Below are 136,712 nucleotides of genomic sequence, written 5' to 3'. Positions count from 1 at the left end.
TAATGATGTCTTAAAAATTGACCTATGGAGAGGTGAACACATAACTAAAAATAACTTTCGAGGTCCTATTAATACTTTCATTCATGACATGTGCTTAACTAATTTCACTTAATCAATCTGTCAGTAACTTTATCTGATACATTATTCATACCATTAAATCAAGTATTCTTATTCCTTTAATATCAACATTATTCATTAAGTCACATAAATCACTGTAAAAGTTAATCGGGTCGGAGTGCGGCGCCCCTTTTCACTTATGGGTTATCCTCTGTCAATCCTGTGAGCCTGATCATGGCCCCCTCCTTCTTACACCCTTGATTTGAGGGGCCCGATCCCTTAACCATCGGCATCTGACAGGCGGTTGTCATTCCCGGAGCCCCTGAGTCCATGAAGCCCATGGTTGTAGTCATGCACATAAGGATGTTGTGTAAGCTGTAGCAGTGAGCGGTGCGGCAGATAAGAAACAAGGGAAGAGATATTTAATTAGGGCAACAAAGAGATGATTAGAAAGGGCCACAGAATCATACATCCATAACAATCCCCCTGTTGAGGTGGGAAAAAACCCACCTCACATCAATCAATGTGTCTAGTGCATATAGACCTAAGCTAGAATATGGCAGGCAGGCAGGTCCTTCTGGCCGTCGCGTAACTCCGGCCCCCCAAACGGAGTGTCATCTCTCTGGTAACTGCCTGCAGCCCTCAGTGTGTGCACCCCCTCTGTTTCCCATAGAACAGACCTATGCTGATGTGTGTCTGAAATTTAAATGATTAAAACATCGCAAATAGATAATAATGGCCTGTTGAAAAATTTAAAACAACAAAATTAATAAAAAGCTAGAAGCACAGCGGAAATGAGCAGCACAATGTGTATCAGTATATTGTAGACCCTGAATCATAAACCCTGTTCAATTATCTATTGCAGTTGTCTGGTCCTCCTCCTCCTAGCACAGTATCATAATTTCTCCAGCACTTTGGTTTGGTTCCATGGGATCCACATCATTACTTGTACTTAAATATTCAGTGGACAACATCAGTGTGCTCTGGCACCAGATCCATTTGAAATTCTGGTAATCTCAAACCTCTGGTATCACTGGAACCAATCGCACGATCAATACACCTAAGGATGAGAGCTCGAATACACGTTGCACAACAGCATACACAACCTGCGATCACCACAACAACAGTCAATGAAGTGAATATACTCACCAGTAGGCTTCCCCATTGTCCAGACGATGAATTGTTCATCGACTCCTGATTTTAATTCAGTGGACAGTGATTGCAATCCTTTTAGGGCCTTTGTTAGAGATCCATCAGGTGCTGTAATTTTTGGGAATAACAGAACAACAAACCTCTCCACAAACATCAATCAACCATTTTTCTTTCTTTTTTTTTTTTTTTTTGTAAGGATCATATCCAAAGCTATTCTAATTTGACAAGAAATGATTTCAACATCCTGTTTAAACAGCCTTCAGCTGTCTCTCCTGTTTTGCCGTGGTGTTCTAACAGGAAGCAGTTTGTATTCTAGCAGCCATATCAAATTCAAAAACACATTTTCTGAAAGGTTCCCCCTGACAAAGTTGGCCAATCGGTGTCAGGGCATCCTGGATGGAGAGGGTAACCAGGGCACATCTTTCCTGTCCAGTCAATAGGTAGTCACCCCCAAAGCAATTATTACCCATAAATCAGTTCTGTTCAGCAGCAAGTAAAGGTTCAAGGCCTTGTATCAAGTTAATTTACAATCTAAGTTGCAAACAACATCATCTATAAATAAATAACTCAGAAGCACATTGGAAGTTATAATTTCTATTCATGAAGTTATTTGAATTGATTAAATAATTGAACACTCCTTTAACTCTTCATGCAATTTATTCCACAATTTCCCACACTCACAAAAGTAAACATTTGTTTGTTGATTATTCACACAATTTTACTTTAGAAATCCTTCTCCCCTCTGTGATTTTTGATTTTGTGACCTCCTTTCAAATTTACCAGGACACAGTCCATCAAGCTTTAACCCAACAAATATAATTTTTATTGTTTACTTCTTTATCACGTTCCCTCTGTTGAAGTAACCCAGCCCACTGAAAAATGTATAGAAAAGGTTCCACATAATTGCATTTTGTTAGTTGAAAGCAAAAAGATGAGTTGATCTTACCTTATGACCTCATGGTTACTGGAATAAATGAATTTAATTTCACAAGCACATTTTTGATGTGTTAGCTGGAAATGAAATGTTAAGTCAAAAGATATCCAATTGAACGTATTCATATGTTCTTCTACGGGTGTTTTCTGATTTGGCTGAGGTTTCCTTCAGAGGATGGCTCTCCCTTCCTGCAATATGATCTGCTTACCTTAGTTTTGCCCTCATCCAGAGTTTCATTTGTTTCTCCTGTTGGTTCTTTGGTTTGAGCCTCCTGTGTGTTATGAGACAAAAACTTCACAGCAGATTAAAATCTATGAACATGTCAGTTGCTCTCTCTGTGAATCCAGACTGGGTTCACACCCTGACTGAAGAGAGGTGAAAGGTCAGGCCATGGTTCTTCCTGTCAGCAGCTCATGGGGAGATAAACCCATGAGCTCAGTGGGTGATGATCTGATGTAAAACATCACCAAGGGCAGCACATCCAGCCACTTCATTTTTGTATCAGCACAAACTTTAGCCAATCGATTTTTGATTGTGTGATTAGCTCTCTCAGCCGACCTGGTGAAAGTGTCAAGGACATCTCTGCATCCTTTCACTCTGTTGTCAGAACCCATAAAATTAATAACAGTTTCCTTTAGGGCTTGTTGGGAACAGGAAATGCTCCAATACCTGTTTTCATGAAAATCTTATATGTAGATAATGTAATAGAGTCATCTTCTCACCTTTAACCCAAAAATCATATTTATATTGTATCCCAGTTAGTTGCTACTTTATTGTCCGTTAACTAGTAGCCAAAGTTAGATATGTTCAAACCGTTATTTTCCATAATAATTTTTTGAAATAATCCCCAGCATAAAGTATTTACATAATTTACCATGAAGGTGTCCAGTGTTTTGGACAACCTACTTTTCAAGCACATTGATGATTTGATTATATCTACCTAAATTAGACTTTTAGGGTCCTTCCCTGTAACCTCTACCCCCAATACTAGATAAAGGTAATTTGCATATTCTGTACACCCTTAATCATACCATTATTTAGTTATTCATTCCTGTTAAATATGTGATCACTATAACCTGTCTTTTTTCCCCCCAATATATCCATTTCCATTTTTCAATCCTATTACTATTATTATTTCTTTTTGTTTTCTCTGAAGTCTAAAGGTTAGTCAGACACACAACACATGTCGGCTTCAGCCTCACCTCTTAAAGAAGATTGGGCAACCAAATTTTTTACCATCAAATTATTCAACCAGAACCCTATGGCAGAATGACAGGTTCTATTTGGTTCTGTTCCCATCCCAAAGAGATTTTAGATCCAAATTCACCTCAAGAAAATTCATAAGAAATTGAAGTTTTCACCCTCTGAAACTAAAACCCAGAAAATTGTTCCAACTTGCGAGCATCTGAACACATATAGGGAACACCGACATTAGAGAAAAAGTAATGAAAAACAAAACCTGGTGCGCTCTAAACCGTTCATTAGTTGTCTGAACACAACTATGAATCAAACCCCAAAACAAATAATGAGCTCACAGAAACTAAAACATACCATTCGATCCATGAACATTTCACTCATGTGGCCCACATCATTCATCATTCATACCTTGGGCCTTCATTCATTCCTGTCACACTCTTCTCAACAACACCTTTTCAATCCTCAAACCCAATCTTTGGATTCCTATTGTTCCTGAACCCCAGAGATCTCATGTTCTAAGTAATAATGTGTCAATGGATACATTTGTCAGGCTGGTCCCAGCCACCTTTTCAGGCCTTCTTCACCTGGGAGAAAAATAAATGTTTAGGGTTATCGCTCACATCATCAGGCAATATAGTGGGACGACTCTTCATCAACCTTTCCAGAGAAATCATGAGTATTGTGACCGGCAATGCCTGAAAATAATTTGATCATACAGCCATCCCAGTACAAAAAATTAACAGTAACAAGAAATCACAAACTTGGGTAGTGAAATCAGCATTTTTCTTTCTTTCACCATCTTCATTTCACAACACATAATCATATTTGTACATTGTTATTTCTATTATTATTATTATATACAAAGAAGACACAAATAAACGACATTGCAGTCTTTCTGTGTACCAGCTTATGAAGGAATACAAGAATATGAAAAGCAAATAGATTAGTTATAAACAGAATCGTTTTGTCCAGAAAAAGGAAAGGATAGCCTACCTTTGTAGCACCTGGTGGTCTGACACAAAAACTATGGATACTTGGCCTCTTGTCACCCTTTTGCAGCATCAAGTAGTGAAAGTTGAAAAATTAATTTGTACTTCTGCCTACCACAATAAACCTATTCATGCATAAATAATGACTGTGCTATCTAAACATTATCAGTTAAGTTTTCAGTCCAACTTTCCTTTCATTTTCTTATCCATCATTCTATTCTTACCTCTGTTGTTTGATTATGCATCACTGCAATGCCTCTCCTTATGCACAACGTTCTGAGTGCCTTGTTGCTGAAAGCGCTATATAAATAAATTTGACTTGACATAAATCGGTATGTATAATCCACCGGGGATGTTATTGTTTGTAATTAACACAACTGTATCATTTAATGCTATCACTTATCAACTATCACTTTTGGTGAAAACCAAGTTTTAAATATATGACAATAATTTTAATCTTGTCAGAAGGCAATGGTAGATTTATTCATTTCAAATTATATAAAGTTAACAGCATTTTTCCCCCTCCTGTAAGTCTTAAATGAATGAAAGTTTTTTCCAAGTTTAATCACTGCAATTATTTCTTGTGAAGTTTTCGACAAATCATCTTTTGGAGTCAGATCAAATCTGAGTCTAACTGGTCGAGCTAAAACCCTAAATTTAATATTGTTTGAAAGCCTGTTGCCATAAAATTGTCACATTGAGACATCAGCACAACAGTAGGACTTTTTTCCATTTAACCCAAATTACACATTTTGTCCATAAAACTACTGGTTTGATCTTCATAGACACTAAATGCGCATATATGTTTTTCTTTTATTATTATTGTTAGGTAGTCATTGTTATTCCCTTTGTGTAAAATAGTGCTTGTTAGTTAGGTGATGGTTTTGGACCAGAATAATGGTATATCAGGATTATTCAGCTTCAATAAATATTCATATATATAATTAAGAGAAGCGTTTGTGTTTATTTCGTGCAAGAGTGATGTATCTGTCAAAACAAGGTCGAAGATCCCCCACCTTCAGTGAAGCAGTTGAATAAACAGTGACAGTTTGTGGTTTGGTTAATAATTTGTAATTATTAAAGAGCTTTTGAGCCCATAATCACGACACCAGAAGACATCTCTGATTTCTGTTCGTAAGTAATGATTTTTGGTTAAGAAATACATTTTTTTTTTCAAATTATGATTTTAAATTATAATGCTTGATGAATATTAATTAATTAATAATCATAATCCTTACATAATTGGCGTCCCTGTGTGGGCCTTAAAATGACAGATACCACTGTTGCACGAAGTAACACATTTGTGATATCCTGGAAACTCTGTAGTGAGATTTGGTCAAATTTTGCAGTTGTAAGCTGGAGGATGTATCTTGACTAATATTGGCTCAACTCTACTGCAGAGAAGTAATAAAGTACTCCTAATAGTAATAATAGTTTTTCTAAGGTGCTTTTGTGGACGTAGTTTATGGTGAAATTCAACGTAAATTGCCAGCTTGTCAAAGCAACCCCTGCTGGCTTAGAGCTGTAGCGCAGTCAGCTTGTTGTCATAGCAACCAAAATTTTCTGGCACAGTAGGAGGCATCCTCTCCCAGTCAGGGAGAAAGCAACACTACGGTCTGATGGCTACTGAGTGAATTGCAGTTGCAACAGGATTTTCTCCACTGCAGACAGGCATTTAGTGCCACCTTGTGGTCAGTAGTGAGAATTACAGTTGCTGCCACAGAATTTAACTAATTTGATTAGTTTTATTAACACAGGCAAATGGTCCAATCACCAATGATCAAAGGACATAGCTTGAGCTAAAATCAAGTTATTGATCATTCATTGCCAAATTTATGCATTTTTGCTTGGTTTTCTTGTGTGTGTGAAGCATGTTTTAACCAGATTCGCATAACTAACTTTAGTTGTCTGACTTGGTAGGTCCTGCAAGAAAGTAAATAACCCAGAGTATGCATCACTAATATTCATTTGAAGCTAAGAATAGTGTTGAATGTTTTAGTTTTATTTATCCCACTTTTAAAATTTCATTTTAAAATTTGGGTTTTGTTTCAAAAAAGTTTTTTGTGTGTGTTTTGCTTGATCAATTAAAGCATAGACTTGGGTAAGCCACAGTTTGAACGGTCAAACCTGTGTGCCCATTTTAAGCAAACCTATACACCTGTAATATATATATATATATATATATATATATATATGAATAACACAGCTAGCTGAGTGCTTAGTCTGTTTGTGTTGCTGCTAATTGATTTTAGCGATCATTCAAAACTAAACAGCTTAGTCTGTTTGTGTTACTGCTAATTGTCACTACTGGTAATTTTAGTGGTCATTCATATCTGAACAGCTTTGATTGTTGTTGTGCATTTTGGCCAAAGATGGAGAAAACATCCCATACTGCAGCTGGAGATGTGAGTTAGGCACAGGAAGCAATTGGAGCTTTGATTTTATTGTCATCAGAGGAGCGTAAAGCTCTCAATGATTATAGCATTGAGGATTGTGAAGCAAGGATACAGGAATTGCTCCAGGTCATTAAGAACCTACCAAAAGACACACAGGTGGCCTGTGTGTTAGGACAGCTCACTCTTTTATATCAGCGAAGGGTCAGGTTGGAAGTTGACCGGCGTTTTAAACTGCAGTCTATGCTGAATAATACTTTGCAGACAGCAGAGGCAACTAGGTGTGAACTGTTAGAAGTGGAAGAGAAGTTGGAAGCAGCCAGAAGGTTGGAAGTACCTGATCATAGCCAGGACACACCCCATCCCCAGAGGACTGGGAGTGGAGATAAATCCTGTCTCACAGGTTGAAGCCTCTGAAGCTGAGCCACACGTGCAACACCCTGAGAGAACCTTCCACTCAGAACTGGAAAACGTAGAAGTTGCTCACCAGACACAACCTTCCCAAGCTTGTGGTTTTGCCCACACATCCACAGAGTCCAGAACAGGTATGAGTAGGCAGATTAGATTCAGTGGTGCGGTGTCCCACCCCACTGTAGTAGACAGCCATGAACAATACCTGGCGGTGGACTCACTAGAAGTAAATTGTTCAAGTTTTCGGGGCGAGTAGCCTTCACACTTGACTTGCAGGACCCTGCTCTACAATCCCTCATCTCCGCCAAGGTGACAGGAGAGCCGTCTCAAGGACTCAGGTGGTTCATACCACACTCAACCGCTGCCCAGGACCAGATTCCATGGAGCACAGGGCCCACCATTGTACCATGAACAGCCTCCAGTGCCTCCCCCAAGGGTGAAGCGTGATGCCTTGACACACAAGGGATGCAGCAGGAGTGAACCTTCAGATGATGACTCAGATGGGCCAGAACCAATCCCTGAGAGTGGATTGTGCACACGCCAACTTGAGTCTCTTGCCCAAGGCATAGAGCGTTTTGACCCTAATAATGAGGAATCAAACATTGATGATTATCTTAGGGAAGTCGAACGCTGCCTTTTAGACCTGTATTGCCCATCAGCACAAGAAAAGCTGAAGCTCATCTGGAAGACAACATCCAGGAGCGTCCATATTTTCATGGAGAGCCTGCCATCACGTGAGGCCCAAAGGTAAGCCTGATGGTAAAGGTCGGAGTCAACATGCAGGATGGAACCTGAGGAGAGAGATGGAGGTTGCCATCCGCAAGATTCTGACAGAAGCAGCTCGCAAGGCATGTGCCCAACCTCCACCATCATTAGAGGCAGCTGACCATCCGGTGAAACCGCATGACTAGGCGTGGACCCAGTCTCCACAGCCATCAGAGTCTACCTGCACGGATGGGATGACAGTCCTGGGAAACTCCAAGAACCCCTGGGGACCTCTCCAGGAGAAACGAAACAAACCACTTTTCCACGGTTCTTAAGTAAACTGAACCAAAATGAACATACAGTTTACCTATACTATCTCACCAGTATAGGAGGACATGTCAAACTGAGTTTCCATTTTAAAACAGGATCAGATATCAACCTGATGGGCTCAGTCTTGTTCGAAGAGGTGAGTAGAGCCATGCTCTCCCTCATTAAACTATTTCAGGCTGAAGCTTGTGATGTAAGCATCACCAGCTGGGTGGAGATGGACATCACACTCAAAGACATGACTCTGGTGCACCCCATCTATATGTGCACATTGAACACAGAGCTATTCCTTGGTGGCCAGGACCTGCTGGACAGGCTGGCCCCACTCATTGACTGCCACCAGGACCAACTCTGGGTCCAGGCGTAGGTGCAAAAACCACTGGGTGCAAGCAGCAAACCATCCTTGGTGACAAACCAGGTTGCCAGCTTAGAGGAGCCCAAAGAACCTCTCAGGTCCTCGTCGGTGCCAGACATGGGCACCTCTGGGACACAGCTGCACCCAGCCACCCAGAAAACTCCTCCCAGATGCAGTCATGCATCATTTCTTCACTCTTTAAAGAACCCAGGTGTGAAACATCACAACCCCAAAGTGGTGGAAGATGTACACCTGGAAACCATGTTCATACCAGAAGTGCTTCTAGCTTTCTGGCTAGAGAAATTATCAACTGGTAGAGAGCTGTATGACCGCGTGTGCCAAGAAGATCCCCTTTTAACTGAGGCACAACACAGCCACACACTCCTCTTAGCAGACAGGCGCCGCCCTCTCCTTAAGACTGCCAGAGTGTGCACCTCCAGTGTGCAGATTGGCATAAAACAGCTCTCCCAAGCTTTCAGCATTGTTCCAAGAGACCAAAGGGGGGTCACATTAGCCTACACCCATTACCCTCCTGTAGGGGGCCATAGGAGCTGCAAAGCCACACTCCACACCCTCCAACAGATGGCGTACTGGCCTCCAACGTCTCACAACACTCAGGTCTACATCCAAGGATGCTTAACCTGCTGCCAGTTTCAGCCATTACAGCCAATCTGTCAACCTCTGCTTCAGCAAAGGGGGTTTACATTACTTTGGTTCCACCGTCAGACCAACTGGGCCGAACCAGCTCCAAAATTAGCAGGAGGTAACAAATTCCTCCTAACTGTGACATGCAGCTTCATTAAGTCAGCACCAAATGACACCATCATCCCAGCTGCTGCTCTTTTGCTGAACCAGATAAAGTTCTACATCGAACTCTCCTCCCCTAGAACAGAGCTTGTCTCCATGTCTGGGAAAGTAGAGACCAGTGCGTAGGACCATTTTAAATAGGTGCATGTTTCATACACTCACACTAACATGCACTAACCACTAACAACTTTCTTCAACAGGAACTGTTAAAAATATAACTACCTGTCAGGTATACACAGTGTTAAACTGCAAGTTGCACTCTATTTTTCCATTAACCCTCTGCATGCACTGCAGACCCTCAAGCGATTAAGAATGATTTAATGGACACACATGCTGCCAGAGATTTCATGCGAAGTCTTATTAAGAGAGGTTGGTTCATCTGTAGGCGGTTTCACCGAGGCATGGATACCTACTTGCCGAGTTCTGCTGGATTTAGAAGAGAAAATCCTAAAGTCCACCACAGCAGACACCTTGCAACCTTCACAAACACACCTAAGTAGTGCAGTTCCATTATTATCACTTTTCTTTCCTCTCCTTTTTCCGATCTAAAATGTCTCAGAAATAGGAGTTATGTTAAATCCCATCATCATTTGAAAGAGCTAATTTGTTTAAACCTAAACCCATGTTAAACATTGGATTCTGTTAAGATAACACTGCACAGTTGGTTACAAACCAGGATTGACTCCCTCACATTTATTTTCCCTGGGTTCATAGCGCTACCTTTGCCAATGCCACATGCTGATGTTGTAAATATGAATCTGAGAATATTATTTAATATTTAATATTAATATTTTAATATTTTATCAAATAATATTTCGGTCTGTTAAGGATTGTCCTGTGAATACCAGCCCAATAAGGCGATGGTATTAGGACAGAATAGAAAGGTGTGAGACGAGCTCTGGCATTATTGAACAGCATAAACTCTGCACATATATGGAATGAATTCACACAATTTCTTAAAATACAAGAATTTATTAACAAAAATAAGTCAACTCAAAGTCAAACATATTTCAATCAACAAACTCTTTACTATGCTAAAACAATTCAACTAAACTACCAAGCAGAATGAAAGAATAATGAAGACTAATGGGCTATGTACAATATAAACAAGTTGATTAAAGATGATTGGAAATCATGACCAAAAGAGTGATGCAACATTACCATGCAATGTTTATGTTTGAGAACCAAGGATTATCTTGAAGAATCTGGAAGTGAAGTTAAGTTAGTCTTGGAACTAACTTAGGCAATAATCAGCAACATTTAGACAACCCTTCACAATGCAAGATCAGATAAAATATTATCTTAATAAAATAATATTTTAAATAAAGATCTGCTGAATAAAACCACCCTTCTGGATGACCAACTCTCAACAGTGTCTAACTAGCTGCCTTTATTTATTAAAATAATATTTGAAGAAATATTATTAAGAGAGTATTTTGGAAAAGAGCCAAATCTTTCTGCAGAAATGGGCTTAATGGTGTCTACCCTGTTATCAAATCTAGTAAATGATGTTCAGGGACTATTATTCACTAGCTTGAAAACCAACAACCTTTCTGTTGAATAGTCGCTATCTGTAGCATGCCATCTGTAGCACCCACATGTTCTCTACCGGTTAGCCGTTAAGCTAACCAAGAAGCGGATAGCTTAGCACCAGAATCAGCACCAGAATCAGCACACACCTTTAAAAATACCAGGGTTAACAAAAGGGTTAAAAATGCATAAGGGCGGACGGCGCGTTATGAGCAATGTTCTGTTTAAAACCACCCTCTAAATAAAGTTTATCTTAACTTTAAAACATACAAAGAACACCAACCAGCACGCACTGTAGCTAGCCTACTAGCACTAAGATAGCCGGATTTCACAAAAACAAAACTTCATAGAATGAAAACGTTCAGATTATTTCATCCTAAATCTGTCTCTATATTATTCTGCCCAAACACTTAACCTCATGAATTGTGGTGAGGAATGTTGTCCAAGCGACGAAGGTTGAAGAGATATCCACCGTGAACGAAGGGGTTAGCTTCCCGCTAACTTCCTCAGTTTCTCCCGATCAGAAGGTGCATTCGTTCTGTGAACAAAGGGTTAGCTTCCCGCTAACCTCCAGCTGTGGATGAAGAACGGACGTTGTCCGCTGTGGTTTCTGCCGTCTTCCTTCAGGCTGTGTCCTTGCCGGGGCCTCTCTCGAACACCGTTTGAGTCTGCGGGGCCTCGGAGAGACAGTCAGCAATGCTTGTACCTTAATTGAAATGAAATGAATGAAAATACCGGATACACAGACAGTATTTCATTCTACTTAACTTTGCATATGATCGATGATCGTATGGCTTTGGATCCAGTTTAATTGATGTCTTTTTGCCAGCAAAAGACATCAGCGCGCCTTGTTCCCTCCTATCCCGATGGTCATCGGTGTGGAAGAGAAAGACTTGCGGAAAGGTGGGGGCTTATATGCGGGCAGTGTCATCGTGGGAAGTCCTCTGCTACCCCCCTCCCCCCTTCCGACTTGTGCTGGAAGTCAGTTAAATGCCATTTATTTTGAAAGTTCCAGAAATGTTTGTACCGGAGTTTTGATGTTGAAATCCATGGCTGTAGGTCCCAACACTGATTCCGGTGCCTGACTGGAATTGGACGACTAAGCTATGACCCCATTATTTGGTTATCTTGTTTTTCCTTCTTTCTTTTTATGGTTGTTTCACTTTGTCTCAGGGTTACCAGAGCTGATGAGCAAAAGAATGTGATGATGATGTGATTGATGTGAATGTATTGTTTTTGTATTTTCCTCATTGAATGACATAGACAGGTATGAGTTAGTCAGAGTTTAGTCCTGCCCAGGCTAATCTTATCCTGCCCAGTCATAGGCCTTTGAGAAACAAACTGAACTGTGAACTCCCGTTCCTGCCAAGAGGCACACAGGGACAGTATTTTTGTTTTTTCTTTATTTCTTTTGCTTCTTCATGGATCATGGATCATTGAGTCTCAGCTCCTATGGTGGATGGACCCGGTAGCTTCAAAGACTGCGATTAATCACACCCTTCGAACCTAGAGGGGATGTTGGGGTCATCCATTTTGGTTGCTCATTTTGACATGCGCAGCTCAAGAGACATCGCAGCTCTGACGTCACTGGGACCATAAACCCACTGAGATGCAGAGTTTCGTTGCCTTTTTCCCGCCTGTCTCACAGGACAGTGCAACGGAGGCGCATATCTGGAGAGACAAAAGCTCGCGGGCGAACGTTTGCTCCACAAGGCCATTCCCGGAAGAGCTTGAAAGCTGGAAATCTGTCTGATACGAGAAGATCAGGAGATTTATTTACCGATCGAAGACCACGACGACACCCGGAGCAGGTGGAAACCCACAGAGGTTCTATGTCCAAGGAGATGAGTTTTCCTCCTTGTGTAATGCAGTCAACTAACGGTTCATCTTTTCCCCTCCTGGACGGATGAGAAATTACCATTTTATTTCTTTAATTTGATCATGGACGCGTGATCCATGATTTGTAATTATTAAAGAGCTTTGAGCCAATAATCACAACACCAGAGGACATCTCTGATTTCTATTCGTGAGTAATGATTTTTAGTTAAGAAATACAATTTTTTTCAAATTATGATTTTAAATTATAGTTTTTGATGAATATTAATTAATCAATAATCATAATCCTTACAAGAGTTTTCCACAACTGGTGCTGCTACATAATATGTGCCATCCAAGATGTTAATAAGACCTGTCACTACTGGTATGGTTTCATGATATTTAGGCTTAAATAAAGTCAAAATCAGGTCGAAGGACATTGGGTCTTCCCTACAAATGTTTCTGTTTGGCCCTGATAAAGCTGCTCTCTTGTAATCATCTGGTTCCATAACAATGTTTGTAGTATTCATCAGCAAGATTATAACAGTTCTGAATGTTCTATTCTAATCTAGCTTTATTTAGATCCATCTATATTTTCTAATGCAGTAAGTCCTTATTATATTTAAGAGTGGGGTCACTAGTTTTTATTAGTTGCTATTATTCTAATAATGTGAAGTGCTAATTTCATTGGTTCTAGTGCTTATATTAATCTCTTTCCATACCTCGACTGGTCTGTTCTTATGTGTAGTGTAGGCATCAAAAAGGGTCAGAGTATTGTGTTCATTTAATTATGAATGTAAGTATTAAATCTGAACCATATATACAATTTTTTTAAAATATGGTTCAATTATATTTAACTGTAACTGTAACCTGTGGAAAAACTCACTCCTCATCCGTTTAGAAGGCTTAATGAAATTGATGAACACAGAAATGAAGGGCATGTAATGTCTTATAATCTTAGTTTGTCTTACCCAGTTTTATAAACACACTGTACAGTTTCAGTCAGCTACAAATTACACTTTGTATTGATTTCAAGTAACTAAAGTTTGTTTCAGTTAACTCAAGTTTTCTCCATTTCAGTCCAGTCCAGTAATTCTGTTAAGGTGCACTTCATCTTGTGTTAAATTTGAGTTTAATTTGATCATTCTGAACCTGACTGGAAAAAGTCAAGCCATCTGTTAAAATGCTGTTTTGAGGGGAGAGATTGTCCCTTTCTGGCACTTCCTTTCGTGTTATCATAAAGAACTGACCTAATATTATTATGTTACTGCTGAGGATCAGAGCGTCAGATTGTTTAAAATGTTTTTACCTTTCAAGCAGGCGGTCCATGGCCAGGACTGCTTCTCCAGACCTAAAAACTCAAAATTCCAATTTGTTTCATATCAGAAAATAATTTCAATTGAATGTACCCTTCCACATATACCCTACCTTTTACATAATATGAAACAGACACTCATTTCACAAAAACAGACAGACAAAATGGACAGACATTGGCCACGTGAAGGTTTGATTACCCTGTAAATACAGAATTTTAGAGTGGAACCACTTTGTGTCACTTAATGGTTAAAAATTATTTCTTACCGTTTTCTGGTGACTCGACAATTATTTCGGGACCCAAACAAGCTCCATCAAACTGTTGTTTAAACTTGTTAAAGCATCTTTGTGGTTGAAACTTGATAATATATTTCTCCTCCCTGTCTCCAAGCATTGCTCCTACGGAACAAGCAGGGAGCTCATTTTCTAGTGATTCTCTCAGTTTTTCTCTATATTCACACACACGTTAAAACACTCTGGCCAACCAGGCGGTACAGCACTGTTTCCTGGTCCACATGAGAGCTTATTCCGTTATCTCTCAGACACCAAAGCTTATTAACAGTAGAGTTTATTCAGTGAGCTAGGGTGTGTTAGCTTAGCATGTTAGCTTAGCATGTAGCAATAAAAGTCCGTCAGTCTAATGTGTCCCCCGTCACTTCAGTCAGCTCACTTATCGACTCTCGCACATCTACACTGGCCAATTGATGTAACACTTTTATCTTTATACAGCTGTTTACTCAAAAATAATAAAAAAGAGCGGGCGGCTTTTAAACCTTTTTCTTTAACAAGGTTAGAGAGGCCTTTTAAACCCGTATCACTCCCCCCGGCAGTATCTTTTGACCGTTCTTATGGAATGGTCAGGACCCGACAAACCTTACCCGGGTATGCGCATTTATAGCCCTGCATGTTTAATTTCAAAGAAGTGGGCAGCTTTGAGATCTTTTAAGAAGATCAGGGAGGCCGTTTAAACCCATACACTTCCCCTCGGTAGTATCTTTTGACCCTCCTTATGGGATGGTCAGGACCCGACAAACCCCGAACCGAGTATTAGCGTGCCCATTCAGGGAGGGGGCTTTTATGTTGTGTGCGAGGGAAACCGATCTTTCCTTGCACACAATAAAGGAACTCGAAACCTACACCCCTAGATTTTAGCTATCTTTTAGAAGATTGTACCTTTCTTCCCGGGCTGACACCAATAAAATCGCACCGCTTATCTACACGCCTTACGGTTTAACGCGTTCGCAACAATTATTCTGAACCATTGCTCTGCCTCCAAGAATTACAAAAACAGCTCACTCAGAACTAACAACACAGCCGGAGTGTTTTTACAGGAAAAACACTGGAGATTTTTCAATAGGAATCTCCTTACCTTTTAGTTTGCGGCCGCTGCTGTGATGTGTTGTTCTTCCGTGGCAACCCTATCCTATCCAAAAGTGGATTTCGCTTCTGGGGTGCTGGCGGAAACACCAATTTGTCCAAGCTACCGCACCCTGTTGGTGGTTAGATGCCTCGGAGCTTCTCCGGAATTTGGACCCCAGAAGCGATCACACATTCTATCTAAAGACTCTTAAATGAATGATTTTCAACCAGTTTCTAACTTTTAGCTCTTTTAATCTAAATTAAGGCAGAGGAATGATTACAGAGATCAGCAATGAGGCTCCCGTCTCGGACCGTCGCCGTCTGTTAGAGGATGTTGAAGAGCCTCGATAGAAGGTCACATATAGTTTTTATATCTGGCACTCCAATGCAATGGATGTGCCCTCCCTCAGTGATTATCAGTAGACTATGTGTCACCATTGTGGTGTCTATCTGGTACATTGTGTTGTAGCGGGTGTCCATACTTATTCTAAGTGTGCCGTGGCTTTATAATCAAACCAGTTATACCGGCTGCTCCACTATCAACCCCAGTGCCCCATCCTCAGGTCATTCGTGACAAACCTTGGGCCATTTATCCTTGTAATGTATGTCTATGAGCATTCTTATCCTATTCTAACAAAAGAAAAACATTAGAACTTATACTTTATATCACTATGGTATAAATGGGAAAAACAGCTATGAGTCATTTTAATAAGGGTTATTCCTAACAACAAACAAAAAAAACAAATACGAATTTCTATAACCAGGTTAAAGCACATTTTTTTACTGCTCATATTTTCCTCGTAAAATAACTTTTTATTTTTCAGTACAATTTTACAGCATTTATATCACGTTAAAGGAAGAAAACATTTGGAAATAATTTATCAAAGTCTCATTTTTTTCACCCTTAAAAACTTTCACTTTTAGAAATGAACTACTCAAATTAATTTCTAAATGAATTTGAATAATTCATTCGGCTCAGTTATGGTTGAGGTGCAAACACACCCTCCATTTCTGCTACCTGTATGACCCCCTCTCTTTTCCAATGGTTATGGTCAATCTGACAGAGAGAGGTATCCCAATCGTTGTAGTTTTTAGCATAACAATGGCCATCATTGGGCTCTAGATAGACAAACTGTCTACTTTTAAGGCTAGGCTTAAATGTTCCTTTTTGATAAAGCTTATAGTTAGAGTGGCTTAGGTTATCCTGAGCTATCTCTGTAGTTATGCTGCTATAGGCTTAGACTGCTGGAGGACATAATGACCACTTTCACCTTCTTTGCTACATTCTCACACTACTCTCCAATTTTGCATTATGTGCTGTTATTTCAGCTTTTAACTTTGTTCTCTCTCTTTTCTCTTCCTAGAAGCTACACCTGGCCTGACTCTAACCTTGAAAACTGGCTCAGAGTTTATCTGTTCTTTCTTTGTAGGTGAAACGACTAAAGGAGCTACATCCATTAACATTTACTTTTCCTTCCCATAGAAAGTACTCCTGGATCAGTGCTTCTTTGTTCTCTTTGTGTCTCTGCTCTGTTCTCTCATACCCCCTGCCGGTCGTGGCAGATGGCCGCTCACACTTAGCCTGGTTCTGCTGGAGGTTTCTTCCTGTTAAAAGGGAGTTTTTCCTCTCCAGTGTTGCTACATGCATGCTCAGTATGAGGGATTGCTGCAAAGTCAACGCCAGTGACTGTCCACTGTCTCTACATGCTCATCCGGGAGGAGTGAATGCTGCAAGTCACTAACTGCTGGGTTTCCTTAGACAGAAAAACTTTTTATCCAATTTGAATAACTAACTGAATCTGATTGCACTGTTCAATGGTTAGGATTAATTGGAATGTATGTACCTCCCTTTTGTGAAGTGCGTTGAAACGACGTGTGTTGTGAATTGGCGCTAGTTTCTGACTGTCGGCTCACTTGACCGCAGTTGTAACTGCGTAAGTTAACTTACGCAACAAAGTCAAAGCTCATTGTAGACTCATAGTTCCAATCAGTGTGACTGAGTATAAAAAACAGCATTTAACTTATCAAACGGGCAAGATTTGTCTGCTGTGAGCAAGCAAAGCTTCTCTTCCCGTTGTTTCATTCAACCGGCACTGTTACTTCTGTTGCAGGTTGCGTGACTTCCGTTGTGGCTCTTGTATTTGTGTTGCGGCTTTTGTATTTGTGTTGCGGCTCTTGTATGTGTGTTGCGGCTCTTGTATGTGTGTTGTGGCTTTTGTATTTGTGTTGCTGCTTTTGTATTTGTGTTGCGGCTCTGGTATTTGTGTTGCGGCTTTGTATTTGTGTTGCAGCTCTTGTATTTGTGTTGCGGCTCTTGTATTTGTGTTGCGTCTCTTGTGTTTGTTTTGCAGCTCTTGTATTTGTGTTGCGGCTTTTGTATTTGTGTTGTGGCTCTTGTATTGCGGTGTTGCGGCTTTTGTATTTGACCTGACACCTCTGGGCCACCATACCCTCCAGGCAGCAGCTCCAGCATGCTGTCTTCTGGCAGGCAGCAGCATGCTTCTGCCAGCCACTGCCATGAATTGAGCTCGGCCCTGCTGTCCCAGCGTCACCCAGCAGATAAAACTCCACCCCCTCATTTGAATATAAGAACATGAAATAAAAAGAGCTTAAAATGAAATATGAGGTTAAAAAGTAAGTCACTGTAATATGTGAAGTAGCTTTACAAATTAAAATAAAACTGCATTATGAAATAAATAAATAAATCTTTAAGTAAATTAAATAAATATTGAAATGAATTAAATAAAATAAGATGAACATTTCTTTTAACATAACTATTTTGTTTTATTTCATGGGGATATTTATTTATTTCATGGAATGTTTATTAATAATTTATCAATAGCAATATTTATTTATTTATTTAAATTTGAATGAATCGGCTCTCCATAGAAATCAGCAGCATTGTGCTGTCCTTTATACTTCAAATCACATGCAGGCCTCAAATAAAAGTATTCTACGCTACCTGCGCAAGCTTGGCCGAAGAGAGTGGGGCAAACAAACGCAAAGAAAAATCCGAGCAAGCCCTGTCTTTTCTTCAAAAGCTGACTTGCATAGAAAATTGTAAACTCAACTCTCCCACGATAAGAGAGCAACAGGACCAGGGCTCATGCACATTGGTATTATTATTGTTATTATCAAAACGTATTCAAGTAGTTATTTTGTGTTGACACTTTTGTTTGCTTTTGTTTACACTGACACTAAATATAGATGGTCAGATATTATGACAGCTGATATCACAACTTGTAACCGTAGCTACTGTAACTTGTAGGAAAACACTAAATAATTGAACCAAACTGTTTCTTGTGACTCTTTACCTCCTAAAATGAATAAAAAGTAACATTTGACCACAAACATCATGATTGTTATTGAAATATACCCAGTCACGGGATATGACAGATGTAACCATATATCGTGACCGTTCTGTAACTTATAATAAAAGACTAAATAATTGAACCAAACTGTTTGTGATGGCTCTTTACCTCCTACAATATATAAAAATCTGACAGGTTATGACAGCTGTTATCATATATTGTGACTGTGTATATTTCAAAAATAATCAGGATGTTTGAGGTCAAATGCTACTTTCTATTTATTGTAGGAGGTAAAGAGTCATCAGAAACAGTATGTCTGAATTTTTTTGTCTTTTAAATAAGTTACAGCAGCTATGGTTACAAGTTGTGATATCAGCTGTCATTATCTGACCGTCTATATTTAATGTTACCTATTACGTCAGTGTAAATAAAAGCAAACAATCATGTCAACACAAAACAACTACTTGAATACGTTTTATAATAATAATAGTAATAATAGTACTAGTGTGCATGAGCACTGGTCCTGTAGCTCTCTTATCGTGTGAGAATTGAGTCTAGAATTTTCTATGCAAGTCACCTTTTCAAGAAACGACGGCTTGCTCGGATATTTTTTTGCGTTTGTTTTCCCCACTCTCTTCGGCCAAGCTTACGGAATTGGGCTAGAATACTCTTGTTTGAGGCCAAGATACGGTGGAAAAATGCAACAGTGCCTCCTATGGTCACAAGATACAGTGGTCACAGAATATGGTGTGACACTGGCTCTCGAGGCCTCGAACGTCACCACATACGTCGTCACAAAATGTCTGCCTTTACTACTCGACACACGCTCCGAAACATCGGCACACTGGACACATCACTACCTCCGTGGCCCTGGTCCCTCCATGTTGACAACAAGCCAAGTTCATTTATGGGAAGAGCCACCATGGTCAAGCCTCCTGCCAGTCAGTAACTACTTTGATGAAGTTACCTCAGCTCAAGAATCGCTTCGAAGACCAATTTGCGCGTTTGCTTCTCACTTCACCTGCCCTGCCTGTCCACCCTCCAATGTCAAACACCACCAGAGGAAGCCCTCTCGCACAGCGCGCTCACCAGCCAGTCTCACTCTCCGTGGCTTGCTCTCCCCTTCCCAGAACCATCATACTCAGCTACAAGTAAGCCCAGTCTTCACACCCTCAAGATTCAATACCACCTTCGTGATAATAACATTCCTCTCTCTCATAGTCAGCCGATCCCGGAAACCAGAGGATTACGGAATCCCGACTGCCAGAAAACATGATTTCAGTAAACCTGTTTAAACCTTTTGTGTTTCCCTGGTGTGCTGCTCTAGAGTCTCTTGGTACAAAACCAAATATGACAGAACAATCTGACCAACCAGACTCTGCAGCAGACTTTCAGAAGGTACTATCTAAACAAGGCATATTATTGGGCTGACATGACTCCTATCTTCAGCCCTTGGAACAGCAGCAAGCCTCCACAAATTTAGCCTTGGTGGAGATTTCCCGTAGCATCCAGGCTATTCAGAACCAGCCCACAGCTCCCCCCTCTGGCCGTCTAGCCATCTACCAGAACATATCGCCCCCTACACCTGAGCCCTTTTCGGGGGACCTGAATAAAAGTAAGGGCTTTATATTACGATGTTCATTGGTGTTCCAGCAAGCACAGGGTTCATTTCCGGACAACGTCAGCCGAATCACATACAGGTCCTTCTCAAAATATTAGCATATTGTGATAAAGTTCATTATTTTCCATAATGTCATGATGAAAATTTAACATTCATATATTTTAGATTCATTGCACAGTAACTGAAATATTTCAGGTCTTTTATTATCTTAATACGGATGATTTTGGCATACAGCTCATGAAAACCCAAAATTCCTATCTCACAAAATTAGCATATCATTAAAAGGGTCTCTAAACGAGCTATGAACCTAATCATCTGAATCAACGAGTTAACTCTAAACACCTGCAAAAGATTCCTGAGGCCTTTAAAACTCCCAGCCTGGTTCATCACTCAAAACTCCAATCATGGGTAAGACTGCCGACCTGACTGCTGTCCAGAAGGCCACTATTGACACCCTCAAGCAAGAGGGTAAGACACAGAAAGAAATTTCTGAACGAATAGGCTGTTCCCAGAGTGCTGTATCAAGGCACCTCAGTGGGAAGTCTGTGGGAAGGAAAAAGTGTGGCAGAAAACGCTGCACAACGAGAAGAGGTGACCGGACCCTGAGGAAGATTGTGGAGAAGGGCCAATTCCAGACCTTGGGGGACCTGCGGAAGCAGTGGACTGAGTCTGGAATAGAAACATCCAGAGCCACCGTGCACAGGCATGTGCAGGAAATGGGCTACAGGTGCCGCATTCCCCAGGTCAAGCCACTTTTGAACCAGAAACAGCGGCAGAAGCGCCTGACCTGGGCTACAGAGAAGCAGCACTGGACTGTTGCTCAGTGGTCCAAAGTACTTTTTTCGGATGAAAGCAAATTCTGCATGTCATTCAGAAATCAAGGTGCCAGAGTCTGGAGGAAGACTGGGGAGAAGGAAATGCCAAAATGCCAGAAGTCCAGTGTCAAGTACCCACAGTCAGTGATGGTCTGGGGTGCTGTGTCAGCTGCTGGTGTTGGTCCACTGTGTTTTATCAAGGGCAGGGTCAGTGCAGCTAGCTATCAGGAGATTTTGGAGCACTTCATGCTTCCATCTGCTGAAAAGCTTTATGGAGATGAAGATTTCATTTTTCAGCACGACCTGGCACCTGCTCACAGTGCCAAACCCACTGGTAAATGGTTTACTGACCATGGTATCACTGTGCTCAATTGGCCTGCCAACTCTCCTGACCTGAACCCCATACAGAATCTGTGGGATATTGTGAAGAGAACGTTGAGAGACTCAAGACCCAACACTCTGGATGAGCTAAAGGCCGCTATCGAAGCATCCTGGGCCTCCATAAGACCTCAGCAGTGCCACAGGTTGATTGCCTCCATGCCACGCCGCATTGAAGCAGTCATTTCTGCCAAAGGATTCCCGACCAAGTATTGAATGCATAACTGTACATGATTATTTGAAGGTTGACGTTTTTTGTATTAAAAACCCTTTTCTTTTATTGGTCGGATGAAATATGCTAATTTTGTGAGATAGGAATTTTGGGTTTTTATGAGCTGTATGCCAAAATCATCCGTATTAAGACAATAAAAGACCTGAAATATTTCAGTTAGTGTGCAATGAATCTAAAATATATGAATGTTAAATTTTCATAATCACATTATGGAAAATAATGAACTTTATCACAATATGCTAATATTTTGAGAAGGACCTGTACATAATCAGCCTTCTGAGGGGACAAGCATTATGTTGAGCAGAAACATTAATAGATGAGACAACCATACAGTACTTCCCCCTAACCAATTTTCTAGCTCTCTTCAGAAAAACCTTCTCCCTTGAACACAGCGATGAAGCCTTGGCTCTGAAGATTTGGCGTCTCCGGAAGCTCCATAATTTGGTTGCGGAGATTACCATTGAGTTTCGAACCCTGGCTGCAGAATCAGTATGTAATGAACCAGCTCTGAAAGGTGCTTTCAGAAACGCACGAGCGAGGCAAGAGGGACCCGAGACTCTGGATGATATGGTGAACCTTTCTATTCATATTGATAATAGATTGAGAGGGAGACAATGGGAGAAGAGAAGTCAAACCAAAATGGAATCATTAAACCAAAACCACCAGTCTGTCATAAAATCTCCAGAAATGAAAATAAAACCTGTTCTCTCCCCCAAAATCGAACCTATGCACCTTGGCCGTACCAGTCTCACTCCAGATGAGAGATCCAGATGCCTCTCATCTGGGAGGTGTCTGTATTGTGGAGAAGTGGGACACTTTCAACAACATTGTCCAGTTCAACCAAAAGACACAGCCCGTCAGTAGGAACGGGGGAACTAACGGGCCCATTTTCTCTTCCTAACCACCCTCGATTCCATCTAAAATCACTCTTCTGTGTTGAACAAGACCAAGTTCCTGTCCTGGCTCCCGTTGATTCAGGCAATGAGCAGAATCTTATCAGTCCTGAATTAGTTAGAGAATTAAACATCCCAACTACTGATCTGACCAACCCATTAATCTGCCTTAGATGGCAACCCTCTAAAAACGGTCCATCTGGAAACTCATCCTCTCCGTTTCATTGCTTCTGGTAATCCATCAAGAACAAATTCTTCATTTTCCCCATAAAAGAGGCTCATGTAGTCTTAGGCCACCCATGGTTAAAACTCCAAAACCCTCATTTAAATTGGATTGACTCACACGTTGAGTCTTGGAGTGAGCAGTGTCACGTCTCCTGCTTTCACTCTGCCATTGCCTCCAGCTCTGCTCAGCCTAATCCCTCCAAGTTCCAGCCCGATCTGTCCCATGTTCCTCCGCTGTGCCATGACCTTAAGATGGTCTTTAGTAAAGACCGTGCTCTGTCCCTGCCCCCACATCGTCCCCACGATTGTGGCATTGATCTTCTCCCTGGCATTCCGTTGCCCATTGGTCGTCTTTATAACATCTCAGGAGCTGAACAAGAGACTATGGAGAGTTACATTAATGACTCTCTTAAAGCAGGCACCATTCGACCATCCTCCTCTCCTGTCGGTCCAGGATTTTTCTTTGTCAAAAAGAAAGATAATTCCCTGCGACCCTGTATTGATTATCGAGGATTAAACCAAATTACTATTAAAAACAAATATTTATTATTACCTCTCTTGGCCTCCGCCCTTGAAACTGTGGGGAGCGCCACTGTATTCACAAAGTTTGACGTCAGAAATGCTTACCACTTGGTCCAAATCAGAGAGGGCAACAAATGGAACACACCATTTAAGCATTTTGAATATTTGGCCAAGCCTTTTGGCCCGACCAATGCACCTCCAGTGTTTTAAGCCCTGATTAATGTCTTGAGAGATTTCATCAATGTTTTTGTGTTTGTGTACCTGAATGACATTCTTATCTTTTCTAAAGATGTGGAGTCCCATACCATCCAGGTCAGAAAGGTTCTGCAGAGGCTGCTGGACAATCGCCTGTTCATCAAGGTCGAAAAATGTGAGCTTCACGTATCCATAATAAGTTCTCTGGGCTTTATTTTTGAGGGTGGACAGGTGAAAGCGGATCCCGGCAAGATTCAGGCAGTAGTGGACTGGCCCAGACCTGATACCTGGAGGGAGCTTCAAAGGTTCCTAGGATTTGCAACTTTCTACAGAAGGTTTATTAGAAATTCCAGTCTTCTAGCCTCTCCACGCATCCACCCAGACTCCTTTTCAGTGGACTCCAGATGCAGAGAAGGCTTTTCAGAACCTCAAAGAGAGGTTTTCCTCAGCCCCCATTTTAGTGCACCCTAACCCAAAACTCAAGTTTGTTCTGGAGGTGGATGCCTCCAGTACTGGAGTTGGTGCTATTTCCTCTCAGAAATCCACTGTTGATGACAAACTTCATCCCTGTGCATTTTTCTCCAGGTGCTTCATCCCACCTGAGAGAAATGGACCGCGAACTGCTGGCCATTAGATTAGCACTAGAAGAATGGCGTCACTGGCTGGAGGGCACATCTCTCCCCATAATCATTTTGACTGACCATAAAAATCCGGCCGACCTCCTGTCAGCCAAACGTCTTAACTGTTTTTCTCCAGATTCAATTTACCATAACTTACAGACCCGGTTCCAAGAACACAAAGCCAGATTCCCTTTCACGATTGTTCTCCCCTGATGACGACGACCCCGAGCCTGAAACAATTGTCCCACAGTCCTGTGTCATCGATTCTCTCACCTGGGGCATCAAAAAACATGTCCGAGGAGCTCAAGCCGACGAACCAGATCCTGAAGGAGGTGTCGATGTCAGGCCATGGAGCAGGATTGTTGTGCAGTGTGACTGTTGTTTCTTTATTCCTTCCCCATGATGTGGGTGCAGGTGCACAGCTCCGCACCAGGAGTAATCACAGAGGAGCTTCTTAAGCAGCTGAGACCTTGGAGGAGGCATCGGATTGTTTACTCTGCCGAGTGGCAATCAGACCAACAAACCCTGTTCTGTGTTTGCCTTTGTGCTTTCCTGCCGTATGTTAACCCCTGGTATGTTAATCTCCTTCTAAAGTTGCTGTTTAACAAACCCTGCTCTGGTAAACCCTCCATGGTCCTGGTCCTCCCGTTTGACAACTGGCTGAGTTCCTTTACTGGAAAACCCAGTGTGGTTAAGCCTCCTGCCTCAGCTCAAGAATCGCTGTGAAGAATGTGGACCAATTTCCAAGTTTGCTCCTCGCTTCACCTGCCCTGCCTGTCCACCCACCAACGTCACTCAACACAGGAGAAAGCCTGTTCGCACAGCACGCTCACCTGCCAACCTCAGTCTCCGTGGCTTGCTCTCCTCCTCCCAGAAACAAAAATACTCAGCTACAAGTAAGCCCAGTTTTACATCCTCAAGATTCAATACCACTGTTAGGAATAACCTTCATTATTATGCTCATAGCTGGTTTTCCCATTTATACCACAGTGATATAAAGTATAAGTTCTATTGTTTCCCTTTTGTTAGAATAGGATAAGAATGCTCATCGACACACAGTACAAGGATAAGTGGCCCAAGGATTGTCATAAATGACCTGAGGATGGGGCACTGGGTTTGATAGTGGAGCAGCCGGTATAACTGGTTTGATTAGAAAGCTACAGCACACTTAGATTAAGGATGGACACCCGCTACTACACAATTGTACCAGATAGACACCACAATGGTGACACATAGTCTACTGATAATCACTGAGGGAGGGCACATCCATTGCATTGGAGTGCCAGATATAAAAACTATATGTGACCTTCTATCAAGGCTCTTTGTCATCCTCTAACAGACGGCGACGGTCCGAGACGGGAGCCTCAGCGCTGATCTCTGTAATCATTCCTCTGCCTTAATTTAGATTAAAAGAGCTAGAAGTTAGAAACTGGTTGAGAGTCGTTCCTTTAAGAGTCTTTAGATAGCGTGTGTGATCGCTTCATGGGGACCAAGTACCGGAGGAGCTCCGAGGCATCTGACCGCCAACAGGGTGCAGTACCTCGGACAAATTGGTGTTCCCGCCCACGCCGGGGAAGCGAAAACCACTTTTGGATAGGGTTGCCACGGAAGGACAACACATCACAGCAGCGGCCGCAAACTAAAAGGTAAGGAGATTTCTATTAAAAATCTCCAGTGTTTTTCCTGTAAAAACACTCCGGCTGTGTTGTTAGTTCTGAGTGAGCTGTTTTTGTAATTCTTGGAGGCAGAGCAATGGTTCAGAATAATTGTTGCGAACGCGTGTATATAAGTGATGCGTTTTTAACGGTGTCAGCACTGGAAGAACGGTACAATCTTCTAAAAGATAGTTAAAATCTAGGGGTGTAGGTTTCGAGTTCCCTTATTGTATGCAAGGAAAGATCGGTTTCCCGCGCACACAATATAAAAGCCCACTCCCTGAATGAAGCACGCAAAAACTTAGGGGTTTGTTGGATCCTGACCATCCCATAAGGATGGTCAAAAGATACTGCCGGGGGGAGTGATACGAGTTTAAAAGGCCTCTCTAACCTTGTTAAAGAAAAAGGTTTAAAAGCCACCCGCTTCTTTTTATTATTTTTGAGTAAACAGGTGTATAAAGATAAAAGTGTAACATCAATTGGCCAGTGTGGATGTGTGAGAGTCGATAAGTGAGCAGACAGAAGTGACAGGGGACACATTATACTGACGGACTGTTGACTGCTACATGCTAAGCTAACAGACCCTAGCTCACTGAATAAACTCTACTGTTAATAAGCTTTGGTGTCTGAGAGATAATGAAATAAGCTCCTATGTGGACCAGGAAACGATGATGTACCGCCTGGTTGGCCAGAGTGTTTTAACGTCTGTGTGAATATAGAGAATGACTGAGACGTCACTAGAAAATGAGCTCCCTGCTTGTTCTGTAGGAGCAGACTTGGAGACAGGAAAGAGAAATATATTAGCAAGTTTCAACCACAAAGACGCTTTAACAAGTTTAAACAACAGTTTGATGGAGCTTGTTTGGTCTCGGAAATAATTGTCGAGTCACCAGAAAAGGGTAAGAAATACTTTTTAACATTAAGTGACACAAAGTGGTTCCACTCTAAAATGCTGTATTTACAGGGTAATCAAACCTTCACGTGGCCAATGTCTGTCCATTTTGTCTGTCTGTTTTTATGAAATGAATGTCTGTTTCATGTTATGTAAAAAGTTGGGTATATGTGGAAGTGTACATTTAATTGAAATTGTTTTCTGATATGAACCGAATTGGAATTTTGAGTTTTTAGGTCTGGAGAAGCAGTCCTGGCCATGGACCGCCTGCTTGAAAGGTAAAAACATTTTAAACTGTCTGACGCTCTGATCCTCAGCAGTAACATAATAATATTAGGTCAGTTCTTTATGATAACACAAAAGGAAGTGCCAGAAAGGGACAATCTCTCCCCTCAAAACAGGATTTTAACAGATGGTTTGACTTTTTCCAGTCAGGTTCAGAATGATCAAATTAGACTCAAATTTAACACAAGATGAAATGAACCTTAATAGAAATACTGGACTAGACTGAAATGGAGAAAACTTGAGTTAACTGAAACAAACTTTAGTTACTTGAAATAAATACAAAGTGTAATTTATAGCTGACTGAAACTTTACGGTGTGTTTATAAAACTGGGTAAGACAAACTAAGATTATAAGACATAACATGCCCTTCATTTCTGTGTTCATCAATTTCATTAAGCCTTCTAAATGGATAAGTTTTTCCACAAGACTCAGTTACAGTTAAATGTAATTGAACCAGATTTTAAAAATGGTATATATGGTTCAGATTTAATACTTACATTCACAATTTAATGAACACAATACTCTGACCCTTTTTGATGCCTACACTACACATAAAAAGAGACCAATCGAGATATGGAAAGAGATTAAAATAAGCACTAGAACTAAAGAATTTAGCACTTCGCATTATTAGAATAATAGCAACTAATAAAAACTAGTGACCCCATTCTTAAATATAATAAGGACTTACTGCATTAAAAAATATAGATAGATCTAAATAAAGCTAGATTAGAACAGAACATTCAGAGCCGTTATAATCTTGCTGACAAATACCACAAATAATTGTTATGGAACCAGATGATTACAAGAGAGCAGCTTTATCAGGGCCAAACAGAAACATTTGCAGGAACGATCCAATGTCCTTCGACCTGGTTTTGACTTTATTTAAGCCTAACTATTATGACACCATACCAGTAGTGACAGGTCTTATTAACACCTTGGGTGACACATATTATGTATGGAAAGAAGTAAAAGGTATAATTGGCAGCACTGATACCTGATTATTTCAAGTGTAACCCCTTGAAATGTACCATCTCATTTTTGTGAGGGTCCTTGCAGAACAGAAGATAAACAACAGTAAAACTAATAAAACAAATATGAAAAAATCACACAGAAATACCCACAACGTTCTCAAGGACACACGCACACAAACACACTCTCACAAACACCAGCATAGCAACTACATGACACATATACTTAACATCAAGATGCAAAATAAGACAACACATACAGATGCAGAGTTCATGTTCATATCTCTGTGAGGATTAAGTCCAGAATAAATGAACCTTTATTCTTACTGAAAGCAAGAGCAAGATGTTTTACAATAAAGTCAGTAAAAGTTTGAGGGGATGAAGATTAGTTTCTGTGGCATGGCCATAAATAACATCAGCGTGTTCTAGGATTGGCAGCACCAGTTGTGGAAAATTCTTTTACGAGCTGGAAGGAAAAAACATTCTCAGAACGACAATTTTAAGGCAACAGGCTTTCAAACAATATTAAATTTAGGATTTTACCTCGACCAGCTAGACTTAGATTTTATCTGACTCCAAAAGATGATTTTTTGAACACTTTACAACAAATAATTGCAGTGATTGAACTTGGAAAAACTATCACTCATTTAAGACTTACAGGTGGAGGAAAAATGCTGTTAACTTTATGTAATTTGAAAAGAATAAACCTACCATTTCATTCTGACAAAATTTAAATTAATGTCCTATACTAAAAGTTTTTGTTTTCACCAAAAGTGGTAGTTGCATTAAATGATAAGAGTTGATCTAATTACAAACAATAAAATCCCTGGCGGATTATACATACCGATTTATGTCAAGTCAAGTTTATTTATATAGCGCTTTTCAGCAACAAGGCACTCGAGGCAATGTACATAAGGATGCTGGCAGGAAGAACCATGCCCTGTCCTTTCACCTCCTCTCTTTAGTCGGGGTGTGCACCCAGTCTGGATTCACAGAGAGAGCAACTGACATGTCCAAAGATTTTAATCTGCTGTGAAGTTTTTGTCTCATAACACACAGGAGGCTCAAACCAAAGAACCAACAGGAAAAACAAATGGAACTCTGGATGAGGACAAAACTAAGCTAACACATCAAAAATGTGCTTGTGGAATTAAATTCATTTATTCCAGTAACCATAAGGTCATAAGGTAAGATCAACTCATCTTTTTGCTTTCAACTAACAAAATGCAATTATGTGGAACCTTTTCTATACATTTTTCAGTGGGCTGGGTTACTTCAACAGAGGGAACGTGATAAAGAAGTAAACAATAAAAATTATATTTGTTGGGTTAAAGCTTGATGGACTGTGTCCTGGTAAATTTGAAAGGAGGTCACAAAATCAAAAATTACAGAGGGGAGAAGGATTTCTAAAGTAAAATTGTGTGAATAATGAACAGAAAATAAATAAAATAAAAAAATGTTTACTTTTGTGAGTGTGGGAAATTGTGGAATAAATTGCATGAAGAGTTAAAGGAGTGTTCAACTATTGAATCAATTCAAATAACTTCATGAATAGAAATTATAACTTCCAATGTGCTTCTGAGTTATTTATTTATAGATGATGTTGTTTGCAACTTAGATTGTAAATTAACTTGATACAAGGCCTTGAACCTTTACTTGCTGCTGAACAGAACTGATTTATGGGTAATAATTGCTTTGGGGGTGACTACCTATTGACTGGACAGGAAAGATGTGCCCTGGTTACCCTCTCCATCCAGGATGCCCTGACACCGATTGGCCAACTTTGTCAGGGGGAACCTTTCAGAAAATGTGTTTTTGAATTTGATATGGCTGCTAGAATACAAACTGCTTCCTGTTAGAACACCACGGCAAAACAGGAGAGACAGCTGAAGGCTGTTTAAACAGGATGTTGAAATCATTTCTTGTCAAATTAGAATAGCTTTGGATATGATCTTTACAAAAAAAAAAAAAAAAAGAAAGAAAAATGGTTGATTGATGTTTGTGGAGAGGTTTGTTGTTCTGTTATTCCCAAAAATTACAGCACCTGATGGATCTCTAACAAAGGCCCTAAAAGGATTGCAATCACTGTCCACTGAATTAAAATCAGGAGTCGATGAACAATTCATCGTCTGGACAATGGGGAAGCCTACTGGTGAGTATATTCACTTCATTGACTGTTGTTGTGGTGATCGCAGGTTGTGTATGCTGTTGTGCAACGTGTATTCGAGCTCTCATCCTTAGGTGTATTGATCGTGCGATTGGTTCTAGTGATACCAGAGGTTTGAGATTACCAGAATTTCAAATGGATCTGGTGCCAGAGCACACTGATGTTGTCCACTGAATATTTAAGTACAAGTAATGATGTGGATCCCATGGAACCAAACCAAAGTGCTGGAGAAATTATGATACTGTGCTAGGAGGAGGAGGACCAGACAACTGCAATAGATAATGGAACAGGGTTTATGATTCAGGGTCTACAATATACTGATACACATTGTGCTGCTCATTTCCGCTGTGCTTCTAGCTTTTTATTAATTTTGTTGTTTTAAATTTTTCAACAGGCCATTATTATCTATTTGCGATGTTTTAATCATTTAAATTTCAGACACACATCAGCATAGGTCTGTTCTATGGGAAACAGAGGGGGTGCACACACTGAGGGCTGCAGGCAGTTACCAGAGAGATGACACTCCGTTTGGGGGGCCGGAGTTACGCGACGGCCAGAAGGACCTGCCTGCCTGCCATATTCTAGCTTAGGTCTATATGCACTAGACACATTGATTGATGTGAGGTGGGTTTTTTCCCACCTCAACAGGGGGATTGTTATGGATGTATGATTCTGTGGCCTTTTCTAATCATCTCTTTGTTGCCCTAATTAAATATCTCTTCCCTTGTTTCTTATCTGCCGCACCGCTCACTGCTACAGCTTACACAACATCCTTATGTGCATGACTACAACCATGGGCTTCATGGACTCAGGGGCTCCGGGAATGACAACCGCCTGTCAGATGGTGTAAGAAGGAGGGGGCCGTGATCAATTTAAACCAATGAAGACTGGTTTAATTGAAAAGGTTTCTAATTGTGATAAACAGGTACATTGTTTCTGATTATGATGAAATATGTTTGACAAGGATTCATTTGATTAAGCCACTATGTGGCCTGCCTTAATGATAATGATAATAGTAGTTGATAATTACCTACAATTGGGCGTAATCTGCCCGGTATGAACATATGATTTTATATTCCATTTTAAGACTAACCTTTTCAGGCAGCTGAACCTGCCAAAAGATGTTTGGGGATGGATTTTGCTCAGGGGGCAGAGAAGATGGACGAAGACAATCAACACTTAGGGTCTACATTAACTGATTCACATGATGTTAGACAGAATTTTCTGCTGTGCTTCAGACTGTTGTCCTTTCTCTCTCTTTTCTCTAAATCATACACATACAGGTTTGATGGGGTTAGTGTTGTCTCCACTAGGTGTATAAACTGTTGCTTAGACACAACCAGGGGTCTACCGGAGAGATTCCTCTTTGGGGGGGTGGGGGGGTGGAACCACGTGACAGCTGGAAGGAGATTCCCTGGTCATATATAGGTTTAACACACACACACAGAGTTGAATGATTGTTTCGGGGGGTGGGTACCCAGTTGCAGGTGGTCCACTACCCAGTGCCTAGGGGGTTAACTGATCTAAATTAGTGAGGTGCCTTTAAATGACACCTCATCAGGGGGGTTGTTAGGAATAACCTTTATTAATATGACTCATAGCTGTTTTTCCCATTTATACTATAGTGAAATAAAGTATAAGTTCTAATGTTTCCCTTTTGTTACAATAGGATAAGAATGCTCATCGACACACATTACAAGGAGAAATGGCCCAAGGGTTGTCATGAATGACCTGAGGCTGGGGCACTGGGGTTGATAGTGGATCAACCGGTATAACTGGGTTGATTAGAAAGCTACAGCACACTTAGATTAAGTATGGACACCCGCTACTACACAATCTAACAGATAGACACCACAATGGTGACACATAGTCTATTGATAATCACTGAGGGAGTGCACATTCATTGCATTGGAGTGCCAGATATAAAACTACATGTGATCTTCTATCGAGGCTCTTCAACTGATCTCTGTAATCATTCCTCTGCCTTAATTTAGATTAAAAGAGCTAAAAGTTAGAAACTGATTGAGAGTAGTTCCTTTAATAGTCTTTAGATAGAGTGTGTGATTGCTTCTGGGGTCCAAGTTCTGGAGGAGCTCCGAGGCGTCTGATCGCCAACTGGGTGCGGTAGCTCGGACATTGTTGAATTATAGAGGGTCTATGCCCCAATAAAAAAAATGGAAATCGTTTATCATGATTTCAATTTTCCTGGAACTTTAACAGAGGTGTATACAATTTTTAGTGTTGCTGTAAGGCCCATGAAAAGGACTTTTCATACAGAAATGTTATGGTATGGCCCTGTTATGGCTTACTCATGGGGAATAATGCCAACTTATCAGCTGTCCAGCAGACAGTCTTGACATCCTCGATAATATCTGAGCATGTAGAGACAGTGGACAGTCGCTTGCATTGACTTTGCAGCAAATCCTCATACTGAGCATGTAGCAACAGTGGATATGAAAACCTTTAGTGGCTTCATCTAGGAGAGAAAGACAGCTAAGCAGATGAACTCTAGCCAGTTATCAAGCCTAGAGTCTGAAAGAAAGCACATAGAGTTAGTCTCAGTAGAAGCTCAGCCAGTAGCTATGTCTAGGTTAACACTGGACAGGTTAAACACTGAAAGACGGAGCCATGTCTATCACCTGTAGAAGGAGAACATGAAGATGTTGGCAGCAGCAGCTTGGCCGATGTCCCCCTCCAGGAAGGTCCCACAGATAAACACAGAACCAGGTCAGATGTAGCTTCCAGGAAGGGAAAAACAGAGAGAACATAAAGTTAAAAGATGAAATAACAGCAAATAACGCAAAATTGGAGAGTAGTATGAGAATGTAGCAGAGAGCATGAAAGTGGACAATAAAAATTTCTCTGACAATATTGTCAGTGAAAAGATGAATTTAAGGTGATAAAAATGTACATCCATATTCTTTTAGAACTTTATTTTATTTTCCTTGTTATTTTATCTTTCTTTTTTCCTGTAAGCCTTTTGTTTATTTTCTTATTTAGATTTCACAGTGATATTTATTTTGACAAAACAGTTCAGATACCCTTAGTGAAATAAGCTGGAAAAAATCTATTGAATTTTTCAACAGGCCATTATTATCTATTTGCGATGTTTTAATCATTTAAATTTCAGACACATCAGCATAGGTCTGTTCTATGGGAAACAGAGGGGGTGCACACACTGAGGGCTGCAGGCAGTTATGTTTATTTTGACAAAACAGTCCAGATACCCTCAGTGAAATAAGCTGGAAAAAATCTATTGAATTTGATTGCATGGAAGCAGCTCAGCTCAGCTTTTTTTGTTGCAGAAAAAAATACATTTCTTCTCTCCCAGGACTCTTATTTGCATATCTCTAACTTTGGAAAAAAAACAAAAAACTGTTAGGAACCAAACTAGGTGACTACTGAGCTGAGACAAAGTGCAACAAAGCCAAATTAATGCAAACAAAAATGCTTATTTTTAAAATAGACATATGGATTCTAATGACACTTTTTTGGATGCAGGCTTCAAGTTAAATGTATTTCAAATGTCTTCCTTCCTTGCATTTGGGGGAAAAAACATTCAGAGCCAAAACCATTTGTTTCTTTGTAGGAATGCTGGTCCCTAGCCACCAACACAATTCACGCATAACATCATGGTGCTGATCATCAATTGATACTAAAGGAGGGATCTGATTGCACATAGTGTCCAGTGCATGTAGATCATTTTCAGTAATCTGCATTAATAATCCTTCTTTATTGGTATGCAAATTTTCCACAAAAAAAATGAATTTTTGTTTTAATAAGCTGTTATAATCATCAAAATTATTAAATACCTTACTGTATTGAGAAGCACGCATATATAAGAAGGAGGAATGTCTTTTATTTTGTCAGAAGAAAAGCGGAAGCAGCTGTGACGTTTCCTGTCGCCTCCCAGATTTTCTCTGCTGCTGCGTCAAGTTGACGCATGTTCCCAGATCCTGGTCCTCACTGACGTTGCTGGTAGTCACGCTAAGGTTCGGACAGAACAACTGGAGTCAAGTTGTTATATCCCTTCAGCCACACGGTAACTACTGCTTAAATATCGAGTGGAAGTAGACCGGAAGTGCGAGGCTGATGTTAACCCATGTTTGTGCAGTTTTCTATAATTATGCGTTAAAGTTGGTGCGTTAGGTGATATCTGCACAGCTAAAGCTCAACTTGATTAGCTGCTTTGGGTTGGGGTATTATGTCTTAAACTTAAGCTGTCTAATCAGCAGGTTTATAGTTTAGACGGGGGGTTAAAGCTTGTTAAGGGATGTTGTCGACTTGTTAGAAGGCATAATCTAACCAAAGCTAAACTTTCAGGCAAACATCACGTATTCGCATGTAACCGTACAGATTTAACTTGTGTTTAAGCGCAGCCATGTCGCTATAACCCTGCTTAATTTAGGAAGGTTTTTTCTTCAATCTGCGTCCGACGTAGTTTTTTCGTCCATAACAGGAAGTGTTTGAAGAGGGGCTGTGGGGCGTGTTCATTCATGCCTAATTGCACTGTGGCTGTGAAGAAGGCAGAGGAAATGCTAGTTGTGACTAACAAGACCAACTGACGGTGCTATAGTTGGACTGATAAGTGCAAGCCGGTTGCCGTTTGGTAGACAGGAAATCCTGTCAAACAAACCAGCACACAGGCCTGATCAGTGTTTGCTTGGGAGTTTTAACTAAGTCATCATTGTAAGATGTAGAGCTGTGCACAAAGCAGACACATCCTGCAGCTATTACTTTTAGTCACACCTTTGATTTCAGATCCTAAGTGAAAAAGCCTCAAATTCGTGTTTTGCTGTTTATTTGTTGTTGACAGAAGATGTTCTTTCTCAAGAAAGTTGTCGGCGGCATCGTTGATGTTGTCAGGTGAGAATCTGAACAATTAATCCACATAATGTAAATCTAAGCTCTTTTGTTGCTCCAACAGTCATGATCATCTCTGATCTTTTTTTTTTTTTTTTTGCAGCAACATTGATCCTAACCAGTTCGTGCCCGCAAATCCTGTAAGTGCATGATGTGACCAGCTATGTCTGCTAGCAATGCAACCTACAGGCTTTTCCAGACCTATTTCCATTAGCTTTTTTTCCCTAAGAACTTTACCACATAAGAGAAAAACGTGTTCTAGGTTCTTTGACAGAGGTAGTTGTAATTTTTAGTGGTTTCAAAACAAGTGCCTCAAAGTGCAGAATTTTAGCTAATGTCTTGCATAGTTAAACATTTTGGGAGTTTTAGTTTTGATCCATTTATTAAAAAGGGGGGGAAAAAATCTGATTTTTCTGTATTTGACCTGCTGATCAAGGGAAAATTGGCTGGTTGATTGGTCAATCTCTACCTTCTGCCAGTCATTATGTCTGCTCATTTCTCTGTCCCACAGCCTCCTCCACGCGGGCCAGTGGCATATGCAGAAAGGCATGAAAGTGATGAGGAGCAACAGTTCCGCAGAGTCTTCCAGCAACTCGCTGGAGATGTGAGTGTCTCATCTACCTGACCACCCCTTTGCTTTTCTGGTGATTCAATGGTTCAAATTGCCATCACCTTTTCACATCTTGACAACTCTTTCTCCTTCTCCTTACTATCATACAGGACATGGAGGTGAGCCCAAATGAGCTAATGAACATCCTGAACAAGATCATCTCAAAGCGTAAGCTCTGGTTCCATTTTTTTTTTTGCATGTGAAATTCACCTCAACCACATATCTATGCATTTTAAGGCCTTTAATTGGGCAGTACTGTTACTCCAGTCTTAACAATACCTTTTATGTCAGTGTATCTATCTCGTTAAGATCTTTCCAACAGTCATTGACATTTATTTTAGACGGAGACCTGAAGACAGATGGTTTCTCCATTGAATCCTGCAGGAGCATGGTGGCTGTCATGGATGTATCCTCTCTGTCATGTGTTCTCGTTACTTGGTAAAAGAAACCAAACAACTTTATGTATGCAGTGTGAATTCTCTAAAAAACACATCTTTGGCAAATGTAATTATGAATGTGAATATATTATTTAATATTTTAATATTTTATCAAATAATATTTCGGTCTGTTAAGGATTGTCCTGTGAATACCAGCCCAGTAAGGCGATGGTATTAGGACAGAATAGAAAGGTGTGAGACGAGCTCTGACATTATTGAACAGCATAAACTCTGCACATATATGGAATGAATTCACACAATTTCTTAAAATACAAGAATTTATTAACAAAAATAAGTCAACTCAAAGTCAAACATATTTCAATCAACAAACTCTTTACTATGCTAAAACAATTCAACTAAACTACCAAGCAGAATGAAAGAATAATGAAGACTAATGGGCTATGTACAATATAAACAAGTTGATTAAAGATGATTGGAAATTATGACCAAAAGAGTGATGCAACATTACCATGCAATGTTTATGTTTGAGAACCAAGGATTATCTTGAAGAATCTGGAAGTGAAGTTAAGTTAGTCTTGGAACCAACTTAGGCAATAATCAGCAACATTTAGACAACCCTTCACAATGCAAGATCAGATAAAATATTATTTTAATAAAATAATGTTTCAAAGAATGATCTGCTGAATAAAACCAACCTTCTGGATGACTAATTCTCAACGGTGTCTAATTAGCTGCCTTTATTTATTGAAATAATATTTAAAGAAATATTATTAAGGGAGTATTTTGGAAAAGAGCCAAATCTTTCAGGAGAAATGGGGCTTAATGGTGTTTACTTAGTTTTCAAGTTTAGTAAAATAATATTTAGGGAACTATTATTTACTGGATTGAAAACTAATGACCTTTTTTGGGTAAATGATCTTTAGTAGGCAAACGTGTTCTTAGCTGTTAAAGCTAACAACAGAAGTTTATAGCTTATCATCAGAATCAAACGCATACCTTTAAAATACCATTAATAAAAGGGTTAAAATGCATAAGCATGGATGGCGCGTTACGGCCGATCGTCTGTGTTTAAAATCACTCTTTAAATAAAGTTTGTTTTTAACTTTAAAAAAAAAACACAAACACAGAACACAAACTGAACACATGTGCTGAGGAGATAATCTGCTAGCAATAAGATGGCTGAGTTTTCAACACAAACAAAACCAAACGTCATAAAACGAAAAATGTTTGGATTATTTCATTCTAAACTACTTCTCTCTGCCCAAAACACAGCCTCTTACGTTAACCGTGCTGAGGAAAAGTGGTCCGAGGCGACGGAGTTAAAGAGATCTTCCACAGTGAACAAAGGGTTAACTGCAGCTAACCTCCGTAGCTGTGGGGTGGGGCGGCTCGTTCTGTCGGCCGGCCAAACTGCACGTTACAGCTGTAACCACGGTGATGCGGTCCCGTTGTCCTTCCTTCCTTCAGACCGGGAAAACTGCTCCACTCGGCATCGTAGAGACAGGGTCTCTGCTGGGAACTCTCTGGAACAGTTTGCTTCTGTTGACCTCAGAGAGAAAAGTCAAGCAACGCTTGTACCTTAATTACCACCGTTCATGAATGAATACCAGATACACAAACAGCAGTTCATTCCTACTTAACTTAGTGCATATGATCGCCAGATTGTGGAAGAGGTCAGCTTGTTGCAAAAGCGGGATTTTTATTCGGACAATGACTTTACGGGAAGTCCGCTGTTACCCCCGTTTCTGCCTGTGCTGGAAGTAGGTTAATGCGATTTATTTTGAAAGTTCCAGAAAAGTTCTTATCTTGTTGTACCCATGGCTGTGGTTCCAACACAAATAAACAGTATAGTGGTAGGTCAGGTTGGAGCCAAATGCTTGGGACCTTCTGCTTCATTTCCTTAATAGTCTTTCAGTCGGACAGCACTGGGAAACTTGGCTTCCATGAATTCAAACACCTCTGGAACAACATAAAGAAATGGCAGGTAGGTAGCGCTGGGCTTTTTGCTTTTGTTCCTCCCACCTAATTATGTGTTGTGGGGCTACATGTGTATGGCCACAGTGTTAATCGTTTACAGCAGCAGTGAACACAGTGGGAAGGAGCAGAAATGGATATGCTATCAACTGATTTGAATGTACACCGTGCCAAACTTCTGGATAATTTACATGTGTCTGTTTTGAATAGACAGAGCTGGGATCAGTGTGCTTTCTTTACATGCTCAGCTGTTGGAACACATGATTGCATTTCCCAAATGTCTGCTCGTGTATTTTGGATTAAAGCAGTTGTCTGTATGACTGCTGCCTGCGTTCCCAGATGGTTTTTGTTTGTTTCTTCTACTCTTTCTAGGTAGTGAGCCGGCCAACCAGGAATCTGATCTAAATATTTGTGCCGTTATTCTTTAGGGTGTGTACAAGCAATATGATGCAGACCGCTCTGGTGTCATCGGTGCAGATGAGCTGCCAGGTGCCTTTAGAGCTGCTGGTGAGGGTTTACTTTCTCTCATTCTATATAGTGATGTGAAAAAAATATATGGCCCCGTACACATTTCCTTTGTTTTTTTTGGGGGTTTTTTTATGCATAAATGGGTCAAATGATCAAAAACGAACGAGTTCGGTATCAAAGCAAACTCCTGTAAAGACGAAATGACTTTAAATGATGAATTCCTTTTTTATTAAGAGAAAAATGCTAACCAACCTCGCTATGTGTGGAAATGTAATTGTTCCATAAATCTTATAACTAGTTATTCCACTCTTGGTGGCAAACAACTGTCTTCAGTTCATTCAGTCTTTTCCATCACTCATTGGAGGGCTTTAGAGTTGTAGTACACCATTTATGCTCTAACCTTATATTTATACTTTGGTTACAACCACAAACTTTAATGTATTTTATTGGGATTATATGCAATAGATCAACACAATCATTCATAATTGTAAAGTTGAAGAACAATGATGCAGCACAGCTTGTTACTCTGAACACACCATCCCCTTCTAAAACATGGTGGTGGCAGCATCAGGCTGTAGTGGGGCTGGGTGACAGGGAAGCTGATCAGTTGATGGGAATACAGAGAATCCTGAAGGCTGTAATAGCCTTGAGACTCTGGGGTGGACCTTCAGCTTCCAGCCTGAAACTGACCCTGATGACTGAACATGAGCCACTTTACTAAGAACTGGGCATGGATTTTAGTCTGTCGATGTTCAAAGCTGTTAGAGACACACCCCCTGGTTCTACAAAGTATCGACTCTGGGGGACTCAATGTACAGAGGCATGTCACGCTTTTTAATTCAGTAAAAAAATATTAATACCATCATTTTCCTTAAAATTCACATCTATGCTGTATTTTGTAGCAGTCTATCACATATAATCAAGAAAATACACTAAAGTTTGTGGTTTCAATGTGGCAAAATGTGGAACTTTACAGGATTGGTTTGGATTTTTTTGTAGTGTAGCTCTATGTAGTTATTAGCTGTAATAAAAAGATGTTGTCACTGAACTTTTTGGAAATGAAATGAGTCCTTGGAGTGGTGGAAGACTAACTGCTAATCAGACATGCTGACTTTAGGAATAATCTGAACTCACTGTTAGAATGCTGTTGGTGGCTATTAAAAGCTTCTTATTTCACAACAAACCACTGCTGGTTTGGTTCTGTTCAGCCTAACGGCGTCCATGTGATGTTACGCTTGTTGAGTCTGCCAGCTGTATCAATCCGACAGGTCTGCTGTGACTCTTTGGCAAGAACAGGGTAAACATCTGGATTTTACGTCAGCTGAGCAGCAGCATCATAGATGTAAATTCCTGTGCTCTCAAAGTTTCTGTTTGAAAATAATCCAACCGACTTGCGATCAGCTGAGGCGGATTGGTACACTGTGGTACATCTTGTTGGTGTCCACCACCCTCGAGGATCTACTTAATTTTCCAACAAGCTCACAGTGATATTACATCTTTCTTCTAGCAGTAAGAGAACTATAGCTGCTAACTTCAGAGTGTCACCTAGAAAAATCTAAACCAACATGTTTAGGGGCATGAATACATCTGCAAGTCTTTTTAAAAGGCTTCAGGTTACCTTGAAGTTGCTTCCACAGTCACAATGCTGCCTATAGTTTCTCCACTAATGCTGATATAATACATATTACGATCTTCTCTCAACTTGTGAACTCTGATTCTAAAGGCGGCGGTTTTATTTTTGATAGTTCTGCATTACTCGCATGTAGGTGCTGCTTTGTGGTAGCAGACACTGATCTGATCTGTCTCTGCTGCAGGCTTCCCTCTCAGTGACGAGCTCTTCAAGATGATCATTCGTAGATATAGTGATGAAAGCGGCAACATGGATTTTGACAACTACATTGGCTGCCTTGTGAGGCTTGATGCCATGTGCCGTAAGTCGATCTGAGTTGGCGGTCTGTTATTTTAGAGGCTTAATCAAGGTAGCGAGTCATTATCTTAAAGGCTTAATATTTCATCTGATGCAGGCGCCTTCCAAACCCTGGACAAGGATAAAAATGGGACTATCAAGGTCAATGTTAAAGAGGTAATGTAATCAAAGAACTTAGTAATCAAAGTATCAGTGGATTTTTTTTTTTTTTAGCTTTGTGGTTCAGTGATTTCATGAAGTAATCTACTGGTTTGTCTTTTCTTGTCATTCCAGTGGCTTCAGTTGACCATGTACTCTTGAGTCCTGGTGATGCCGCCTTCCTCCTCTCCAGCTCGTTTTATAAAATGACTCCACTCTTATCTACACAATACAAAGTATTTTATCTATAAATCCCTCAGCTGCATGCATGTAGTTTTCTTCTGAGTGACACATGCAGGTCTATTCTGAAACCTGAATGCAGAATGATCCCTCTGAGAAGGTATGGGGGTGTGTACCAATGCTGTCAAACAAGTGTCATTAGTTTTGGTATTGCTTGAATCTGCCTCATGCCATGAAATGAAAACAGAACTAGAGGCTGCCTCAATTCAAAAGTAATTTTAACTAGGGCTTAGCAGCACAGCTCTGGTTCTGTGGCTGGTTTCACTGGTGGAGGGTTCCCACTCATTTTATGAAAAATTGAAACTGCAGAATTGTCCAAAGCCTCTGATATAATTTTTTTGTTTCTTTCATTACAATCAAATTTCCACTTGGGATCAATAATATTATTTTGGTATCACTGTAAAAGCTTGTTGCCATGTCACTGGTGCTCTGTCAGTAAAATAGGTGAACAGGGTGAAATGACAGCTCGGTTGGGTGTAACATTGCAGGAATCTCCACCCACAGTTATTTCCAACCGTTTCCCCTATTTAGATTCTTCTCGGAACTCTCTGGGCCTGTATCAGCCTGAGAGACAACCACATGTCTACTGCTGCTGCTTTGTTTCGTTAGACATGCTGGGTGTGGGACGATATTTCTTCAGCAGTTGTATTAACACTGTGACCTTGATCTGGAAAATTCCTACAAAAGCTCCACAAAGCCTTACCCTTGGTACAGCACTAAACTCTCACCTGTAAAGCATGCAGGTCTCTAAAGAGTGTGCTTTTACAGTCTGCCATATAGGTTCCTATGTCTTAGAAAGTGGCATTAAATGCAGTAATCCCAGATTTGGGCTCAGTCAGCAGGGAGATAAAGAAATAATTTGGAAATAAAACCTTTTTAATCTGCACTAGATTTAACTTGAGAAATCTGTAATATATAAAGTTAGTACATTCAGAATGTGGTAGACCATGTTTTAGTTGCCCCTATAGAACAGAATATTAGACCTCCACCTTTCTCTGAAGTGGCCTAAGGTAGTAGTTGAAGCAGTGTTTGTGTGGGCAGCTTCGTGTCCCATTTAAATATCAGTTCTGTTAGAACTGCTCACCTACAGCATGCTTTGTTTTAGCTTACTCTCACTTTATGCATTATTATAAAATGTGGCAAACACTCTGCACCAGGGTTTGTCAGCACAGTCTGTGAATTATGTGCCTCTAATGCATGCCACCAATATGGAAATGCAATCCTAAAATGCTACCACCATGCAGTTAGAACCATGCTCATTTAACTCTTACTGAAAGTGCTTATGTCAAATAAATGCTTGTGCCAGGTTTGGAATAAAATGTGTTTCAGTCTTATTTTTTTATAGACTGGTGTATTCTCAAGCTGAGCAATGAAGTTTCAAAATAAGAGCATTATTTTCTGCAGTGTTTATAATCTCTTGGGCAATTTTGATTTAGCTTTTTATATAAATAAAATGATAACCTACTTAACAGCAGAGTCTTTGTAAACACACATTCTTTCTGTTTTCCCCCTCAGTTAAGTAGATCTAGAAGCCTTAGGAATGATAAGGAGCCACATTTAAATCCTATAGATTTACTAGCAGTTTAAGGCATGACCAGATGTCAATATTCCTCCTAGATCAACAGCTTTCTCAATTAGTATTTTCAGTTTAGCTGGACAAGAAGTATGTATGTAAATAAAGTATTTTTGAATTGAATTGAATGTGAACAGAAATGCCCTAAAATGTAATGTTATTTAAATGTTAGCTGGTCTTGTCATCTGGTTTGTGTGAACACTTTATAGCAAGAGGCCTTATCCTGTGTCCGAGCTACCGCACCTTGTTGGCGGTCAGACGCCTCGGAGCCCCTCAACCAGTTTCTAACTTTTAGCTCTTTTAATCTAAATTAAGGCAGAGGAATGATTACAGAGATCAACGCTGGGGCTCCCGTCTCGGACAGTTGCCGTCTGTTAGAGGATGACGAAGAGCCTCGATAGAAGGTCACATAGCAGTTTTTATATCTGGCACTCCAATGCAATGGATGTGCCCTCCCTCATTGATTATCAGTAGAATATATGTCACCATTGTGGTGTCTATGTTAGGTTGTGTAGTAGCGGGTGTCCATCCTTAATCTAAGTGTGTTGAGGCTTTCTAATCAAACCAGTTATACCGGTTGCTCCACTATCAACCCCAGTGCCACAGCTTCAGGTCATTCATGACAAACCTTGGGCCATTTCTCCTTGTAATGTGTGTCGATGAGCATTCTTATCCTATTGTAACAAAAGGGAAACATTAGAACTTATACTTTATTTCATTATAGTATAAATGAAAACAGCTATAAGCATATTAATAAAGGTTATTCCTAACACCTGACAATCAGTACAGTTCTGATCAGCAGTGAACCAGCTTTCCATCCACAGAATGAGAAACGTCTCCAGGATCTCCATGTGTGTGTTTACTATAGTGGTAATATTAGTCACTACCTTTTTACAGCTGCACTCCTGAAGTCTTGTCACTTCACAGGTTCAATGCAGATTAGAGATTCAACACTGAATACACTTTGATTCATTCTCCATTCAGTACTCCATCACTGCTTCTCTTGAGCCCAGCTCAAGAGAAGCTTTTATGTGGATCTTACAGACCAGTATCTTACAGATATTTGACTTATTTTAACTCCCGTGTTCAAGACTACTGAGTTTGTGAGCTCCGTATTTAGGCCCATTTCCCTCCCCATCTTCAATGAGATCGCATCCCTTTCGTTGGGGCTAAGTTTCTTGCCATTCAGAAGTCACCATTAGCACATCAAGGTGTTTTATTTTCATCTTTTTCCATAATTACTTTTACCTTGTACTTTATTTGCTTTATTATTATTATTATTTTAAACAGTGTCCTGTTCAGCAGAGTAGCGCTCAGAATTATTGTGTAAAACCCAACAGATTTACTTTCATTTACTTACGGCTAACGCATTAATGCTCTGCTTGATATTTATAAAACAAACTTTATTAGAAACTGTTTGGGATTATTTCAATTGTTACGGAGACAGAAACGAAAAGCAAATAATAGGAAGCACGAAAGAGGTGAGGCAAAAAGGAAAAGGGGGGAGAAAAGAATGGAGGTGTTGTGCCGTAATGTAATGATCTTGTGCCGTAAAGTGATGGTCTGCCAAAAACTGATCGGGTAAAATCGGGCGCGTCCCCGCGACGGAGCGAGCAGTGAGAAGGGGAGGAGCTTGCCGCAGGAGTCCACCCAGCCTGTCAGCTGAGTGTCTGGTTTTCAGAGTTCTTTCTCGGTGGTTTAGCTCTTGAAGTCAACAAAAGAAAGACAAATAAAACAGTTATATTTGTATGGTCACTATTACAGCACAGGTGCGTCTCGTTTATCCTTTTCTTCTTATAAAACTTGCGACGTTCTCACTGTGAAAGTGTCGGTTTCACGCCTTCTATGTTTTTCTCTGCTAAAAAATTATTATGGCCAATATGTCTTGACTAATGAAATGTAATTTCTGCCCTAAATAACTCTGTTTTACTGATGAGCTGAATTTCACAGACCTCTCAGAATGCACTCTGTGCAAAATTGCCAAAATTACAGCTTCTTCTATGACCCATGTGTAGGAGCCATAAATGAAATTGGGCTGGTTTGTAAGATGTAAGATGCTGTTTGTTTGTTTGTTAATGCGTGGGTCAACTGGAGATGGGCGGAGTTCAGGTGATTGGGCATATTAACCCACCTGCCTGCCAAACACACACACAAAAAAAGAACCTACAAAACACAACCCAATCAAGCAGCTGTTAAATACCCCAAAAATGGCTGACATAGGACAGTTTCACTCATCAAAAAGTGACAGACACCCACAAAAGATCTATTCTTTATTTTTACATACCTGGTAGTCCTGGTCTCACTTCAGCTATATAACAGAAACCTTTTCCAGAGATCACAACCAAGATATTCCTTACAAATAACTTATTCAATGCTATCACTTCAGAATCTATCAACATCTATGAACACATTTATATGCCCAAATCAAAAATATAAACAACACAGCTTCAAAAAGTGAATTGTTAGACACTTTCACAGTGAGAACGTCGCAAGTTTTATAAGAAGAAAAGGATAAACGAGATGCACCTATGCTGTAATAGTGACCATACAAATATAACTGTTTTATTTGTCTTTCTTTTGTTGACTTCAAGAGCTAAACCACCGAGAAAGAACTCTGAAAACCAGACACTCAGCTGACAAGCTGTCTATTTGCTGGAATTTTTCAAGTGGGTGGGGTGTCAGCTTCACGCAGCTGGCTGGGTGGACTCCTGCGGCAAGCTCCTCCCCCTCTCGCTGCTCGCTCCGTCGCGGGGACGCCCCCGATTTTACCCGATCAGTTTTTGGCAGACCATCACTTTACGGCACAAGATCATCACTTTACGGCACAACACCTCCATTCTTTTCTCCCCCCTTTTCCTTTTTGCCCCACCTCTTTCGTGCTTCCTATTATTTGCTTTTTCAACCGTCTACGCCCGAGCAGATCCAGCCATGGATCACACTCACATCCACCCACTGCAAAGACAAACTACAATAGTCGTCGTACACTCCCCATATATACTCTATACTCCCTGGTCCAGGTGCCGATACCAGCCCCCGGACCCAGTACGTAGTCCCCTTGTCTCCGGGGATTTATTATTATTTTTGACAAGCTTCCTCTCAAACATCAAACTGTTGAATGAAAATCACCAAGAGTATTTATGAGCCGAGTGGAATAAAGAGCCTTGGTTGAATTCGGAGCGTTCCTTCAAAATAAAAGACACTTCAAACCAGTGGGGAAAATCAGATTTTACTGGACATATTTAAGGCAGAAAGGATAAATGTAGAAGGCGGTGTTATTTTTCATCAATTTCCCTGGAAAACAACACTATAAACGAATAGGAGTAGCATCCGATAGATGTTTTAATTTAATTGAGCTTTACTTTGTCAGCCACTGATGTTAACCGGAAATAATTTGCACAATGTTAGCGGCACGCGGGCTAGCTTGACTATTGCTATCCTGTGGATAAGGAAGTGTTTCTCACGTCTCTGATTAAAATTGTGCCTTCTTTGTGTCGAGGGTAAGTCAGTCGCCTTCTAGCCATCCCTGTGATTAGCACAGACAATAAGAAGTGTGGTTGCAGGCGGGAATTGCTGCATTAGCTGTTAGGTAAGGCAGCTAGCCTACAGTGGAGGGAGCTAGCTTGGTGGGCTGCTGTTGTGCAACAGAAAACGAACGCCTGCTTTGTGTTTATTGTTTTTATGAATGAAGCCAAATAAGCCACATTGCTTCTAACCAAGAAGAATAAAAACATGCTCTTAAAACCAGACACATGACTGCATGTATGTGCGCTGTCCCATGTTTAAATCGCCGTCCATTGTTCCGAGCCTCTGACAGAGCTAACGACTCTGTCTTAATACTCCCATGTTTGATCTAAGCTTACAGTTAAACTGTTCATGCACGTTTATTCATTGGGTAAAGCCAAACAATCCTCGGTTGGTTCCCGAGCCTCAACATATGTCCCCACTGTTAAATTCCATCAGCTCTGCACAATCTGAAAACCAGTCAACCGTTTGTGCTCCTGCATCCCTGTTAAAGTCATTTTTGCTTATTAAAAAATTAAGGCCTTTTATACTCATCACATTTAATTTAACATACAACCTGTAAATTTGCAAGAGAAAACCCAAAAGTCTTTCTTGTGGGGAAAAGTACATAAAAAGGTTCAACCTCAACTGCATAAGTGTTTTTGAGTTCCCACCTGCGACCAGTCAAAGTGGATCTCATTTGGATCCTTTAGCCAAAGGCAGAAGTTGCAGAGAGCTTACAAATGAAAAGGTTTTCATTTTAGAAAGTCATCTGTCATCAGAGCGTTTTACATCAGGATAATGGAGATCTCCCAGGAGGTACAATAGCGCTCAAAGAGCTGCAGGACTTTCTCACACGTACTGGTGATGTTCTGCATGTGTCCACAATATTCTGCACGTCTGGATATATGCTTGCAAAGCAACTTTAGCATAAAAAACAACACTGCAGGGAAACATGTTTGTGGGAGCGTTAGGCTCCGGAATTTCTTCTGATGGAACTGAGGGTTTTGTCAGTAGATAGATTATGAACAGTGTGAAGCTGCTGTCAGTTTTGGTCAGAAACTTTCAGTTCTCTCTTAGAAAGCTGGAGATCAGGAGGGTTTAAAATTTTTCATAATCATGATGAGTCCAAGCATATGGATCCAAATCCAGAGACAGATTTGATTGTTTTTTACAATAGATTCTTCATTGTCTCACAGTGGGGACATTGAGGTGTACCAGCAGCCCATTGGAAGCATGCAGATGCACACAAAGGTAAAAAACAAACACAAAAAGAATTACAGACTGTACAGTAAGGGATAAATAACATAAGAAAAAATACCGTACAGTTATTAAAAATAGCATAGTCAGATTGAAAGAAATGTGCAACTGAGTAGGGTGATTCAAGAAGTGTACAAAAATGTATAAATAGCAGACCACAATAAGTGAAAGAAACTACAAAAACAGCAGGGATGTAAACATGGAGTGTGTTGGGAGCAGCGGTGGTTATAACGTCTAACATCTGCTGAATTTCAGTTGAATTGTACGAGATATGTCACATTAAAGGTGGAAGAAGATGTGGCATTATTTGTTGCTGTCTAATTTGATATACATCCCAAAACCCTGTTGTTTTAACTGAGGTGTTACACTCTTTATATCCACTGTCTGAGTGATGAACTTAACCAACATTTCTCTTTCTGTGTTGTCCAGCAGACTGTAGCTCCCTTTGGACACCACTGGGGAAACCTTACAGAGACCACACAGCAGCTGGGTATATATTAAGACTGGGTGGAGAGGATGTCCTCGCCAGTATACTACAACCATGACAGTGCCATCCGCTTTAAGAAGAGAAAAGCTCGATTTTCTTTCAGTGAAGTCCACGTGCTGCTGGATGAAGTGAGGAAGAATCGTTCGGTTGTTGTGGGTACGTGTTTGCTATTCAGCTGCCTCTCACCGTTCTCCTTTTAATGACCAGAGAGTGTAGTTAGGTTTAATCTTCAGTCCTGTGAGCTTTGAAGCTAAAATAAATCTTGCTGTTCTGTCTTTTTAAAGGCAAATTCAACCGAGGAATACCAACCGATGCAAAGAAGCGCATCTGGGCAGAGATAACTGCACGTGTCAACGAGATTGGGGAGTGCCAACGTGAGGTCATAGAGGTCATCAAGAAGTGGTCTGACCTAAAGTGTGACACCAAACGCAAAGTGGCAGCCATGCGCTCAGGGACTGTTCCCAACAGAGGTCTGAACTCACGTCTTTCCCGAGACCTCACTCAAACGGAGAAGATAGTTCTTCAGATTCTTGAGATGGACGAAGACGACCAGAGCACTGGAGAGTGCGGTCCACTGGGAGATGATGATGATGTTCCCGAGGAAGAGGAGGAGATGGAAGAGGAAGATATGATGGGAATGCAGAGTTCTCCTAACGGAGGGGTTGACCTGGCATCCATGCCGCCACCACCTTCATACGGTATGAATGGCCTCATAAATTCCGGTAGAAAAGATATGATTATTACAGAAATCATAAGAAGTAAAGACAGTTTCATGTCACCTTAATAAAAAGGTTTTAAAGTTATGGCTGAAGGCTTTGGCAGAGACACAAATGTTTTGTGGATTTACCAGTTTTAAATATTATAGAAACATCTTTCTTTGATATACTGAAGAACAAAACGCCTTTTATCACCACCTAACTCAAAATTATGAGTCAACATTTGTAATGTTAATGCTTATTTGTTTCTCGTACTCGTCGTCTTCCGCTTATCCGGGACCGGGTCGCGGGGGCAGCAGACTCAGCAGAGACACCCAGACATCCCTCTCCCCAGACACCTCCTCCAGCTCCTCTGGGGGAGCCCAAGGCGTTCCCAGGCCAGGTGAGAGACATAGTCCCTCCAGCGTGTCCTGGGCCGTCCCCTAGGCCTCCTCCCAGTGGGACGTGCCTGGAACAACCCCAAAGGAAGGCGTCCAGGAGGCATGCGATATAGATGTCCGAGCCACCTCAACTGACTCCTCTCGATGTGGAGGAGCAGCAGCTCTACTCCGAGCCCCTCCTGGATGGCCGAGCTCCTCACCCTATCTCTAAGGGAGTGCCCGGCCACCCTACGGAGGAAGCTCATTTCAGCCGCTTGTATCCGGGATCTCGTTCTTTCTGTCATGACCCAAAGTTCATGGCCATAGGTGAGGGTAGGAACGTAGACCGACCGGTAAATTGAGAGCTTTGCTTTTCGGCTCAGCTCTCTTTTCACCACTACGGACCGGCACAGCGCTCCCATTACTGTGGCAGCCGAACCGATCCGTCTGTCGATCTCCCGCTCCATTCTTCCCTCACTCGTGAACAAGACCCCGAGATACTTAAACTCCTCCACTTGAGGCAGGAACTCCCCTCCAACCTGAAGAGGACAAGCCACCCTTTTCCGGTCGAGTACCATGGCCTCGGACTTGGAGGAGGTGATTTTCATCCCAGCCGCTTCACACTCGGCTGCGAACCGCCCCAGGGCATGCTGTAGGTCTTGGCTAGAGGGGGCCAGCAGGACCACGTCATCTGCAAAAAGAAGAGACGAAATCCACTGGTCCCCAAACCAGACCCCCTCCGGCCCTTGGCTGCGTCTAGAAATCCTGTCCATAAAAGTTATGAACAGGACCGGTGACAAAGGGCAGCCCTGCCGGAGTCCAACATGCACCGGGAACAGGTCCGACTTAATGCCGGCAATGCGGACCAAACTCCTGCTCTGCTCGTACAGGGACCGGATGGCCCCTAATAAAGGGCCCCCGATTCCATACTCCTGGAGCACCCCCCACAGGGCATCACGAGGGACACAGTCGAATGCCTTCTCCAGGTCCACAAAACATGAAAGAGTCCAACCCCGAGTCCCCAGCCTCTGTTTCCACCAGGGAATGCGTGATGGCAGGATTGAGGAGATCCTCGAAGTACTCTTTCCACCGCCTGATAATGTCCTCAGTCGAGGTCAGCAGTCTCCCACCCCCACTATAAACAGTGTTGGCGAAGCACTGCTTCCCCCTCCTGAGGTGCCGGACGGTTTGCCAGAATTGCTTCGAGGCCAACCGGTAGTCCTTCTCCATGGTCTCACCGAACTCCTCCCAGGCCCGAGTTTTTGCCTCTGCCACAGCCCGGGCCGCAGCACGCTTGGCCTCACGGTACCCGTCAGCCGCCTCAGGAGTCCCACAAGCCAACCACAGCTGATTGGACTCCTTTTTCAGCTTGACAGCGTCCCTTACTGCCGGTGTCCACCACCGGGTTCTGGGATTGCCGCCGCGACAGGCACCGCAGACCTTACGGCCGCAGCTACGGGCAGCAGCATCGACAATAGATACGGAGAACATGATCCACTCGGACTCTATGTCTCCAACATCCCCCGGGATCTGGTCGAAGCTCTCCCGGTAGTGAGAGTTGAATACATCCCTGGCCGAGGGCTCCGCCAGGCGTTCCCAGCAGACCCTCACTATGCGCTTGGGCCTGCCAAGTCTGTCCGGCTTTCTCCTCCTCCAGCGGATCCAACTCACCACCAGGTGGTGATCAGTGGCAGCTCAGCCCCTCTCTTCACCCGAGTGTCCAAAACATGCGGCCGAAGGTGATGATACGACAACAAAGTTGATCATCGACCTCCTGCCTAGGGTGTCCTGGTGCCAAGTGCACTGATGGACACCCTTATGTTTGAACATGGTGTTCGTTATGGACAATCCGTGACTAGCACAGAAGTCCAATAACAAAACACCACTCGGATTCAGATCGGGGAGGCCATTCCTCCCGATCACGCCTCTCCAGGTGTCACTGTCGTTTCCCACGTTGGCGTTGAAGTCCCCCAGCGGAATAATGGAGTCCCCGGGAGGGGCACTATCCAGCACCCCAATAGGGACGCCAAGAAGGCCGGGTACTCTGCACTACCACTCAGCCCGTAGGCTGAAATGATAGTCAGAGACCTCTCCCCAACCCGAAGGCGCAGGGATACGACCCTCTCATCCACTGGGGTAAACCCCAACACGAGATGGCTGATCTGGGGGGCAACAAGCAAACCCACACCAGCCCGCCGCCTCTCCCCGTGGGCCACTCCAGAGTAGAAGAGAGTCCAACCCCTCTCAAGGAGATGGGTTCCAGAGCCCACGCTGTGCGTGGAGGCGAGCCCGACTATTTCTAGTCGATATCTCTCGACCTCCCGCACAAGCTCAGGCTCCTTCCCCCCCAGCGAGGTGACATTCCACGTCCCTAGAGCCAGCCTAAGCATCCGGGGATCGGGCCGCTGAGGTCTCCACCTTCGTCCGCCACCCAATCCTCTATAATTTTCTCCAACATGCTGGATGTCCTGATTAATAGTGACCCATTCTTTTTGTCTCAGTGCTTGAAGTTGATCACAGTTTGTTGGTTCCTGTTTCTCCATGTTGACAACCACACACTCTCAGTAGGGTTAAGATCTAGGGAGCTCCTGACCACAGGTGCAGAATTTCAATGTTCTGATCTTTGAGACATTCCATCCCTTTGCCTTGTGACATGGAGCTTGAGTATGCTGGAAATACAAAGTTCATCAAGACGTTGTTCTCGGAGGACATTTTTTAAAATAACATTTTTGCCATTGCAGGCTTTTTGAGTAGGTTTGTGAAGAAGCCCATTTGGATGAGAACCAACTCAACACAAGTTCTATCAGGGTGCTTCACTTGTCGTTTCTCAACCAGTACCTTTCCAGGAGTTTCAGACAATCTGCAGGATTCATCAGAGGAAGCCCCTTTCAGATGATAGCTCTACAATAAACACAACCCTGAACCCCTCATTATGGATCGCATTGTCCTTTCACATCACATAATTCAGTTTTCAATTCAGTTCAATTCACAACACATGTCGTCTTAAGGCATTTGTCAATTCAATCAAATCATACAGATTTCAAGTCTGGTACATAAATTCCAATTAATCCTAACCATTGAACAGTGCAGACAGATTCTGTTATTTATTCAAATTGGTTAAAAGTTTTTCTTTCTAAGGAAACCCAGCAGATTGCATCCAATCAGTGACTTGCAGCATTCACTCCTCCTGGATGAGCATGTAGAGACAGTGGAGAGGAAAAACTCCCTTTTAACAGGAAGAAACCTCCAGCAGAACCAGTGTGAGCGGTCGTCTGCCACAACCGACTGGGGGTTTGAGAGAACAGAGCAGAGACACAAAAAGAACACAGAAGCACTGATCCAGGAGTACTTTCTATGGGAAGGAAATGTGAAACATTAATGGTTATAGCTCCTTTAGAGGCTTCATGTAGGAAAGAAAGTCAGCTAAGCAAACGAACTCTGAGCCAGTTTTAAAGTCTAGTATATCAAAGAGAGCACATTCAGTTAGTTACAGTAAAAGCTCAGCCAGTAGCCATGTCTAGGAGAGAGAAAGGGTTAAACACTGAAAGACAGGGCCAAGTGGATCATCTGTATAAGGTGAGCATTAAGCTGTTGGCAGCAGAAGCTCAGTCGATGTCCCCCTCCAGGAAGGTGTCACAATCAAACACAGAGCCAGGTCAGAGGTAGCTTTTAAAAAGAGAAAAAACAGAGAGAGAACATGAAGTTAAAAGCTGAAATACAGGACATAATGCAAAACTGGAGAGTAGGATGAGAATGTAGCGAAGAGAATGAATGTGGTCATAATAACCTCCAGCAGCCTAATCCTATAGCAGCATAACTACAGAGATAGCTCAGGATAACCTAAGCCACTCTAACTATAAGCTTTATTAAAAAGGAAAGTTTTAAGCCTAGCCTTAAAAGTAGACAGGGTGTCTGCCTCACGGACTAAAACTTCTAGAGACTCTAGAAATATATGGAACAATCAGATCTCTGATAAGTAGATTCACTGGGATCACTAGCCTTGTGTGCTTTCAGAACTTGCAGCTGGGATTAGGGAACTAAAGGGGCTTACAGCTGGCAGTATTCACCTGAGCAAAATGTGTAGGTTTTATTTGGGATTTTCAGTAAATACGAGGGGAATCCCCCACAGGGCTTGTGTTGTGGTGACCTCATGCAGGCGGTTAAGATGCTTTCAGTGCTTTAAATTGAAGCAAAGCTGATCAGTTGTTTAGCATCATTCTAAGCATGTTAGCATCTGCATCAGGTTCTTTTGATCAACATATTTCTTGAGGATATTTCAGAAGGTCAATGGTGGATCCTCTGATGGCTCAGCTGTGTACATACCTTACAGAGTGTTGCTGCTCTTGCTATAATACATCATTTTTTGCCAGAGCAAAAATATAGTAAAAAGTGTTTTTTTTTTTTTAGACAAACAATTGACTTTGATTTGCAACTGATCCCTTTGCACGACAGTCTACTATCAAGGTGAGCTGTCAGGACAAAACCTAAAGCTGTGTCACTTTGTGTCACTGCCAGAACCCTTGTCCATGACTGTACATCTTTATTAAGATGACACCTGTAATTGGATTTTCAGCTGCTTGTGTTAAAATGCATGACAGCTACTTTAAACCTTTTAGGGGACTCATCACAGCCAGCTTATGATGTGCAGTATGAGGTACCCCCAAGAGAAGGTGATTGTGATTGTCATTTTTCTTTTTTACATTTAGGTAAGATTTAAATAAGTTTGAATATTCTTCTATTAATAAAATGTCTAACACACATTTTTTCTTTGCATCAAGATACCGAAACCCCATTTGGAGATTCGGATGAAGATCAAAGAGATGACGTGCTTCCCTCCACTCAGCCAGCAAAATCAGGCATAGCACATCAAGTTAACAATGGCATCCATAAACACGCACAACCTCAGATGTCTTCCGGAGCGCCCGCTTCGGCGCCAATGCTTCCTACGATGGGTCAGCTGCCACACAACTCGAGGGACAGCCTGCTGCAAAATGCCTCCCTGAGCCTGCAGGAGCAGCATGCCACCAACATGCTGCTGGAGACCGTGTCACGCTCCCTTGAGCTGCTGGCGGAGTCGGTGCAGCAGCTGGCAGAGACTCAGCAGGAGTTTGTGCGGGAGTCGCTGCAGCTGCAGCGGGAGACGGTGCAGGTTCTCAGAGACTTCACGGGTGGAGCCATCTCCCTCATGCACGATAAACTGAATGGACGGCCAGCTTTATAACACAATTCATAGATGTTGATAAGCTGCATCACTGACTTTGTGCTTGGCCCTCAGGTGCAGGAACATTAAGTTCTGTTGGTTGGAACGTCTGCTTACTGTACTTTATTTTAAAACTTTATTGGTACAAACAAAATAATACCATGGAGAGTTTTTTTATTTGCTACTGAAGGTGGGATTCCTCCCACTTGAATTTTCTAAATTAAACACCACATTTAAAACATTTATTTTAATGTCATCATTGTAAAAATAAACAACTGATTTTTCTTTTAAAAAAAATCTTAAAATGTCATTTTGTGTGTTTTGCTGTAGCTTTCCTTTGCCTCGGTGTCTGGAGATTACCACATGTACTGTCATGGTTGAGTGGACGTCTGCACCTGACCATCATATGGTCCCTAAATCTAGGAGCTAAATAAGCTGTTATTGGATGCATTGAAAAGAACTATATGTAAAGCGTTTGTGATTGTGTGATCTTTGTTTTTTTATATTACACAAACACTTGAAAGGTTCCAATGAGTTCTTTTGAATATGAAATAAACCCCATATGTAGTAAAACCGAACCATAGCTTGTTTTTTCTACATCTGAGTCTGTGGACTGTCAACACTGTTGTGAATTCCGATCAGCTCCTTCTATTCTCTGTTCCCACCAAAAGCCACCTCAGATCGCTTTACAAGACAAATGACTCCATTTCATATTAAATACAATGTAGTCCTGCATAGATTCTAATGATCAGTTCAGGCCCATCAAAGTGTAATAATATGGTAAAGTTTAATAACCAATGCCCATTCCTACATCTGTCCCTCAGTAAGTCAATGTATTTTAATAAAGTGTAGCCTTTAGATTGGACACAGGATCTTTTTAGGTCTTGCCAAAGATTTTCAATTGTATCTAGGATTTGGACTTTAACTAGGCTATTCTATGACATGAATGTGCTTTGATCCAAACCATTCCATTAACGCTCTGGCTGTTTTAGAATCCTGTTGGAAACTGAAGCTTCACCCCAGACTCAACTCCTCTGCAGCCCCTAACAGGTTCTCTCCCAGGATTGTCCTGGATTTAGCTCCATTCATCATTCCATCTACTCTGATCAGCTTCACGGTTCCAGCTGAGGAACAGCATCCCCACAGCATGATGCTGCTGACACTGTGTTTTGTGGTGCTCATGGTGTGTTCAGGGTGTAAATTGTGGCTGTTATGTGACAAAATGTGAAAAAGTCCAGGTGGTATGAATACTTTTGGAATGCAAGTTTAATTGAAAGATCTTTATATTTTTATAGTCCAGGAGCCACAAGTAAAACTGCTCCGTAAGAGTGATGTGTACTGTGAGGAACATGTGGAACAATGAGTTCTTTAAGATCAGATGGTGTGGTCAAAAGGTGTGTGGGTTTTGGTTTTTAGTTGTGTTTCCTCCTTCCTCATTTATGTCTTCCCATATTCAGTTCATTTCCCCATGTTCGTTATTGTTAGTAAGGTGTTTCCGTATTAGTTCTTTCCTTTGTGTTTCTTTGTTTTTTCTCGTGTTCTGTTGTATGTGCATTTGAATTTATTTTTCTCAGTTTAGTGTTAGTCTTTTCCCCTCCGTTACTCTGCCAGTAGCTTTCTTCATTTCACTGACTGCGTTTGATGACACACTCTCCCTGTGATTTTCACCATTAAAGTACTCTGTTTAATCACAGCCTGCATCTCCACTTGGGTCCTTTCTCAACCTAATTTTTTTTAACCTAAGAACTTTTGAGTTTTTGGATTTAACAGGGAACCAATGAAAAGAAGCAAAAATTGGAGATATAATTCCTCCTTATTTATTGCTCGGTAGCGTCTCCAGTCTCTGGGGCTACAGTTGTACTTCTTTTGACTTCTTTTTTGTTATTTGGACGGCAGGACAGCATTCATAGAACCTCAGCACATAGAGCTCTCTCTCAGTCTCCCCCAAACCTGAACTGCTCTCCCTCGGAATAGGACGAGGAGACACTGACCATCAAAATACTCACGGCAATAATTAAAAGTATACAAAAAATTAGCCGTATAAATGAATATAGGTTACACCTGTTTAATATGAAATGTAAAGAATATCCTCTGGTCAAAGATTGCACCAAGGTTTTTATCGTTAGTTTTTAATTCTATAGGAATTGCTATTATAATTCAAATGAACAGGATAAATAGATTGTTTATCAGTGGATGATAAAGTAGTCCTACTTGTGTTATTGTCAAAGAGAGACATGTCTAGTTAGGTTGTGCTGTTAGAAATGCTCCTTGATGACCAGAAACAGATATCTGTAGCTTAAGTTTGGATTTATCTCCAACAAATCTTACTGTTTTAGGTGCTTTAATTGTGATAATTATGCTCTGTGTGAAAAACAAAAAATATTTTATATATGGTAAAATTTCATTGTTTAAAATGATAATTATCTCTGTTTTTCATTACAATTAAAAATTGTGCATGACCTTATCTATTTATTTGTTTAAGAGGTCCATGGAAGCAGGTCTTTTAAAATCCCCTGGTTCTCTGTTACCCCTGCGTTACCTCCACACTGTTTTCAGGTGTTCTACTCCAGTACCAAATTTAAATAGGGTACGGTTACTGGCATGGGCAATTCTAGACAGGGGCCAACAGGGGGAACTGGTCCTGGCCCCTGTTACAGCCCCTGTACTGAAGACATAATACTAAATTAATTTCTTATGATGCGCTGGCACTGTAACTGTAACTGATTGGTCCCTTGGATTAATTTTATGTCAAATGTTAACAGTTTTACCTCAACAATGAATTAAAATTAAGGTGCACTTTTAGCTTCTGTCGTTTTGAGATAGGATCACAGTCCTCATCTGATAGATCAGGGTTCTGCAACCTGCAGGTCCATAGTTGCAAATGGCTCTGTGGCATACTTAACATATTAAATGTTGAAATATTGCCCTGCTTTTTTTTGTTCATTCATTTCTTCTGTGCCCCCATGAAAAAGCACTGGCCCCCCTGGTAAATTTGGTCTAAAACCACCTCTTTTTTTCAACCTTTATTGAGGTTTAGTAGAACAGAACAGAACACAGCATACATCAAGCTGAAATCGAAAGATAATAAACAAAAACGACAACATAATAATACAACTTCAGTATACAATTGCTCACAAATGCCAGGGGTTAATAACAAAATTAAAATAAGGTACATTAGGTTTATGGGAATAAATTAAACTTTTTACAGAGATGACTGGTTTTAAATGCTTTCCTATTTGTACTGTTTTCTATTGAAAAGAGATAATGTTTTACATACAGAATTAACTCAGTGAAGTTTGGCTTGTGATTGGAAAACTGGGGTCAATGTATGATAAATTTTTAAATGATAAGAAGCAAGTTAGTTATAAAAAACTGAGATTGTAGCTCGTTGTCATAATCACTGTAACCAAACAACACGTTTTCCCAACATAATGAAAGTGAGGGTAGATATTATCTATAACAACCTTCAGAGAAAAATGACTCCAGAAACGCTTCGTATATAGGCAAAACCAAAATAAATGAACTATTGTTTCTCTTTGAACATCAGACAGTGCAATTAACATTAATATCACTTTTAAGTATTTGAAGGTAGTGGCTGGTTGGATAAAATCTGTACAGCATTTTCAATGAAATTTCCTTAACCTTATTGGTCAAATAAAAACTTGTGCTGTAACAGCCAAATTGTACTCCAATAAATGTTCTTAAGAAAACTGGACCAGCAGGAGTGAAAAGATGGAGAGCAAGTGACCTCCTGGAGAAAAAGGTTCCGAATTGTCCTGTTCTTCTGTTTGGAAGATGATGATGACAAAAAGCAAACCTTTCTGATGTTTGTGTCAGTAACCGGGGAAAGAGAAGGTCGAGTACAGCTACCTACTACACCTCTGAGAAGAGATATTATAGCCGAGGGGATGGCATCGAAAACGACAGAAAATTCCTTTGGAGGGACAGAAATTCCAAAACTCAGCGTAATAGTGCTGAAGCTCATCCTGGTTCAACAGTTGGCTTACTGTAATAATATTATTACCGATCCAGTTTTGAAATAAAATTGACTTGTTTATATATAGAATGAATTATTATTCCATATGAAGCATTTATGTGGGCAAAAGTTTTTGTTACAATTTAGAGACCATGCCATGGTCAGCAATTTTATTATTATTGTAATTACAAAGTAAAAAAAAATCAAGACTTCCTACCATGGAGAATACATGGTGAGGAATTACATTCCATAAAGAGGTTCGACATTTTAAATAATGTGTTATCCAGTTTATTTTAAAATTGTCATTTATTGTTGTGAAATCAACAAAGCTGAGTCCTCCTTTAGAGTAATCATTCATCAAAACAGTCTTCTTTAGAAAATGAGTACGATTCTTCCAAACAAAATCTAAAAGGGCTCTATCTACAGTTTTGCTTATATAAGGGTCTAGATCCAATGATTGGGCAGCATAAGTTAACCTTGATAATCCTTCAGCCTTTGAGAGCAGAATTCTTCCTCTTAAAGATAAATCACGCAGAAACCATAGGTTTAATTTTCTCTTAGTTTTTTCAATTATATGATCAAAATTATTGAGGCATCTTTGTATCTTTCTCTCAATATTTATATGTAACAGACTTTATGACATGAATATTTGAAGTATAATCAGCAGCACACTCTTTTATTGACAATAATTCACATTTTTTAAGGTTTAGGCAGAGTCCAGAGGAGAGGCACTGCGTCACCTGCCTCCCCTGACTGCACGTCACTGATAGAGACGTTTCCTTCATGCACAGACCTCCAGGCAGTTTTACAATGTCATACATATACCAGTAGGGGGAGCTGCAGATCAGTTTTGCTGACATGAAACCTGAACCACAAAATGCTTTCCCTGTTGCACAACTGAATTTACACGCAAAAAAAAACTTTTGTGGCGTGATAACTCAGTCCATAGATCCTTTGCTTGTAGCACACTGAGCCATTTAGTTCTTCTTTCAGTTTTCATTTGCTCACCTCCAGCAGAAAGTGGCATGCTGAAGCTGTAAAGATTCATGTAGCAAAATGATCTTGTTTTAACTTGTGCTGACAGACTCCAATTTTATGGAATATTTTACACAAGGAAGCATGACTGGTGTGTCAGCTCAGCACTGAAATTAAAGTAGAAGACTATTTTTTATTTATTCAAAATGCAGACCATATGATCCATATGAGTTCTGTTTTAGTTTCATAACTATAGTTTTACTTATGCAGCACATTCTGGAAAAAATAAATTAGGATAACCTTCATGATTGTGTGACCAGAGCTGGCTGAAGGTTGCATGGGGCCTTAAGCAGTATTTGATTTGAGGCCCTTCAAGCTGTTAGGAACATCAGCACCACTAACAGTGTTTCAATACAGATTTGGTTGAATTTGGGAGAGGGAGCCAAGTTTAATTGGCTGAGCTTAAAAGCACTCAAAGATAATTGGTTATTATTTGTTGAGATGGGTTTGTGAATAAAAGAAGCTCAAACCTAAAGAAAAGATTAAACTCACAGCATCAAATTGTAACTATGTTAACAATCAAGCTATGAAGGTTGTACTTTTACAAAGTAAACTTGCCAAATTCTTTAAATCTCAAATAAATTTTTTTAAATGAATTAAATCCGTTTAAATTTAATAGTATTCTCAATAAAGAAACATAAAACAAATGTGTTAAAATTCAAGCATTTATGGGAGGTCCCTGATGGTTTGGGGACCTAAAGCAGAGGCTTGGTTTGTATTTGCTTTGGGTCACCTCTGTATGTGAGGTTGATGCATCTTCGTTCATATTCCTGTAAAATCCTCTTAAATTCAGATTCTTAAACTCTTAAACTTCGGTTTTGTTTAAAGGTTATAAGCAGCTTATCTCTGACCTGCAGGAGATGGCTCTCTTGTTGTTTTCATTTAGTAGGAATCCATATTAGTTGATCCTGGAGGCTGAAGCTTATGGCTAGTCCAAGAGAGACCAAGACCAAAGTGGACTTGTATCCAGTTAAAACACTTCCAAACTCAAAATCTCATAGCGGTTCTTACGAATGCCATGTTTTATGAACCTTCAGACCATTGTTGTGTTTTCTTTGGGTGGGTATTCACACAGAAAGAAGCTAATGATTGTTTACATGCAAAAAAGAAGCAGGAGGTGGTGTGCCACCAATGATCTTCTGTTGTCAAAGAATGGAATATGTAAAGCTTTCCTGATTAGACTAAATGTCTGATAGAGAGGTGAAGCAATGTCTAAAATCTATAAAATAATGTCCACTAAAACTATTATGTTTTTGCTTTTGAAATCACTTTAATCTTCTCTCAGACAGTTACTCTAACCTGAAACACTTTCTATAATACGATCCCGTTACATGTTTCACACAGGAAGTTCACAAGTGTCACACTTCCTCTAGTCAACTTTCCTTTGTAAATAATCATCAGCTCCTGTGGAATTCAATGTTGAAATTCAAAGTTCATAAAGTAACAAATGCAAATGTGTTTTTGAGACGGTGGAGTCCATTTTCTGCCCCTCTCAGATTAGTTGTCTCCTTCAAGTATTTTTACCAAATGGAGAGAGCAGGAGTTTTATTGGGTAAGACATTAATGGCTCATAACATTTTAACAAAACCCAGCATTTTGAACTGTTCTTTTAAATCAGTTCTTACACTGATGTTTTGAGGGATTGTTCTCCACTGCAGTACACTTTAGCCGAAGCATGCATGCTTCTTCCAATCTTTCTGAGTGTAACCTTGTTTTCTAAACAGCTTGTTCAGAGAATTAGATGCATAATAATGAATGAGTGAATTAATGAATAAAACATGAAAAACAAAACCTGGGTCTATACTGTCTGCAAACAGGTAAAATTCAGGTAAATGAATCCCTAGATTTTAGCTCAGCATTTAGATTTGTTTTAGAATGTTTCCTATAACTTTGTGTCTCCTCATAAAATTGACAGAAAATGTTCCATCTTTTGTCGGAGTCATGAAAACAGAGCTAAACATTTGAGGATTAATTGAATCCACTACACCCCCCCACAACACACACACACAAACACACACAAAGAAAAGGAAGAGGGATAGTTAAATCTAACTGCATTGTTTGTCTGCAGCCCCTTCTGCCTCCGTTAGTTAAACAGATGTCAGGGTTGGGTTGGCGTGCTGCAGCAGGGGAGGGAGGGGTGGACAAGGGAGGTCTCCAGCAGAAGTTCAACAATCTGCTGTGGGGTTTCTTCTGTGGCTCAGGGGCAGGAGGCTGCATTATTGTGTCTGGGCAGGGGGCTGGGGGCCTGAAAAGGCAGCTGTATTCACATTGTGAGCAGGTCTTTTACCTTCAGCTCTTTATGGAGCCCTTAAACCTGAGGCTAAAGCCTTTCTGAAAGGGCCTTATTCACCGTGACTGTCTATAAAACTGTATTCTGCTCTATTCAACCCCTCATCCTCTGTTCAGATGAAAATGAACATTTCTTCGTTCTTTGAAAATAAACCTGAATTGGACATACTTAAATGCCTTTATATGCTGAAGTTATATGGCCTGCTTCATATTATCATAAAATACAGTCTTTGGCCACGTTAACAGACCAAGTATTAAAGACCACCTTTTCTCTAACCTAAATAAAGTAAAAACCAAATTGGCTCAGCCATAAGATACTATTTCTCCCCCATCTTACACTATTTATACGGACATATGGTGAAAAATGGATGGTTTTAGAGACACGATGAAAGGGGGGATATCGATTCATCTTTCTTCTCCTCAATAAATCTACATGTAAGTTTCATCCCCCTTCCTACTGCCCTGCTGACCCCTGTGGCCTTTCATTTTAGGTTTTCACCCCCACCTGTTCCCATTCCCTTATTCCTCCCAGCTCCCTCTTCATGTCCCATCTGCCACTGAGGCTACAGGAGGATAGGGTCTGGAAAGGTGGGCTAGAAGAAAGGCAATCAACGTGAATGGGAAATAATTATGATCGCTCCTTTTGTGCCCCAACAATGTAGTAATTATGTTTCTGTTCCCCAGCTATGAGTTCAGATTTACTTACCTCATCATATTCATTGTTTTAAGAAGCATTTGTGACTGGGCTTAGGGAAATACAGTAAACGTATTTGTTGTTCATTTTGGACTGCATTGAACACTGTCAAGAACCCAGTATAACTGGGCCTTTAAAGACACAGGAAGAAAGAAGCAACGTGATTAAGGTCCAAGATTTGAGGGATCTCGTGATTAAGGTCCAAGGTCAGTCACCGGGCTTTGTTTGTTTGCAGTAGGATTAGGTCTTTCTTCTGACTGGTGAAAACCAACAAAACTCAAGCATGTGTGGTCAGTAAGATTAACTATACTTCAGCCAAAATATAAGGATATTTGAGTCTAGCAGATTATTTTATCCTAGTAACAATCCTTCCATACCATTGGAAAGCCTGTTTATTTCTCCTTAACTGCCACAATTGTTGGGAAAATGCATTTAAGGGTGGAGCAGCAGACTTAAGTACAAGTACAGTATGTGGTTGGTGCCCATAAAAGACTTACTGAATCTTCTGCATCCCATTCTACTTTTGGAAATTCTAGGAACGATCAACAAGCTTCGAGAGCAAAGTGCTCTGTTGGGAAAGAAGATGGAGTTTTATGTTTTAAGTGTGAGCAGAAGAATCTTATTTTTATTATATATTTTATATGGAGCCATTGCCGAGAAGCTTACATTTGAGAAATATATAATCTTCTTTTAACTGTAGTCAGGACTATCACCACAGCATGAATAATTCAAGTTGCTGGTTCCAAATAATTACTACAACCTTGTCTAGAAGAACAAATTTATTTGTTATTTTGCCAATATCACTGAGGTGGAAGAAGAAGAAGGATCAAGTCTTGGTGACAAAAACAGTAGATACATGACTAAGTAGTTTGTCCTCAAATGCTCAGGCCACACAACAAAAACCTTTGTTTTCAAATGGGCTTGGCAAAAGTACAGAGCAGTTTAGGGTTTGGGGTTACTTCAGGACAGGGTTCCCCAACTCCAATCCTCCAGAGCTTCTGTCCTGCAGCTTTTAGATGCATCCCTGCTCCAATATACCTAAATCAAACTAATGGCTCATTGCCAGGCCTTTGCCAAACTGCTGAAGAGTTAATTCAACAACTTGATTGAGCTGTGTCGGAGTAGGGATGCATCTAAAAGCTCCAGGACAGTAGCCTTTGAGGACTGGAGTTGAAGACCCCAGCTTTAAAAAAACGTTAAACACTACAGCACTACGGCTAGGCTAAAAAGAAATCATAATGATCCTAAATGTTTATGGTAAATGGCCTGTACTTGCATTGCGCTTTATGAAGTCCGAAGATCCCAAAGCGCTTTACACTACAATCAGTCATCTACCCATTCATACACACATTCACACACTGACAGAGGTGACGCTGTCATACAATCGGCGCCACCGAGCCCTCTGACCACCATCAGCAGGCAAGGCGGGTGAAGTGTCTTACCCAAGGACACAACAACTGAGGCAGATATTTTGTATTCAGCTAGGCTTTTTGTATGTACTTTGTTTTCAACCACATTTTCCATTTTTGCTTAATACTTCTTTAATAAATGTTGGGAGTGCGATTGCGGGTTTTCTATATTTGAGTTTGGATTGAACTGATTTAAAAACCTGGTAAATGTCTCATAATTTCTAAAACCCCATAACTGATTGAGGTGGCATTTTCTTTTTACCTTGACTGATCGTATCTGGACATATTGTGTTCTGTAAAATAACTTGTGACGTCTTGTGAACTGACTCTAAACTGAAATAAAACAGAAAAGGTCAGGTGAAATTGGTGACAGAATCAATGTAAAAACTGCAACATAATATAAACATAAAACAAATAAAACATAATCTCTATTTAGTGAAGGAGCAGTGAATGTAACTGTCATGTATGCAGCCAATTAAGCCTGGAAACCTAGAAATGTATGAATAGATAATGCTTGACGTCTCACAATGTGATACAGATTAAATTATTGATTTGACTAATAACTACAGTTCTATGACATTCTTCTTTTATTAGTTGCCCAGTTTTTCAGAAAGCAAAGCTACTCATAAATGTCCAAGGGGCTCATGATTAAATGCAACTGAACCTAAGCTATTTGTGTCTGATGATAATAAAGTAAAACACAACTTCAGCGCAATATCTGTTGGGGATCAAACCACGGCCTCCTGAGTGACAGGTAAGGACATGAACCACTCTTCTAAGGAGGACAACATCACTCCACTGAATGTTAGTGATTGATATCATGGGCACCTCTGCTATACAGTAACAGTTTTAGTGCAACAATAAAATTCTTGACAGCCCGAAATACAGATGCCTGAAGAATTTTCTGCATCATTTAGGTCATACAAACAAAATAAGAACTGAAAATATTATTGTAATACATTATTGACTGTGGTGAAAAACTATGACGTTCAAAAATATATTCATTCATCTAATCGCAGTCTGATCATCTTCTCCTGATGTAGATTTCTGCAGAGTAGTTGCACTCCAACATCTACAAGCTCCTCCAGAAAGATCCTGCCATTTCTAACTTGACTTCAGCCTGGCTTTCTGACCAACATGCAGACAAATGCTAGGAAACAGCACAGTGAGTTTCTAAACTTTATTTAATATAATAATAACAAGGTGGAAAACATACAGACAAGTTAAGTAGGTAGAAGCCAGGAGGAACCTGTGGGGAATAATGAAACCGGAAAGTATAAATAATGAAGTAGGATGGAGAATGGACCAATGAACGATGGAAGCTAATCAGGGGAAAATCAGGAGCAGCTGGTGGGAGAGAGAGACTGCAGGTAACTGCAGGAGGGAGGCTAATTAACACTAATGAGTGGGAGTCCAGAGAGGTAACAGAAACATCCAAGTGAACAGAAATAGGTAAACAATTAAATTACCTAAACATAAACGGGGAAAAAAAACAAAAGGAAATAGAAACTAAAGATTTTAACATAGAAACTCAGGAAAGTAATCTAAACACAATGAATGAACTTAATAACAACTGAAGAACATGGCAGTGCAGAGAAAGCCGATAGAACTCAAACGCAAAACCCCTAACATAGGCAGATTATGACAAGAGCATCTCAGAGCATCATAGTGCGCCGGATAGTCTTTGGCCTGCAGCGCCAACGGCGCCAGCGGCACCAGCGGCACCAGCGACCGGGTGAGTCAATCCACTGTTACATAACTGACCTCCGGTGTTTGGCTAGTCTCTGTAAATTTGGCGTTTTGGAAGAGAAAATGATTAGAGACCAGCTGACAGAACATGCAGATATTCCCAGACTGCGGGAAAAACTGCTTGTCGCCAGACGATCTGCAGCTGTTGAAGGTGGTAAACATGGCCTTCCAGTTTAAGTTGGCTGCTCTGCTAACATCTCAGCTATCAGCCCCAGAGTCAGCCCCATTATATTCCTCTGCGTCTGCACAGATTTTAGCTCCAGTGACTCAGCTTCCCTTTTACCCTCAAGGTGCCTGAGGTACACGTGGCAGGATGTCAAGGCGCGCCATCATATCCCGCACCACACCCGTGCCAGCTTGCCCAGTCCAGAGGTGCCAATGCTGTGGTAAACCACTTCTCCACAGTGTGCCGTTCTGTGCCTGCTCCCAAAACCTCCTGCTGCTGTTCTCTCTGCTCCTCAAGCCCGACCACCATTCACTCCGTTGGCTTCGACACCAAGCTGTTTAAATGGTGTATGGTGGAGTTGAATGGTGTATGCCTGCCACTGCTGATAGATACCGCTGCCTCCAGGTCTTTGCTCAATGAATCCACAGTCCTGAAGCTGTTTCCCCACCAACCAATTGTGGCGGAAGGAGAGACACTGTATAATTATGGACACGCTAATATCAGCATGGTGGGCACTGTCACCTTCTCTGTCTGCTATGGTACCAGAACCCTCCCACCTTCTGACATGGTGCTGATCTCCTGGGGGTTGACTTCTGCTATGCCCTAGGCTTCTCCAACACAGGCTCCACCATATTGATGGTAAGCATGCCCTGGCTGGACTACTGGCCATCATTGTTCACTGGGCTGGGAGGTGTCACTGCCTTTATTCACCAGCCATTTATCGACCAAGCTGTGTCCTCCGTTCTTCAACCTTTGCGTCGGCTGCCCCTCGCTCTACGAGATGACATGACAGCTGAGCTGCTCAAGCTTCTGGACACTGTCATGAAGGGTGTTGACGCTTTACCCTGGATCTCCAACCTGGTGCTGGTGAAGAATAAATTGGGTGGCCTGCGCCCCTCTGTTGAAGAGACAGGTGAACAAAGTGGTAATACCAGATAAATATCATCTGCCCACGGTGGAGGAACTTTGTACAAGGTTCCATGGCTCCATGGTCTTCTCTAAGCTCGCCCTTTGCCAAGGCTACCTACAGGTTCCCCTACACCCCAACAGCTGCAACCTCACTGCCTTTGTAACCACACATGTGGGGCTTTTTCGATACACCTGTATGCCCTTTGGCCTCAGCTCCACCCCAAGCTATTTCCAGAAAATCATGAACACCATCTTTGCAGGTGTTGATGGTGTGGTGGTCTACCTGGATGATATCGTAGTGCATGGAGCGACGCCTGCCCTGCATGATGACCTCCTTTCCAGAGTGCTTGAGGCTCTTGCTCGCCACCACCTCACCTTGAACAGGGAGAAGTGCATCTTTGTCATGCCAGTTTCTGCCCCTTCACCAATTGAGACTCTTGTTTATAGTGTTACATCATCATTGTGTGATGCATTAGACAATGCAGCCCCCTTGAAAAAGGAGGTAATTATTCATAGGAGGCTAGCTCCTTGGTTTAATTTAGATCTGCGTACTTTAAAGCACAATATTAGAAAATTGGAGAGAAAATGGCGCTATACACAACTAGAGGATTCCTACTTAATCTGGAAAAATAGCCTACTGTTGTATAAAAAGACACTTCACCAAGGTAGAACAGCTTATTTCTCGTCATTGATAGAAGAGAACAAGAATAATCCTAGGTTTCTCTTTAGTACAGTTGCTAAACTTACACAGAGTCATAGCTCTGTTGAGACATCCATTCCCTTAGCTCTTAGCAGTCATGACTTTATGGGATTCTTCTTAAATAAAATTGATTCTATTAAAAAGAAAATCTTTGACATACTCCCGAAGATGATTACTTCATCCTCAGCAAGTGAGACAACATTGGAAATAACTGCACAACCTGATTTGTGTTTGGACTGTTGTGATCCTGTGGAGCTCCCTGAGTTATCAGAAATATTCCAGTTTCTTCATGTAAATGATAAATCATCTTTAAAATCCAGGGTTAATTGTGGAGTACCACAGGGTTCAGTACTTGGGCCAATTCTCTTCCCTATATGCTTCCAATAGGTAAAATTATCAGGCAGCATGGGATACATTTTCACTGTTACGCTGATGATACTCAGCTTTACTTATCCATAAATCCTGATGAACCCAACCAGTTAGATAGACTACAAGCATGTCTTGAAGATATAAAAACTTGGATGACTTTAACTTTTCTGTTTCTTAATTCAGACAAGACAGAAGTTGTCATCTTTGGACTGGAGTCTTTAAAAAAGAAATTGCTTAGTCAATCACTTAACCTGGATGGCATTAAATTGACCTCTGGTAATAAAGTAAAAAACCTTGGTGTTATTTTTGACCAGGACATGTCATTTAAATCCCATTTTAAACAGGTTTCTAGGATTTCCTTCTTTCACCTCCGGAACATTGCCAAAATTAGAAATATCCTATCCAGGAGTGACGCTGAAAAACTAGTCCATGCATTTGTTACTTCAAGGCTGGACTATTGTAATTCTTTACTATCAGGATGTCCACAAAATGCAGTTAAAAGCCTTCAGCTGATTCAAAATGCTGCCGCAAGAGTTCGGATGAAAATTAAAAAGAGAGATCATATTTCTCCTATTTTAGCTTCCCTTCATTGGCTCCCTGTTAAATCCAGAATAGAATTAAAAATTCTCCTCCTCACATATAAAGCCCTTAATGATTTAGCTCCATCATACATCAGATATTTGATTGTTCCATATGTTCCTAACAGAGCACTTCGTTCTCAAACTGCAGGTTTACTGGTGGTTCCTAGAGTCTATAGAAGTAGTTATTCCTTTAGTTATCAGGGTCCTCTCCTGTGGAACCAGCTCCCAGTTTTCGTCCATGAGGCAGACACCCTGTCTTCTTTTAAGGCTAGGCTTAAAACTTTCCTTTTGATAAAGCTTATAGTTAGAGTGGCTTAGTTTATCCTGAGCTATCTTCCTTATTTTTTTTACCTCCGTCTTCTTCCCTCCCTGTTGGTTGGAGTAAGGGGAGTCAGGTTTAGCCTAAACCGGCTCAGTTATGGTTGAGGTGCAAACACACCCTCCATTTCTGCTACCTGTATGACCCCTTCTCTTTTCCAATGGTTATAATCAGTCTGACAGAGGGAGGTATCCCAATCCTTGTGGTTTTTAGTTTAACAATGGCCAGCAGTGGGACCCTTTGTGGGGTGCCTTGAAACGACATTGTTGTAAATAAGCACGGTTTAACTAAATAATTTGAACTGAAACTTTCTGTGTAGTTATGCTACTATAGGCTTAGGCTGCTGGAGGCATCGTCCGAGCTTCTGCTGGCAACAACTTAATGCTCACCCTCTACCGATGATCCACATGGCCCTGTCTTACAGTGTTTAACCCTTTCTCTCTCCTAGACATGGCGATTGACTGAGCTTCTACTGTGACTAACTTTATGTGCTCTCTTTCCGACTCTAACCTTGAAAACTGGCTCAGAGTTTATCTGTTCTTTCTTTCTAGGTGAAACAACTAAAGGAGCTACATCCATTAACATTTACTTTTCCTTTCCATAGAAAGGACTCCTGGATCAGTGCTTCTTTGTTCTCTTTGTGTCTCTGCTCTGTTCTCTCAAATCCCCAGTCGGTCGTGGCAGATGGCCGCTCACACTGAGCCTGGTTCTGCTGGAGGTTTCTTCCTGTTAAAAGGGAGTTTTTCCTCTCCACTGTCGCTACATGTATGCTCAGTATGAGGGATTGCTGCAAAGTCAACGCCAGTGACTGTCCACTGTTCTACATGCTCATCCGGGAGGAGGGAATGCTGCAAGTCACTGACTGGATGCAATCTGCTGGGTTTCCTTAGACAGAAAACGTTTTATCCCATTTGAATAAATAACTAACTCTGACTGCACTGTTCAATGGTTAGGACTAATTGGAATGTATGTACCTGACTTTTGTGAAGTGCCTTGAGACAACATGTGTTGTGAATTGGCGCTATATAAATAAAACAGAATTGAAATTGAATTGACTTTGAAACTGTCTGTATGATTGGATAGAACTGACTTTAAGTACAATTTCTATGGTGGATTGACACTATATAAATAAACCTATTTTGATGTAATTAATTACAAGATCTTTTAAAGCAACCCATCATGCCCCAATCCAAATACATTTTTAAAAACTATGAGAAACAAAAAAATTAATTAGTCTGGATTACAAAGCCATTTCCAAGACTTGGGGCTCCAGTAAACCACAGGGAGCTATTATCCACAAATAGAACAGAGGAGAAACTTCCAAAATGTGGTTCGTCTGCCAAACCTACTCCAAGAGTGCATCAATGACTCGTCAAGGAGGTTATGAGGAAACCCAAACATCTAAAGCACCGCAGACTTTACCTGCTTCACTTAATATCTGTGTTCATGATTCAGCAATAAGGGACTGGGCAAAAAAGGGCATCAGTGGCAGAGTTACATTGTGAAAACTGCTTGCAATAAAGAACAAAAAGATCTATTTTATGTTTCCCAACAAACATCTTGGTGATTTCAAAGACTTCCAGGACAAGTGAAACTTATTGGAAGTTGTACTTCCCTTTACATCTGGCAGAAAACTAACACAGCATCTCGAAGAAAGAACATCATACAGACAGTCAAACATTCAATTCAATTCAATTTCAATTCAAAAATACTTTATTCATCCCAGATGGAGATTAAATGCTGTTGTAGCTCATATTTTGCAGGTTTCTTCAAAGAGCCATTGTAGTTGCTGATGGCTGTGGGCAGGAAGGATCTCCTGTAGCGCTCCGTCTTACAGCAGATCTGAAGAAGCCTCTGACTCAAGTTACTCTGTTGTTGTTCAACAGTCTCATAAAGAGGATGCTCAGGGTTCTCTATAATGTTCTTCATTTTATGAAGAATCCTTCTTTGCACAATGATCTCCAGAAGTTCCAGAGGAGTCCCCAGAACAGAACCAGCCTTCTTTATCAGCTTGTTGAGCTTTTTTAGATCCCTGGTGGGAGCAGTGTGATGGTCTGGATGTGCTTTGGTACTTCAGGTCATTAAGCTCAAGCACAACTGGACTAGCACGTTTACCTCAAAATGGCTAAAAAGAAGAAGAAAAAAAAAAGGTTTTAAAGGGGCAAGTCAAAATAAAAGTTTAAGAGTGGCTCTGTCGAAGTCCAGACGTCAATGCAATTGGGAGGCTGTGACATGACCTTAGAAAAGCTAGTTGAAAGCTCTTCAAACAATTCTGCAGAAGAGAGCGGACCAAAATTCCTCCACAGCGACATAAAAGACTTATTGCCAGTTACCTTAAATAGTTCTTGGTGCCGATGGTGGCAGAACTAGCAATTTAGTGTAGAGGACAGTTACTCTTTCACATATTGTCAGATTTTTCCCTTATACATAAATCATTTGTATTTGTTTAGGTTAAATGTCTGTAAATGTGACAATAAAGCAAAAACAGAAGAAAACTTTAAGGGTGCAAATAATTTTCCACAGCACTGGAGCCACTGGAGGGATTCTTAAAAACAAACAACCCATGGGTTCATTTTTAGGGGAACAATCTGGAACTGGTGGAGAGATGCCATTGTGTTGTGTTGTTGACTGTGAACCTGTGTGAAGGACTGGAGAAGGCAGCCTGTCGAAAGAAGATGTCATTGATCTAAAATGGTTTGAACACATTTATTTGGGTGCCAAGGGCAGTAAAAAGGTAAATAAGTTTGAGTTTACATGCTAGTATTGTTTATGAGTGATTTATGTTTTGGTCCACACCCTATCACTGAAACCCCCATTAACTAAAACCATGTATTTTACCTAGAGTCAGTGTAAGCATCCAGAATCTTAATGAGATAAACCAATCAACTAAATTACACGCATAAATTATTGGAAACTCCATATCCGTACACACCAACAGAACATTGCCAACCACCAGACATCCACTCCATGCCTCCTTTTGTTCCACTGGCAGACAGCAGCCCGGGCCTTCAGGAGTGGCCACAACAGACCAACTTCTCCCCTGAGGGCCTGTGGGGGTCAGATTTGCTGAAGATACCCCTCTCTTTCTCCCCATAGTCCTTAGGGAGAAAGATCTCCAAGCTGCTATGCAACTGTGGATGAGGCAGATGCTGGCCAGTCAAAGTGATGGGAGGTCTGGGGAGTGGGGGAAGACACAACTCTTCTTAGGTTCCCATGCCCCGTGGCACACGTGTGTCATACTCAGGCAAGTAATTCAGACAACAGCAGCAGTGTCCATCTGCTCCCCTCGCACAAAGGCATGAACGTGCTCGTTCGCGGAAATGCAGCAGATACACTGTAGACTGTCTCAGTGCACACATTTAAAGTGAGCATTTTGATGTGTGGAGGATGATGGCTCATGATGGGCGTGTTATGTCCTAGGATGGACAAATATGACTTACAGGAAATTTTACCACACACAAACATGCATGTCTTGGTTTAGAGCAACGAGTGTTACAAGTGTCAAAATGACTCAACATAAAATGATTTAATCATTTATAGGCTGTTAAAAACACTTCTGGACCAGGAGAAGAACTTTTCCATGCCTTTGCTTTGCTCAAAGTAAAACTGGTATGGCTGATAATCTTCATTTGATTGAAGTTTAATGACATTTCACAAAAATCAGCTGGTAGAACCAGCATAGATTTTTACTTCCTTATTATCTCCCATCTGGAGCAATCTGTTAACAGGAAGAAAGCTCCAGCAGCTGAAGGCTCATGATGAGTAGCGGCCAGCCTCAACCGGCCCATGGTTTAAGGAGTGGACAGAAACACAGGCAAACACTAAAGCACTGGGGCAGGAGTCCATGGGGGAAAAAAGACAGAACAGAAGAGTAAAATAAAACATTAGTTATAAATGCAAAGGTGTACAGTAAAGACAGTAATGAGAATAAATAGAGTCAACATGTCTTCCAGAAGCCTAAGACAATAACAGCATAAATATAGAGATAGTTCACAATAACATAAGCCGTTCTAAGCTTAATCAAAAATCAAATTTTAATCTCAGTCTTTAAAGTAGACATGGTGTCTGCCTCACAGAAAGCGGCCTGATAACTAAAAGATCTGTCTCCCATAGTGCTGGGTACCACTGTAAACGTGTAGTCTAAAAGTAAAGTGCTCATTTTAGAAGAAAAATCTTAACTGCTTAAATGTTCTGATTTAACAAGAAGACAATAAAAAAAAGATTTAAACTGGAGAGGTCCCTTCACATTTTAATTCTCATCAGAACTCTTGCTGCTACTGAAATCTTTGGACATCCTGATAATAGAGAGCTACAAAGTCCAGAGTAGAAATACACATGCATGTATCAGATGTTCTGAATCCCTCCGACAAGATTCTTCTCCTTTAGTGAGTCAGCCTAGTCTTGAGGTAGTCCCACTCAGACAAAAACTGGGATATTCCAGATCAGTTAACCCCTTAACCACTTCATACCACTTCCTTCTGCTGTCTGGTCATTTCTTCTCCCTCCTACTGTCAAACTATTTAGTATCCATGTAAACAATGGGTACGTTTATTTCTTTCATTATTATTTAGGGTTTTTGTATCTTCACGAAGAGAAAGAAATCTCACATGAAAATTGAATAAAGTTATATATTATTTTCTGTAGACTTTACGTTTTACCCTATTTCGGTTTATTTTGGTTGACCCAGCACACCTTAATAAAACATGACAGTTTATCTCCACCTGATCAAACCAAAATAATTGAATTAAAATGGCACAATGGAAATGTCTTGCTGATTTTAGGGCGGATGATATTAAAGCTGAAGGTTTACTGATGTTCAAGCCCATTTTATTACTGCTGAGCATTCTTATGCATGTTTCTACTGTTATTTGGACATTTTCCTGTGGTCAACAGCACATAGTCATCCAGGCTGGAAGTCCTCGTTGCCATCGCCATAACCTCCAACTCCCTGCACAGATTGTCTATCAGACTGAAGATATTAAGATGACTTACAATCAGAAATTGGCTTTAAACTGATAGAGTTGGTGCTTAAATGTAAGTTTGTGTTGCATATTTACACCTGTAGGCATCTATACTACACACACAATCTGTTTATGTTATATTATCTTTAATAAGCATGTCTAGCACACTCATCTTTTACACTCACCTTAAAGAGTAAAAAACATTTGTATTGTTAAAAAAAGAAAATATTAATAATATAGGTAGATTATAAATAACAAACGTCGCTTTGTTAAAATAATCTCCCTCGATACCACGTGAGAACAATAAACGTCTCATTTTTATAGTAATCCCCTTACTGAAAGATGAAGTAATGACACTCATCTTTTACTTTTTTCCAAAAATAAGGCATACTTCCTAAAAAAGCTAAAAAGGATGTTTCCTCCGAAAATATGATGTCTCATCAGAACTCTTACGGCATAACTTTGGGCCAGCTGAATTTTGGGGGAATGCTGAGACGCATTGATGAAAAACAAGTGTACGGTTCTAGAAATATGTATTATAATGGGATTGAAAGAACATGACCTGGTGAAAGATAACAGCATTATTCCAGTAGTACGTGGAGCCAACTTATTTCCATACGTGCAGTTTAATGTTTTTGCTGAACTTCCATGAAACCCTTTCCACCTTTGTCCACCAAAATGTATTAAAGTCCTATTTTGCATCTTACTGCTTAGATATCACCGCCAGCCTGACTGTGCATGTATTTTGTGCAGCAAACGACTTCCTGGAATTCCTGAATATTCTTTAGTCCCTCTTTCATCTGGGAGCTTTGCTCCATACCGAGTCAGAAAGTTTCAAGTGTCACTTCTCCGACATCCCGAGCAATTGTTTTGGCTAACTTCACATGTCCGCATGGTGGAGGTTTATTGTTGTGCAGAGAAGCGTGCCAGCCTGTTAGGGGGCAGAGGTGGGGGGCACTTGAGGCACGCGTCCCCTTTTACTCATTATAATATGTATGGGTCCCCACCCCCACCCGCGCTCATCCAGGCGCCACACACACCCTCAAAGCATTTAAGAATAAAAACATAAACTATAAATAAGGTAAATAATACAACGTATCATGTCAGAAATCTGTTTATAGATAAATATTATTTATTAATTTGTTGAAAAAATGTATTTATAGTTGGGATCAGATTTTCCTCTGTTTTTATGGCCATGTTGCCACACGCACTACACCACACCTTATTTTTTTGGTTGTTAAAGTCAAACATTAACATGTTGATCTTGATTAGACCCCTTCTGAAGGAGGAGGTGGTGAATCTGGTCACTGTTTATAGGCAAACAGTTCAGGTGTGTTTACTCCACCCCATCCCTGCGACAGGTGCTGGACCCCACAGTCCACCGCAGCGCCTCCTGGACCAATGAGAGCCCGGGCTTCTGCGGTTTGTGGGCTCGTGTGTGAGTGTTCGTGTTTGCGCAGTGTGCAGAACCTCCGGTTAGACAATAGCCGCAGGGATGGGGCCTCTTAAACTCGAGCATGTGCCGTTGATTACCATACAGCTGTTCGCTTGAGCTCCAAACAAAGACCCTCTCCCCCGCGCCTCACATCACCCCCTTCACCAAGCCGAGAAGGGTCTGAATAACCGCTAGAAGCTCAATGAGGTCTGATCCTGGACCTGCCCACCCATTGTTACCGCACACGCGTCGGAGCAATTAAAGAAGAAAGGGAAAAAGAAAAGGGGCCTCTTCTTCCTCTGATGTGTGTTTGGAGTAGGCCGTATCCATGGTTTTATTCTGCTCAGCTCAGAAAATCTTCTTAATGTCTCAGTTTAGTGAAAGTTGTGGTTGTTTCACAAAACCAGGAAACTGATAATCGAACCCATCCATTAAATCTCACCAGAACTGAGGAAATGTTACATGTCAACATCTGATTGGTTATTAAAGGGAAAAGAAGTTATGTTTAGTTATTTATTCTAAGCTTTTCACTTTAAAGTCACGTCTTCTTTTCTACTGCCTCATGGCTGGTTTGTTGCTAAAACCTAATGAAGCCACCATGCGTCGTGTCCCTGTGACAGATCACCTCCATCACTTTGATTTTAGGTGGCTAATTAACATGATTGGAAAACTGCAAGCTTCTTAAACATTTATTTCTCAAATTGCCAGTCCAGATGTAATATGGGTTGCCTAATTCCCTAAGCAGCTCCCGCGTGTCGTGATGCTCCCCTTAGATGTGTGCACGCTCCACCCCTCTGCCCGTGACGCCCAAGACGCATGGGTATAAAACTCTTGTGCGCCTTTACGCACCAGAACCGAACCAAGTGAGTGCCAGCATCCTAATAGGACCTAGGGGGAGACAACCTAAGGGGATTTTGAAGCACTGAGAGGATATCCCACTTCATAGTGATGAAACTTTAAGAGATTTTACTTTTTTATACAGTGAATGCTTCCGAAGGCTCCTGTTATTTTGGGATATTATTGCGCGCGGCGGATGCGAACATTCATTTACAACCAGGAACCGGACTTCACCGAATACAATGGCTCATGTACAGCTGAGATATCTCTTGGTTTTGGCCTTAGTGCACATGGTGAGTTGGCTTTTACTACTTTAACTTAAACAATGTCTGTACACATGCCTCATGATCACCTTCACGGTGCTGCAGGTTTGGTCCTCGGGTGTCTTCGAGTTGAAGATCCACTCCTTCCACACGGCGCAGCGCATTTGCAGAAGACACAGAGACTGTCACATCTTCTTCAGAATCTGCCTGAAACACCCGGAGGATGTGATCTCAGCCGAGCCGCCCTGCACCTTCGGAACCGGCCACACGAACGTCATTCGGGCGGATCACACGTCGATCTCCAGCAGCGCTCCCATCAGGGTCCCTTTCCACTTCAAATGGCCGGTAAGTACAAAACTCACACAAACACACACAAAATCACACCTAACCATTTCCTCCCTTTCTACTTCCATTTCGTACCCATTTAACTAACTGTTTCGTACCCATGTGGGCTACCTACAGCAAAAAATACTCAAATATTGCATATAATTTTATTGTATACTGATTTCTAAAATAAAAACCCTCTGTGTTAAACCTACCTACACTATGAGATTATAAGTGGCCACTCATGGCCATGGTGCCAGACCAAACCAAAACAACTGTGGTTCTTACAAAAGTTCTAGCTGTTCACAGAACATAAATTTGAATCACTGGTTGTCAAAGCGGCTACAAAACGTTCGCCTGGCAGGGATGACTTGATTCATGTTCAGTACGACATGTCTCGGGTCAGTTGGCTTTATTTCGTGGACAAAAGAGTTGCGACAACAAACCACAATGGTACAAACTAGGAAAGGGGTGAAACGACTAGCATCCGTAACGACTGCTCATCTGTTTATGAAATTATTCTACTCTAAATATTAAGTTTCAACATCATCGTTTTATAAATGGTTTCTTCTTATGTTTCAGGGGACTTTTTCATTGATCATTGAAGCCTGGAACGCAGAATCACCCACAGAGTACACAGGTAGGTTGTTCCCAGAAAAAAACAAGTAAAACAAGAAATGTAGGTTTTGATTTCTTGATTTGGAACCAGAAAAACAAGTCGCTTCTCTTGTTCTCAGACAACCAAAACAACCTTGTGAGCCGTCTGGCGACCAGGAGGAGGCTTGCCATCGGTGAAGACTGGTCCCAGGACGTGCACTTCGGCGAGCAGAGCGAGCTGCGCTACTCCTACCACGTCTACTGCGACGAGTACTACTTCGGGGACGGCTGCGCAGACTACTGCAGGCCGAGGGATGACACGCTGGGCCACTACACCTGTGATGAGGAGGGCAACCGCATCTGCCTGGAGGGATGGAAGGGAAACTACTGCTCTGAGCGTGAGTGGGGATTGCTAATAAAGCTCACAGCCAGAGCTGGCCCAACATTTTATGAGGCCCTAAACAGATAAGGGGCCCCCATCTAATTTCTCAATATTTATTAAAGAAAATGGAAAACGAGGTTCTCTGGCTTGTACAGCCTTTCAGTGCAGACTCTGTGAGATGCACCCACTTTTCATTTAAGCATTGATTAGTTTGCAGCTGCAATCTGCATGAAATGTGACCCTATATAGCACAATTAAAATAATGACTTATATCATCAAATTATATTCACTTCCCTTGGCATAAATACAACTAAAACTTTTTTCATCTCTTTTAAATCCTATATTAATTCATTTACATTTTTGAAAAACTTCAAATATTTAAATTTGCTATTCAAAAACTTTTTTAAAGCTTTTTTTAAAAGTTGACTCATTTTAATTCGCATAGCTACTACTTTAAAGCTTTGTGGTCGATTTTCTGTGTGATAAAATCAAGTACCTCTGGGGTACTGCAAACATGATTTAATTCCCAATAACCATTATGGAACTGACATAAAATGCCTTTTAATGTGCTTAAAGCGCTAATGTTATCCCAAAATACTGAAAACCTGTATCTTCTTTTCACACACAAAATAAATTATCTGTATCAAAATATTTTGAAGATTGTTGAAAAAAGTGTAATTGAGTGCTCAGAAACAAACTCTAGAGTTCTTCGAGTCAGTAAGTTTTTTCTGAAGGATGGGTTGGGTTTTTGTCCTTTTATGGTACAGTTTGTGATGTTCCATCTGCCGTTTGTTGTCTTACAATAGGAGAAAGAGTTGTGGCCCCTTTTTAGAAACTCACATTTTTCAAGGTGATTTGAGTGGGAATGTGTGTGTGTGTGTGTGCGTGTGGCAGATTGACAGTTTGTGTGTGTGTGTGTGTGTGTGATGGAAAGGACATAAAAGAAAGCATCTTTCATTGGCTGTGTGTCTGCCAGCTGCTTGGATTAATACTTAACCAACAGTGAAGTCTGAGACAAGGCTGGGTACAGAGGTAGGGGGGCTGTATGTGTGTGTGTGTTTGAGAAGGCGTGCCCATTGTAATCACACCTCCTCCCCTCCCTTTCTTCTCCAGCCATCTGCTCGGCGGACTGCAGCGAGAAGCACGGCTACTGCGAGGCCCCAGGGGGGTGTACATGCCGCATGGGCTGGCAGGGCCCCTCCTGCAACGAATGCGTACGCTACCCAGGCTGTCTCCATGGGACGTGCAGCCAGCCGTGGCAGTGTAACTGTCAGGAGGGTTGGGGGGGCCTTTTCTGTGACCAGGACCTCAACTACTGCACCAACCACAAGCCATGCGCCAATGGGGCAACCTGCACCAACACTGGCCAGGGCAGCTACACCTGTACATGTCGGCCTGGCTTTGGAGGCACAAACTGTGAGCTGGAAACCAACGAGTGTGACAGCAACCCCTGCAAGAATGGAGGCAGCTGCAACGTAAGTGTTGACCCTATTCCACAACCATTGGCCCCACCTTTGTGTTTTGTAGACATAAGGTGTCCCGTTTCTCCTGCGGATCAAGGGGCTTGACATATAACATTGCAATTTAAATAAACCCCAACATTGTTGCTTAAGGGATAATTACTTTTTGTCAAGTCAAAAAGAAAATGGGGACTTAGCCTCTTCAAAATGAAAATTATTCTCTACCAGAGACCACCACAGGCAACATACTCAAAAACGCCTTCTAGTCCAGGAGATCTGGACTGATCTTTGACTGAACTGGACATAATGCAAATACTGAAAATCAAGTTGAGTGATTACTCATGGTTTGCATCTGTAATCTGTCTGCAGGACCTGGAGAACGACTACTCCTGCACCTGTCCACAGGGATTCTATGGTAAGAACTGTGAGATCATTGCCATGACCTGTGCAGATGGTCCCTGTTTTAATGGCGGAACCTGCGTGGAGACAATGACTGGAGGCTACACGTGCCGCTGCCCTCCCAGCTACACAGGCTCCAACTGTGAGAAGAAGCTGGACCGCTGCAGCAACAGGCCTTGTCTGAATGGTGAGTTATGGTAGAAGCCTCTTCTCTGGTGACATCTTGCGGCTGAGGTGTAAATAAGCTGGATTCTATCTATTAAGTACGACCAAGTTAACAGTTATTTCTTAAAGGCTGCACAAGATTTCTCCTACATAGTGAGCTAAATATTTCTCCCTTCTTCAGGTGGTGACTGTCTGGACCTTGGCCAGAGTATCTTGTGCCGTTGCCAGCCAGGTTTTACCGGTGCCAACTGCCAGGTCAACATCGATGACTGTACCTCAAATCCTTGTCAAAATGCTGGAACCTGCCAGGATGGTGTGAATGACTACACCTGTTCCTGTACCTTGGGGTACACTGGCAAGAACTGCAGTGTGCGCTCAGATGCCTGTGGGGCCCGTCCTTGCCAAAATGGTGGCACTTGCTTCACCCACTTCACTGGCCCTGTGTGCCAGTGTCCAAAGGGCTTCATGGGTCCAAGTTGTGAGTTCACACTTCAACCCAGTTTCAAACCCGCTTTGCGGCAAGCCTCACAGACCTCCTCCACCACCACTGTCACCATCTCCTGCTTCCTGGCGGTTCTGGTGCTGGTTCTGGTTGCAGGGATCCTTTTCCTGAGACAGAGAAGAAGGAGGATGGAAGGACGGAAGCAGCTAAGTGACATTGCAGTTTACAATGACTTGGAGACCATCAACAACCTGGGAGGCAGCGAGAGAGATGCTTTTCTCAGTCCTAATGGCCTCTTCAAGATCAGCAACAGCGAAGCTCGGCTCAGCCTTACCCTCTGCCCCGATGGCAGACCTGGCTACAGGCACAACCCAGTGGAGCGTCAGGACTTCATGTGGAGGGACGAGGCCATGTTGGGCTCTGCTCCTGGGTTGAGATGAAACTTGGACAAAACAAAAATGTTGAAACAGGGGAAAAACATTTTAGCACTTGTTGCTTTTCTCTCTTTTTGAAGAGAGGAGCAAAAGCATAAACAGATAGAAATGTCAATATAAAAAGTAAAGTTCTTGTACACATGAACTGATGATAATTTACAAGATTTTTGAAACTTTTATGGGGCCGTGTTCTTTAATGTTTAAGACCCAAAGAGAAAATCATGTAACCCGCCACTGACAGGACCTACTACACAAACCAAATTCAGGATGAAGCAATATATTTTCAACACATTCACTTTTCCTTTTTTTTTTTTTTTTAAGTTTTGTTTTGCTTTTCAATCTTCCTTTGACCATTTTTTCCTTGTTGTGCGCACCATCATTTTTTTATTCTTTATATTTATTTATTTGATAAATTTGTGTTAATGGCTTCACTTTGATTGTCACAGATGAAGAGATATATTTATATGATGCTGATTGCAGACTGACGTTTGATGTTGCATGTGGATATGTGAAATATCCCAAAGATAAATGTGTGGGGATATAAGGAGCCACTTCTCCGAATGATATATACACTATAATATGTTACTGATCATGTGCCATTTTAAGTTCATGCCAAAGTTTGTGTTCTGTTACATATTTCCGTTCATGTTATTTAAGTTCATGTTGTGTGTGATGTGGAATAAAAGATTTGCTATAAAGCGGTTCTGTCTTTAGCCCCCTGCTACACAATATTGCACCATGAGATTATAGTTGTCATGTTCTGATTGGTAAAGGTGCCAAAGGTAACTTTTTGTTTAGCCAGAGTATTTAAGAAAGTGCATTTTAGAGCTGTAATATCTATCCCAATTAATCATTTATCTACCAGTTATTTTTCCATAGTCATTTTATTCAACAGTGGAAAAAGAATCAGTGTTATCAGTTTATTTTGAAAAACAAATGATCACATTAAGATGTGAAAAAACAGTGATTATGTGGTTGTAGGTGTTGCTTGGTTTATTTGGGGGCAAATTCTGAGAAGTGATTTATAGCGTTGTACCACTAACACACCTGAATCAAATGAATGGCTCATTACCAGGCCTTTGACAAACTTGATGGCATGTTGAAAAGATAATTCAATCATTTGATTCAGATCTGTTGGAGCAGGCAGTTGCTCTTGAAAACTGGAGTTGGAGACCCCTGATCTAAACGATTCCATTGTAGCTCTGGCTGTGTGTTTAAGGTCATTGTCCTGCTGGAAGGTCTAGATTAGGTCAAGTGTTTTGCAGCTTCTAAATTTATCTTAAGTAACTTCTGAAGTTTAGAAGTTTCACGGGTCAGAGCACTTCTGGAAACTGTATGTTTTCATGCAGTTTTCAACCTAAATTTCATTCTTATTCAGTAATCCCATTTTATTCATTTTTTATGGTTTGATCTATAAATTATAACGTTCTACAAACAGATTGGTCCACAGGTGGGGTGATGTTATTGTAGCTTTCAAAATTCAAAGATGAATACCTTTCAGCAGAAGGAATGTTATGCCATAAATTGAAAAGTTACAATAGGTTAAACAATAGGTGCTTGTCTTTTTCTCTGTTTATCTTGCTAGACCTGCAGTTTAGGTCATTATGTGCCAGACCTTTTCAGGTACGAAATGGTCCCATTAACCGTGGAAGGTATGCGTATATCTACCCAGAATGCGTAAATTTGTATATTCCGAGCGGTTGTTTTATATGGGGAGCCATTTGTAACAGCAATATTTTGAGTTATTTAACCTGTCATAGGACAAAAAAATGGGGGTTAATATTTTACTCATACTTTCACCATGTCATTTATATATTCATAAATGTTACAGTTCCAAACTAAATATTTAGTTAGCAGGATAAATATTTAGCCTAAACATTTGGTTTGAAACTAAATAGTTTGCGAACGATCTTGTAAAGTGAACAGTTAGTTTGCAAATTTAATATTTAGCAAGCAAAATATTTAGTTCTCAAACGTAATATTTAGCAGGAGGTTAAATATTTAGTTTGAAACTAAATATTTAGTTTGCAGACTAAATACGTAGCTTGGCCCTAAACATTAGTTCGAAACTAAATTGTTAGTTTGCAGACTATAAAGTTTGTAAACTAAATATTTAATTTGGAGCTAAATATTTAGTTTGTGGACTAAATATTCAACTTGCTAATTAAATATTTAGTTTGTAAACTAAATATTCAACTTGCTAATTAAATATTTAGTTTGGAACTGTGACATTTATAAATGGATAAATGACATGGTGAAAGTATGACTTTGAAAAATTAACCCCCATTTTTCTCTTTATGACAGGCTAAATAACTCAAAATATTGCTGTCACTTATTGACTGTGTACCTTTATGAATGGCACCCCACAGTTTCGCACCTCGTTGACGACCAAGGATTGTAAAGTACTCTTGTAAAGTATTTTTGGTCAAACTCGGTCACATTTGACCAAATCCAACTGGTCCAAACGGGGATAACCACGATGAATGTTAATAGAGTATAAAACAAAGTTTTAAGTTGTACGTGATATTTGAGCATTTTAATTACAATTTGTCTTTATAATTATAATAATACATAAATAAATAACAAAAAATAAAAAGATACGCAATTGTTTAGGTAGGTTACGGCGTTTTTCCATGGAAGTCATTTCTACCTGCAGGTAGGCTACGCAAGAGAAGTAGGAATGGAGGAAACAGTAGTAACGAAATAGGGCCACGAACTGGCAGAGGTTCTTTAACTGGGCGAGGCAAATAATTGTCCCACCCCCACATAAACATCCGGACAGCCTGCAGAGCCGCTGCTGTCGCCTCCTAGCGCTGCGCTGTCCAGCAAAACAACAAGCGAGAGCAGCACAGCAGCAATGGCAACTGACGGCAGCGGGACGACGCTTGAAGAAAACGATGAGCTTCTTTCAGACCCGGAGCCCGGTGGAAACATCCCGAAGAGGCATGCCCGGGTCACAGTGAAGTACAACAGGAAGGAGCTGCAGAGGCGGCTGGACGTGGAGAAGTGGATCGACGAGAGCCTGGACCGGCTGTACAGGGGTCAGGTGGGTCTCACAGCTGCATGCTGCTGATGCCTCTTTATCACCACGCCATTTAATTAAAACTGTCACAGATACGAAATGAATCCAATGCGTAGATCCTCTAACACAAGATAAAGAGTTGTTATAAAATGAATGAAGGTTCCTGGGAGATATATTCCACCCCTGAGACTCCCCAAGGTTCCAGTGATCTTTGATCTCCTTACAAGGCCAGGCATTCTTTGTACAAAAAGGGCCGTGTCCCTCTCATAGATCTGCATCTGACATGGGACTTTCTGCCCTTACATGGACATCACGGGAAAGACTGAGGGGTGACTGAAGAGATGGAAGGGGAAATGAGCAGGGGGGGAGTTCCAGGAGGTAAACTGTATTCATCTAGCCCCTGAGACAGCTAAGGGGGTTGGAACGTCTCACAAAGCAACAAAAGCATCCTGATCCTGATTCAGAATCAGGATGTTTTTGTTGCTATACACTGACAAAATTATAAAAACTATACATATTGCAGATAAATATCAGCAAATGCAGGGAAAAGGGTGCGCCTTGCTGAGTTTGTTTGTGAAAGCAGACTTACTGGATTTTCAGACAACAGAATTTAGATTACAATGATAAGGCTGTTCTGCAGGACAAGGTTTTCTTTTACCTGCACTCCTTATCATCACAGCCTAAACATGCATTTCCTGTTATATTAAAGGTGCAAAAGTAATTTCTGGCTGCAAGAAGTGCTTCATGGTTATTCCTCTTGTTTTACAGAAAGAATCCTTTCCACAGAGAACAGAAATAGAACAAATGGGCTGTTCTGTAGAACTGCAGCCCTGCTTGTGCCAAGATCCCGATCTCACAGACGAAGAAGCCCAGTCCAGTGGTGTGGATGGCTGGGTTTTCTGCTTGTACAACGGCTGTTTGTTTAAACAGAACAGGCCTTTGTTACAGTATTTTGCAAATGTTTCTATTCTGCCTCCTGAGCCTATAGATGTTTGGAGCACATTGACTTTAAGCGGTTTTTGGAAATGACTGTAACCTCAGAGCAACTCAAGCAAGAGAAATGTTTAAAATGGTCAAAGTTACTGCAGCTCTGGCAGAAAGATCTATAGGACAACTTTATTGATTGGCCAAAGTGTTTTAGGTTTTGGACCACATCATAAAACATCCAGAAACTGGTATATATATATATATTTATTATTATTATTATTATTTTCTTTTTTTCTTTTATTTATTTATTTATTTTTTTTCCTTGTCCAATGAACTAACCCCTCCCTCCTACTTCCCTATTTATAAGGGGATTGCTCAATCCAGCTCTCCATCCAACAGGTCTGGGATTCCCTAAACCTGAAAGGTTTCACTAAGCAGGTTTACTGAAGGATCTGTTTAAGCTGGTGTCTGGAAATGACACGCCTAACCTCTACCAGCCACATCCGGAAGTCTCACCCTTCAACTGGTGGTCTGGACAACCGAGAAGCACACAGAAGTCATCCAACCCTTGCCAGTCACTTCTGTTAACGGCTGCTCATTCCCTAATATTACAACTGACTCTTGGTATATGGGTTAGGTTAATTTCAGTGACTCGGCACAAGCCCCAGGGCGCTGTTTTAACAAGTTTGGTGTAAGGGAGCCCATAAAACCCTAAAATCTTTTAGAACCAGGCAAGACTTTTTACCACCAACGGAAAAAACAAAAATAAGGTGACTCAAATAATTGAATGTCCACAATTTATCTAGAATTCTGATATGCTTTCTTTAATTAGTAACGCTTTAGCAGGGGTCAGTAACAGTTTAAATTCAGCAACACATAATAATTTCAATAATAGAAATGAATCAATCAAATCAACCTGTCTTTCTCTGATGCTGAAACTAGTGAGTTTGGAGAAGCTTTGAAGATGGAGGCTCATCCATGTACCCGATGGGGATGTTTCTTCGTGAAACGAGTGGATTTTCTTGACACCAAAGCAACTTAAATCTTCAGTTTTCTTCCTCTAAGTGGAAAGACACTGATGCTCCAGGTTTCGATGGTCAAACAGGAACATTGTTGTCATATGTCTCAGAAAACAGTAACTTCCAGTGGCTGAAGAGTTGAAGGAAACCCTAGAGTTTTAACTGAGGTTGATTCAGGACTTCCAGAAGACTGAAAACTAGAGCAATCAGTTGATCACGTCAGCTGTCTGGGTACAAAGGCAATAGAAGAAATCAGAATCTCAATTTTGAGGCACAGTCATTTCAGGGCACACGGGTTGATCCTCTTTTTAATGCAGATTATCAGCTGGGCTGTGTCTCTGGTCCTCTGATTCATCTGCAGTGTCTTTCTCTGTCCGATCTTGTTCGCTGATCTTCTGCGAGGAAACAATCAGAATCACAATCAGAAAAGCTTTATTGCCAAGTATGTTTTTGGACGTTTTTTGGACATATAAGGAAACAACCAACTAGTTCCTCTATTCTTGCCCATTGTATAGCGCATTTTCACCAAACTCTTTGTAATTATTGGCCAGTAGTTGTTGCCATGGCTGTCCCATTGGTCACCCGTCACATAAGGTGATCTTTTCTTTGGAATTCCCCGAGTCGTGTGCATATCAGACACGCCATCATCACCTCAGTCCTGAGCCGTCTGCTGACCTCTCCTCTGACCTGCGCCCTCGCCTCAGTCATCATCCTTCAGAGCTATGGCTGTCACTTCCCCAATTCCTCAACATCTGCTCTATTCCTGACTCACTCAACATTACACTTCCACTTAAACGGTGGCTTTAATTCTTACATGGGTGGTGCTCAAACCTTTAGTTACAGCCTTAACTTCATTTATATTTTAAAACCATTACTTCAACGTCATCATTTCTTATTCATACAACACAATTGATTAACATTATATATCTTTCATATATAGCTGATTAAGAATCTCTAAACCTTAATGTTTTATTTTAGTCATCAGTTCACAATCATATTTCAATCATATTACTATTTATATATGTTTTAACTTGATTATCAAAGATCACTCATTTCATTCAATACTTGTATATAAAATAGAAAATCATCATACATCATTTCTTTTGGTTGCATTAGTTTATACTTCTGCAAAAGATAAGACAGTTAATATATGACTCCATACAGGGCTCTCCAGCCTCACTTTGTTGATTTTGAAGTCACGTTTTCTTCATTCACGTGTAAAGCCCTTTGTTTCCTTCATGCACAAACATGAGACTGGGACAACCTGTTACCTTAACAGACATAAAAGTAAAGTCGTTTTTTTATCTAAGAAACCATTAGATTAAAGTGAATGAACTTTTTCTTAGTAGTTTGAATGGTTGAGAAGCTGAAATATTTTAGTTAAATGGTTTACTAACGTTCAGCATGTGTTGTAGTTTGTAGGTTTGTCATGAATTGCAGAGAGCAGGAGATTGTTTTCTTTATCTGTCTCTGTGTGTTTTACTGTCTTTTCATGTTTTGCCTTATCCTGTGTTCAAACATTTGGCTTTTTCTTCATTAACATCAGGAGAGTGACATGCCAGAGGAGGTGAACATTGATGACCTGATTGATCTGCGTACTGATGAGGAGCGAATCCAAAAGTTAAAGGTAACATGACATGTCACATATTTTAGTGATTTTCTGTGTTTGGTATATTATGTTCATGTTGAGTGAGTTTATATTATTTAACAGCTCCTCCAATAGTCACATTTAAGAATATATTACTGTATTCTCATAATACCAGAAATCTGGTGATTTGTAAGTCTGTGATATTATTCCATTTTCTAACAGGAGCTCCTCCATAACTGCAGTAACAACACAGAGGTAAGATTTAAGAATAATTTTACTCATTCTATGCATTTTAAGCACCTTTGGCACTGTGCATAGCTCGCAAACTCACATACACACAGACACAGCTAAACTGAAATTGGAGCATTTAAATTCTCATCCTGCAGTTCTTCAACTGCCTCAACAATGGCTTTCTGTACTCCCTTGCCTCAATTTTAATGCAGAAACAAGTCTTTCTGGAGTCACACATTATTCTTGCAGTGGCCTGGATATAGGTTCAGTCACCGGAAAAAGTCAACAAACACTGCAGCTTCTGGTGTTTTTACTGAGAGCAGGTTTATTATTCAGTCATGTTTAAACACAAACAAAAAGGACTATAAATATTTCTTTCCCATGAAAATAGTTTTTTGTCCTGAAAAAGATGGGCATTAAATGCTTTCTTCCAAGAAGAAGACCTTTTCGGTTCCTAAATCAGTTTTTAAGGTCTATTTGAAATTAGAGTGAAGTTCATCTGTGTGAGTAAATTCAAACATGGTCACATTCTTTGCTCAAAGTAAACAAGGAGAGAATGCTTAAAATCTGTGGATGCTGTGAATTTTAGCCACCATCAAATAAAAAGAACACACAGAATAAAAAGACCAATGATATCAGCTCTGCACATATGTTTAAATGGTCATAAAGCTGCGTGTTGAGCTCTTTATGTTTATCCTTATACATTTTGTGCAAATGTGTAAATGTGCACACTGGCTAAAGGAACTGTTGCACCAACAGTCAGATGTAGAAGAAACTCTAAGGTTTAGTAATGTTCATGTCCCCTGAAAGTGTGCTGTCAGTTTTTTTAATAACTGGGTTGCTTTTTGTCCTGCCTCCGTTTGTATTGTGTCCACAACACAACACATGTGGTTTGCAAAGGACGGTAAAATTAACCATAATACCTCTGAAGCAATTTCCTATGGACAATTTCGATTTCTTTCTCAGCAGGCTGTAAGTCTCACATTTTACTGTAACCGAGTACAGAACAGGCATAGTTTAACTAATTGTCCTTTTTAGGAAATAAATGCTAAAAATAACAACAGTCCCATGATGTCTTTAACTTCATGAAAGAGCAAGGCCGGTCACATTGCTGAGTGCTTGAAAGAACCAGTGTTATCTGAGACCAACTGATTTTTTTCAGTTTAACAAAGCCTAAATAATACACCAATATTGTAATAATGCTCTCCACTGTCGCAACAAGTATGCTCAGTATGAGGGATTGCTGCAAAGTCAATGCATGCAACTGTCCACTGTCTCTACATGCTCATCCAGGAGGAGTGAATGCTACAAGTCACTGACTGGATGCAATCTGCTGGGTTTCCTTAAATAGAAAAACTTTTAACCAGTTAGAATAATAAACTGAATCTGACTGCACTGTTTGATAGTTAGGATTAATTGGAATGTATTTATTTGACTTGAAATCTGTATGATTCGATTGAATTGAATTTGTAAAGGGCCTTGAGATGACATGTGAATTGGCGCTATATAAATAAAACTGAATTTAATTCATTTGGATATTAGATGTTTTACCCTATTTCAGTTCCAGGGTTTTACATATCAGTATAAAATGATCAAGTATTTACAAGATTCTAAAATTACTCAAATCTGACCTTAAGGTTGCAAAATCAATCAACAAATTCCACACTGCTATTATTTACCCAGCAAAGGAGCTGCCAGAGTGGAACAGCTTTGAGTGAAAATCAAAGCTTTACAGGTCGAATAGACTAGAATACCTTTATTGTCATTATATAGATGTACAATGAGATTAAAAAGCTGCTCCTTGCAGTGTGGAGATCTCTAAGTTTAAAGGTAAACAAACACTAAGAGTTAAAAATATAAAAAATATATACCACAAATGAACATGAAAATATTGCTTTGTTGTTAGTGGGAGGGAGTCCCTTGGGTGAAGTTGTTGGGGAAGGGAGATATTTGTGGGGGTCAGTGCATGTATGAGTTAAAAGTGGTTTATGGCCTTTGAAAAGACATTGTTCTTCTGCCTGCTGGTTTTTGATTTGATGCACCCCTAGCGCCTCCTAGAGGGCAACAGGTCTAACACTCCAAACTCGGGGTGTGCACTGTCCTTGGTAATTTTGTGTGGTCTTCTGAGACAGTGGTAGGTTAATAAACATGTCTGTCAGGGACGGAAGATGGCAGCTGGTGATCTTGTGTGGTGTCTTGACTACGCTCTGAATCCTTCCTTTGGCTACCTCAGTGCAGATGCGTGATAACATAATTCCAAGGTGGGAAGACAACAGCAATGACAGTGGAAAAGAAAAAACATGTTGTGAAATGTCAAGCTTTGACAGGACAAGCAAGAAAAAAAGACAGATGGGTTGCCAGCAAAAATTAGCTGTTTTCTTTTTTTTTTTTTTTTTTTTAAAAAAGAAAACAGCAGCTCAACTTAGGTTTGCAAAAGACAGCAAAATTAACCATAATACGTCTGAAGCAATTTCCTATGGACAAATGAGACCAAATTAAAGATGCTTGTCCAAAATACACCTAGCTTGATGAAAATCAAGCACAGCATGTCAGAACAAACACCTCGTACCAGCTGTCGAGCACGGTGCAGGAAGGCTGATGGATTGGGCTTGTTTTGAGGGTAAAGGAGCTTAAATTAAATGTGAGGCCATGTGTATGACAGCAGAAACTTGTCTCAAACTGAATCATCAACAGGATACTGAACTCAGACACCGTAGCAAATTGCCAAGAAAATCAAGGATTTTTAACGGCCCAGTCAAAATCAAATTCCAAATGCTTTGGATGGACTTTAAAGGAGCTGTACAAAAACACTGTAATGGAAAATTCTTTTAAAGTGCTCTGATATTCCCTTCACCTCTCTCCTCTGACCTCTGTGTTTTATTAGTGTTCTGTTATTTAGACCAGATGGACTCTAAATTCAAATGCTGGAGAGTTTTATGGTTAACACTTCCTGAAGTGTATATTTCAAGGGAAGGTAGATGGGTGCCCTCATAAATAACTTTGTTAACTCTGACCCGGGGAGGGTCTAGGGGCCATATTTCTAAAACTCTTTGAAGTTGAGATAACACCCTCATTTTTGGTATAAATACTGTTTGTGATTTCTGTTCGTGGCTCTGTTTCACTGACTAACCTCAGTGTCAGGGTCTTCAAACGCTGAATGCCTTTGAATAAAACTTATAAGACAAAGTCCGGATTTTCTCTTGTTATGAGTCAACTTCTACCCACTTTGATAAGAAAATTCCACAACAACACATACCTGCGAATATCAAGCATCTGCACCCATGTTATAAAGGTGAGTGGTCTAAAATTCCTCCACAGTGATATGAGACCAATAAAGTCCTACAGAAAATGATTTGAAGTCACTGCTGAAGATATGATGTGCTCTCATTATAGCTTCTCCTTTTCTGGCTTTATCGTAATTTGTTGAATAATGACAGTGTGGAATCTGTTGTATGTCTTTGTACACTTATGGTAAGTGTACAAAGTACTCAAGGTAAATAGTTTTAGAACTTTATTAAGAACAGATAATTTTAATATAACCTGTTACACAAAACCGTAGGCTTGAATGAGGCTGTACTTTATTTTTCCTCCTTAGAGTATTTTGCTCTAAGGAGTACATGTACATCTTGATGACAACAAGAACATAGAAAGGAATACTAAGAAAAGCAAAATACAACTTGATTTATACCCTTAAACATTAAATGCAAGGGCTTTCAAAACTGTCAAACACACAAAATTAAAGAATATTTTAAGGTTAAAAAACTACATGTTTTATTGTTGCTGTCCATTATTAAGAAAATATAGTGCTTTCTATACAAAAGTCAGTCAGTAAAATTTGGCCTGGGATCTGAGAACTTGTATTTGTGAATATATTTGGACATTAAAATAAGCAGGTTAACATAAAAGTGAGAATGGAGCTTACTCTCAAAAATTTTTCCAGTATAAGGAAACATTAGAGGAAATGTGACAAAATAAAACATGAAAGTCTGCTCCAGAGATGTTTTGTAAATAAGCAATACCCGAATAAATGAACTATTGTTTACCTATCAGCCTCACAGAAAATAGAGATTACATTAATAAAGTCTCTGAAGGTAGCGGTTATTTTGATAGAACCTATGAAGCATTTTCCAGGTCATCAGTTACCACTTCTTCTATTCTTAACTGAGTAACTGTATTCAATTTTGCATGATTGCATGATTTTCTAACTTTAAAAAGAAAAATGTGTCTCTCCTTTGTCAAACCACTGTTTTCTAGACTTCACAGAAGTCTCCTCCTTTCTACGCTATCCAGCCTTTCTTGTAATTTATTTAGCTCTGTTTTATCGTCCTGCGTTCGAGACTCTGGAAAAAGCGTGGAAATTCCCAGTCCAAATGCTCGGTTAGCTTAGCAGCCAGTCTTGTCTGTCAGCAGAGTGTTGCTGCTCTGAAAACACCTAAAGCACATTTCAAAGTAGGCTTATGCTCTTGATGACCTGACTGCACAGATTAAGTTTTGAGATCTGCTTTCTTGCCTAAAAACATCTTAAAACTTATTTTTGTGAGTAATTAATGGTATAAAATTGATAAATTGTACACTCACCTCTGCCATTACCAATGCTGCTGGCCCAATGCCTCACTGCACACAATTCCGTCCCTTTAACAATCCTGGGGTAATCTGGAAAGAACTAAGGCAAAAGTTGTTCCCAGGGCTTCTCTACCAGGACTACTTCTTCTGACCAATCCTGATTGTGGTGTTCATGGACAGAGTCTGAAGGTCTGGTCATGAAGATAATGATAGCTAGTTTTTGAACATCATGGTCTCTTCTTTGCTTTTGATGATGATAGGATGATATGGTTTGCCTTCTCAAGCCATGACCTTTAGTGTGTAATGCAGATGCTTGCAGCTGAGTGTGAAGCAGTCAGGAGGAGAGTCTGTTTCTCTTAGGCCATGGTTCTCTACCTGAAAAGGCTGGATTGTTCCCTCTGAGTTGGGGGTTATTCTTTGCCTAAAGCACAGGAGTATAAAAGTATCTTTGTAGGATGGTAGGAGATTGATAGATGGAATGAAGCCTCGTCTACAGTAATGCAGGCTTTTCTCCAGTCTGTCGTTTGAAAAAGGTGAGCCAAAAAGTAAAGATTTTAATTTACAAATCTTTTTGTATTTCAACTCTCACCTATGGCAAAGAAAGCATTCTTCATAAAATGAAGAAGATTATGGAGAACCCTGAACATCCTCTTCATGAGACTGTTTTATAACAACAGTGTCTTCAATCAGAGGCTTCTTCAGATCTGCTGTAGGACAGACTGCTACAGGAGATCCTTCCTGCCCACAGCCATCAGCATCTACAACGGCTCTTTGAAGAGATCTGCAGAATATGATCTACAACATTTAATTTCCCTTTGGAATGAATAAAGTATTTTTCAACTGAATTTGAATTGAAAAATGGATCACGGCCAAAAGAACCAACTTCTGGATACAAGCAACTGAAATGAGCTTCCTGTGTAGGTTGGCCAGGCTCAGCCTTACATATAGGACTAGAAGCTCCATCATGTGGGAGGAGCTCAAAGTAAAGCCCCGGCATCTCCACATCAAAGTAGATGGCTGAGATTGTTTGGGTGTCTAATCAGGGTGCTTCCCTTTAGATGTTTTTTGGGTGCATCCCACTGGAGAAGGCCTTAGTGCAGACCCAGAACATGCTGGATGGATGGACAGATGGATGGATTTATGGATGGGACATGTGTTTACTTGTCTGAATTATCTGAGATGGTACTAACACTCAAGATCCATTCCTGTCAGTAATTATTCAGTTTTTATAGTGGAATGAAGATTAGCATCACAAAGTCCTCATCTTTGGATTGGGAATAATGAGTTGAAGTATGCCGGGTAATTGTTCTTGAGTGGGGGTGCAAATCAGCGGTCAGTCTGATGTAGTTAAGAGAGATCTGAGCAGAAAGACAAAGCTTTCCATTCTCGATCTATGCTCCCACCTTCACTGTCATTAGCTGTGGGTAATGACTGAAACAATAAGGTCAATAAATCAATCAGCTGAAATGAACAGCTGAGCTGGACCCACCCTTGGGAAACTGGTGATGAGCTTAGAGTTCCTGCAACAAACAGTTGAACAGGGGATTTGGACATCTTGTGAGGGTCAGTTTGGATGGCAGGACTTTCTGTTGAGGTTCCATATGTTCCAACGTGCCTGGGATTGTCCCAGGGTCCACCCAAAGGAAATGAAGGAAGTAGCCGGGGAGAAGCAGATCTGGGAATCTCTGCTAATACTGTTGCCCCCATGCCTTAGTCTCAGACAAGCAATCAGTAGAAGATGAATAGATGGGTATTGGAAGCCTACTCCTCTTGCTCAAATCTGATTGGTTTAGAAGACAAGAAGTCTGACTTTGGTCACCCTGAGGTTCTGGAGAGATAAGCAATAGAACCGTGTCTGGAGATAATTACTAAACCATATGTCTTCTTACCTGTCAGTTTGGTTTGTGATTACTACCCAGTCAGTTTGAAATGTAAATACAATTTGCATTCAGAACTTCAGAATCACATACTGGTCGATTTTAAGAGCTCTCTGCTTTGTATCTGTACCAGATGTCCACGAAAGCAGTTTATATTCCTTCTTTTCCTTTTGTGGTTTCTCTTTACAATTACTGTTCTTCTTAAAAATACAAAACATTTTGAGTGGTAATTGACTCCACAATATTCCCATGTCTTGTATAATATATTCTACAAGTTTCAAGTGGATAGAATCATTTTCATTTGTCAGGTTTTGACAAATTGCTTGACAGAAGACCTTAAAACATGTCTATTTAAAAGCTCCATGGATATATTATAATATTAAACATTTAAAGTCCTCTCAGTATTTGTCAGACTAAAGAAGAAATTTACACAATTCTATTAAACATATCAAACTATACAGGGTACTGCCAGATGGACTGTGTCATTTTAAAATAGTTTTTCCAAGATGAAAAAAAAATATATATATTCAAGTAACAAACTTATTGGAACTTTGCTACAAAGTCTCCAAAACATACATTTTCATTTGGCAGTTGAAAAGACCCAAATGAAAAGCAGAAGCATGATTATGCTTTGACCTAAACCATTCTATTGTAGCTCTGGTTCCATGTTTATAGTCAGTCTCCATCTAAGACTTAAAAGAACCATCTGTCCTAACTCTTGCCATAGATCAAGTCTGTAACATAGTAACAAAGAAGGGGTTTGATTACTTTCATCAGGTCATAAACCAAGTCATTTAAACAAGGCACTAAGCTTTTCATTAACGCTATCAACTGCGACCAGCTTCCCTGTCAAGTCAATTCAATTCAATTCAGTTTTATTTATATAGCGCCAATTCACAACACATGTCGTCTCAAGGCACTTCACAAAAGTCAGGTGCATACATTCAAATTAATCCTAATCATTGAACAGTGCAGTCAGATTCAGTTATTTATTCAAATTGGATAAATTAAAATTGTCCTGCTAAAGGAAATTCTCCCCATAGCATGATGCTGCCACCATCATGTTTTACCATGGGGTTGGTGTATGCAGTGTTTTCTACAACATAGTAGCTACAATGTAGGCCAAAGACGTCTGCTTTGTTTTTCTTCCGCATAGTGTTTACTGTGTCCTCTACATGGCTGTTGACTTTAAATATGACTTCTTATGATGATGGTTTACTAGCTGTCAAACTCATCCACTAATTGTTACAATCCCATATAGGCCAGACTTTAAAGCACATGACTAATAGTTGTCCTGTTCCTTGATTATCTCACCAGAGCTGTGAGTCTCTGCAGCTCCTCCAGAGTTACCATGGACTTCTTGTCTGTTTTTTGAATAACATGAATGGTCCTTTTTGGATGATGATGATTTGAACAGCAGTCTTTGCGATGTTTAACGTTTGGGAAAATGTTTTATAACCTAACCCTGTTTATTAATATTCTTTTACAAACCTCTTAGGCAGATTATATTACGCATAGCATTGGATTTTATTTAAGGGTTTTGCAGTTAAAGGTGCTTAATAGTAATGCACATCACACCTTTCAGGTTTTTGAAAACCTTGCATCCTTTGCCTTCTACTTCACATTTATGAGCTACTTTGTGTTGGTCTTTCACATAAAATCTTAATAAAATACAATGAAGGTGTAGAAATACTGAAGACACTATCAAAGTCCCTGTTACTGTATTTCAGCAATTTGATATAGATATAATAGGGGTTACAGATAAAATGACATATTTGATTGTGAATCTTCAGTTGAGCTCTGTGTGAGACCTGCTCTGGTTCCCGTGTTCTTCCTCAGACCTTCATCAAAGAACTGGTGGAAAAGCTGGTGGGAGTTCACAAGCAGGATGAGCTGCAGAGCAAAGGCATCGAACATCCGGCCCTCTGCCACAACCTCCACCGCCATGAGCCCTACCACTTCAACAACCCGCAGCACCACCCACATCACCACTTCCACCACACGCGAGGCCACAACCAGAGTCTCTGATGAGCCCATCCAAGGTCAACACATAGATGAACTGAGACGGGAACATAGAGGTCGACTATGTTGGGCCGAAAGGTTCAAAGATTGAAAAAATAATCAAATATACTGACACACTTCAAATGTATGGTTCTTCAGCTGATAATTAAAGGAGTGACTCTGTTCACATATTGCTCTTATTTGAAGCTCCCTTGGCATGAAGGTATACAAACAGAAACCATCAGCCTGTCTGAGTTAGGAGACAAACAAAATCTAATCTAGTAATAGTTTTAAAGGTCACCAGTTAATGTTTTATCTGGTGCTGGGTAGTCGATCCAGTATCATGAGTGTAGTAGAAAGGCTCCTGGAAATTTCTACATTGGGCCACAGCTTGTTTTACCACATAGGGCTACACAAGTTTAAAAATTAAACAGCATAATTTTAATGTTAATGTATAGAAAATGAATAGCAGATTTGTTATATTTCATCAAAAGGATGTTTGTTGTTTCAGCTGCTTGTTGTGTTTTTACAAAGGGTTCAACATACCCATGGGTTGTTTAAGAGATATGTTCTACATAACGATGATCTCACTAATGCCCCTTCTCCCCTGGCTTGTTTTAGCTGGCGTGGCTCTGCACCACTCGGTTTTGCTCTACTCGGTACTGACCCCTCAACGGCTGACACTATGACGCTGGAGCCCTGCCTCCAGCCATGAGTGTAGTGCGCAGTGCTGCTATTAACGTTACTGTGTTACAGTACATTGTCACATTAAAGTAATCTGCGTGAAATGATAAAAAATAAATAGAAAATAAAAACATAAATAAACTAAATACTAAATACATTTGTATTAATATATATGCCAGAATGCCTCATGTTTATTATGTCTAAAATGATCCACTGGGTTAACTATCTGGACCACAGCCCAGCCAGAACTTATAAAATAAGGCTCAAGGGTTCTGATGTAAGGGGGGTGCTGCAGGAGAAGCAGAGAGGAGAGAAGCTGCTGTCTGGATGGTGAAGCTCCAAAGTTTGCCTTAAAAAAGTTACAATTTTGGACTTTATGAGGAAGTTTTTCTCTTATCCATGGCAATAACGAGGACTAGGACTTAAAAGCTCAAAACCGTGGACTTTTGACCTTTGAAGTTAGTTTTAGGTTGGATATTGCATATTCGTGCTCCGCTGATTCAGCGGGCTCGTCCTCCTGTTTGGTCCAATGCAAGCAGTCTGATTACAGGCAACTGCTGTCTGCCTGCTCCCTCCTCCTGCAGACGCCGGTTCGCTTAAGGACCGTCAATATATGTCCGAACCAAACACGTTGTTTCATGGTGGTATTGTTTGGTGTGTTTTGGGGGAAATGTTTGTGCCTCTGAACAGCTGATTTTATGTGTGATCAGCTGGTTTAGGATGTCATTAAACGCTCTGCCTGCGTGTAATTCAGAAAGGTAATTTGTCCTTTTTCTTTTCTGTCAGCCTTCAGGCATGGTTTATGATCTGTAAATGGTAAAATTACATGCTCGACCTGCTCCGGCCACTGTGGTCCTTGATATTATTGTAGTTTCTCTTGAGTTTTATTAACTTTTCCCTGCACTGTCTCAACGAAAACCTTCTCATTTCTCCTCCTCCCATGGCCAATCAGTGAAAAGCAGTCTGTTCACGTCACATGTAGTCCCTCCTCAGCTCCTGTTGTACCTGCTCAGGAGCAGGGTCCAAAAAAGTAGGTACCTTTATGGAAAAAACTGTAATGGAAACGCTCGCATAGCGAGCCGAGTGGAGTCGAGTAGGGCCAAATCCAGCCAGTGGAAAAGGGGCATTTTTGGTACGAAGCTGTTCTGAACTTGATAACCCAACACAAGTTTACTGTGCTATTAAGACAGGGGTGAACATTTAAGCTGGAATCCCTCCTTTAGAAACGGCTTTAGTTTTGATCTAAAATGATTTCAGTCAGGCTGCATTTTTTAAAATTCTGCAGGTAATGAGTTCCACATGTTGACCCATTGCACAGAACCGACTGTTTGTCCTGGAAGTTTATTGAAGGGTCACTTTGCAATTCTGGATGGAGAACCAGTAGTTCTGAAATGAACTTAACAATTACCAAGCGCCTGAGGAGCCTTACCATATAAACATTTAAAAATCAGTTTAAGGTTCGAAAATCTGATAAAAGTTACAAAGTTTATCATATTCAGTTTTTTGTACTTGGTAGAGATTTAATTTAATTGGCGTCCAGTTTAAGGTCTTAATGGTCTGATTATGTTTCATCCTCAGTGACTCTATTGTTGTAGTTGCTGCTTGACTAAAAGGTTGTAAATTAAATAATAAAAAATATTGTTCATTGCATGAAAATATTTGCAGAATTGAATGGCGGACAGTCTCGAATTATTCTTGACTTGTTTGACAGCTATGGTGCTGTATACACAACAGACCACAACAGATACCTATTGCTATCAGAAGCAGCATTCATTTGTTCAGCCCTTTGCTCTACTGTAACTTAATTGTCTGTTGAATTGGACCACACGGGTCAGCCTTTGCTCACGACATGCATCAATATGTCTCAGCCACCCATGACTTTGACACTGGTTCTCCACTGTTCCTTCCTTGGACCACTTTTGAAAGATACAGACCACATTTACTATTCATATTAAACATGTACTGGATGGCTGATTTATGCATGACCTGTGATTTTAAGCAGTCTTTACAACATTAGATCCATATAGATATGAATATAAATTATACAAATAATATTAGGTGGCTTGGCCAGCATAATGCACTCTTAATCTCTGGTGCTCTATACTTTAATAATGAATAAATGATAAGAAAATGTTTCATAGTTCACAAGTTTTTAATAAAGAACAGTTATCAGTTTCTAGTCTTCAGCTCCTAACAGAAATAGATTTCAGAGTCATCAGCCTCTGTTTCAGGGTAAAGTTCTGTTAAGAAATCTCATGAAAGTATTTCTCAGTAAAAGTCAGACATGATTATGTAACCTGGGGAGTGTGGAGAGCAGAGAGGCTGTGCACACACAGACATTGCTGTCTTTTCACCTCCCATGTTTTGTTTTTGTTTTTTTTGAATAGATGAAAGATTGTACTTTAAACTGTGTTAATCTTTAATTAGGAAACCTAATCTGTTCTTGGTTAGATTGGGTATCAAGCATTTGCTGTTTGTCTGTCTACTTTTACATGTGCATGAACTTTCAAGGCATCCTTTTTTTAGTCTAGAAAGTCCAATTTGTTGATGGACCCACCGTTACCAGCAAAAGCAACTTTAACTACTCTGCAAACATCTTCATCAAGGTTTAGGAGTGTGTTCACAGTTACATGAGAAAACCAGAATTTCAGCCTCAGCTCTAATTCATCCCAAAGGTGTTCCATAAGGTTGAAGTCAGGACTCAGTGCAGGCTAGTCAGGTTTCTCCACACCAAACTTTATACACCTGCAGCCATGGAAGTTATTGAAACAATTTGTTGATTTGGTGTTGTGACCCAGAATTTTTGGTAATATAATGTTATTTTCTAAGTTAATTATCTGCTTCATAGTAAACAAACATGTTCACCCAAATGTTTTTTTGTTTAGAATTTTTTTTTGTCATTTTCCAGCTACTTAATTAGTAGAGGCCATGATTTCCTTTTAGTAATCAAAGTTTAAGACAAACATAATTAAAACATCTCATATTCAGAGCTTTGACAAAGTATTTGCTCCCTTACAGATTTCTTCTGTTTTTGTTGTTTTGTCACTTAAATGTTTCAGAAAATCAAAAAGTTGATGAGTTGATATGCTCTCAGAGTAATTCTGGTTGCTCAGCCATCCCTGTTCACTAAGGACTCAAAACCTTAGAAATGGCCGATTTTTGTCACAAAAAATTGTGAAGCTTTCTACAAATTTACTCAGGTTATCTTGGTTTGATAATGAAATTTGGTGATGATCTGAAATGTTTAAATGTGATGAAAACAAAAGACAATAAATCTATTAGGGGGAAGGTCAATTTTCTTACAGCACTGTATCACATCTACATGATGTAGTAAACATTGTAGCATTTTAATTACACTTCACTGCTGAAAACTGTTAAAAATTAATAAAATAATTTATGTAACTGGTTGCTTGTTGTTTTTTTTTTCCTGTTTGCAAGGCTTCTGAAGAGCAGTAAAATATGCTGACATACATAGTTCTTGGAGTGTCAGAAAAAATAATTAAATTCAGAATTCAAAAAGCTTAATTTATCTGCAGCTGGCAAAGATTGTATCAGTAACTGTCAGAATTCATGGTGTGTCTGCCTGCAGCTAACCATTTTACTGCCAGGTGCCGTTGCCTGGAGGTGCTGGAGAAGGGACAGGTGCAGCTCATCTGGCTTATCAACTGGGCAGTATACGAAGAGGCCGCGCCTGCACTTCGTTGCCTGAGCGTTTTGCCCTTGCGGTACAACTACTGGCCTCCCCTGAAATCTACTCTTGTAGTTTGAAAGTTATTTCTGAAATTTTCTGTAAACTTGCACTGATTTTACCTGTCCTGACACTTCCAGGTGCCTTACCTCAGGATCCGACGGAGTTGACCAGAGATTTAAAGAATCGGTCTGAACTGAGTCTCGAATTGAACCTTCAGGCTGACTCTTCTGTGAGCCACCAGCGAAGTGAATCCTGTCCGCCCTCCCAGGACCTTCTGTCGGCCCCATCTCAACGAACACGGCGGTCAAGGCGAGCCACTCTCTCTTACACCACTGGATCTATGACCATTACCCCGGCGGATGTCCCTGCGCTTACCTGTAAGCTGCACAATCAGTTCTGGTGCGTTTTCTGAGGTCCAGTTTGTAACTCTGCTCTTCTCCAGCAGCCAGACGGTTCCAGTCTTGTTTCCCGTTCCCAGGATCATTTGTTTAAATAAACATTCACTAATCTCATCTGTCTCTGGTTGTTCTCTGCATGTGGGTCAGGTCAGCAGTTAACATTATGACAGTAACAGGTCATACTTAATGTTTGAAATGTGGTTTATTTATATGCCCCAGAATCCAACAAACAACTAATTCTCTTGTGTTCGTATGTGGTTTCACATCATAATTTCATAGTTCCGTGCCATGAAACAAATAGGAGTAGAGAGAACTACATGATAATCCCTGCAACTATCAGTCCTCCAAAAATGCATTTCCTGAATAAAATCATACCTGAACTTAGTTAAATAAAAACTGAATTACTGATTTTCTTCTATATAATTTATTTGAATCAAATGTTAGGAGTTCCAGTATGAAATAGACAGACAAACGCCATTGGCATGGATGGGGAAAAGCTCAAGAATCGCACATGCTCAAGCAGATAAACAAGGAAGATGTTGGAACACCAGTTGGAAGCAGTTTTCATATAGCATTGATTAAAAGAGTGTGGGCCTGGGAACCCCAGCCCCATCTCCACAATCAACATCTTCAAGCTTATCTGAAATTTGCCCACATAGACAATTCTAGTGTTCTATAGTCCTGTTTGTATCTGTGTTGCCCTGCGATGGACTGGCAACCTGTCCAGGGTGTACCCTGCCTCTTGCCCGTAGTCTGCTGGAGATAGGCACCAGCTCGCCCGCAGCCCTGTATAACAGAAGCGGGTATAAAAAAGGGATGGATGGATGTTTCAACTAACTCTTGATGACACACAGAAAGGTGCTTTGGCAATACATAGAATACCATGGAGTTATCAACTTTGGAACCATAACTCACTGTGAACACTGGGTGGCAGTGGACAGCCATACTGCTGTTGCTCTAAGCTGTTCAGTAAATCATGGACAACACAGCAGGAACAGTGCTGTTTGTCATAAAAGACCAGATCTTCCACTTAAAATTTCCACTGGGGATTAATATGTGGCTGATGGGGAATGAATGGAATTTCTCCTCAAGGTTGTTGCTTTGTTTTCTATCCTCTAAGAAGACCTGTCACACAAACACAGAAAAACCTTTGAGGACAAGAGCAGGAGTATGCCCTGTCCTGCTCCACTGGACCGCTCATATAATTAGTGTAATTGGAAGTATCCCTTGGGTTCGGGTGTTTGTATCTATGTGTGCGTGGGGTGCAGGATGGGCTCGATGAAGTAGGTGAGGGTGCAGAGGAGGTGGAGGTGGGTGTCTTTTTCCTCAGGAAAACATATCACCCTCCACCACAATAGAGAGCATCAGGAAACCACAGGCAGCCACATTGCTCTCTTGAGTCACCTAGCACTTTCAGACACGCTCTTGCACTCGTCAGTCTCTTTCACACACATGGACACACTCCACAGCCTGGCAGCTTGCACGGCCAACACTCTCCAGGATGACACTGAACTGAAAGCACAGGCGTAGTGTTCAGGTAAGTCTATGATGCTTTTCTCCCGACTTCACTGATAAAACTGTCCTTTCCATTAAAGTGTTACTTTGATAATGATCATTATTTATAATGATACTGTTTGAAATCTTACTGTTTGTATATTTTGCACAACTCTAACTTAATCATACTTATTTACAATATGTGTTGTGTTTCATTGCAAAGACAAGAAAATGTGGATGTGGGGAAAAGTATGACTGGCCTTCTAAAAGATTCTTGCTGCAACTTAAGAATTCACACTCACTTTTAAACAGGTTTCTGTATTTTCAGTCATAAATCTTGCACCTATTTGATCATAATTTGACTACCTTAAAATGCAGTTGAGCTGATTGAAGGTGACTGTCTGAACCTGGAAACCAGCTTTCAGTTGTGCATATAAAATGATCTACACTGCTTACAGAAGGCAGCTGGATGAGCAAGAAATGAAAATAGAAAACCATGGCGATAATCTATAGTAAATCACTTGATGTTTTACTCTGTTTTGTTAAACCAATTGCTGCATATTATTTAGATTTTTGCATGTGTAAACCTTAAACTTCCAAATTCCTTATAATAAATTCATAAAACAAAAGCAGTTTAGTCTAAGCAACTCTAATAGGGAGTTTTAGGTTTAGTTGACAAGTTTTTTTAAGGTAACAAGTTTTTTTGCTAAAAGTAAAGCCAATTTTATGGTGCAAGATGAAGTATAACTGAAACTTGCAGTCTGTGTAAAATCATCTCAACATTTTTTTCTTTGAGCAAGAGTTTGCTAGCATTTGCAAAAATGTGGCTAAATAAATAATCAACTATACCGTAGATGTGATGGCTCTGAATGCATTTGGAATACAGCACAGAGGGTTAAGTACAGTGTTTATGTCAACCTGTACGTATTAGAGCTATGATTGTTTTTTATTGTAAGTAGAGGCAAAGGCAAGAAACAAACCAAACAGTAAAGAGACGGTAGATGGGTATAACGCTACAACAGTGTAAGTGATGGCTAGCAAACATCAGATAGGAATAGGAAATTGCATTAATTATAAGGAAAGATTTGATGCATTACATTTGAATATGAACCCTTTCTATAAAGTACAGGAGAAAAAACAGTATTTGGCAGTTATCTTTACTTTTTTCTGTTTGTATTTACAAAGATTTTGGACTCAGTCTGTGCATGTATGTGAGCCCATGTCACAATGCTACTGCCATTGTAAAAATTTTAAATTATTAGCCTTCAACCATGATGGCAATCACATCTGTGATTTTTAGGGAAGACCATAGAAAACAAGGATTACTCTATGATTAGCAATATTCCAACAGGTAGTTAAATTGTTTCCCCTTTCCTTGAGCCTTTGTGGATATCCCGCGGCTGCTCCTGCTTCCTCATGCATTCCAAAGACATGCATGTTTATAGGTGATCCTAAAATGGCAGAGGGTGTGAGGAAGAGCGTGCATTGTTGTTTGTGTCCATGTTGGTCCTGCAGACTTCTCATCCAGTCTCAGGATGGATATGTAGCTAATAAGTATAAAGTAGGCACATTGAATGTATTTTAATTGTAGAATTAAATGTTCTTTGCATTTTATGCCTGAAAATTCCCTCAAAAGACTCTCTTTGAGAATAATTCATTATTTGTTCAAGAACAAATTAATGAACAGACATGTCACTTTGGATAAGTTGCTGTCTAGAACCCTGTTGTTCTTCAGAAGCTGCAGGTGGTCCAACATAAGTATTGTGAAGTGCTTAGTCAGATAAGATGGCAATAATTTACGTCCATGTTTCCTATTTGCTTTGTTAAGAGCATTACATAAGTACCCTGTTGTAGGAAGTTTTTTATTTTTTCAGTTATATAAACTGTCTTCTTGCCAACAAATGTCCAAAAAAATCTATATTTCAAAAATAGGTTAGGAAATTTGTATGTATTTTACATCATAGTGTTAACACCAAAAATAAAAAACTAATAAGCAAATTAGATTTTTTTTAAACATCCCCCTGGATATAGTTTTTGTGTGCTCAAACATTGTGACTTTATCTTAAATGTTCTTGCTTTGCAGGTTTTTTAAGGATCAGCTGCAATCATGCCTATTCTAAAAAAGCTCCCAGGAAGATCCAAGAGCTGTCACGAGTTCCCCAGAGTGAATGGTGAACTGATTCTGCCCCGGCTTGACTTGGATCTGATGGACCTGAATGATCTCAATGAACTAAAAGAGCTGAACAACCTGAACAAGAACCTTAACCCCTTTGACGTGGACTTGGATGAGGACAAGAAGAACGAAGGTGACACTGGCCTCTTCATGGGGGAGGTCAGGAGGAACCTCCAACTGCGGTTGTCCCGTGATGGAGAAGAGGAAGAGAATGAAGTGAATGCAGAGAGGCATGGGGCAGGGAACCCCAAAGGGAAGCCGATCAGAGGGACTCTGGAACGGATCTGTGGAGTCTCACCCCTCAAAACCCTTGGAAAACTGGGGAAAGGTCTTCGTATATCAGGACGAAATGTGTGGGGGAATAGCTTTCCCCACTACAACCCTGGAGACTCAAATACACTCCCAGCAGAGAAGGAGAAGAGAAAAGGGCGGCGAAGAAGCTCAGAGGGAATTATGACCCTTCTTCGGTGAGGAAGGGGTGCTGAGGAGGGTGTCAGTCTGACTGCTAACTGCATACAGAAAAATTTATTTTAACTTATGATTGTGTAACTTTAAAACAATAGGGCTTACTCCATTGGTGCTTGCATGCATGCATGTATCAGTCTATCCAAAAAATGCAAGTAAATTGTTGGCTAAGCTTGTAATAAGGACTAAATTCTTCAGATTCCAAAAAAGTAGCGTGAATCATTTGAATCACACAGGAGATTCGATTCAATTCAATTCAGTTCAGTTCAATTCAATTCAATTCAATTCAATTCAATTCAAAAATACTTTACCAGATGTGTGTGAATAAGCAGCATTCCTAATGCAACAATATATACTGTTCTGTAATGTACAAAACAGTGCTTAAAGAGGTCTTAGTTAATGCTCTGGTATTGCTGCTGTGGATGTTCTGCAGCTTCACAGGTCGCCGTAAAGAGGAGCGCAGGGAAAGCCTGCCCTGTGGGGACCTGAGCACTGAGTGTGAGGCAGAAGGATCCAGGCGACCCTCGTTTCTTAAGATCAGTTTGGGCAAGCTGAAAAGAGAATCCATGTCGGACAAGGCTTCCCAAGAGGCTGAGGAGGAGGAGCTGGAGGATGAACCAGTGGTAGCGACTAGAGAGCCACTGTCAGGTAAGAATTAGAGGCTGACATTTTTTCGGGGATCCCACGGGTCACGGGTTCCCATGGGAATGCATGCATGACAGTGTCAGTAAAGATCACGTGATTTGGACGGTACAGGATAAAAATTAACGGGAGCAGACGAGACCGGGAGATAACCAATAGGAGGGAAAATAAACTAGGATCAATTGTCTTTGGAAATGTAAAACTGAGACTTTATTATAAACTTTAAGAAAAAAAACTTGGATCAACGCCGCCATTGTATAGTTTTTTTTCAAGAAGCCTATACTACAGGTCCTTCTCAAAATATTAGCATATTGTGATAAAGTTCATTATTTTCATTAATGTCATGATGAAAATTTAACATTCATATATTTTAGATTCATTGCACACTAACTGAAATATTTCAGGTCTTTTATTGTCTTAATACGGATGATTGTGGCATACAGCTCATGAAAACCCAAAATTCTTATCTCAAAAATTAGCATATTTCATCCGACCAATAAAAGAAAAGTGTTTTTAATACAAAAAACGTCAACCTTTAAATAATCATGTACAGTTATGCACTCAATACTTGGTCCGGAATCCTTTTGCAGAAATGACTGCTTCAGTGCGGCGTGGCATGGAGGCAATCAGCCTGTGGCACTGCTGAGGTCTTATGGAGGCCCAGGATGCTTCGATAGCGGCCTTTAGCTCATCCAGAGTGTTGGGTCTTGAGTCTCTCAACGTTCTCTTCACAATATCCCACAGATTCTCTATGGGGTTCAGGTCAGGAGAGTTGGCAGGCCAATTGAGCACAGTGATACCATGGTCAGTAAACCATTTACCAGTGGTTTTGTCACTGTGAGCAGGTGCCAGGTCGTGCTGAAAAAGGAAATCTTCATCTCCATAAAGCTTTTCAGCAGATGGAAGCATGAAGTGCTCCAAAATCTCCTGATAGCTAGCTGCATTGACCCTGCCCTTGACAAAACACTGTGGACCAACACCAGCAGCTGACACGGCACCCCAGACCATCACTGACTGTGGGTACTTGACACTGGACTTCTGACATTTTGGCATTTCCTTCTCCCCAGTCTTCCTCCAGACTCTGGCACCTTGATTTCCGAATGACATGCAGAATTTGCTTTCATCTGAAAAAAGTACTTTGGACCACTGAGCAACAGTCCAGTGCTGCTTCTCTGTAGCCCAGGTCAGGCACTTCTGCCGCTGTTTCTGGTTCAAAAGTGGCTTGACCTGGGGAATGCGGCACCTGTAGCCCATTTCCTGCACACACCTGTGCACGGTGGTTCTGGATGTTTCTACTCCAGACTCAGTCCACTGCTTCCGCAGGTCCCCCAAGGTCTGGAATCGGCCCTTCTCCACAATCTTCCTCAGGGTCCGGTCACCTCTTCTTGTTGTGCAGCGTTTTCTGTCACACTTTTCCCTTCCCACAGACTTCCCACTGAGGTGCCTTGATACAGCACTCTGGGAACAGCCTATTCGTTCAGAAATTTCTTTCTGTGTCTTACCCTCTTGCTTGAGGGTGTCAATAGTGGCCTTCTGGATAGCAGTCAGGTCGGCAGTCTTACCCATGATTGGGGTTTTGAGTGATGAACCAGGCTGGGAGTTTTAAAGGCCTCAGGAATCTTTTGCAGGTGTTTAGAGTTAACTCGTTGATTCAGATGATTAGATTCATAGCTCGTTTAGAGACCCTTTAATGATATGCTAATTTTTTGAGATAGGAATTTTGGGTTTTCATGAGCTGTATGCCAAAATCATCTGTATTAAGACAATAAAAGACCTGAAATATTTCAGTTAGTGTGCAATGAATCTAAAATATATGAATGTTAAATTTTCATCATGACATTATGGAAAATAATTAACTTTATCACAATATGCTAATATTTTGAGAAGGACCTGTATAATGCGAGTCAAACGACCTACACGATCCACAAGCCAACAGTGCTTCTGCTCGATGTTTTTCACCTGCGTTCAGGATGGTGGGAGCAAACGCAGGTGGAGAACTGGACGTGGTAAAATTATATTTGCAACCTAAAGTCAGAAATAAGGACTTATCTATTAAACTCATAGAGGTGACAGGAAAGTCGCAAATATTACCGAACTTCAGGAGAGTTGAATGTAGCGGTGTTAACACACAGTATGCTGCTTGTAAAATGTTTTTAGTCATAATCAAGTTCACCAGTGATTAAGGGACACTTGTAAGGCAGATTCTGGGTTGAATCAGTCTTGCATCTCTTCGTCAAACCAAAAGTACCATCATGTGTCAAGTCTCATCTCACCAACAAAAATGCTCGCATGTGCACTAAAGATTTAAGAGCTTTTGCAACAGTAGAGGGGAAAGGTACGGAGACCGCGAGGGGACATGGGGGAATTTTTTTCTTTTTCATCCGCTAGCAAAAGTTGTTAATCGCCTTGATTAACAACTTTTTTTCTTGCTGTGCATTTTGGAACAGCAGCACAGATGACAAACTGCTCACAAAACAAACAACGCTGATATGGCATTGATATGGTTTATTTGTCATATGCAGGTTAACACGCAGTCTACAATGCGATTCAATGCTTAAGATAAGAAGAACCGTTCAAATCACGATAAAAACATAAGCACTAATGGCGAACAAAAAAAAGTACACATCATGCAGCAACAATAAGCAAATAAAGTGTCCCAGATGTGGTTTCGTGCAGTATTATTGTCCAGAGGTCAGCAGTTTGACAGCTTGTGAATAATAACTGTCTTTAAGTCTGATTGAAGTTCATTTTATTTAAGGCAGATTTCAAAATAAAACTCAATAAATCTCAAAAACAGGTGTAGTGTTTGTTCCATTTTTGCAGTTATCTGGTTTGGAAACTATCCCACAAAGTATTGCGTGGGGACGCAAAAGAAAAAAAAAATACCCCCATGTCCTCTCGCGGACTCCGTAGAAAGGCTTCATCAAGGGAAGATATGAAATAAATACGTAGTGAAATAGAAAAAATTGAATGTACCATTAAATGTACAATTAATTTAATACATCATTAAATATTAAGTGTACTACTAATTACGTCATGTCGCCTTTAAAATTATACTTAATTATTCAGTGGCACATTAAATTGCATAATAGTCTATTTCATGATATAATGGTATATTTATTGTTTGTAATTATGTATTAAATAAATAAATGGTACCTTTAATTTAATGGCACATTTAATGTTACATTTCTTTCATGTTACATTTACTTCACTTTTGGGACATTCACAACATTTATTTATTAAATGATGATTTTATTGTATTAATTTTGTCCAGTTTGACCCTCCATTCTTGATGCCTGTATAGGAGGTCATGTCAGAATTTGAATCAGGTGTTCTGGAGCAGACACACATCTAAAACTAGCAGGGAAGGGGTCCCTGAGGACCAGGGCTGTGAACCATTGAGGTACAGTTTCTAAATTGTGAAGGTAATGCCTTTTTGGCCTTTTATTCACCAAGTACAGTTCTCTTACTAGGTGCATTTTTCTTTCGTTTCAGCAACTTGAAACATAAAAGTAATGTCATTGTTCAAAGGAAACAATCACTTAATAAATGAGTAAAATACAACTATGTACATTTTGTTTATTCAACTAAGATAGACATTGTCTGTTTCCTTGTTTGATATTTTATTATTTCTTCATTATTATTCTTTTTACTTTAACTCTCCTTTACTACAGCTAAAAACAGGGACCTAACTGGTCCTTCAAAGAAATTGCCAAAAGACTAAATGAAGAAAACAAAAATGGGAGTGGCACAGGAGTGGGAGTCGTTCTAAATGGGAGCGGGATGGAAGTGGGAGTCTATTTACCAGGAGTGGGATGGGACAGGATTTTTTTTTATGCTGGCCTGGGATTGGGATGGGACAGGACATTTTTCTGTGGGAGCGGGATGGGACAGGAGAGAAAATCCACTCCCGTGTCACCCTTTAGTAAGAATCAAGGAAACAGGATCAGTTTAGCACTTCCCGTTCATGGTTTATGTGTGTTTCCTGTCAATCTAAGACAACGTTCTGATTAGGCTGAGAAGTCTCCAGATCCCCAAGTCACTCTCCAGTTGACTGTCAAATCAGGAAATTACTGCACTTCCTCCCACCACTGGTTTTTGTAAAAATTTAACCCCCACTGTTAACTTATTCCACAGCTGACTTTGCTAGAACAGAAGAATGTTGAGAATGAGCAGCAGAAGCAGTCTGTTGCTCAGACACAGCTACTCCATAGTAATAACAATAGAAAAAAGCCTTTTTCCCTTTTTGTCTGAACCCTCTTGGGTCTCATCATTGTTACTAATAAACATAGCCTTCTGTTTCTTGTGTTCCAACAGTTCTGGAGATTCTACAATTGGTCAACCACAGAGACCTTCTCTTGGCTGACACACATATTCTGGAGCTGGAACGAGAGTGTGAGGTCCTGGCTTTGCTACCAGCCACACCTGCATCCACTCCTACATCTACCTTAAGTCCCAGCACTCCGCCTTTGGGCCATTCTTTATCATTTTCATCCTATGACGAGGTCCTTAGCTCTAATGCAACTCTAGACTCAAGCAGAAGAAAGGCCAAGGATGTGGAGCTCCTGTACGAAGCCTTGCAGAAGGAGATGTGGGACGTGGTAAGAGAGTCGCTTCGCCAACCCAGTGCTGGCCCTAACCTTGGTCTAGTGGTGCTGGTTATCCAACAGGAAGAGCATGCTGATGCTGCCTGGGCTGTGAGAGAGGAGACCAGGACAGAGCGAGTGAGCCCCCACATTCAACCCAGCCAGCGCCCTCGAAGGCTGAAGACAAAATGGAGACATGCAGTGGCAGAAGCTGCGGAGTGGAGCCTGCCTCACCAGGTGGATACTCAGGCAGGCCAGCTGGCCTTATATCTGGAGCGTCTGAGGAGCCGGATGGTGGACGATCTGGATGCAGCCAGGAGAAATGCTGTATCCATTTACCCAGAGGAGTTTGCAGCCTTCCAAGTGTATGTGGAAAGCTACCATCAAGCCATTGCCAAACGTCTTCGGACCATCACCAGTGGGCCGCTGCAGATCACAGATGTCTACTCACTATTAGAGTGGTTTTACAACATCTACAACAGGTTGGTGATGGCAGTATTTACAGGATGCATCAGGCTGATGACGATGTATCCAGGTATTAGTAACACATAAATTTTTTGTGGTCTTATTGTCCCGAAGGGATGTGCTGGGAACCATTGGCACCAGCATACCCATACACTACACCACACTAGAGCCTATTCTTCCTCAACCAACAGTGGACAGGCTGGAGGAAGACTGCATCAGTATAGTCAGGGTAAGAAGATGGGATTTTTGTATAGAGATTCCTGTAAAAAATGGATAACAGATTCATTTTTATGGAACACTTTCCTTTTCAGGATAAAGTAACAACAGAGCTGATACAGGTTCTGGATGAAGAGGAGAGGCGATGGGCCCACACTCTATATATAGAGGAGTACCAGTCAAACCTAGCACGCTCAGTGATCCAGGTACATTGTAGCTTCTTGGTAATACTAGCCACAATGTCTGGGAAAATTCTGTTTGAGAACTTTAGTCCTAACCTTTATATATAATGTTTCCAGAGGCTGAAGGTGGACTTGGATAGATCAACATCTGTGAACCAGTTTCTTGGTGCAAGAGTTGCACGCTGTTGTCTTATTGGGCTCGCTGACTTTCTCTTCAAGTGAGTTCATGAAAATACATTTGATGAACGATATTGGATGGCAGGTTTTATCATGGGCATCAGTATAATCTGGGAACCAGGATTAACAAAAAGATCAACTTAAATCTATGAACAAACAACAAAGAGAACACTCCTAACTTTAGTTCACATAAAACAGTGAGTTTATTTTCAGGATTTTAAGGAACCTAATGTTTTAGTCTGGTGTTAGTAATAACATAAAGGGATTTACACTTTTCAGGCATAATATTATGACTGCAGACAAGTGAAGTGAATAACACTAATCATCATGGCACCTATTGGGCAGAAAGTAAACACTGTGTCCTTGGAGTTGCGGTGTTAGAGACAGGAAAAGCAAGGAAGCATGAAGATTTGAGCAAGTTTGACAAGGACTAAATTGTAGTGGGTACATGACTGGGTCAGAACATCTCCAAAACTGCAGTCCTGATAAGGTATTCTTAGTCTGTAGTGGTCACTATCTGTGTTGGGTGTCTACAATAGGGAGACTGCAAACGGGTCATGTGTGTTCCAGTGCAACAGATGAGGTGCCGTAGCTCATATTACTGAAGAAGTTAATGTTGGTTGTGATAGAAATATGTCAGAATTTACAGTCCATCACAGGTTGTTGTATACTGGGCTGCATAGCCACAGACCAGTCAGTGTTCACATGCTGGTCATGATGTTATGTCTGATTGGTTTAGATTCTCTGGCAAAATGAGAAACCTGTTCTGAAGTTCTGCAGTGTGGATAGTACTGATATTCAGAATTTAGTTTGTCCAAAGCAGGGAACGACCTGGACAGTATGCATACACACCCCTCACACCCATGGCCATTTGGGTTGCCAATTAAGCAAGCATGCATGTTTCTGGAATGTGGGAGAACACATGAGTATTCAGAGAAAACCCCACACTGAAAGGCCCTAACTGAGATTTAAATGCAAGATCTTCTGGCTAACCACCACTCCAACATACAACTCCAACACAAATGTAAAACATCTGCATATTATTATTAGGTTTATCATTTTGTGAAGAATTCCTTTCACATTTTGTGTTTGAAACTCAAGCAATTTCAGAAATTTGTAAAATAGTTTGTGTATTTTATATAAAGCCCTTGGTGGCTGATCTTTGCTGCTTATAACCATTTTAGTCTTTAGACTGAACTTGCATTCAGTAATTTCTCACAAACCTTCCAGCTTCCAGAGGAAGGTGGAAATGTTTCACGACACGCAGGCAGAGTTTGGAGACAGAGGGGATGGATACGTGTCCAGGACCATTGCTCTGGTCAACTGCTGCCCTCCCCTGAGGTACAATGGTAACCATAGTAACATATGTTTCCTGAAAACTGATGGAAAAGGTTTGCAGTAAATAACTCGATAATTATTTTCTATTTGTTGTTTAAACCTGCAGGACCTTTGTGGAGCGATGCAGGCAGTGTGACCCACAGGGCAGCGAAGAGACAGCTCAGAGAGCCAACTCTTCTCTGGACAGACTCATAAGCCAGTCAGTACGGGTTTTGACGGACCGACTGTTTGAGCACATCAGGGTCAGCACTGAGATTTTTCTTCACTTTTTAACATTTTAGGATGAGGTTGTTCAGTTTGAAGAAAACAACATATAGACACAAATAGCTTAGCAAATATTGAAACTCTCAGTGGTGATGTTTTTCATGTTAACCAATAGTAAGACAACAATAAAATAGCTTAAAGTCATTGAAAAAAGAAAGTACTCGCTCTGGATTTATGTATCAGGATATAAAAAATGATCTGATCTTTATTAGGTTTATTTTTTAATCTTATCTCAGATATAAAAACACACATCAGATTCCATACTTTCATTATTAACTAACAAAGATCAAATCAAAATACTGAAGCTGCGTGTGAAAATCTGACCCCCCCCACCCCATGTTTACTTAATGTAGTAATTTTCCAAATGATTTTTCATTCCCACATTACTGTTCCTCAATCATAACTCAGTTCTTTATAGATTGACATAATTTGTTTTGTGCAGCTCTCCTAAAGTCCCACACTTCAGCATTTCAATCCAGATGAGGTCCAGACTTTGATTGAGCCATTGCAACACTTTCATTTTTTTTCTTCTTCAACTATTCTGTTGTAGAGGCATTGGCGTGTTTAGGATCATTGTCCTGCTAATGGGCCTGTTTGGGCCAAGCTTCAGTTTTCAGGCAGAAATCTAAAACACTTTGGTATACTGAGGAGTTATTGGCTCCAATGACCACTACGTGAACCACTCCCAAGACTGCAAAACAAGCTCAAATCATGAAACCTCTAAGTTTGTATCCTGTGTTTGTTTTCCAAAAATGGAACTGTGCATCATGATCGAACATCTGTATTTTGTTTTAATCTATGGAAGGATGTTGTTCCAGGACTCTTGTAGTTCTGTCTGATATAATATTGAGAACTCAGTCATGCTGCCATATTCTTTTGTTGAGAGAAGGGGCTTTCTTTTGGCAACCATTCCAAAATTTCTTGTTTAGCCTTTTGTAAATGTTACAATCATGAACTTGTCATTGAACATTTTAACTGAGTCCTGTAGAGTCAGAGATGATGCCCTTTATTCTCTGAACATTGTATAGTCTGATTTTGCTGTGAATCTCCTGAGAAATCCACTTCTTATCTTAAATGTTTTCAAATAGTGAATGATCTTCTTATTGTACAATGACAGACTTATAAGCTTCCAAGAGTGATGGGAGAAACTAACTTCCTTTTCCTTCTTGGCATCATGTTAACACAGATCCTGACTAGCAAACTGCAGAAGCTCCTGTTTTTTTGTCTTTGTACAGTTAAAGTCAGTTTAAAGTTTCCTTAGATCGGATCACTTTTTACATTGTCTTACTACCTGAAACTAAAAATGTGCTTCTGACCTGTTGTTTACAGCCTTTCTTCGACAAACTATTGAAGAGGAAATGGCTGAACAACACCGAGGCCTTTGAAGCCATTGAAGCCAGCATTAAACAGCACTTCAGAAAGTTCAAAAGAATGGACCCTCCTCCGTATCAGGTAAAAGGCTACACCAACCTTTAACTTGTGGTGGGACCGAACACTTTAAAGGCTTCACTGGAAATGGTTGAAGAACACTTGCGGCAGATCATTGATAACGTTTCTAAAATGGCAGGCACTTGTTGGTGAGGTGCACAGGCGGGTCCTGGTGGAGTATGTCCGGGCAGTCATGCGAGGACGGATCATTTGCACCTCTTCCAAGATGAGGAAGAGGATGGCTTTTCGTCTGCAAGATGAGGCCAAGCAGTTGAAAGGGCTCTTTAGGGATCTGGTAAGTTTGATGTGCAAACACAAAACAATGCTAAATTTGGAAGAAACACTAGCATGACAAAGTATCCATGGCCTAAAGCTTACATTTCTAAAGACAATGAAAGTTAAGGAATTCGAGAGGGCTGATTCTTCAAAACAAGACACTGAGCTAATGAGGGAAATGCAGTCTGGTGACTGTGAATGGAGATTTACCTTTGAACTTCCTAGGTTAAGAAAATGTCAGACAGTGTTTATACAAGAAAAAACATGTCTCAGTGATGGCAGTCATGAAAAATGGCGAGAGAGTACAACAACTGGTCTTGACGCTGTGGCATTTGCCCCATTTTATGGTGTGAGTTAAAAAAAAGTGGCCGTCACCTCAGCTGACAACAGGAAGTTGCTGTGTGTGGAAGGAACTTCCTGTTCCTGTCAGCTGGCTAACTTTGATGTGCCTCTGGCTTGGCCTTGATGGCCTTTCTTGCCAAGGAGCGGGATGGAGTCTCTGTGGAAAATGGGAAGGAATGGGCAGGGGGAGAGGATGACTTTTTAATGGCTGTCTAAAAGAGATGCTGTTATTTTTAGTGAATGCCAAAGCAAGGAATTCATCACTCTTTTCCTGAGTATTAGAGGGAAAAACAAAAACTCGGAAGACGGAGCTGGAAATCTGTTATCCACCAGTCAATTAAGTGTTTGGCCTCTGGCCTTAAGAGTCATTAATTTGTGTTTCCTCTGATGGGGCTCTTTCTTTCCATACTTCGTCTGAAAAGGAAATGTTTGAGCTGAAGAAGCATTTTGATGACATACTGCAAAGACAGTCAAACAATGACCTGATAATTTTCTATAGAAAAAAGTTTTTTTTCAAGATGTTCCTTTTCTGTGCTTCAGGAATCGAGTGCCTCCTGGTTGGACAGCACCATCTGCCACCTAGCTGACATAATCCTCCTAGAAGATACTCCCTCCATTCAGATGGAGGTGGCTGTCCTGGTGAAGGAGTTCCCAGATATAAGGTGAGGTCACAAGTCAATAATATTAGAGTTTTCTTAATGCAACTTGGAAGCATTCACGAAAACAGACATTTTCTGTACTCACCAGCCTTTAAACAACATTTCTCCATTTATACTTTTTGCTACACATTCAATGTGACATTCTGACACTGAAACTGGCAAAAAATATGTTGTTTTTTTCCTTTTTCTTTTTTCGGAATCAGAATCAGCTTTATTGCCAAGTTTTTTGTTTTGTTGCAATGGGTCAAAACAAGGAAAAGCAGTATGGAACCTTTTCCACATTACCAGCTATCTTTGGAGATCAGCCAGGGTCTGTTTTAAAAATGGATGAGACAGAGAGGCCTCTGGGGCATTGGCAGGAGACAGGAGAGTCCCAACTTGTTTGCACAGATCAAGACTCAGGTGACCGTTGGCAACCTTATCACCATGTGACGCACAAGCCTCCAAGGAGTTGACAGGAAGCTCCTGCCGAGTACTTCCTGTTCCTGCCACCCTGCAGGAGACAGACTGGTGCCACAATTAGAATTAAAACAAGAGGGAGTTGTGGAAGAGGTTTAAATGTGGCACTTCAGACATGAATGTCTACTAGCTCACTATTCAAGCATCACTTCCCTCTTTGTTTATTGTAAGGTACTATTTGACAGAAATCCATGGCATTAGCACAGGTGTTCCTGTAGGATTGTGTGCTTTGTCTTACTAGGACTAGCGTCCAATCATCTGGTATAACTCTGGTTTGACGGGTTCATTTAAACTAGTTCGTTTCCTGGCGCACACCCAACTTTTAAGCATAGTCTGCCACAGTTTTTAACACAGTCGTGGTCATAGCCATTCTCAAAAGCTTAATTTGAGACTACTTCATTTTAGAACAAGTTCTGATGTCTGTATGGGACCCTTGTCAAAATGCCCATCTGTGTCTAATTTTTAACGTTCTGTTGATCTGAGGAGAAGATAAATTTTGAGGTAGTCATCCTTCTTTATTACAGCATCCACTCTGTCTAATGCACCAGCACCACTGGCAGTGAAATACTCCCACCACCATGCTTGACAGCTGGTACAGAGTTCCTGAATTTGAATGCTCACTTTGACACTTCTGAATGTAGTTCTTGACTACGTAGAAAAATAAGTCAACCAGTACCTTATTGAGAAGCAGGGGCTTCTTTCTTGGTCGTCACCCTCCCAGTTCATGGCAATGTAAAACTTGGGTCTCTGGGGACAGTGACTCCGGTGTTCCACCCATTCCAGACTTGATAGTAGGCTTGATCCATGGTGGTTCCAGGGTTGTTCCGGGACATGCTAATCAATTTCATTTCACCTGAGGGCAACAGGATCAGATGGTTGAAATTTGACAACAATGGAACAAAGGTTCCAAAACTTGCTTCCTGAACAGAAAAAGCAGGATGATAATAATATGCTTCTAAAAGGCCCTGAACTCAACCCTAGAGAAGGTTTATGGATTGTGCTAAAAATAACTAATTTTGGTTTCCTGGAATGCGCCATCCTTTTTCCAAGCTAGTCATACCTTGGAAAAACGATGGTTCAAATGCATCATTTATAGTCCAAAGTAAATATGAGAATCAAAAATGACTGCAACTGTATGAGTCCATGTCAAATGTGAGGCATTTCCTTGTGGGATGTGCTCCTTCCCAGAAACAGATCCCTTGAGTCAGGAAGTTGTGACTATTACTCATACTTCTGACGGCTATTGACGAAACCAACAGTGATGACTTACACTAACGCTAGTCTACCAGCTAACTTCCTTTCTGTCTCTTTCCATCCCACAGAAAGAAGCATGTCTCCACCCTGCTGAACGTGCGAGGGATGACACGGCAGGCGGAGCGGCAAGAGATCCTTAATGTTGTCAAAGACTTTGAATGCAGCAGTGCTCTCATTTGCCGGGAACGCGCCCTCTTTGCTGACATCCCCATCACCTCGGAGGTGCACTGCATCAGCCTGGGTCTCATGCGCCTCGCCATGACCGTCTCCAACTGGTTCTCGGAGCATCGGCCAAGGCGAAGGCGCAGGACAAGTGCCCGGAATGCAGCACCTCAAACAGCTGAGACAACAGAAGACACAAGCAAGCTTCACAGAGAAGAATAGGATATAGATGCCATGTACATGCACCTTTGATACCAAACAGTGTTACCAGTCCCCTAAAAAACTTGACCTCAGGTACTGCTGGTACTGTACATGCTTGCTGACATTTATCCATCTTTACATTAAAAAATCTGAACTTGATTTTGGGGTTTGTTAAACCATCATATTTTATATTTTGGTTGTTGAGCTATACATATAGACAAGTAATTAAGTGGTTAAAATGTAAAAAAAACGAAAAACGTGTTAGCCTTTCATTGCTCCACAGCTCAGCAAAATCTATAAGAATATGTTTTACAGTATGAAGTACATATATTAACCTTGTCATTTATCCAGATTCTCTGCTATTTAGTGCCTAGTGTGCAGACCTGTTCAGATATCTCCAGGTCAGTATCATCTGCCATATAATGGAACCTAAATCCACTCCGCAGCATGCAGCTGAACTAGAGCTTTGTACAGTGACACAAAGAACTAAGATTTGTAGACAGATGGGCTGGCCCCCACAGAGCCCTAATCTCTGCATCTCGGAGACACACTGATCTTTCTTAAGATGAAATTTGTAAGTATACAGGTCCTTCTCAAAATATTAGCATATTGTGATAAAGTTCATTATTTTCCATAATGTCATAATGAAAATTTCACATTCATATATTTTAGATTCATTGCACACTAACTGAAATATTTCAGGTCTTTTATTGTCTTAATACAGATGATTTTGTCATACAGCTCATGAAAACCCAAAATTCCTATCTCACAAAATTAGCATATCATTAAAAGGGTCTCTAAACGAGCTATGAACCTAATCATCTGAATCAACGAGTTAACTCTAAACACCTGCAAAAGATTCCTGAGGCCTTTAAAACTCCCAGCCTGGTTCATCACTCAAAACCCCAATCATGGGTAAGACTGCCGACCTGACTGCTGTCCAGAAGGCCACTATTGACACCCTCAAGCAAGAGGGTAAGACACAGAAAGAAATTTCTGAACGAATAGGCTGTTCCCAGAGTGCTGTATCAAGGCACCTCAGTGGGAAGTCTGTGGGAAGGAAAAAGTGTGGCAGAAAACGCTGCACAACGAGAAGAGGTGACCGGACCCTGAGGAAGATTGTGGAGAAGGGCCAATTCCAGACCTTGGGGGATCTGCGGAAGCAGTGGACTGAGTCTGGAGTAGAAACATCCAGAGCCACTGTGCACAGGCGTGTGCAGGAAATGGGCTACATGTGCCACATTCCCCAGGTCAAGCCACTTTTGAACCAGAAACAGCGGCAGAAGCGCCTGACCTGGACTACAGAGAAGCAGCACTGGACTGTTGCTCAGTGGTCCAAAGTACTTTTTTCGGATGAAAGCAAATTCTGCATGTCATTCAGAAATCAAGGTGCCAGAGTCTGGAGGAAGACTGGGGAGAAGGAAATGCCAAAATGCCAGAAGTCCAGTGTCAAGTACCCACAGTCAGTGATGGTCTGGGGTGCCGTGTCAGCTGCTGGTGTTGGTCCACTGTGTTTTATCAAGGGCAGGGTCAATGCAGCTAGCTATCAGGAGATTTTGGAGCACTTCATGCTTCCATCTGCTGAAAAGCTTTATGGAGATGAAGATTTCTTTTTTCAGCACGACCTGGCACCTGCTCACAGTGCCAAAACCACTGGTAAATGGTTTACTGACCATGGTATCACTGTGCTCAATTGGCCTGCCAACTCTCCTGACCTGAACCCCATAGAGAATCTGTGGGATATTGTGAAGAGAACATTGAGAGACTCAAGACCCAACACTCTGGATGAGCTAAAGGCCGCTATCGAAGCATCCTGGGCCTCCATAAGACCTCAGCAGTGCCACAGGCTGATTGCCTCCATGCCACGCCGCATTGAAGCAGTCATTTCTGGCAAAGGATTCCCGACCAAGTATTGAGTGCATAACTGTACATGATTATTTGAAGGTTGACGTTTTTTGTATTAAAAACACTTTTCTTTTATTGGTCGGATGAAATATGCTAATTTTGTGAGATAGGAATTTTGGGTTTTCATGAGCTGTATGCCAAAATCATCCGTATTAAGACAATAAAAGACCTGAAATATTTCAGTTAGTGTGCAATGAATCTAAAATATATGAATGTTAAATTTTCATCATGACATTATGGAAAATAATGAACTTTATCACAATATGCTAATATTTTGAGAAGGACCTGTAGTTGTAAGTGTGTGTACGTGTACCAAGAAGACTCTGTGCTGTGTTAAAGGCAGGTGTGTTTTCTCTTTGTGGCACTTTGCTTGAAATCAATATAACTAAAAATGATAAAGCGAGATGGTTTGAAAATGTGTTGAACTCTGACTGTGAAAGAAATGGATTCATTGGTGGAAACTTAATAAAGTCCATTGACTGGGCAGAATAAAAACTCTTGAGTTAAATTTGGCTTTAAATGCTTTAATCTGTGTTGACGTTGATAGAAAGTGCCATCAGAAAGTATTCACACCCCTTTCCTTTTTCACAATTCTTCTCTTCAGACTTATTCTAAACCCGACTTCAGTACAGTTTCATTTAAAAAAAAACACACACACACAACAACCCATAATGACACACTTGAAACATATTTTGAAACACTTTTAATATTAGAAATTGTAAATATTTAGATATAATAGGCACATACATATACATACCAATGGTTGTATTTTGTTGAGGAGCCTTTGTCACCATTTAAAGCCCCAATTCTTCTCGGGTATGTCTCTATATGCTTGGGACACCTGTCTTTTGGTTTTTTCCACCATTCTCCTCTGCAGACCTTCTCAAGCTCAGTTAGGCTTTCCCAGAATTATTCAATTGGATTTAGGTCTGGCCTGCTGGGCCACACAAGGATTTATATTTACAGACTGCTCCTGGAGCCATTTCTTGGTTATCTTTGCTGTGTGCTTCTGGTCAATGTCATATTGGAAGCTAAATCATTATCTTGGTCTGAGGTCCTGAGCCCTCTGGAGCAGTTTTTCTTAACCTACCCACAATCCTGGAGGGGTCATACAGACCCCGTGTGCGCTACTCGAGTTTTCCTCTGTCTCTTTCGTGGTTTTCCCACACGCCGGGCTGCAGGGAGCCCTCCACATCACATTTCCAACCACTGCCCTAAATGTTTGGTCCTGCGGGGGTCAGAGCAACCCTGCGTCCAGTTCTTTCTGGCGCCTCCTGTGACATCTGCCTCGGGAGGGTTTTAAAGGATTCCTCTTTCCCTCAATGCAGACTAGTCACCCAGTTCCTACTGCAAAAAACATCCCCTCAGCATGATGCTGCCATCACTATGCTTGGCACTATGAACAATGTTAGCCAAGTGAAAAGTGGTGCTAAATTTTCTCGACATGACGCTTAGATTTCAGCCAAATATTTTCTATTTTTATTTCATAATAATGAGAATTTTGTTTCTCTTGGTTTGACACAGTCTCTAAGGTGCATTTTAGCAAAGCCTCAAGCTGGCTCCCATGCCCGTCTGGCCACTCTTATCATAAGGCAGGATTGGTGGAGTCAACAATGGTTGACATTCTGAATGGTTTTCCTATCTCCACAAGAGAACACTGCAGCTCTGCCTTATTGGCTGTGATATGCAATGCAGCCAAATTTCTTAATATTTGGTATCCTTCCATAAATATGTAATTTGCCATAATCTGGTTTTGGAAGTAGGGCTGCATGGTGGTGCAGGTGTTGCATTTTTCCCTGCACCAAGATGGTCCTGGATTCAAACCTTCGCCAGGACGTTTCTGCATGGACTTTGCATCTTCTTCCTATGCAAAGGTGAGTTCTCTCCAGGTATTCTGGCTTACTCACACAGGTCATAAACATGACTGTTTGTCAAGAAGGTGATGGCTTTCAGAGAAGGACCAAAATGCAGACAGGCAGATGAGAGTGTTTGGTGATTTAAAGATTTTAATAAATAAAAAGGCAAAAACTTACAGGCGAAACATGGTGCAAAGAAAAAAAAACATCCAGGCATATACAAGAGCTGACTTGGCATGAAACAAAGAGTTGTTTACAGGCTTGGCATGAATAACAGTATAAACAGCAAGGAACAAACAGAACTGGAGACTGATGCCATAGGTAGGTGAGACAGGGAGACTGATTGGCATGGTGCAGGTGGACAGAATGACACTTATTACAGGATGGCAGGGAGTGGTAACTAAAACATGAATGAGCTGAACAGAGATGCAAGGAAACTATCTAACCAAAGGTAAATCTCACAGATGCAGCAGAACATAAACTAAAATGCACCATGAACAAAATACAAGAAAGAATATGAAAGTTTGTCTAAAGTAATGAACTAAAGCACTGCCTGGAAAACCTAAACAATCATGATCGGAGAAAAACACCTTCAAATCCTGACACTGTTTGGTTAATTGGTCACACTAAGACTTGCTGTGTGCACACATTGATGTTTTTTTGTTGTTATTTTTATGTGCTTGCACTTTTTATAAATTTGAGAAATTTCTTTTACTTTTTTATTCATAAAGAAAACTATTCTTATGGGTTATGAAATAAATCAGTAAGGCAACAAAATCTGAAAAAAGGAAAGGGGTGTGAATACTTTCAGACAGCACTGTATGTGATTTGTTTTTCTGAACATAAAATAGATATATTATCCTGCATTTATTACTCTAATCGTTTTTGTAGAGTTTGCAGACAGAGTCCACTTATGTGAATAACAGTTAGCATCAAGTGGCACTTCCACAAAAAGATAAATGCTGGACGGACTGACGCAAAATCTGTGCTGTGCCTATATTTACACACACTCTATGTCTTTATGTTTATCTTAAGGGCCTGACAATTTTTTTCAGTAAACATATCTGAGTTAAGGGGGCTCTGCCACAACAAAAGGGGTCATAGACCCCGAGGCCAACAACGGGATAGTTTTTGATAAACAAGGAGTTCCTGTTGTCCACTGAGGTGCCAGCGGATGCTTTTATTGGAGCCAAGTTTACATTACGCACCAGGAGGAAACGTCCCCTCTGGTTCAGTCGGGGAGCTTTTTCATGTTTGAGCTGCTCGTGGCCAGTTCAAAACAAAGCTGGCCTGCATCACCAGGGTTCATTCTGCATACTGACCTATCCAAGTCAGCAATCCATATTTGAATTCAAATGACAAACCGGAATGTGACGGGCCAAACAAAAGGATTCCTTCTCTTTGAACTTCCTTACCGTTTTTTAAGTCACAGCCACAGAGTTAATTGTATTTTATTTGGTTTCTACAAGAGAAACCAACACAAAATAACTTAATTGGAGGAAGAAAATAAATAGTTTTCAGAAGTAAAAAAAAAAAAATCTGAATCTTAAAAGAGTTGCATGAATACAGTATAGTCATCCCCCTTTACTCTGTATACCCCTAAATAAAATTTCGATCAGAAGTCATTTATTACTAACAGAGTCAATCTGTATGTAATTGAATCGCAGTCTAAGTTCAGTAGTTACCAGAAGGTCTAAGAGGTATGTTAGCGAACATTAGTGAACAAACAACATCATGAAGTCTTGCATGCTGTGGCCATATTTTTCTTCGGAAGGTACGGGAGAGCTGTTCAGAGTTGATGGCAAGAAGGATGGAGATGAGTACAGGACAAATCAAGAAGAAAACCTGTTGTTACGAAAGACTAGAAACTGGTGTGGAAGTTCACCTTCCAGCAGGACAATGACCCTAAATATACAACCAGGGCTACAATGGATGGATAGATCAAAGGATATTTGTGTTAGAATAGCCTAGTCTAAGGCCAGACCTTAATCCAGATGAAAATCTGTGGCAAGAAATAAAAGTACTGTTTACTGACATTTTGAACCTTATTAGGGTTTGAGCTATTTTTCATAGGAGAATTGGCAAAAATTTGGATGTGCAAAGCTGGTAGAGACATACCCCAAAAGACTTGCATCCAAGAGGGGAAGGTGTGTGGGGTACCTTTTTGAAAAAGCAGGTTTACGTTTCAGATTTTCTTTTTTCTCAGTCATGTCCTCCTGTTTGGTTGGTCGGCAGTAATTGTAATATAAGATCAAATGGATAACAAAGGTGGCAGTATGGTGCCAGGTTAGTACAATGCAGCATCTTCTCAGGTCTGGAGTAAAACTTAATGTTTCTCTAAAACATACAGGAATAACAGTTGATGCCGCCACCAATGGCAATGCATGCTCTCAAAGACCATCCATGGGAATGCAGAACACATATTTATTGCTGCACATGATATACGGCCCACCCTACCTTCAGGCAACTGCATAATAAAACCACCTGATCTTATATAAAAAAAAAACCAAAACAAAATACAGCCCTAAAATTCCATCAAAGAGTGGCAATGCTGTCTACTGTGTTTATGAGGCATCCTCTGTGTCTGGTCTCCCAAAGACAAATTTTATTGAAACCTTTAAGGACAACATGGAAATCTGTCTAAACAATGTAAACGTGGTTAAAAAGTAAAACGAGAAAAGACATCCGAATAAAGCTGTTTATTGTTGTCTGAATATGGTTAAAAACTGGTTAGGTTTGATCAAACTGGCCAGCCAAGCCTTTCTTTCAAAAAGTTGAGAGTTTGCTAAGGACTAAAATAGTCTAAGTTATTTTTCTGGCCCAAAAATAGAAAATCCATAGACTTTAAAAGGATCTCCATGAACTCTGTCAGTAGATAGACGTCTAGTGTTTAGAGGTGTGATTTCCACCCACTGTTTTGGCTGACTGTTAGTTGCTCTGGCAACCTCCTGTACTGCTATGGCACCACTTGTGATGCAACTTCAATTCAATTCAATTCAGTTTTATTTATATAGCGCCAATTCACAACACATGTTGTCTCAAGGTACTTCACACAAGTCAGGTACATACATTCCAATTAATCCTAACAACTGAAGTGCAGTCAGAGTTAGTTATTTATTCAAATTGGATAAAAAGTTTTTCTATCTAAGGAAACCCAGCAGATTGCATCCAGTCAGTGACTTGCAGCATTCCCTCCTCCTGGATGAGCATGTAGAGACAGTGGACAGTCACTGGTGTTGACTTTGCAGCAATCCCTCATACTGAGCATGCATGTAGCGACAGTGGAGAGAAAAAACTCCCTTTTAACAGGAAGAAACCTCCAGCAGAACCAAGCTCAGTGTGAGCGGCCATCTGCCACGACCGACTGGGGGTTTGAGAGAACAGAGCAGAGACACAAAGAGAACACAGAAGCACTGATCCAGGAGTACTTTCTATGGGAAGGAAAAGTAAATGTTAATGGATGTAGCTCCTTTAGTCGTTTCACCTAGAAAGAAAGAACAGATAAACTCTGAGCCAGTTTTCAAGGTTAGAGTCTGAAAGAGAGCACATAGTTAGTCACAGTAGAAGCTCACTCAATCGCCATGTCTAGGAGAGAGAAAGGGTTAAACACTAAAAGACAGGGCTATGTGGATCATCGGTAGAGGGTGAGCATTAGGTTGTTGCCAGCAGAAGCTCGGACGATTCCCCTCTCCAGAAAGGTGTCACAGGTAGACACAGAGCCAGGCCAGGTGTAGCTTCTAGGAAGAGAAAAGAGAGAACAAGGTTAAAAGCTGAAATAACAGCAAATAATGCAAAATTGGAGAGTAGTGTGAGAATGTAGCGAAGAGGGTGAAAGTGGTCGTTATGTCCTCCAGCAGCCTAAGCCTATAGCAGCATAACTACACACATAGTTTCAGTTCGGATTATTTAGTTAAACGGCGCTTATTTACAACAATGTCGTCTCAAGGAACCCCACAAAGGGTCCCACTGATGGACATTGTTATACTAAAAACCACAAGGATTGGGGATACCTCTCTCTGTCAGACTGATCACAACCATCAGAAAAGAGAAGGGGTCACACAGGTAGCAGAAATGGAGGAACCTATTATGTCCTTGCTGTAGAAGTACCAGTTTCTGGTAAATTAAATGAATTCCATATGCATCTCTGGTCTGCATGAGTACCACATACTCCAGAAATAATCCCTTCAGGCTCAGTACTGTTTTTAGTCAATTATTGTGGGTTTACAGCTCCGTCACTACGCAGAAAGTATATATCTATTAGCAATGCAGGCTCTACCCATGTGGAATGTGCATGTTCTCTATGTGTATGCTGTTGTTTAGTTTCAGTTACCTCTCTATTTTAACGTGAACCCAATAAAGTCTGGTTCTGCTGGTAAGATGTATCCCTACTGTCGCCCCATCCTTGGAATATATTGGATAGAATGTAATGAATTTCTGTTAATTTAAAAATCCATCTGTTTGTATTGCAAGATGATTTTTGACGTTAATTGGCTCGACAAAAATAAAACTGAACAGAACATAATTCGGGGAACTGGTTCCATCAGGATCCTGAACAGCCAGGTAGAGGGTAGAGGAAGGTGCACAGCTGTCTAGCTAACAATGGGTTTGATTTGACGTACCATGGTGCAGACTTGTCCCTTAAGCTATTTCCTGTAATCACAAACAGATCTTACATCTCTCTGACCTCTGACTGCTCTCTGCACTTGTTTTTATTTTAATGTGTTCCAAGAATTTGTGTAATAGAACAGGAAGCACATTAAGTAAAGTTGGCATAAGTTAAATGTTAAGTTTGGCAGGCTGGCTTTTAAGTCAGTGGTATATCTAAAGGCATTATCAAACATCCTTTCTAAAAGCAGGCAGTTAGCAGATGCTGAATGGCAGTTTTCCAAATGTCCCAAGCGGGGATTTAGCATCCCTGACTGAGAAGGACAGTTTGGCCAAACTCTTAGAGGTTTCCCTCGATCAAGCTGCTGAAGGTGAAACAGTGCACGGTATCACAATGCAATCCCTGGGAAGCACTCCCCTGCTTCCTCTCATTAACACTGCTCTGCAATGGAAAATCCATCAGGCTGCATTCGCTGTTTGTTTTCGGAAGCAAGCCGTGCCCTGAATTGTTCACACTGTCATGCACTTTTCATGCTTCCACTCTTCTCTGTTTGTTTTTCATACAGCTTTCAGTATATTATTAAGTACTCAAAAGGTTGATCAGTTCCAAGCAAGAGGGCTTGTTTAGTCTAGACCTGTGATCCCAACTACTTTGACTTATGTAACTAGTACAGATCACTTACTAATCCAGTTTGTGTAAAATGTAATACTGAAATATTTATACTTCAAGCTGTCACATTTTCACACACACATACACACGTGGACAAAATTGTTGGTACCCCTCAGTTAATGAAAGAAAAACCCACAATGGTCATAGAAATAACTTGAATCTGACAAAGGTAACAATGAATAAAACTTCTATGAAAATGAACAAATGAAAGTCAGACATTGCTGTTCAAACATGCTTCAACAGTATTATTTAAAAAAATAAACTCATGAAACAGGCCTGGACAAAAATGATGGTACCCTTAATATTTTGTTGCACAACCTTTTCAGGCAATCATTGCAATCAAACAATTCCTATAACTGTCAATGAGACTTCTGCACCTCTCAGCAGGTATTTTGGGCCACTCCTCAAGAGCAAACTGCTCCAGTTGTCTCAGGTTTCAAGGGTGCCTTTTCCAGACGGCATGTTTCAGCTCCATCCAAAGATGCAACAGTAATCACAGGAACATGAAGCTACTTGGAGATGGTCTTATAACCTTTACTTTTAACATGCTTGTCAATAATTTTCTATCTAATCTCCTAAAACAACTCTTTCCTTCGCTTCCTCTGGTCCATGTTGAGTCTGGTACACACCATGTCACCAAACAGCACAGTGACTACCTGTAGCCCTATATATAGGCCCACTGACTGATTACAGGAATGTAGACACCTGTGATGCTAATTAATGGACACACCTTGATTTAACATGTCCCTTAACTCCAAGTAAATCAAACTTCTGTGAAATCAAACTGTCCACTTAGGAAGCAACACTGATTGACAATCAATTTATCATGCTGTTGTGCAAATGGAATAGACAACAGGGGGAAATCTTTGGTGATTAGCAAAACACACTCAATAAAGGAGTAGTTCTGCAGGTGGGGACCACAGACCACTTCTCAGTACCTAAGCTTTCTGGCTGATGTTTTGGTCACTTTTGAATGTTGGTGGTGCTTTCACACTCGTGGTAGCATGAAACGGACTCTACAACCCACACAAGTGGCTCAGGTAGTGCAGCTCATCCAGGATGGCACATCAATGCGAGCTGTGGCAAGAAGGTTTGCTGTGTCTGTCAGCGTAGTGTCCAGAGCCTGGAGGCGCTACCAGGAGACAGGCCAGTACACCAGGAGACGTGGAGGAGGCGGTAGGAGGGCAACAACCCAGCAGCAGGACCGCTACCTCCACCTTTGTGCAAGGAGAAACAGGAGGAGCACTGCCAGAACCCTGCAAAATGACCTCCAGCAGACCACAAATGAGCACGTGTCTGCACAAATGGTTAGAAACCGACTCCATGAGGATGGTATGAGGGCCCGACGTCCACGAATGGGGGTTGTTCTCACAGCCCAACACCATGCAGGACGCTTGGCATTTGCCAGAGAACACCAGGATTGGCAAATTCGCCACTGGCGCCCTGTGCTCTTCACAGATTAAAGCAGGTTCACACTGAGCACATGTGACAGACGTGAGAAAGTCTGGAGACACTGTGGAGAGCGATCTGCTGCCTGCAACATTCTTCAGCATGACCGGTTTGGCAGTGGGTCAGTAATGGTGTGGGGTGGCAATTCTTTGGAGGGCCGCATGACCCCTTGTGAGACCATATGCTGGTGCGGTTGGCCCTGGGTTCCTCCTAATGCAGGACAATGCTAGACCTCATGTGGCTGGAGTGTGTCAGCAGTTCCTGCAAGATGAAGACATTGAAGCTATGGACTGGCCCGCCCGTTCCCCAGACCTGAATCCGATTGAGCACATCTGGGACATCATGTCTTGCTCCATCCACCAATGTCACATTGCACCACAGACTGTCCAGGAGTTGGCGGATGCTTTAGTTGGATCAAAGTTGGATCAGCCTGTAGTGTGTTTTTCCACTTTAATTTTGTGTGTGACTCCAAATCCAGGCCTCCATTGGTTAATAAATTTGATTTCCATTGATGATTTTTGTGTGATTTTGTTGTCAGCACATTCAACTTTGTACAGACCTAGACAAAGAACAGGATGTCATCAAATTTAATGTACGTGTAAAAGTAGAGAGACAAATACTTTTGGAAATAGATAGATAGATAGATAGATAGATAGATAGATAGATAGATAGATAGATAGATAGATAGATAGATAGATAGATAGATAGATAGATAGATAGATAGATAGATAGATAGATAGATAGATAGATAGATAGATAGATAGATAGATAGATAGATAGATAGATAGATAGATAGATAGATAGATAGATAGATAGATAGATAGATAGATAGATAGATAGATAGATAGATAGATAGATAGATAGAACAGAACAGAATGCCAAGAGTGTGCGGAGCAGTAATCAAAGCAAAAGGTGGCTACTTTGAAGAACCTAGAATATAAGACATATTTTCAGTTGTTTCACACTTTTTTGTTCAGTATATAATTCCACATGTGTTAATTCATAGTTTTGATGCCTTCAGTGTGAAGCTACAATATTCAAAGTCATGAAAATAAAGAAACATCTTTGAAAGAGACGGTGTGTCCAAACTTTTGGTCTGTACTGTATATATACAGGTCCTTCTCAAAATATTAGCATATTGTGATAAATTCATTATTTTCCATAATGTCATGATGAAAATTTCACATTCATATATTTTAGATTCATTGCACACTAACTGAAATATTTCAGGTCTTTTATTGTCTTAATACGGATGATTTTGGCATACAGCTCATGAAAACCCAAAATTCCTATCTCACAAAATTAGCATATCATTAAAAGGGTCTCTAAACGAGCTATGAACCTAATCATCTGAATCAACGAGTTAACTCTAAACACCTGCAAAAGATTCCTGAGGCCTTTAAAACTCCCAACCTGGTTCATCACTCAAAACCCCAATCATGGGTAAGACTGCCGACCTGACTGCTGTCCAGAAGGCCACTATTGACACCCTCAAGCAAGAGGGTAAGACACAGAAAGAAATTTCTGAACGAATAGGCTGTTCCCAGAGTGCTGTATCAAGGCACCTCAGTGGGAAGTCTGTGGGAAGGAAAAAGTGTGGCAGAAAACGCTGCACAACGAGAAGAGGTGACCGGACCCTGAGGAAGATTGTGGAGAAGGGCCGATTCCAGACCTTGGGGGACCTGCGGAAGCAGTGGACTGAGTCTGGAGTAGAAACATCCAGATCCAAATTTTTATCATTACATTATGGAAAATAATGAACTTTATCACAATATGCTAATATTTTGAGAAGGACCTGTATACACAGCATATCTCAAAAGTGAGTACACCCCTCACATTCTTGCAGATATTTAAGTATATGTTTTCATGGGACAACACTGACAAAATGACACTTTGACACAAAGAAAAGTAGTCTGTGCTTATATAACAGTGTAAATTTATTCTTCCCTCAAATTAACTAAAGATCCAGCCATTAATGTCTGAAACACCAGCAACAAATGTGAGTACACCCCTAAGTGAAAGTTTCTGTAGAGTCAATATTTTATGAGGCCACCATTATTTACCAGAACTGCCTTAACTCTCCTGGCCATGGAGTTTACCAGAGCTCCACGGGTTGCCACGGGAATGCTTTTCCACTCATCCATGACAACATCACAGAGCTGACGGATATTCGAAACTTTGCGCTCCTCCACCTTACGCTTGAGGATGCCCCAAAGATGTTCTATTGGGTTTGGGTCTGGAGACAGCCTCTTAGAGGTGTGTTTGGGGTCATTATCATGCTGGAACACTGCCATGCGACCCAGTTTCCGCAGGGAGGGGATTATGCTCTGCTTCACTATTTCACAGCACATATTGGAGTATTCAATGTCTGCAGCAATGCTGACAGCACTCCTGCGCCTATCTTTCAAAGACAGCATTTGGATGTGACGCTGAGCACGTGCACTTAGCTTCTTTGGACGACCAACGCAAGGTCTGTTCATGTAGCACAACAATTAGTCTTTTAAGATCCTCAGAGAGTTTTTTGCCATGAGGTGCCATGTTGGAACTTTCAGTGACCAGTATGAGAGATTGTGAGAGCTGAACTACAAAATGAAACACACCTGCTCCCTATACACACCTGAGACCTAGTAACACTAATGGGTCACATGACATTTTGGAGGGAAAATGACAAGAGTGTCAATTTGGACATAGTCTTTTAGGGGTGTACTCACTCTTGTTGCCAGTGTTTCAGACATTAATGGCTGTATCTTTAGTTAATTTGAGGGAAGAATAAATTTACACTGTTATATAAGCACAGACTACTATTCATTGTGTCAAAGTGTCATTTTGTCAGTGTTGTCCCATGAAAACATATACTTAAATATCTGCAGGAATGTGAGGGGTGTACTCACTTTTGAGATATGCTGTGTATATATATATATATATATATATATATATATATATATATAGTACAGACCAAACGTTTGGACACACCGTCTCATTCAAAGATTTTTTTTATTTTCATGACTTTGAATATTGTAGCTTCACACTGAAGGCATCAAAACTATGAAGTAACACATGTGGAATTATATACTGAACAAAAAAGTGTGAAACAATTGAAAATATGTCTTATATTCTAGGTTCTTCAAAGTAGCCACCTTTTGCTTTGATTACTGCTCCGCACACTCTTGGCATTCTGTTGATGAGCTTCAAGAGGTAGTCACCTGAAATGGTTTTCCAATAGTCTTGAAGGAGTTCCCAGAGATGCTTACCACTTGTTGGCCCTTTTGCCTTCACTCTGCAGTCCAGCTCACCCCAAGCCGCCGCTGCAAGATGCTGTGGAAGCCATGCTGGTTCAGTATGCCTTCAATTTTGAATAAATCCCCAACAGTGTCACCAGTAAAGCATCCCCACACCATCACACCTCCTCCTCCATGCTTCACGGTGGGAATCAGGCATGTAGAGTCCATCCGTTCACCTCTTCTGCGCCGCATAAAGACACGGTGGTTGGAACCAAAGACCTCAAACTTGGACTCATCAGACCAAAGCACAGATTTCCACTGGTCTAATGTCCATTCCTTGTGTTCTTTAGCCCAAACAAGTCTCTTCTGCTTGTTGCCTGTCCTCAGCAGTGGTTTCCTAGCAGCTATTTTACTATGAAGGCCTGATTCACACAGTCTCCTCTTAACAGTTGTTCTAGAGATGTGTCTGCTGCTAGAACTCTGTGTGGAATTGACCTCTTCTCTAATCTGAGCTGCTGTTAACCTGCGATTTCTGAGGCTGGTGACTCGGATGAACTTATCGTCCGCAGCAGAGGTGACTGACTCTTGGTCTTCCTTTCCTGGGGAGGTCCTCATGTGAGCCAGTTTCTTTGTAGTGCTTGATGGTTTTTGCGACTGCACTTGGGGACACTTTCAAAGTTTTCCCAATTGTTCGGACTGACTGACCTTCATTTCTTAAAGTAATGATGGCCACTTGTTTTTCTTTACTTAGCTGCCTTTTTCTTGCCATAATACAAATTCTAACAGTCTCTTCAGTAGGACTATCAGCTGTGTACTGTATCCACCTCCTGCACAACACAACTGATGGTCCCAACCCCATTTATAAGGCTTGAAATCCCACTTATTAAACCTGACAGGGCACACCTGTGAAGTGAAATCCATTTCAAGTGACTACCTCTTGAAGCTCATCAACAGAATGCCAAGAGTGTGCGGAGCAGTAATCAAAGCAAAGGTTGGCTACTTTGAAGAACGTAGAATATAAGACATATTTTCAATTGTTTCACACTTTTTTGTTCAGTATATAATTCCACATGTGTTAATTCATAGTTTTGATGCCTTCAGTGTGAAGCTACAATATTCATGGTCATGAAAATAAGACAACTCTTTGAATGAGAAGGTGTGTCCAAACTTTTGGTCTGTACTGTATATACAGTATATATAGAAAGATATATACATATTTATATATACATATATGGACCCCACTTTAAGGACCCAAGAGAAGACCCAGAACTCACTAGAGAGATTATATATCCTGTCTGGCCTGGGAACACCTTGGGATCCCTGAGAATAAGCTGCAGGATGTCGCTGAGGAATGGAACGTCCAGGGGTTCCCTTCCAGTCTTGTGGCCCCAGTAACCAGATCCGGGATAAGTGGAACACAGTGGATGGATGGATGGATGGATGGATGCAAGCGACTGTCCACTGTCTCTACATGCCAGGAGGAGTGAATGCTACAAGTCACTTACAGGTCCTTCTCAAAATATTAGCATATTGTAATAAAGTTCATTATTTTCCATAATGTCATGATAAAAATTTAACATTCATATATTTTAGATTCATTGCACACTAACTGAAATATTTCAGGTCTTTTATTGTCTTAATATGGATGATTTTGGCATACAGCTCATGAAAACCCAAAATTCCTATCTCACAAAATTAGCATATTTCATCCGACCAATAAAAGAAAAGTGTTTTTAATACAAGAAACGTCAACCGTCAAATAATCATGTACAGTTATGCACTCAATACTTGGTCGGGAATCCTTTTGCAGAAATGACTGCTTCAATGCGGCGTGGCATGGAGGCAATCAGCCTGTGGCACTGCTGAGGTCTTATGGAGGCCCAGGATGCTTCGATAGTGGCCTTTAGCTCATCCAGAGTGTTGGGTCTTGAGTCTCTCAACGTTCTCTTCACAATATCCCACAGATTCTCTATGGGGTTCAGGTCAGGAGAGTTGGCAGGCCAATTGAGCACAGTGATACCATGGTCAGTAAACCATTTACCAGTGGTTTTGGCACTGTGAGCAGGTGCCAGGTTGTGCTGAAAAATGAAATCTTTATCTCCATAAAGCTTTTCAGCAGATGGAAGCAGGAAGTGCTCCAAAATCTCCTGATAGCTAGCTGCATTGACCCTGCCCTTGATAAAACACAGTGGACCAACACCAGCAGCTGACACGGCACCCCAGACCATCACTGACTGTGGGTACTTGACACTGGACTTCTGGCATTTTGGCATTTCCTTCTCCCCAGTCTTCCTCCAGACTCTGGCACCTTGATTTCCAAATGACATGCAGAATTTGCTTTCATCCGAAAAAAGTACTTTGGACCACTGAGCAACAGTCCAGTGCTGCTTCTCTGTAGTCCAGGTCAGGCGCTTCTGCCGCTCTTTCTGGTTCAAAAGTGGCTTGACCTGGGGAATGTGGCACATGTAGCCCATTTCCTGCACACGCCTGTGCACAGTGGCTCTGGATGTTTCTACTCCAGACTCAGTCCACTGCTTCCGCAGGTCCCCCAAGGTCTGGAATCGGCCCTTCTCCACAATCTTCCTCAGGGTCCGGTCACCTCTTCTCGTGCAGCGTTTTCTGCCACACTTTTTCCTTCCCACAGACTTCCCACTGAGGTGCCTTAATACAGCACTCTGGGAACAGCCTATTCGTTCAGAAATTTCTTTCTGTGTCTTACCCTCTTGCTTGAGGGTGTCAATAGTGGCCTTCTGGACAGCAGTCAGGTCGGCAGTCTTACCCATAATTGGGGTTTTGAGTGATGAACCAGGCTGGGAGTTTTAAAGGCCTCAGGAATCTTTTGCAGGTGTTTAGAGTTAACTCGTTGATTCAGATGATTAGGTTCATAGCTCGTTTAGAGACCCTTTTAATGATATGCTAATTTTGTGAGATAGGAATTTTGGGTTTTCATGAGCTGTATGACAAAATCATCCGTATTAAGACAATAAAAGACCTGAAATATTTCAGGTAGTGTGCAATGAATCTAAAATATATGAATGTTAAATTTCCATCATGACATTATGGAAAATAATTAACTTTATCACAATATGCTAATATTTTGAGAAGGACCTGTACTCGATGCAATCTGCCGGGTTCTCTTAGATAGAAAACGTTTTAACCAATTTGAATAATACGGAATTGTACTGCACTGTGTTCAATTGGAATGTTTGTATCTGACTTGACATCTGTATGATTTGAAAGAATTGACTATGTAAAGTGCAACTAGATGTGTTGTGAATTGGCGCTATATAAATAAACTGAATTGAATCGAATGTCTCTCTATCTTTACAAGGACTTTGTATTGACTTCCATTTATTTTCCATTCATTTCTATGGCCTGACCCTAAACCTACCCTATTCACAATTTGTCAGGATCTGCCATTTTGGACTCTGTTTTGGTTTTGTGTGTGTTTTGATTGAGCAATTTATTTAGGTTTATTTACTCCTGCGTTGTGCTTAGTTTTGTTAGTTTCTTCCTCCTGGCTTTAGACCCCTTTTTGCTATGATTTACCCAGTTGCTTGTTCCCCTTAATATTAGTTGTTCTTTCCCCAGTCTTGCTTTACGATATAGTTTCCTCTTGGTTAGTTTTTATAGTAATAGTTCTCTTTGTTAATCTCTCATGTTTTAGTTTCTGTCAGTCAGTTATATTCTGTTATTCATTAATTCTGTTCATTTACGTAGTTCTTTCCATGTCCTTAGATTTATTCTTGCTAGAGTTACTAATTACGTTAGCTTATGTTTAGGTTTATGTTCAGGTTTCTTTTCCTCCCAGTTTAGTTTAGTGTTTAGTTTCTACTCCTTGTCTCTGTGTTTCCTAGCTCCAGTCCCCATAGCAACCTCCATTACCTCAGTTTCCTTCACCTGGCCAGCACACCTGTAAGCATTCATCTGATTAACTACTCCTCTCGTTCCCATTGTTTCACCATTCACCTTCCCTGCATATAAGCTCACCGGTTTCATTTGTTCCCCGTTGCCTCATCCTACCATCTACCTGTCTGAATCCTGCTATCCACCTGTCTTGCTCCAGCGTTGTTTCCAGTATCCCTGTCTATCTAGTTCCAGTTCAGCTCCTGTAAGTTCTGTTTGTCATGTCTACTGTTTGCTAAACTACTGGCTGAGAATCCTGTGTTGTTTACCTCCTAATAAATATGAAATAAAACCTTACCTCATGGCTCCCGAGTATCTCACTGCAAGCTGGTCTGACCCGAAACAATTCACCTATTCAATTCACACCCTTTTCCTATAGGGCACTGGCTATGGACCCCACAAGAAGAAGTAGGTCCTCATAATGTAGTATATATTGGAAAAATGGGCTTTCAAACACACACACACACACACACACAGTTCTAAGGGCAAGTCAGAGAAGCCATTAAACTAACAATGACATTTTATTGACCTGCTTAAAACAGCAATATATAGAGTGGTGAAACCTGGACTGATGTGTTCTACAGCAACTGAAGATTCTTTAAAATCCAGGTTGTAATCTTTGGAACCTTTATTTGCAGAGACAAAAATGAGGATTGTTAGTTTTTCCTAAAATATTGCAAACATATGTCGGTTTGTGAGCTTGATGCACTATTCTACCCCAAGATAACGTGTGTGAATAAATGCAGTTCATGCAATAGATTTAATTTCAATCTTTGACATTTGAAATTAACCATTCAAATGCAAAAAACTAATAAAAAATCGCAAACAAAAATTGTCACAATAGGGCAGCAAACACGTCCAAACTTTAAAGTCCCAGGCAGATATGGTTACTAATGTTGGGCGAGGAGAGTCACATTGCATGTAAAATGTCCTTGTGGAAATGATAAAGTGAGGCCCTGTTAACTAAAATGTTGTATAATGCTTCGAAAACAACAAGTTCTGACATGACCCGTCAGGTTAAGTTTCTATAAGGAGAACCTCCTGTCCTCTCCCTGCGTTTAGAATGGGCTGTCTGTCAGGATGGCTGCCCACTTGAACCAAAACAATGGTGCACTTCGTCACTCCTGATGGGATATCCTGATTTATGTTATCAGAGCATATCCATCAAGTGGATCTTTATTTAGCAATGTGGAGCAGAAGGGCCCTGCCTCCATGTGCCCGCTCCACACCAGAACAGGCCGAGCGGACACGTCAACATGTTTGTTTCGGTATCAGCAGTCACTTTAAATGATCGTTTCTCAGGACCCCGGGCCTCTGGCAGGCCGACTGGAGGAAGTTCATCTTTGTTAAAAGCCAAACACTATCTTAAGAAAACGTTCTGAAAATCAGAAAGCCTTTGACCCAAAACACATCATTGAAACTCTGCTACGCACCAGATTTTTTTACCTTACACAGTATGTTCCTCCATAAGAGTTGATTCATTTGATTTGTATTTGGGTGGAAGGATCTAAATATTTTTCTCAGGTCTGGCCTGGCCTAATGCCATGTATGCTATAAACATCCCAACCTGTGGAGCTATTTGTTTTCCTTTGTTTAAACTATTTTGACGTCTCTATAATAGTGAGAAAAAACAGGAGGAGGCTTTTTTGGTACTGATTGTCTGTATTTATATGAACACATCCCCTGGCCTCACAGACCTTACCTCATTAGAGCAAGACACTGAGCATCAACGCCCATCAGCTGTGATACAGCAAGACAGCACAGAATGGAAAACCTCTGACCTTCAGGTGTGATCAACCAAACAGAAGCAATGCAATACCCTTAGTACTGTAAGCTAGAGGGTCAACTGTGTCTTAACCATCACTGCCGTGGTTAGGGATACAGAGGGGTTAGCAAAACCCAGATATAGCTGACTAACTCTATTGACACTGTGAATTAAAAAAATTTTTTTATAACCTTTCATAGGAAAACCTAATATTTTTATGTGTCAGTTGCATGAGTAGATAAAAGATTTTAAATGAATCATCGACATTGGAGAAAATTTATTGATCGTGTCAAATTTGTCAAGGTTGTTGCTAGTTTGTAGGAGACCTAAGCCAATGGATAGAGTAGTTGTCTTACAGTTTTGAAGGAGTAGGTTTTTCTTCTGAATAAAACATCCAGGCCTGCCCAAAATCTTCCCCAACCTTGCAGGAGAATGTGTAATGTTCTGATGGACTTAACCTTGAACTTTTGGCCACAATTCCAAAAAGTAAAACGAAAACTACACAGTGCATCACCAAAGGAACATCATACCCACACTGAAATATGGTGGCAACACCATTATGCTCTGGGCTTACTGTGTTTTGAGATGGAACTAGACTTTTTATCAAAGTGGATTAATCAGAATCAGAATCAGAATCAGCTTTATTGCCAAGTTCGTGCATACAAACAAGGAATTTGCCTCCGGTACACTTTGCTCTTTTGTTCTGTTTTTGCATTACAGAATATACAAATTTACAATTTACAATGTACAATATACACATATCTAATAAAAAAGGTGCATTTGCAACATCTGTATGCTGTTGTTCTGTACTCTATTGA

At 40.8% G+C, this 136,712-nt stretch overlaps 5 protein-coding genes across 12 annotated transcripts; all 5 read left to right on the top strand.

Moving 5' to 3' along the window:
* The first annotated feature begins 34,013 nt into the window (after positions 1-34,013).
* On the top strand, positions 34,014-42,211 carry capns1a (calpain, small subunit 1 a). Of its 3 annotated transcripts, none has more exons than XM_047379985.1 (11): positions 34,014-34,166; positions 34,941-34,990; positions 35,091-35,127; positions 35,499-35,591; positions 35,708-35,765; positions 35,939-36,003; positions 37,911-37,979; positions 38,398-38,476; positions 40,252-40,368; positions 40,462-40,520; positions 40,638-42,211. In XM_047379985.1, the coding sequence occupies exons 2-11, from the start codon at positions 34,944-34,946 to the stop codon at positions 40,662-40,664; spliced, it is 651 nt and encodes a 216-aa protein (XP_047235941.1). In that variant the 5' UTR covers positions 34,014-34,166; positions 34,941-34,943; the 3' UTR covers positions 40,665-42,211. The 3 variants fall into 3 exon arrangements, with proteins under 3 accessions (XP_047235941.1, XP_047235942.1, XP_047235943.1); XM_047379986.1 differs by having other exon boundaries at positions 34,021-34,166; positions 34,944-34,990; XM_047379987.1 differs by lacking the exon at positions 34,014-34,166 and adding an exon at positions 34,736-34,813.
* Positions 42,212-45,670: 3,459 nt separating this feature from the next.
* On the top strand, positions 45,671-54,416 carry zgc:153990 (uncharacterized protein LOC768125 homolog). 5 transcript variants are annotated; one of them, XM_047378330.1, is made up of 6 exons: positions 45,709-45,812; positions 47,016-47,070; positions 47,509-47,719; positions 47,848-48,261; positions 53,255-53,308; positions 53,417-54,416. In XM_047378330.1, the coding sequence occupies exons 3-6, from the start codon at positions 47,593-47,595 to the stop codon at positions 53,857-53,859; spliced, it is 1,038 nt and encodes a 345-aa protein (XP_047234286.1). In that variant the 5' UTR covers positions 45,709-45,812; positions 47,016-47,070; positions 47,509-47,592; the 3' UTR covers positions 53,860-54,416. The 5 variants fall into 5 exon arrangements, with proteins under 5 accessions (XP_047234282.1, XP_047234287.1, XP_047234284.1 ...); XM_047378329.1 differs by having other exon boundaries at positions 45,714-45,812; positions 47,506-47,719; XM_047378326.1 differs by lacking the exon at positions 47,016-47,070 and having other exon boundaries at positions 45,671-45,812; positions 47,506-47,719.
* A 20,856-nt stretch (positions 54,417-75,272) lies between these two features.
* Positions 75,273-80,434, top strand: dlb (deltaB). Its single transcript, XM_047378429.1, has 7 exons — positions 75,273-75,560; positions 75,636-75,875; positions 76,437-76,494; positions 76,592-76,849; positions 77,947-78,308; positions 78,663-78,879; positions 79,039-80,434. The coding sequence occupies exons 1-7, from the start codon at positions 75,510-75,512 to the stop codon at positions 79,737-79,739; spliced, it is 1,887 nt and encodes a 628-aa protein (XP_047234385.1). The 5' UTR covers positions 75,273-75,509; the 3' UTR covers positions 79,740-80,434.
* Positions 80,435-82,327: 1,893 nt separating this feature from the next.
* ppp1r14aa (protein phosphatase 1, regulatory (inhibitor) subunit 14Aa) lies at positions 82,328-99,848 on the top strand. Of its 2 annotated transcripts, XM_047378813.1 has the most exons (5): positions 82,328-82,779; positions 86,248-86,328; positions 86,512-86,544; positions 99,254-99,370; positions 99,474-99,848. In XM_047378813.1, exons 1-5 carry the CDS (start codon positions 82,591-82,593, stop codon positions 99,501-99,503), a joined length of 450 nt encoding a protein of 149 aa, XP_047234769.1. In that variant the 5' UTR covers positions 82,328-82,590; the 3' UTR covers positions 99,504-99,848. The 2 variants fall into 2 exon arrangements, with proteins under 2 accessions (XP_047234769.1, XP_047234768.1); XM_047378812.1 differs by lacking the exons at positions 99,254-99,370; positions 99,474-99,848 and adding an exon at positions 94,800-95,148 and having other exon boundaries at positions 82,397-82,779.
* Positions 99,849-100,581: 733 nt separating this feature from the next.
* Positions 100,582-116,676, top strand: exoc3l2a (exocyst complex component 3-like 2a). The gene is made up of 13 exons (XM_047378811.1): positions 100,582-101,271; positions 103,312-103,868; positions 104,300-104,514; positions 108,826-109,576; positions 109,674-109,788; positions 109,871-109,981; positions 110,075-110,175; positions 111,365-111,475; positions 111,579-111,714; positions 113,066-113,188; positions 113,304-113,459; positions 114,323-114,444; positions 116,223-116,676. The coding sequence occupies exons 2-13, from the start codon at positions 103,336-103,338 to the stop codon at positions 116,536-116,538; spliced, it is 2,790 nt and encodes a 929-aa protein (XP_047234767.1). The 5' UTR covers positions 100,582-101,271; positions 103,312-103,335; the 3' UTR covers positions 116,539-116,676.
* The last annotated feature ends 20,036 nt before the right edge of the window (positions 116,677-136,712 follow it).

The sequence above is a fragment of the Girardinichthys multiradiatus genome, chromosome 11 (genome assembly GCF_021462225.1).
Source record: "Girardinichthys multiradiatus isolate DD_20200921_A chromosome 11, DD_fGirMul_XY1, whole genome shotgun sequence".
Classification (NCBI taxonomy): Eukaryota; Metazoa; Chordata; class Actinopteri; order Cyprinodontiformes; family Goodeidae; genus Girardinichthys; species Girardinichthys multiradiatus.
This window is presented reverse-complemented; position numbering and strand designations above follow the sequence as displayed.

What these genes read in the sequence shown, in the direction of transcription:
- capns1a (XM_047379985.1), top strand. Translation starts at nt 34,944, where the DNA reads ATGTTCTTTCTCAAGAAAGTTGTCGGCGGCATCGTTGATGTTGTCAG. An exon ending in GGCATCGTTGATGTTGTCAG is followed by an intron (nt 34,991 to 35,090) that starts GTGAGAATCTGA and finishes TTTTTTTTGCAG; the next exon opens with CAACATTGATCCTAACCAGT. An exon ending in TCAAGGTCAATGTTAAAGAG is followed by an intron (nt 40,521 to 40,637) that starts GTAATGTAATCA and finishes TTGTCATTCCAG; the next exon opens with TGGCTTCAGTTGACCATGTA.
- zgc:153990 (XM_047378326.1), top strand. Translation starts at nt 47,593, where the DNA reads ATGTCCTCGCCAGTATACTACAACCATGACAGTGCCATCCGCTTTAAG. An exon ending in GCCGCCACCACCTTCATACG is followed by an intron (nt 48,262 to 53,254) that starts GTATGAATGGCC and finishes TAAACCTTTTAG; the next exon opens with GGGACTCATCACAGCCAGCT. An exon ending in TGAGGTACCCCCAAGAGAAG is followed by an intron (nt 53,309 to 53,416) that starts GTGATTGTGATT and finishes CTTTGCATCAAG; the next exon opens with ATACCGAAACCCCATTTGGA.
- dlb (XM_047378429.1), top strand. Translation starts at nt 75,510, where the DNA reads ATGGCTCATGTACAGCTGAGATATCTCTTGGTTTTGGCCTTAGTGCAC. An exon ending in GGGAAACTACTGCTCTGAGC is followed by an intron (nt 76,850 to 77,946) that starts GTGAGTGGGGAT and finishes TTTCTTCTCCAG; the next exon opens with CCATCTGCTCGGCGGACTGC. An exon ending in AGAATGGAGGCAGCTGCAAC is followed by an intron (nt 78,309 to 78,662) that starts GTAAGTGTTGAC and finishes ATCTGTCTGCAG; the next exon opens with GACCTGGAGAACGACTACTC.
- ppp1r14aa (XM_047378812.1), top strand. Translation starts at nt 82,591, where the DNA reads ATGGCAACTGACGGCAGCGGGACGACGCTTGAAGAAAACGATGAGCTT. An exon ending in ACCGGCTGTACAGGGGTCAG is followed by an intron (nt 82,780 to 86,247) that starts GTGGGTCTCACA and finishes CATTAACATCAG; the next exon opens with GAGAGTGACATGCCAGAGGA. An exon ending in AGCGAATCCAAAAGTTAAAG is followed by an intron (nt 86,329 to 86,511) that starts GTAACATGACAT and finishes ATTTTCTAACAG; the next exon opens with GAGCTCCTCCATAACTGCAG.
- exoc3l2a (XM_047378811.1), top strand. Translation starts at nt 103,336, where the DNA reads ATGCCTATTCTAAAAAAGCTCCCAGGAAGATCCAAGAGCTGTCACGAG. An exon ending in ACTGCATCAGTATAGTCAGG is followed by an intron (nt 109,789 to 109,870) that starts GTAAGAAGATGG and finishes TTTCCTTTTCAG; the next exon opens with GATAAAGTAACAACAGAGCT. An exon ending in GACTGTTTGAGCACATCAGG is followed by an intron (nt 111,715 to 113,065) that starts GTCAGCACTGAG and finishes TGTTGTTTACAG; the next exon opens with CCTTTCTTCGACAAACTATT.